At 44.1% G+C, this 144,179-nt stretch overlaps 2 protein-coding genes across 5 annotated transcripts in view; both read right to left on the reverse strand.

The window, feature by feature from the left end:
* Window positions 1-14,375: 14,375 nt before the first annotated feature.
* On the reverse strand, window positions 14,376-89,030 carry LOC110535204 (TGF-beta receptor type-1). Of its 4 annotated transcripts, none has more exons than XM_090189265.1 (10): window positions 88,685-88,814; window positions 61,605-61,761; window positions 52,114-52,362; window positions 40,338-40,574; window positions 36,268-36,498; window positions 35,157-35,324; window positions 30,432-30,588; window positions 25,139-25,263; window positions 23,875-23,993; window positions 14,376-17,899 (listed from the first exon to the last, which is right to left on the reverse strand). In XM_090189265.1, the coding sequence occupies exons 1-10, from the start codon at window positions 88,685-88,687 to the stop codon at window positions 17,774-17,776; spliced, it is 1,572 nt and encodes a 523-aa protein (XP_090045391.1). In that variant the 5' UTR covers window positions 88,688-88,814; the 3' UTR covers window positions 14,376-17,773. The 4 variants fall into 4 exon arrangements, with proteins under 4 accessions (XP_090045391.1, XP_036790648.1, XP_090045390.1 ...); XM_090189264.1 differs by having other exon boundaries at window positions 16,414-17,899; window positions 23,875-24,005; XM_036934753.2 differs by lacking the exon at window positions 61,605-61,761 and having other exon boundaries at window positions 88,685-88,811.
* Window positions 89,031-105,772: 16,742 nt separating this feature from the next.
* LOC110535206 (reversion-inducing cysteine-rich protein with Kazal motifs) overlaps window positions 105,773-144,179 on the reverse strand; it is a 95,448-nt gene continuing 57,041 nt past the window's right edge. Inside the window, exons 9-21 of the mRNA XM_036934755.2 lie at window positions 143,352-143,616; window positions 141,249-141,422; window positions 131,735-131,947; window positions 129,987-130,123; window positions 129,581-129,721; window positions 129,264-129,452; window positions 126,194-126,316; window positions 124,073-124,244; window positions 120,534-120,729; window positions 111,524-111,734; window positions 110,061-110,134; window positions 108,897-109,052; window positions 105,773-107,640 (exon numbers count right to left, since the gene is read on the reverse strand). Coding sequence (XP_036790650.1) covers window positions 107,413-107,640; window positions 108,897-109,052; window positions 110,061-110,134; window positions 111,524-111,734; window positions 120,534-120,729; window positions 124,073-124,244; window positions 126,194-126,316; window positions 129,264-129,452; window positions 129,581-129,721; window positions 129,987-130,123; window positions 131,735-131,947; window positions 141,249-141,422; window positions 143,352-143,616 — 2,279 coding nt within the window. The 3' untranslated portion in view covers window positions 105,773-107,412. The remainder of the gene's footprint in view (window positions 107,641-108,896; window positions 109,053-110,060; window positions 110,135-111,523; window positions 111,735-120,533; window positions 120,730-124,072; window positions 124,245-126,193; window positions 126,317-129,263; window positions 129,453-129,580; window positions 129,722-129,986; window positions 130,124-131,734; window positions 131,948-141,248; window positions 141,423-143,351; window positions 143,617-144,179) is intronic.

Consider the following 144,179-nt stretch of genomic DNA (forward strand, 5'->3'; position numbering starts at 1 on the left):
TGCTTTTCTTCAGCAAGGACAGGGAAGATGGTTAAAATTGATGGGAAGATGGATGGAGCCAAATACAGGACCATTCTGGAAGAAAACCTGATGGAGTCTGCAAAAGACCTGAGACTGGGACGGAGTTTTGTCTTCCAACAAGACAATGATCCAAAACATAAAGCAAAATCTACAATGAAATGGTTCAAAAATAAACATATCCAGGTGTTAGAATGGCCAAGTCAAAGTCCAGACCTGAATCCAATCGAGAATCTGTGGAAAGAACTGAAAACTGCTGTTCACAAATGCTCTCCATCCAACCTCACTGAGCACGAGCTGTTTTGCAAGGAGGAATGGGAAAAAATTTCAGTCTCTCGATGTGCAAAACTGATAGAGACATACCCCAAGCGACTTTCAGCTGTAATTGCAGCAAAAGGTGGCGCTACAAAGTATTAACTTAAGGGGGCTGAATAATTTTGCACGCCCAATTTTTCAGTTTTTGATTTGTTAGAAAAGTTTGAAATATCCAATAAATGTCGTTCCACTTCATGATTGTGTCCCACTTGTTGTTGATTCTTCACAAAAAAATACAGTTTTATATCTTTATGTTTGAAGCCTGAAATGTGGCAAAAGGTCGCAAAGTTCAAGGGGGCCGAATTTCGCAAGGCACTGTATATAAAGATAACTTTCACATAGCTGCTATTATAGATTTGGCATGGGTCCTCAGATCCTCAAAAAGTTCTACAGCCGCACCATCGAGAGCATCCTGACTGGTTGCATCACCACCTGGTATGGCAAAAATTGCCAAAGACTTCAGCCACCCCAGTCATAGACTGTTCTCCCTACTACCGCACGGCAAGTGGTACCGGGGCGCCAAGTCTAGGTCCAAAAGGCTTCATAACAGCTTCTTCCCCAAAGCCATAAGACTTCTGAACAGCTAATCAAATGGCTACCTGGACTCTTTGCATTGACTCTTTGCTATGAATATTGTAGCCTAGTGATATTAAGTGAAACATATACCTGTTGGGTTAAATTCATGTCACAGGTTAGTGTAATGTCTGACGCCCATTGTGATGATGTTTGACCACTACTATGTCTGGAAGGCTTTAGCCAATCAAATCAGATGTTAATGGTCACATGCACATGGTTAGCAGATGTTAATGGTCTCATGCACATGGTTAGCAGATGTTATTGGTCACATACACATGGTTAGCAGATGTTAATGGTCACATGCACATGGTTAGCAGATGTTAATTTGAGTGTAGCGAAATGCTTGTGCTTCTAGTTCCAACAGTGCAGTAATATCTAATAAGTAATCCAACAATTCCCCAACAACTACCAAATACACACAAATCTAAAGGGGTGAATGAGAATATGTACATGTAAGTATATAGCTAACGATGGCCGAGCAGCGTAGGCAAGGTGCAATAGATGGTTTAAAATACAGTATATACATGTGATATGAGTAATGGAAGATATGTAAACATTATTAAAGTGGCATTATTTAGAGTGGCATTGTATAAAGTGATTAGTGATCCATTTATTAGTGGCCAGTGATTGGGTCTCAGTGTAGGCAGCAGCAGCCTCTCTGAGCCAGTGATTGGGTCTCAGTGTAGGCAGCAGCCTCTCTGAGCCAGTGATTGGGTCTCAGTGTAGGCAGCAGCAGCCTCTCTGAGCCAGTGATTGGGTCTCAGTGTAGGCAGCAGCAGCCTCTCTGAGCCAGTGATTGGGTCTCAGTGTAGGCAGCAGCAGCCTCTCTGAGCCAGTGATTGGGTCTCAGTGTAGGCAGCAGCAGCCTGTCTGAGCCAGTGATTGGGTCTCAGTGTAGGCAGCAGCAGCCTCTCTGAGCCAGTGATTGGGTCTCAGTGTAGGCAGCAGCAGCCTCTCTGAGCCAGTGATTGGGTCTCAGTGTAGGCAGCAGCAGCCTGTCTGAGCCAGTGATTGGGTCTCAGTGTAGGCAGCAGCAGCCTCTCTGAGCCAGTGATTGGGTCTCAGTGTAGGCAGCAGCAGCCTCTCTGAGCCAGTGATTGGGTCTCAGTGTAGGCAGCAGCAGCCTCTCTGAGCCAGTGATTGGGTCTCAGTGTAGGCAGCAGCAGCCTCTCTGAGCCAGTGATTGGGTCTCAGTGTAGGCAGCAGCAGCCTCTCTGAGCCAGTGATTGGGTCTCAGTGTAGGCAGCAGCAGCCTCTCTGAGCCAGTGATTGGGTCTCAGTGTAGGCAGCAGCAGCCTCTCTGAGCCAGTGATTGGGTCTCAGTGTAGGCAGCAGCAGCCTCTCTGAGCCAGTGATTGGGTCTCAGTGTAGGCAGCAGCAGCCTCTCTGAGCCAGTGATTGGGTCTCAGTGTAGGCAGCAGCAGCCTCTCTGAGCCAGTGATTGGGTCTCAGTGTAGGCAGCAGCCTCTCTGAGCCAGTGATTGGGTCTCAGTGTAGGCAGCAGCCTCTCTGAGCCAGTGATTGGGTCTCAGTGTAGGCAGCAGCAGCCTCTCTGAGCCAGTGATTGGGTCTCAGTGTAGGCAGCAGCAGCCTCTCTGAGCCAGTGATTGGGTCTCAGTGTAGGCAGCAGCAGCCTCTCTGAGCCAGTGATTGCTGTTCGGTTGGTACCAGTGTCTTCTGCTTGAATTTAATTGATTAGTATTACATCATTGCAAGCACACACGCTGCTGCGTGAGCGAACGCACCCCCCCCCCCCCCACACACACACACCTGAGGGGCAATTAAAATGTGACCGAATGAAGCTTTTTGAAAGGAATGTCATAACCACTTGACAGTCTCAATTAATCTATTTTTTCAGCAGTAAACAACAGCAAAATAATCATATTCATTGGAAGTTTCCTCTGAGGTAAACCCAGTCATTCGTCTCTTGTGGATCTCACTTTAATTAGGGAAATATCAAAGCCTGGCAACAGAGGAACGCTAACAACAGGGAGCTATTATCATAAGAGTTTTGCAGGTTTAATTCCTCATACCATCCTCATCTGTGTACAAATGGGTGCTAAACCAAAGGACGACTTGCTAAATGGGCACATGTTGCCGGGAGGTTAAATTAATTATCTTGAATTACCATCAAATGCCTAACAACATTTGATGTGGATTACAGAGTAAGTCTGTGATTGGAACACAGCCCTCCCTGTCTAGTTTAGGCTCACATCAGCACTGATCTGAATAGATGAAAGCAAACGTGGTTAAATCTCTTCTCCCACATCGTCCATATTCCTCTCACCTGATCAGTGCTTTCAGATCAGTCATTGATCGAGGAAGGAAGGAATTACTAAAAGGGATTGGCTAATTCCAGATTCTATTCATGGAGATCTGACTATTCTTTGTGCACATGTTTCACACTCCGGTTATTTATTCAAGGGGACATTAGTCACATCTATGGTTGCCTTAATGTTAAACATTCCTAAACTGTAGAAAACTGTATGCTACTTTGGGCCCGGAAAAGTATACTTGTACTGAAGACAAAACATGCGGCAGACCAAAGAAATGTAACATTAAATTATATCACCAACATTATCTTATACAAATGTAAGTTCTGTAAAGTTGGGGCCTCCCGAGTGGCGCAGTGGTCTAAGGCATCACTACAGACCCTGGTTCAATTCCAGGCTGTATCACAACTGGCTGTGATTGGGAGTCCCGTAGGGTGACGCACAGTTGGCCCAGCGTCGTACGGGTTTGGCCGGGGTAGGGCCGTTCATTGTAAATAAGTATTTGTTCATTAAATGACTTACCTTGTCAAATAAAGGTTAAGTAAAAAGTGATTTTGCGGCTGAGAAGCCAGACAATATTATGTGCCAAATGTAACTGCGGAAAACATAAACATACTTTGAAAACATCTCAATCAAATGTCCTCAATCATATATCCAGTCAGACAGTAGAGCAAGGACAGTCTGCATCTTGTTGTCTGATATTTGAGCTCCTCTGATCTGAACATTTTAATTAGTTTTTCCCATCTCCAGACTGCACAGGTGCTGACACTGTGATAGACACCCTTATTGTTTGTTTTATAATTAATAAGATATTTGGCAAGCTTGCCAGCAGTGGTGTAAAGGACTTAAGTAGTACTTTAAAGTATTTTTTACTTAAGTAGTTTTTTTTGGAGGTGGTATCTGTACGATATTATTTATAGGGTTTACTACTTTTACTTCAGTACATTCCTAAAGAAAATAATGTACTTTTTTTTACTCCATACATGAATGCTTAGCAGGACAGGAAAATTGTCCAATTCACACACTCATCCCTACTGCCTTTGATCTGACAGACTCACTAAACACAAATGCTTTGTCTGTAAATGATGTCTGAGTGTTGGCGTGTGCCCCTGGCTATCTGTAAATGATGCCTGAGTGTTGGCGTGTGCCCCTGGCTATCTGTAAATGATGTCTGAGTGTTGGCGTGTGCCCCTGGCTATCTGTAAATGATGTCTGAGTGTTGGCATGTGCCCCTGGCTATCTGTAAATTATGTCTGAGTGTTGGCGTGTGCCCCTGAGCTATCTGTAAATGATGTCTGAGTGTTGGCGTGTGCCCCTGAGCTATCTGTAAATGATGTCTGAGTGTTGGCGTGTGCCCCTGAGCTATCTGTAAATGATGTCTGAGTGTTGGCGTGTGCCCCTGGCTATCTGTAAATGATGTCTGAGTGTTGGCGTGTGCCCCTGGCTATCTGTAAATGATGCCTGAGTGTTGGCGTGTGCCCCTGGCTATCTGTAAATGATGTCTGAGTGTTGGCGTGTGCCCCTGAGCTATCTGTAAATGATGTCTGAGTGTTGGCGTGTGCCCCTGGCTATCTGTAAATGATGCCTGAGTGTTGGCGTGTGCCCCTGGCTATCTGTAAATGATGTCTGAGTGTTGGCGTGTGCCCCTGGCTATCTGTAAATGATGTCTGAGTGTTGGCGTGTGCCCCTGAGCTATCTGTAAATGATGTCTGAGTGTTGGCGTGTGCCCCTGGCTATCTGTAAATGATGTCTGAGTGTTGGCGTGTGCCCCTGAGCTATCTGTAAATGATGTCTGAGTGTTGGCGTGTGCCCCTGGCTCTCCGTAAATAAAATAAAAACAAGAAAATGGTGCCCTCTGGCTTGCTTAATATCGAATACTTTTAGACTTATGTAAATTGGGTACTTTTTCCACCACTGCATGGCAAATCAGGCAGCACAACATTCCAATATGTACCAACATACCCACCCAAATATTTATACACTGGGTTATGCACAGTTCAGATGTTCATACCATGGCTTATGCATGGTTCAGTTTGTGGGCCCACCAGATGTTCATACCATGGGTTATGCATGGTTCAGTTTGTGGGCCCACCAGATGTTCATACCATGGGGTATGCATGGTTCAGTTTGTGGGCCCACCAGATGTTCATACCATGGGTTATGCATGGTTCAGTTTGTGGGCCCACCAGATGTTCATACCATGGGTTATGCATGGTTCAGTTTGTCGGCCCACCAGATGTTCAAACCATGGGTTATGCATGGTTCAGTTTGTAGGCCCACCAGATGTTCATACCATGGATTATGCATGGTTCAGTTTGTAGGCCCACCAGATGTCCATACCATGGGTTATGCATGGTTCAGTTTGTAGGCCCACCAGATGTTCATACCATGGGTTATGCATGGTTCAGTTTGTAGGCCCACCAGATGTTCATACCATGGGTTATGCATGGTTCAGTTTGTAGGCCCACCAGATGTCCATACCATGGGTTATGCATGGTTCAGTTTGTAGGCCCACCAGATGTTCATACCATGGGTTATGCATGGTTCAGTTTGTAGGCCCACCAGATGTTCATACCATGGGTTATGCATGGTTCAGTTTGTAGGCCCACCAGATGTTCATACCATGGGTTATGCATGGTTCAGTTTGTAGGCCCACCAGATGTTCATACCATGGATTATGCATGGTTCAGTTTGTAGGCCCACCAGATGTTCATACCATGGGTTATGCATGGTTCAGTTTGTAGTCACACCAGATGTTTGTAACCCTGGATCAATTCGTAGGCACACCAGATGTTCATACCATGGATTATGCATGGTTCAGTTTGTAGGCCCACCAGATGTTCATACCATGGATTATGCATGGTTCAGTTTGTAGGCCCACCAGATGTTCATACCATGGGTTATGCATGGTTCAGTATGTAGTCACACCAGATATTTGTAACCCTGGATCAATTCGTAGGCCCACCAGACACAACCTTTCCTGTTAAAATACCTATTTCAATTTTTATTTTTTTTAAACCAACAGTAGTTTTATCAGCCACATTTATGGATAAGATATGTGTGAAGAAATCTCAGTGGGAGTGATGCAGAAGATTGGGAATGAAGAGGGGAAACTAACCAACCCACCGTACATAGCAGTGTCTCAGAATTGGTGGGCAACAGCTCCCTCCGTTGGTGGTTTCCATTGATGGTGAGACATGGCACCTGCTTGCATTTGTTGAATAAAACAACAAACAGTGCCTTCAGAAACTGCTGGCCAAACTGAGAAGTCAGGGGAGAAGGGCCTTGGTTTGGGAGGTGACCAAGAACCCGATGGTCCCTGACAGATCTCGAGAGTTCCTCTGCAGAGATCGGAGAACCTTCTGGAAGGTTCTCCGATCTCCGCAGCACTCCACCAATCAGGCCTTTATGGTAGAGCGGCCAGACGGAAACCACTCTCCAGTAAAAGACATGACAGCCCACTTGGTGTTTGCCAAAAGGCACCTAAAGGACTCTCAGACCATGAGAAACAAGATTCTCTGGTCTGATGAAACAAAGATTGAACTCTTTGGCCTGAATGCCAAGCGTCACGTCTGGAGGAAACCTGGCACCATCCCTACGGTGAATCATGGTGATGGCAGCAACATGCTGTGGAGATGTTTTTAAGTGGCATTGGACAGGGAGACTAGTCAGGATCGAGGCAAAGATTAACTTAGCAAAGTACACTGAGATCCATGATGAAAACCTGCTCCTGAGCGCTCAGCCTTCCCACAGGACAACAACCCTAAGAAAACAGCCAAGACAATGCAGGAGTGGCTTCGGGACAAGTCTCTGAATGTCCTTGAATTGCCCAACCAGAGCCCGGACAGCTCTGGAGAGACCTGAAATTAGCTGTGCAGCAACGCTCCCCATCCAACTTGACAGAGCTTGAGAGGATCTGCAGAGACAAATGGGAGAAACTCCCCAAATGCAGGTGTGCCAAGCTTGTAGCGTCATACCCAAGAAGACTCGAGGCAGTAATCGCTGCCAAAGTACTGAGTAAAGGATCTGAATACTTACGGAAATGTGATATTTCAGTTTTTTGTAATAAATGTGATAAAATGTCCTTGTTTTGTTATTATGGGGTATTGTGTGTAGATGGATGGGGGGGGGGGGGGAAGAAAAAAAATGAATCAATTTTATAATAAGGCTGTAACGTAACAAAAAGTGGAACAAGTCAAGGGGGTATGAATACTTTCCGAATGCCATGTATATCCCAGTTAAGATTAACATACACCTCAGTAAGTACACACGTTTATATTTTCACTCAATCGCTAATGAGAAAGATAGTTCCCATTGTGTAATGAACAAAGTGGTAGACTATAGACAGGTTCCTGATTTCATCATCACAAGCGCTTACAGAAGGCAAGCTTGTCACCCTTCTGATGGTGCCTCAAAAATACCTGCAGATCTCTGTTCATATATACATGTACAGTACAGAAATCACATGGTGGTTACCAATGGAGAAGGTGTATAAAGATTTCAGAATTCAGATATGACCTCGTTTTACCACTATCCAGAGTTTGTAAACAGCACGGCCCAATCACCAATAAACCAGCACATTATACTGGTTGGGTTTTTCAAATTGATGCCGTCCTGGAGCTAGAATTGGGATCATGTATACTGCGCTAATGACGACACCAAACAATCATCTGTATGCACTCGATTGCTGAACAGGAGGCCGCTTTCACGTCAGTTTGTTTTTCAATCATGCAAGGTAGGCTACTCCGGTTATGTCACTGCAAACATCACCTACGGAAGAGCATGCTCTAGCTGCGCAAATAGGTGATATTCGGCACAAACTCTCTATGCCATGGGCTCTCCAACCCTGTTCCTGCAGCTACCCAGTGCTTAATTTGGGAAACCAAGTGAAATCTGTTCGGGAACATTGAAAATAACATGTTTTTGCATAAAAAAAAAAAACATTTTACTAAACTGTTGACAGTCCGTCTGCGCGCTCTAGAGAGGAATAACGGAGAGAGGAAGAGTTGGGAACGCATGGTGGTGAGATATTCTGTAGCTAACAGTAATATCACCCAATTAATTATGAAAATATAAAAAATGCCACATTACTAGGCTTTTCAAAAATCAAATACAAATTGACAAAAAAAGTAGGCTAACTGTAAGCCGCCCTGCACAATCATGAACCATCAGCATCGCTGATAACAGTCCAACAGTCTAATAACAGTCCACGCTCAAAGGCAATTAGTCAAATCTATTTAATTTTGGAATATAGGCAAGACGAATTTGGTACCAAATATATTTTTAATCAGTTTATTTTTATGTGTTTCTGCCAGATGTAACATGCGGTAGGCTATGTATTGTATAATGGCACAATGATTTTAATTTGGGCTTTATTTTTCTTGGTTTTATGGCAATAAGACAACGAGTAAACTCTAAAATGCCTATGGATGTTTTTAATTAACCATCACCCTAGAAAGCACTGCCCATTTCATTGTGCTTGGCTTTGAAACAACACGCACAACAACCATGTTTTACACTTTTCAACCTGCTGCTTAACTTCTTTATTCAAATTGATCACCTTGAGGTGAGTTTTAAAAGCACTATTCTGTTTTGATGATAAGTGTTTGATGTGATTTTAGATCAAATTTGCATTGATGTCAGTGGGGGACAGAGCCCTGAGTACCAGGCCATTAGGACCTAATGGAGGGACAATAGAGCCCTGAGTACCAGGCCATTAGGACCTGATGGAAGGACAATAGAGCCCTGAGTACCAGGCCATTAGGACCTGATGGAGGAACAATAGAGCCCTGAGTACCAGGCCATTAGGATCTGATGGAGGGACAATAGAGCCCTGACTACCAGGTCATTAGGACCTGATGGAGGGACAATAGAGCCCTGAGTACCAGGCCATTCGGACCTGATGGAGGAACAATAGAGCCCTGACTACCAGGTCATTAGGACCTGATGGAGGGACAATAGAGCCCTGAGTACCAGGCCATTAGGACCTGATGGAAGGACAATAGAGCCCTGAGTACCAGGTCATTAGTGACCTGATGGAGGGACAATAGAGCCCTGAGTACCAGGTCATTAGGACCTGATGGAGGGACAATAGAGCCCTGAGTACCAGGTCATTAGGACCTGATGGAGGAACAATAGAGCCCTGAGTACCAGGCCATTAGGACCTGATGGAGGAACAATAGAGCCCTGAGTACCAGGTCATTAGGACCTGATGGAGGAACAATAGAGCCCTGAGTACCAGGTCATTAGTGACCTGATGGAGGAACAATAGAGCCCTGAGTACCAGGTCATTAGTGACCTGATGGGGGACAATAGAGCCCTGAGTACCAGGTCATTAGTGACCTGATGGAGGGACAATAGAGCCCTGAGTACCAGGTCATTAGGACCTGATGGAGGAACACTAGAGCCCTGAGTACCAGGTCATTAGGACCTGATGGAGGAACAATAGAGCCCTGAGTACCAGACCATTAGGACCTGATGGAGGAACAATAGAGCCCTGAGTACCAGGTCATTAGGACCTGATGGAGGAACAATAGAGCCCTGAGTACCAGGCCATTAGGACCTGATGGAGGAACAATAGAGCCCTGAGTACCAGGCCATTAGGACCTGATGGAGGAACAATAGAGCCCTGAGTACCAGGCCATTAGGACCTGATGGAGGGACAATAGAGCCCTGAGTACCAGGTCATTAGGACCTGATGGAGGAACAATAGAGCCCTGAGTACCAGGTCATTAGGACCTGATGGAGGGACAATAGAGCCCTGAGTACCAGGTCATTAGGACCTGATGGAGGAACAATAGAGCCCTGAGTACCAGGCCATTAGCAAGCTGGACAATAACAAAGCATGTCCAGAGTGCATAACGGGAGATTACCATGACTGTCACGTGGAATTTTACTACAATCAGCTGATGTGGTGGTAATATGGTCACCGCAACAGCCCTAGGGCTGCCATCCACTATTGTGTTGAATTATTTAAAGTACCAGAAAGTACCCATTGATGACACATAATCTTCAATGAAATACCATGGTATTAATACCAGCGAAAACAAAATCAGCTAAAAACATTACACGCAATGTTTTCAAGGTAGAGAACTGTACTCTGACCAAGCCAGCATCGTCTTGTACTTTGTACATGGTCACTGGTGAGGCCATAGACTACAGCCAAAACCAATAGAGTATCTATTACATTTACTTTGATAGGAAGGTCTCAATGCTTTGTACTGGCACATCAGTAAAAGACAGCCACACAGTAACCCAGTTCATTATATAAATCGGTGTAAATTAAGCAACAACAAAAAAAAAAGAGACAAGGAAACCTATTTTAGACATGAGACAAAGCTTACGAATGTAGAAAAACATGCTACCGTGGGCCCATTTGTTGTTAAGTGTTATACTAGCCTACAGCCAAAAACCAACAATCCATTTCATTCTCTTTGCAAGGTCTCAGTCTTGTGTACTGGAATGAAATACACAGTTCATTCACGGGCTGCGAATGTGAATTCCAACTCCACAAACAAAAAAAACGAGACCATGGATTTACACAAACTTTTGATTTTATTCGCACCATTTTTCACTTCAACTATGTTGGAACTGAAACGTCAGTCCGCTACTTTCCTATGTTGAGTGTTCATTCTCCTGTAGCACGTTATGAAAAATTCTAATACATGTGGTTTAGAAATAAATCAGAAAGGGGGGACACAGGCGATTCTGTAATGGTTTTGAGGGTCTTCGACATCTCTCCTCGTAGCCTCCTACAAGACATTTTCAACACAGCTCAGATGGGGCTTGGAAAGAAGACTAGTTTTTGACGTTGGTAAAGCATTTACATTTGGGGACAGACCATAAAAAGCCAAAATACACATAATGGTAACTAGAGGAATATACTACTTGGGAACACCACAAAACACAATTACCATTGACAAAAAAAAGGTACCATTTACAAATGTGTATTCAATTTAGCATTTCATAGAAACAAAAATTGCGAACTTTGGAGTAAACAAATCGACTATATACACCCGAGGTAAAAACACATTGCTCTTTAGGAGGTATTTTCCTTAGGTTATGACCTTGTTATATCCTGTTAACTACAGTTTATTTTTCTTCAGCTTTTTAATATTTTATTTATAAAGTGACGCTGACATTCGAACACAAATCACATGCAGCTTGTAAGAACCAATAAGAGAGCATAGTCCAACCAACTGCAGGCACCGTATAAAAACAGGATAAAGCACAATGGTCTCACTACAGCAGGCACACAGAACAGGAGTCGAACGGTCGGCTGTTCATTTAGCAAGCAGGGCCCTTTCGTGACACCAACTATCGCTTTCCTTTCTCTGGTTATTAATTGGCAGTCGTAAAGTATCTCTAGAATGATAATGCCTGCTCTTTCTGACACTACTGCCCCCCCCCCACCCCCCCACACCCCCCCCCCCCCCCCCACCCCCCCACACCCGGTATTCTTCACAGCGTCTGGATATTAGCGTTGATAGAAAGATTGGTAAAACGATGACCCAAACATAGGAACCAGTTGCGATTTTACCAACTGACCTTTGAAGAGACTATGCAAATTGTGCTCTGGTTTTCGGCCTATCGGGGAAGGTGGAGCCATCAGAGTTTAGTTTCAGTGCTCTAAAAACAAAAAAAATAGAAGAAGCTTGGCATAGCTGGCAACATTGGCATGTCTCCCTGGCCTCAATTAGATCACACAATAGCAAACTCAGCTTGGTTAATTAGTGTTGATCCTCGCTCGGTGCAACAGTACTGTGTTTGTCTGAGCAGACTGCATATCCAGCAGTGCCCTCAACATCATTCGCCTGCTAGTTATATAATTACCAGATCATATCGTTGGTTTGGGTCACAAAAGGGCACATACAGCCAACAACCCTCACACCCTCCCTCCTCAACCCTTCACCTCTTAACCGTCTGCTGCCTGGCACCCCCTGGCCGTCTGCTGCCTGGCACCCCCTGGCCGTCTGCTGCCTGGCACCCCCTGGCCGTCTGCTGCCTGGCACCCCCTGGCCGTCTGCTGCCTGGCACCCCCTGGCCGTCTGCTGCCTGGCACCCCCTGGCCGTCTGCTGCCTGGCACCCCCTGGCCGTCTGCTGCCTGGCACCCCCTGGCCGTCTGCTGCCTGGGACCTCCTAACTAGTGTTTCTATTACAATGTCTGGGTGGAACTTGAGCAGAATGAAGGCACAGAAAGGTTTGGAAAGCTGCGACTAATTGTGTCAACCCATTTTTGATGAAACCAGAGGTGCAAAAGATATGGTTGTTTTTTTCTGTTAACCTGTAGGGTGAACCTTGTTTCAAGGGAAAATTGCCCTGCATATCACTGAGAAACAGGAATACCTGGATGAGTAATGTGTTTTTTACAGTCACCGCAAGAAGAAGTCACATTTGATTTTGAAAACCAAAAGAAAGGCTGCTGGTGATTTTTAAGAGAAATGTTGGTAGGATACAGAATGAACGTTGGCCCAGTGTTGACGACGGAGGCATAGATAGAGAAGTAGTAGTCAGCTGAACTTTTGCCGTTGTTGTAATGTCCCAGAGATGTCCCACACTGTCGGAGATCCAGCACACACACACACACACACACACACACACACACGCACACACACGCACACACACGCACACACACGCACTAAATTCAGCATGATGAAATTTCAGCTATTTTTCTTTCTCGTTTTGTTCGCCATGTATCATAGCAGCAATATCCGTTAGTCTCTGTTAATATTATGATAGATTTCACGGTTTTTGTTCATTATTTTTTATGCTGACCAACTGTGCAAGACAAAGCTCCCAGCCAATAATACAATAGATATATCTAGATATTTACACGTACCAAGGAACCATTCACACCCGTGTGACACAGCATATAAATCATTCCGTATGAAAAGAGGCGGTTTTCTTTCTGTTCAACTCAATGTAAAGACGATCTTCCGTTCCTGAAGCTAATCAGACATAACAAGGAAACACTTAAAATGACTACGTCTGCACTTATCTAGAGGAGGAGGGTTACCAGCATTACAGACGAAGACTGACCTGATGCGCACACACACACACACACACACACACACACACACACACGGAGACAGAGAGAAACAGAGAGACAAGGAGACAGAGAGAGAAGTCCCTGCACTCACCCTTGGGGAACACCAACAGTGAATAGTCATGTAGAGACAAAAGCATCATGGTACAGAGTTGACAAGAGGCATGTGATATGTTGTAATGTTATGACCTCTGATCTCGTCTGGTTTCAGAACAGAGTGTCTCTGGCCTCCCCTGGTTTCAGAACAGAACAGAGTGTCTCTGACCTCCCCTGGTTTCAGAACAGAACAGAGTGTCTCTGACCTCCCCTGGTTTCAGAACAGAACAGAGTGTCTCTGACCTCCCCTGGTTTCAGAACAGAACAGAGTGTCTCTGACCTCCCCTGGTTTCAGAACAGAACAGAGTGTCTCTGACCTCCCCTGGTTTCAGAACAGAACAGAGCGTCTCTGACCTCCCCTGGTTTCAGAACAGAACAGAGCGTCTCTGACCTCCCCTGGTTTCAGAACAGAACAGAGCGTCTCTGACCTCTCCTGGTTTCAGAACAGAACAGAGCGTCTCTGACCTCCCCTGGTTTCAGAACAGAACAGAGCGTCTCTGACCTCCCCTGGTTTCAGAACAGAACAGAGCGTCTCTGACCTCCCCTGGTTTCAGAACAGAACAGAGCGTCTCTGACCTCCCCTGGTTTCAGAACAGAACAGAGCGTCTCTGACCTCCCCTGGTTTCAGAACAGAACAGAGCATCTCTGACCTCCCCTGGTTTCAGAACAGAACAGAGCGTCTCTGACCTCCCCTGGTTTCAGAACAGAACAGAGCGTCTCTGACCTCCCCTGGTTTCAGAACAGAACAGAGCGTCTCTGATCTCCCCTGGTTTCAGAACAGAACAGAGCGTCTCTGACCTCCCCTGGTTTCAGAACAGAACAGAGTGTCTCTGACCTCCCCTGGTTACAGAACAGAGTGTCTCTGACCTCCCCTGGTTACAGAACAGAGTCAGACGTTTTGTAGTAACACAGATAGATACATAGAATGCATCCAAACAGCAGACTGTTCAAGAGGCATTCAAAAGAAGAACACATTAAAAATAAGAAACTCAAAACAACCTGATGGCCACACAGGTAAACCTGCACGTAGGTCAGAAGAAGTACACTTGTAGACAAACAATCAGATATATTTTGGGGCTCCATTGTCTTTCTATTGTGATGGTTTGCGGTACCGTATTTAAAAAAAACATGCTGAAATAGAGCAAGAAACTCGAATGACATCAAGACTGTGGACATACCAAAACGAACACAATCCAAATTGGTATAAACAGGCAGCTTGCAGGTTTAGGCGTGTGGCAATAGGATATCTTACAAATACAAACCAAAACATTACTTATTACATCTGCTGCTACATTGACTTGTAATTCCTTTATATAGAACATTGACCCTACTTTATAATAGTATAATTATTTATAAAATCTTACTTTTTACATAACAGGATTCTGACTCTCTCCATTGGTCCCTTACGGCTTGCTAAGCTGAAATGTCAAGCAGTTCACACAGTGATACCATGTCGTTTATCCTCCGTAAACGTACATTCTTATAAGTAGTAGAAAAAGTTGCCACAAAAAACAAACAAAAAAAAACCATTGGAAACCTATGGCTTAGTAAACATCTATTTTCTATATTTAAATGAATGTACCTCACCTCGTTCAGCCTTTGAAGAGACGTGTGCCGTCACACACTTTGAAACAACACAAAGACGGAAACAAAGTGAAATCCAACAATGCATGATTATAGAACAACTCCAGTAATGAGTAGTTGTTTCCTTCTTCCTTAAAGCCACCTTGGAGGGGGGTCTTAGTGTAGTCCAGTGGGTAGTACTAGCACCCCTATCAGTCTGGTATTCGGTGAGTCATAGCTTTGCCATACAGAGTAGAGAGAAAGAGACAGAGAGAAGACGGGAAGGGAGAGAGACCCCTTGAGTAGATGGCACCAACAAGTTGGTGTTGTGGCTGCACTAGGCAGCATGGCGAGGTCACGTCCTACCATTTGCATAGGAGGGTTTATTCCATGATGCTCCTCCAGCTCTGAGAGGGTTTACTCCATGCTGCTCCTCCAGCTCTGAGAGGGTTTACTCCATGCTGCTCCTCCAGCTCTCTGAGAGGGTTTACTCCATGCTGCTCCTCCAGCTCTGAGAGGGTTTACTCCATGCTGCTCCTCCAGCTCTCTGAGAGGGTTTACTCCATGCTGCTCCTCCAGCTCTCTGAGAGGGTTTACTCCATGCTGCTCCTCCAGCTCTGAGAGGGTTTATTCCATGATGCTCCTCCAGCTCTGGGAGGGTTTACTCCATGCTGCTCCTCCAGCTCTCTGAGAGGGTTTACTCCATGCTGCTCCTCCAGCTCTGAGAGGGTTTACTCCATGATGCTCCTCCAGCTCTCTGAGAGGGTTTACTCCATGCTGCTACACCAGCTCTGAGAGGGTTTACTCCATGATGCTCCTCCAGCTCTGAGAGGGTTTACTCCATGATGCTCCTCCAGCTCTCTGAGAGGGTTTACTCCATGCTGCTACACCAGCTCTGAGAGGGTTTACTCCATGATGCTCCTCCAGCTCTGAGAGGGTTTACTCCATGATGCTCCTCCAGCTCTCTGAGAGGGTTTACTCCATGCTGCTACACCAGCTCTGAGAGGGTTTACTCCATGATGCTCCTCCAGCTCTGAGAGGGTTTACTCCATGATGCTCCTCCAGCTCTCTGAGAGGGTTTACTCCATGCTGCTCCTCCAGCTCTGAGAGGGTTTATTCCATGATGCTCCTCCAGCTCTGAGAGGGTTTACTCCATGCTGCTCCTCCAGCTCTGAGGGTTTACTCCATGATGCTCCTCCAGCTCTGAGAGGGTTTACTCCATGCTGCTCCTCCAGGTCTGAGAGGGTTTACTCCATGATGCTCCTCCAGCTCTCTGAGAGGGTTTACTCCATGCTGCTCCTCCAGCTGAGGGCCTCTGTCAATACTCCATATAATCTCACACAGACACAAACCAACATGAGGGTTGAAGGGGTAGGTTTAAAGCAGTGGCACCAGTTAACACCTGGCTTGGAAGGCATGGTGGTGACTGTCGAGCTGTTGTAGTTGACGTTGTAGTAGCAGCAGAACAGAGTATATAAAATAGATACACTATCTATATTGCATATGTCATAGCATGTTCGCCAAGACTGAATGAGGTCATGTCCAGTTGGTTGGAGACTGAATGAGGTCATGTCCGGCTGGTTGGAGACTGAATGAGGTCATGTCCAGTTGGTTGGAGACTGAATGAGGTCATGTCCGGCTGGTTGGAGACTGAATGAGGTCATGTCCAGTTGGTTGGAGACTGAATGAGGTCATGTCCGGCTGGTTGGAGACTGAATGAGGTCATGTCCAGTTGGTTGGAGACTGAATGAGGTCATGTCCGGCTGGTTGGAGACTGAATGAGGTCATGTCCAGTTGGTTGGAGACTGAATGAGGTCATGTCCAGTTGGTTGGAGACTGAATGAGGTCATGTCCGGCTGGTTGGAGACTGAATGAGGTCATGTCCAGTTGGTTGGAGACTGAATGAGGTCATGTCCGGCTGGTTGGAGACTGAATGAGGTCATGTCCAGTTGGTTGGAGACTGAATGAGGTCATGTCCAGTTGGTTGGAGACTGAATGAGATCATGTCCAGTTGGTTGGAGACTGAATGAGGTCATGTCCAGTTGGTTGGAGACTGAATGAGGTCATGTCCAGTTGTTTTTTTTTTGCAAACAATCTAAGCAAATAAGTTAAACAGACCTGTAGTCCCTCGGTACAGTGATACATGGAGAAAAGAGGGAGAAACACATGGTGTGACATGCTCTGGACACGAGTCCACAGCACCTCTCCATGGAAACACACACAAATAACTACAATAAAACGATTGTTAACAAGTACCAGATGGTCCTAAATAAAACTGAAGTTTGTTGCTTCAGTCTTTTTCTCTCGTCGAGTCCGAGCCACCACAGCTAGTGTCAGAATGTAACACGTGTTGTTTGAATGGAGGCATTGACACCTGAATGTTACGACCAGCAGTCATGAAACCTGGGGGTTTCTGGGTGGTGTTTTGATGATCCTTTCCACTGGTTTGCAGATGTGTCTGTGGCAGGGCGGGACTACGGCTGTCTGTAATCACTGTTATAGGTCCTTCACGAGCACTGGGTGAGGAGATCCCACCAATCGTGAGTACAGGGGGTGGGTGTCTGAACTGACACAGGTTGGTGGTGGTGTGTAGTGGGGACAGCTTTAGCACCCAGCCATACCACTTCTCTCCAAAAAAAAAAAAAAAAAAAAAGCAATTAGATCAGATCCATCCAACTCTGAGAGACATAAAATCGCGCCGGTCGGCACGGCGACAAATATAAGGATGACCGCGTTTAGAGAGGGGTTAGGGGGTATCAGAGTAAAACTTCACCACGCTGCATCGCCTCTCCTTTGAAACCAAGAGGAGGAGCAGCCCGAAGAGAACCAATGATGACGATGAAAATAATAATATTCAGAATAATATAATAAGACTAAAGGAAATGTCTACATCTTGATGCCCTCTGATTGGCTGAGCTGGGACAGGGTCTTCTTGATGCGCAGCGCTGTGAGGCGGGCGGCTCCGTTGGCGTACCAGCACTCCCTCATGATCTTAGCCATCACCCGCAGAGCCTGGAAGGAGAGAGTCAGGGAGTTAAGGACGACTTGATAAAACATCACTAAATGAATGTAGCGGTAATGTGTAAGAGTCCTTTTAATCATGGATATGATATAAATACATTTAAAAAAAAGTGAGGATTTGTATTTCCAGCACCACATAGCGAGGCAATTTACCAGTGTGTCACACACACCCCTCACCCATCCTCGATCAAACGCGGAGTCGCCAGGGCTTTTTTAATCGTTTCCACTTTTAGACTCCTGAGAGGATGTGGCCATTGGACAGACAAGGTTACCCAATACCTACCTCCTCAAAACCAGGACCTCTCCACTGCTAATTGCTCATTCCTCTAAAGCTTGTTTAAGAAGGTAAACAGTTTGGAATGGAATGAGACGCTGAATAATTTTTCTGCCAGCCTTGTAAACAGCATCTGTGTTCAGCCCATCATTTGTCTACATTTTTCAAAGGCCTGTCGAGGACATCATCTTGGGGATTTCCACCAGTGCTTATTAAGACAGAGTGCACTCATTTGAACTAACTCCATAGCCTTCTGACAAGTAGGCCTCTCTGACACATATCTTACAGTACAACATCTCCTACAGTACAGCATCTCCTACAGTACAGCATCTCCTACAGTACAGCATCTCCTACAGTACAGCATCTCCTACAGTACAGTGTCATGGCATTGGCCTGGGGGTTGGTTTATGACAGTCATAAATACCTCTTCCCCCCTTTTTCCTCTCTCTACCCTACTGAGGTTACATTTGCAAAACCCTTTGGTTGACATAGAGATTCTGGGAACATCAGAAGGTGGGGGGAAATTAACTATATTCTGGTAATCCGACCAATTGAACATATGCGGTGGTACTTAATGAATATGATGTCAGTTCGGTTGTCATCTGAGACATTCTCATCAATGATATGACAAACTCTACAGTGGAAAGTCTACACATCAGAGTTTTCGGATTCACATGGAATTGTTGTTCAATTTAAATTTTTGAATATGAAATTATTTGTGATGGGATGAAATGTGATTTTAGCTAAAATGTGAGATTTGGATTTTCATAAGATAGGGCTGCTCAATCAGTGGCCCGCCCTGTGAAGGGACATGGGCTATAAAACTTTTCAAACACCCCCCCCCCCCCCCCCCCCCCATCTCCCTTCCTATATAAGCCCTTGACAACAACATAACTTCCTGTTCCGAGGACGACAGCCCTGTCTGAATTATTCAGATAATAACTACAGAATGAAGCCAACATCAGCGTGAGCTTTGGTTGCAAATGGTATGAACTTTGAACTCTTATTCACTACAGAAGTGATACCTCCTAGCCGTTGAGTTAGCATCCGCAGCTGCAAACGCAGGTTAGGAAGGAACAGACAGAGTATCCCGTCTACCACACAACGACGTTACTACAACATATCCAATTGACCACCAGAGACATTCTTCAAAGGACAAAGGACTCGGGTTTGGCAACACGGCCTTCCATCTACCACCAACCTACTGAAGCGCAGCTCAGAGTAAATATTTATTGCATTTTCCTTTTCCAAATGGACGGTAATTTAGAATGCATAAGATACTGTATTTACGATAGCCCAGCTTCTTCCCTTCTTCCCAGTCTCCCGCTCTTTCACTCAAACCCCGCCCCTTTTCCTTTGTGTAACAAGCTGTCGTATCTGTTCCGCCCACTAGGGACGTTTTCCTTTATGACGTAATTTGTAATCAAGTTCTGATTAATTGTGTGTGATTAGTTAGGTATTTAGTAAATAATTAATTAAACCCAATTTTGTATTGCTGATTCAACTTGTTAGCCAGGGTTCGTGCAGATAAAATCATTTACAACCTTCAGATGAGACTGAAGTAAGATGACGATTGATATTTACTGCTATTGATGTAAAATATGACTAGGTCTTTAAGAGTTTATTCGGAAGATAACAGCTCTATAAATATTTGTTTGTGGTGCCCGACTCTCTAGTTAATTACATTTACATGATTAGCTCAATCAAGTAATAGTAATTACGGAGAAATTATTTTATAGAATAGCATGTCATATCACTTAATCCGGCATAGCCAAAGACATGACACTACTTAACTTAGTGGACTCCTGTGGCTAGCTAGCGGACTACATCAGTCTTTCGTATGTGCTCCTGTTGTGTGTAACTGTTCAACATGATTACTCAAGCCAGAAATCTTGCTTGTTTGTAGGTGACCAAATACTTATTTTCCATCAAAATTTGCAAATAAATTCATAAGAAATCCTACAATGTGATTTTCTGGATTTTTTTTTCTCATTTTGTCTGTCATAGTTGAAGTGTACCTATGATGAAAATTACAGGCCTCTCTCATCTTTTTAAGTGGGAGAACTTGCACAATTGGTGGCTGACTAAATACTTTTTTGCCCCACTGTATATCCACAGTAAAACGAGTCCAATATTGACATAACCTGAAAGGCCGCTCAGCAAGGAAGAAGCCACTGCTCCAAAATCGCCATAAAAAAGCCAGACTACGGTTTGCAACTGCACATGGGGACAAAAATCGTACTTTTTGGAGAAATGTCCTCTGGTCTGATGAAACAAAAATAGAACTGTTTGGCCAAAATGACCATTGTTATGTTTGGAGGAAAAGGGGGGAGGCTTGCAAGCCAAAAAACACCATCCCAACCCTGAAGCATGGGGGTGGCGGCATCATGTTGTGGGGATGCTTTGCTTCAGGAGGGACTGGTGCATTTCACAAAATAGATAGCATCATGAGGAAGGACAATTCTGTGGATATATTGAAGCAATGTCTCAAGACATCAGAACTTCTAAATGGACAAAGGCCCCATGCATACTTCCTAAATTGTGGCAAAATGGCTTAAGTACAACAAAGTCAAGGTATTGGAGTGGCCATCACAAAGCCCTGACCTCAATCCTACAGAAAATTAGTGGGTAGAACTGAAAAAGTGTGTGCGAGCAAGGAGGCCTACAAACCTGACTCGGTTACACCAGCTCTGTCAGGAGGAATGGGCCACAATTCACCCAACTTATTGTGGGATCTTGTGGAAGACTATCCAAAACTACTCGACACGTTTGTCCCAAGTTAAACAATTTAAAGGCAATGCTACCAAATACTAATTGAGTGTATGTAAACTTCTGACCCACTGGGAATGTGATGAAATAAATAAATAATTCTCTCTACTATATTATTCTGACATTTCACATTCTTAAAATAAAGTGGTGATCATAACAGACCTAAGACAGGGAATCTTTACTAGGATTAAATGTCAGGAATTGTGAAAAACTGAGTTTAAATGTATTTGGCTAAGGTGTATGTAAACTTCTGACTTCAACTGTAAATATGTATACACACACACACACACACACACACACACACACACACACACACACACACACACACACACACACACACACACACACACACACACACACACACACACACACACACACACACACACACACACACACACACACACACACACACACACACACACACACACACACACACACACACACACACACACACACACACACAATTCAGAAAGTAGTCAGAACCCTTGACTTTTTCCACATTTTGTTACATTACAGCCTTATTCTAAAATGGATTCAATAAATACATAATTCTCACCTACACACAATAGCCCATACATTTTTTGCAAATGTATTACAATAAAAATCTAAAATACCTTATTACACAAGTATTCAGACCCTTTGCTATGAGACTCGAAATGGCGCTCAGATGCATCCTGTTTCCAATGAGAAACAAGATTCTCTGGTCTGATGAAACCAAGATTGAACCCTTTGGCCTGAATTCCAAGCTTCACATCTGGAGGAAACCTGTCACCATCCCTACGGTGAAGCATGGTGGTGGCAGCATCATGCCGTGGGGATGTTTTTCAGCGGCATGGACTGGGAGACTTGCCAAGATCGAGGGAAAGATGAACGGAGCAAAGTACAGCGAGATCCTAGATGAAAACATGGTCCAGAGAGCACAGGACCTCAGACTGAGGCAAAGGTTAACCTTCCAACAGGACAACAACCCTAAGCACACAGCCAAGACAACGCAGGCGTGGATTCGGGACGAGTCTCTGAATGTTCTTGAGTGGCCCAGCCAGAACCCAGACTTGAACCCGATCGAACATCTCTGGAGAGACATGAAAACAGCTGTTCAGCGACGCTCCCCATCCAACCTGACAGAGCTTGAGAGGATCTGCAGAGAAGAATGGGAGAAACTCCACAAATAGAGGTGTGCCAAGCTTGTAGCATCATACCCAAGAAGACTCAAGGCTGTAATCGCTGCCAAAAGGTGCTTCGACAAAGTGTCAAGTAAAGGGTCTGAATACTTATTTAAATGTGAAATCCAAAAACCTGTTTTTGCTTTATCATTATAAGGTATTGTGTGTAGATAGATCCATTTTAGAATAAGGCTGCAATGTAACAAAATGTGGAAAAAGTCAAGGGGTCTGAATACTTTCCGAATGCACTGTAAGACCTACTGTTTCTATATACATATAAGGGAGGGTAACCAGATACAGTTTAAGCAGGTGGAATGTCTTGACATCCTGTGTTAGTTGTATTGTAAGTATGAGTGTGATCAATTGGCATTGATTTGTGACAATGCTTAATATTTGTGTTGTGGTGTCTACAAAAAAATTAACTTTGGTATGTGTGTGTGTGTGTGTGTGTGTGTGTGTGTGTGTGTGTGTGGGGGGGGGAGGCAACATTTTCTGGCCAAACCATAAAAATATATTCAAATCAAATCAATGTATTACATCAGCTGATACCTGCTAGGCTACTTGCTAGGCAAAAAAATAATAATCGAAATCAAATCAATGTATATAGCCCTTCTTACATCAGCTGATACCTGCTAGGCTACTTGCTAGGCAAAAAAATAATAATCGAAATCAAATTTATTTATATAGCCCTTCGTACATCAGCTGATATCTCAAAGTGCTGTACAGAAACCCAGCCTAAAACCACAAACAGCAAGCAATGCAGGTGTAGAAGCACTATTTACGCCAATCAGACTGTCGTTTTGGTATCAGGAACAGTGTTCTCAGTGTCTTGTCACGGTGTTGTGTTAATAGCAGATTCAGCTCAGTCCTAACATCTTGGCAGCTATTTAGGCCAGGTCATAGGTCCCAGATTAGATTACAGGATTTTATTACTGTGGATTGACTCTAATCTAATGTATCAGTTTTTACAGTCAATAAACAGGGACACCAATAAACGGAGGTGGGGCGGGAGAGAGAGAAAGAGAACGTAAAGAGAGAGAAGGAGAGAGAGAGAGAGAAAGAGAACGTAAAGAGAGAGAAGGAGACAGAGAGAGACCAAAAGAGAACGTAAAGAGAGAGAAGGAGACAGAGAGAGACCGAAAGAGAACGTAAAGAGAGAGAAGGAGACAGAGAGAGACCGAAAGAGAACGTAAAGAGAGAGAAGGAGACAGAGATTGTCAAGTGAAATGAGAATGTGAAGGGGGAAAACTTGAGACGGCGAGAGAGGGAGAGTTGCAACACCACTTACTTTCCCCTAGGGTGGGAAGTAACCTTTATTTAACTAGGCAAGTCAATTAAGAACAAATTCTTATTTTTACAATGACAGCCTGCCCCGGACAAACCCTCCCCTAAACTAACCCGGACGACGCTGGGCCAATTGTGCGCCTCTTATGTGACACGTGAGTCTTCACTGAGATAGATGGACACATTGGAGAGTCTCAGGTTTGTGGGCTTTGATCTTTCTTGGGTTTAAACGCACCGTGAGGCAGACAGTAGTTCGGAAAGACTATCTGGAGAGAAATCCTCTCGTGTGGATTTTCATTTGAGGAAATTGGCAAATTATTATGGCCGCATTCAAAGAGAAGACGCTACACGTTCCCGCGAGGTGATTCCCACTTCAGAACTAGGAATGTGAAAGGTTTAAAAACCAAAGAGATATATATGTGTGTGTGTGTGTGTGTGTGTGTGTGTGTGTGTGTGTGTGCGCACGTGTCACCTACCTCACAGCTCTGCCACCTGTTTGGAATGTTGGGTCGTAGCTTCTGATCACACACCACCCGCCTCATCTCCTCCACAGAAGGGTCTGACTGCACCAGGTCATGGTATGGCAGCTGGTAGTCTTCAACGATGCCTGACGCAAAACACGTCAGAGGCGTTAAAATACATCACAAATGGCTTGACAGAATGCAATACAACACTTTATTGTTCCTCAAGGGACAATTGTGTTTTTCCCTCTGCTTAACATGCATCAAAAGTAGCTCATACGCTTCAATGAATTGTATGTGATTTTTATATATTAGACTGAAACAAATTGTAAACGTAATACGTAAAGTGTTGGTCCCATGTTTCATGAGCTGAAATAAAAAATAACCCAGAAATGTTCTGAGGAGTACTTCTGTCTGTAATAAACCCCTTTTGTGGGGAAAATTGCAAATTGACTGGGCCCGGCTCCCCAGTGGGTGGGTGGGCCTGACTCCCAAGTGCCAACCTAGGTCCACCCATGGCAGCGCCCCTGCCCAGTCATGTGAAATCCATAGATTAGGGCCTAATGAATTTAGTTCAATTGACTGATTTCCTTTATATGAACTGTATCTCAGTAAAAACCTTTGAAATTGTTGCGCGTAGCATTTCTATTTGTGTTCAATACAGCCAGAGAAACAGCTAATGAACGAATTAACTTGCTAAGTGCCATTATTATATTATTCAATATTATTCAATAACTGTTGTTATCAGAGGGGCAAACAACCCTGATTCCACTACCGACGTTATTATATATTTTTTAAATCTTTTTTTAAATCAAGGGACATTTATAACTGAGTGACTATTGGGGGGGGGGGGGGACCAACACACATACCTGTCAGAACATCTACTGGATAACTGAGTGACTATGGGGGGGGGGGGGGGGGGGGGGACAACACACATACCTGTCAGAACATCTACTGGATAACTGAGTGACTATGGGGGGGGGGGGGGGGGGACGGACCAACACACATACCTGTCAGAACATCTACTGGATAACTGAGTGACTATGGGGGGGGGGGACGACGACGACGACGACGACACCAACACACATACCTATCAGAACACTTACTGGATAACTGAGTGACTATAGGGGGGGGGGGAACAACACACATACCTGTCAGAACATCTACTGGATAACTGAGTGACTATAGGGGGGGGGGGGAACAACACACATACCTGTCAGAACATCTACTGGATAACTGAGTGACAATAGGGGGGGGGGGGGGGGAACAACACACATACCTGCCAGAGAGCATCGACTGGCTATCTCCCAGAAAACCAAGCCCATGGCGTAGATATCTGCCCTCTTAAACGACTCAAAATGCTTCATGTTTATCGAGTCGTCTAGCACCTCTGGTGCCATATACCTGGAGGGAGAGAGACCGTAATATTGGTTAGATACGACAGACAGACAGACAGACAGACACACACACGTTTTACTATCCTTGTGGGGACCAAACAATTGATTCCAATTCAATATCGTATTTGCCCTGAACCCCTAACCATACCCCTAACCCCTAACTGTACCCCTAACCCCTAACCGTACCCCTAACCCCTAACCGTACCCCTAACCCCTAACCGTACCCCTAACCGTACCCCCTAACCGTACCCCTAACCCCTAACCGTACCCCTAACCCCAAACCGTACCCCTAACCGTACCCCTAACCGTACCCCCTAACCGTACCCCTAACTCCTAACCGTACCCCTAACCGTACCCCTAACCCCTAACCGTACCCCTAACCGTACCCCTAACCGTACCCCTAACCCCTAACCGTACCCCTAACCGTACCCCTAACCGTACCCCCTAACCGTACCCCTAACCCCTAACCGTACCCCCTAACCGTATCCCTAACTCCTAACCGTACCCCTAACCCCAAACCGTACCCCTAACCGTACCCCAAACCGTACCCCTAACCGTACCCCTAACCCCTAACCGTACCCCTAACCGTACCCCTAACCCCTAACCGTACCCCTAACCGTACCCCTAACTCCTAACCGTACCCCTAACCGTACCCCTAACCCCTAATTGTACAGCTAAACGTAAACCTAAAATAGCCTTTATCCTCGTGGGGAGTCTGGGGACCGGTAAAATATCCCCTTGTTTTACTATCCTTGTGAGGACTTCTGGGGCCTCATTTATCAACAATTTGATACTAAATTCTGCCGGATGTGGAGATTCTGGGATTTTTTGCGATTTATTGGTATCGATATTATTTATATTGGGATTTATCCAAATTGTCGCACGCAACATATACACATGGCCGACGGTTTTTAATACCATTGTTATATTTCCCATGCATCAAACACCTATTTCACCAGAACGATCAATAAGCCTATTTGCTTGCAATTACAATTGATCCACCTCCCAGAGGTTGTGCGCGGACGTACGCACACTTTCCCGTCAAGTTCAACATTTATAAATACCGACCTTTTGCAGGAAAACTGACACATGCACCTTTGAAAAATGAAGCCCCTGTTTCCCACAAGGGTAAAAACCATCAACGAACAATTCACAAGCGTTCATTTCACAAGCCCAATGCACAACCTTCCACACTGAGGGGGGAAAAAAAAAAAAATGTCTGAATTCCGTGAGCAGGTGTTGCATATCGACGATAAACATCACGAAACGCCTTCCTTATTAGATCTGGTGGGTGATACACTCGCGGATTCCTTTTGACTTCATGTTTAATTTAACCTTAAATGTATCTAGGGCAAGTCAGTTAAGAACAAATTATTATTTCAAATGACGGTCCTACCAAAAGGCCTCCTGCGGGGGACGGGGGCTGGGATTTAAAATCAAAATAAATTCAATAAATAAATAAATACAGCACAGCATTGAGGCGGCAGCACAACGCGGCAGCACAGCATTGAGGCGGCAGCACAACAAGGCAGCACAGCATTGAGGCGGCAGCACAACAAGGCAGCACAGCATTGAGGCGGCAGCACAGCATTGAGGCGGCAGCACAGCATTGAGGCGGCAGCACAACAAGGCAGCACAGCATTGAGGCGGCAGCACAGCATTGAGGCAGCAGCACAGCATTGAGGCGGCAGCACAGCATTGAGGCGGCAGCACAACAAGGCAGCACAGCATTGAGGCGGCAGCACAGCATTGAGGCGGCAGCACAGCATTGAGGCGGCAGCACAACAAGGCAGCATCAGAAAACATGGTACAAACATTATTGGGCACAAGACAACAGCACAAAGGGCAAGGAGGTAGAGACAACAAGCAAAATCAGCCACAACTGTCAGTAAGAGTGTCCATAATTGAGTCTTTGAAAGAAGAGATGGAGATAAAACTGTCCAGTTTGAGTGTTTTGTTGCAGCTCGTTCCAGTCGCTAGCTGCAGCGAACTGAAAAGAGGAGCGACCCGGGGATGTGTGCGCTTTGGGGACCTTTAACAGAATGTGACTGGCAGAACGGGTGTTGTATGTGGAGGATGAGGGCCGCAGTAGATATCTCAGATAAGGGGGAATGAAGGGGTGTTGTACGTGGAGGATGAGGGCCGCAGTAGATATCTCAGATAAGGGGGGAGTGAGGCCCAAAGAGGGTTTTATAAATAAGCATCAACCAGTGGGTCTAGCGGCATGTATACAGAGATGACCAGTTTACAGAGGAGTACAGAGTGCAGTGATGTGTCCTGTAATTCAGAACGCTCAAAGTAGTTAACGAAGTTTATCAATATTTGCCCCACACTCCAAAGCATAACAAATGCAACCGTTCCTCGGTTTTTAAACTACAATATCCTCAGCCTGGCGCGATTTCCCAACACAGTATCTCAGAGAGATATGAAACCCTATCCCCGTTAACAGTTGGAGATGAAGCCAGCTAATCCATCGCAGTATGGAAGTTTCCCGGCCTTTAGGCACAGATTTAGGATCAGTTTCCCCTCCAGATCCCAACCTGCATCATTAGACTGACCTTAAACCAGTCTTCAGGGGCAACATCTCTAATCCTGTTAGTGGCCATTTTGTTCCGTAAGGGAGGAAATCCCAGATTCCTAGCGGGAGATGAGAGGGGGGTAATGTTTTGGGAAGGGGGCTCCTCTCTCCTCTGGAAAGTTGGAGCCACAGGAAGGAAAGGTGTAAGCTGCGCTGGGCCTAATCTCCCTCCACAGTTCCAGAGGGGGGTAAAGTCCCTGAGACTTCCGCTTAATTAAGCCCCACAGATTCCAGTGGGCCAGCCAGGTAGACAGTCAGTCAGCCTGGACCAAAACACACAACCACCTGCCTGGCCCAGGGAGAAGGGGGAGAGACCAGTGAGCATAGCCTTGCTATTGAGACCAAAATGTACACTCAGTGAGCATAGCCTTGCTATTGAGAGAGGCCGCCATAGCCTGTCATCTCTCGAGAGCCAGGTCTACCTATGTGCCCACGGCCTACGAAATGGAGGTGGAAACTCAACTACACTTCCTAACCTCCTGCCAAATGTACAACCACATTAGAGACACACATATCCCATAGACCAACACAGAATTTGAAAAGAAATCAAAAGATTGAAAAACTCCCATATCTGTTAGGGTAAATATCGCAGTGGGCCGTCACAGCAGGAAGACGTGCGGCCCATTGCCATGAGAAAGGACATACAGTGGAGAAGAAACAACAATGTAAATTACAACCCATATTTATCTGTTTATTTTCCCTTTCATACTTCAACTACCTGTTAAAACACTGTTCATTACCAATAATATAACGTTTGAAATGTCGATATTCTTTTAAAACGTTTGTATAATGAGTGTAATGTTTAATGATGTTTACCCTGTTTATTTCACTTTTGTTTACTGTCTATTCCATTTGCTTTGGCAATGTAAACATATGTTTCCCATGCCAATTAAGCCCTTTGAATTGAATTGAGAGAGAGAGAGGAGGGGGAGAGCAAGAGAAGTAGGGGAGGGGGAGCGCAAGCGAGAGAAAGGGGGGGGGGGGGGGGGGCGCAAGAGAGGGAGGGAGGGAGGGAGGGAGGGGAGAGCAAGAGAGGGATGAGGGAGAGAGGGAGGGAGAGGAGGAGAGCAAGATGAGGAGAGCAAGAGAGGGAGGGAGGGGAGGAGAGCAAGAGAGAGGGATTGGAGGAGAGCAAGAGAGAGGGATTGGAGGAGAGCAAGAGAGAGGGATTGGAGGAGAGCAAGAGAGGGAGGAGAGAGAGGAGGGGAGGATGAGAAGGGGAGAAGAGAATAGAGAGGAGGGGAGGTTGAGAAGGGGGAGAAGAGAATAGGGAGGGAGGGAGAAGAGAGAGGGGGAGGAGGGCAAGAGAGAGGGATGGGAAGGGAAGGGGAGCAAGTGAGAAGGGGAGGAGGAGTGCAAGAGAGGTAAGGAAGGGCAGAGGGGACATAAAGGCTGAGAAAACAAGTCACACAGGGTTCCACCTCTAGGCTAATGGCTAGCAGGTTCCCAGATGCTTGTCGAGGGCACTTAGACAAGGGAGGCAGGATTCAATCTGCTATACCATTTGAGCGTGTTACTTTACACGGTGTCGTGTCCTGGAGCCGACCACGATACCAACAAAGTGCAACAACAACGGATGTGAACTATGAATAATACCATGCGATATTAATGAGCTGGGCCTCAGTTCTATACCAGCGGAGCTGTGTTACACAACACATTGTGCTCCGTAGTCAGCAGTGTTGTAACACAGCTGCTCCGTGTGGCAGCCGTCCAGTCAACAGCAGCAGCCGGAATAGAATCTACATCGTGGATTGGTGGGATGCTTGATAGGCTTGATATACACCGCAGAAGACTGAATCGAGACAGTGTTATTCAAGAAGAAAGCAAAATCGGCGATATGGTTGTCAAGACGATTTTCTCCTCTTTCTATTGGAGTTGAATTATAGAAGAGTCGACGCACGTTGCTAGTGACTGCCTGGCCTGAGCTGGTAGGAACGGCTGTGTGTGTGTGTGTGGCCATCATCCCCTCTGTGTTTTCCAACCACACAGGCTTGTCTTGTGGAAAAGGGGGAAATGTCATCGATGCTGCTGCAGGGTGGGAGAGATGAGCGCCGTTGGTATGAGCGCCGTGTTTCCATGGCATGACTCACGCCGCGTGTTCCTCCTCCCCTCCTCACCTACCTGCTACACCTCTCTGGAGAGCCGGAGAAGATGACGGACTTCACTGCACCTTCACCTTTTGCCTATGATGGCGAGTGGCGGCTGTCAGAGCCAAGATGGCGGCTCCGTCACTACAAATGACGGCTCAAACGAGGCGGAATGACAGCCCCGTGGGGCTCCAGTTATCTTTGAGTTTCCCCACTCTGTGGTTGAGGGCTCGGCAGCACTCTAGAGCCAGAATGGACAACCAGTTTCAAGGCACCTCCAGCCATTACAATGAGCTGTGGGAGCCAGAATGGCATCTTCCATCACATCGTTACAGCAAATGACAGGTGTGATCCCCACCTGTTACCTTCTGATTCCTGCTCAATGGTTGAGGTGGAGTAGTTTGAAGTTGCCACTAACCACATCAAAGAGCCGGCATGGCGGCTCACTCTTTATCAAATTGCCATCCCAAATAACAGTCATAACAGAGCCCGAATGGGGGATCCAGTTACCTTTTGGTCCCCACTCTGTGGTTGGGGGCGATGTCGATGGTGTCGGTGGCGGAGTCGTGGCGCACGGCCAAGCCCAGGTCGGCAATGCAGCAAGTCCCGTTCTTCTTCACCAGGATGTTCTTAGATTTCAGATCCCTGTGGGCGATGGCCGGCTTCCCTGAAATTTATGACATATGGCATTGAGGAAGAGAGAGAGCGAGAGCGAGAGAGAGCGAGAGAGAGAGAAAGAGAGAGAGAGAGAGAGAGAGAGAGAGAGAGAGAGAGAGAGAGAGAGAGAGAGAGAGAGAGAGAGAAAAGAGGAGAGAAGAGGAAAAGCATTAGACGAGAGCTCACCGATTCAAAAGAACATGATTGTATTTGACATGTTGGAGAGGGAGGAGGGGGGCAGGGAGGAGCATGTCAGCAGTCTCTTCTTACTCCTTCCGTATACACTGATGTGAAAGAACTGGACAGCTAAAATACCATTTTTAGCTTTCAATTACCCTGCGTCCTTCTTCATATGAAAAGAAAGTCTAGTCCATAATATGGTCCTGTCGATGTACTAAATATACTAAACATTAGGAACGCCTTCCTAATATTGAGTTGAATCTCTCCCCCTTTCTACAGTGGGCCATTTTATTGAATACATAAAACCTACAATCTACGTGCAGTGAAGCCTCTCAACATCTACGTCCCATTCAGTCATCTAACAGATTCCCATCCAGAGCCCGACCCACAGACGCAACCAGGGTCAACGCCCTGCTCAAGGGCACGTCGACAGATCTCCCACAAGGTAGAGAAGGAAAAGAAGAAAAAAAAACAGGGACTTGAAACAGCTACCCATCAGCCACCAACCCAAAACTCCCAGCCGCCAGCCCTCTAAGATGCCGCCCCCCCACAGTTCCCCAAGAGCTGCCACTCAACCATTCGAGAACCCTCCCCACACCATATATCTTTCTACTATGCTGTGATGTTTAACATGCAATTTGAATCTAAATCGAATAGAATCCACAGATGGCGAGTTGAAGATCAATACTTTTACTAAGAATATTAGTAATTGAGATCTCCAGATCTCCTAACAGTACTATTTCTAGGGTCAATTTTAGATCAATACTTTTACTAAGAGTATTAGTAATTGAGATCTCCAGATCTCCTAACAGTACCATTTCTAGGGTCAATTTTAGATCAATACTTTTACTAAGAGTATTAGTAATTGAGATCTCCAGATCTCCTAACAGTACTATTTCTAGGGTCAATTTTAGATCAATACTTTTACTAAGAGTATTAGTAATTGAGATCTCCAGATCTCCTAACAGTACTATATCTAGGGTCAATTTTAGATCAATACTTTTACTAAGAATATTAGTAATTGAGATCTCCAGATCTCCTAACAGTACTATTTCTAGGGTCAATTTTAGATCAATACTTTTACTAAGAGTATTAGTAATTGAGATCTCCAGATCTCCTAACAGTACTATTTCTAGGGTCAATTTTAGATCAATACTTTTACTAAGAGTATTAGTAATTGAGATCTCCAGATCTCCTAACAGTACTATTTCTAGGGTCAATTTTAGATCAATACTTTTACTAAGAGTATTAGTAATTGAGATCTCCAGATCTCCTAACAGTACTATTTCTAGGGTCAATTTTAGATCAATACTTTTACTAAGAGTATTAGTAATTGAGATCTCCAGATCTCCTAACAGTACTATTTCTAGGGTCAATTTTAGATCAATACTTTTACTAAGAGTATTAGTAATTGAGATCTCCAGATCTCCTAACAGTACTATTTCTAGGGTCAATTTTAGATCAATACTTTTACTAAGAGTATTAGTAATTGAGATCTCCAGATCTCCTAACAGTACTATTTCTAGGGTCAATTTTAGATCAATACTTTTACTAAGAGTATTAGTAATTGAGATCTCCAGATCTCCTAACAGTACTATTTCTAGGGTCAATTTTAGATCATTGCTATGCATTTTACAGCCATTCCTGAACCTGAGACCAGAAACAGGCTACCTGAGGGCAATACCAAAATAAAATGGTCTATTGATTCTGTATCCTCACAACAAAATCTGCAGAGCTGCGATGATTATATGCCCCAAATATTCAACATTTTGTTGGTGGCAAGAATTCTGTACAATCATTTTTGCTAAAAAAAAAAATCACGACGTCTTGAATCTTGCATCGTTTTATACATCAACTCATACTCCCTGTACCATGGGAATCGGTACATCAAAAATCTATTCCCAACTATTTTGCAATCTGTATGGCACAGCTGTCAACATCCTGGTCCTCAAATGAAACTGGTAAATGCTCCTATTTATATTCCACCGCCAGCTTTGATCCTTTCTATTGGTCAGACACGGGAAACAGGAAACGGTTCAGAGTGGAAAAACCCAGCAGCGTTGCAGTTCTTGACACAAAACGGTGCGCCTGGCACCTACTACCATATCCCGTTCAAAGGCACTTAAATCTTTCATCTTGTCCGTTCCCCCCTCAATGGCACAAACACAATCCATGTTCTAATCGTCTGAAAGCTTAAAAATCCTTCTTCATCCTGTCTCCTCCCTCTCTTCTAAACTGATTGAAGTGGATTTAACAGGTGACATCAATAAGGGATCATAGTTTTCACCTGGATTCACCTGGTCAGTCTATGACATGGAAAGAGTTGATCATATTTTATAAAACCCGGTGTATGGTTCTACATATCATAAACCCTATTCGCTCTGGACTAGTATCACTAGAGAACGTTGGATGTGTAATTATTCCTCTAGAATGTCCGTTAATCCGGATGGGATTGGTTCCTAAGTTTCTAAACCATACCAGACCATCTTTGGTATAGTGTCGCCAAAGTATTTGAATTGAGGAAGTGCGATTACAATTATTAGAATATTTTATTGATCCGCTGCACCCGAGATGCGTTTTAAGGCTGATGGATGAGAACGTTAACTTATCATTCCCCAAACCTTTAGGGTCAGCTGGTGAGGAGTCAAAAGATAGGGGGTAATAACTAGGCAGATAGGGGGTCATAACTAGGCAGATAGGGCGTCATAACTAGGCAGATAGGGCGTCATAACTAGGCAGATAGGGGGTCATAACTAGGCAGGTAGGGGGTCATAACTAGGCAGGTAGGGGGTAATAACTAGGTATATAGGGGGTAATAACTAGGTATATAGGGGGTAATAACTAGGCAGATAGGGGGTCATAACTAGGCAGGTAGGGGGTAATAACTAGGCAGATAGGGGGTCATAACTAGGCAGGTAGGGGGTAATAACTAGGCAGGTAGGGGGTCATAACTAGGCAGGTAGGGGGTCATAACTAGGCAGGTAGGGGGTAATAACTAGGCAGATAGGGCGTCATAACTAGGCAGGTAGGGGGTAATAACTAGGTATATAGGGGGTAATAACTAGGCAGGTAGGGGGTAATAACTAGGCAGGTAGGGGGTAATAACTAGGCATGTAGGGGGTAATAACTAGGCATGTAGGGGGTAATAACTAGGTATGTAGGGGGTAATAACCAGGTATATAGGGGGTAATAACTAGGCAGATAGGGGGTAATAACTAGGCAGGTAGGGGGTAATAACTAGGCAGGTAGGGGGTAATAACTAGGTATGTAGGGGGTAATAACTAGGTATATAGGGGGTAATAACTAGGTATATAGGGGGTAATAACTAGGTATATAGGGGGTAATAACTAGGTATATAGGGGGTAATAACTAGGTATATAGGGGGTAATAACTAGGCAGATAGGGGATAATAACTAGGTATATAGTCGGTAATAGTGTACAGTTAGAAGAGAAACTACAGAGGCCTGACAGGGATGGTTTAACATCTATTTACAGATCCTGCAGGGGGGGATTGGGATTTCACATACAGTTCACATACAGTCTCTCAGGAACGCTCTGCTTTACTGAGAAAATGTTCTGCTCGGAGGCTCCACTAGCTAAATAAACAGTTTTGTTTATTCCTAAAAAATACTGCACCCCTGCCTAGTGGACATGGCCTATAGCGTGTATCCTGAGCAAGAGGGCAAAACCCAATGTACAGAACTGTACAATGAGGAAAGTAGATTCCATGACAGTCTCGACTCCTGTAGAATCTTCCCTCCTGTTCTGTGGAGGACAAGACACGTGGCCTAGTTGAATGAGTCATACTGTCAACTTACTATTTATATAAGGTTGTGTCTCGTTTTGCCTGTATACATCATGTGACTAGGGCTGTCCCGGAGACAAAAAAATAAAATCTTAGTCGACAGAGTCATCTGTTCTTTCGACCAATCGATTGGTGAACATTTTAAAACGTGTATTTTTCCATATATAGACACACCCTGTGTTAATAAAAATCTAATCTACGTAGGCTACTGAGCTTGTCTGATGCTTTAAGCACTGCGATTAAAAATTCAGACACACAAATTACTATAGAGGGAGCCAGAGATCAATTTAGCCTAACCAGAAAAAAAACTCTTCCCGACCCTTCTCCTGCTGCTGGTCATCACAGATTCTTGCGTTAAGTTCCTGAAGTCGCCGATAACAGGCTACACCAGGGGTCACAGTGGTGGTGAGTTAAGACAACCAGAAATAGTATCAGTTTCTAACACAGTTTATAACATAGGATTTTATAACATAAATATTATACATGAAACCAAAAGGAATACTCCATCTCTCAACCAAAAACAAGTCCTCAGTCGCTGATTGGTGGGAGTTGCTGTCCCCTCTGACTGATTGGTCAACGTGGCTGTCACTCACCTTGCGTGCCAACGATCTCCATGTGGAGGTGGGCCAGACCGCTGGCGGTGGACAGTGACAGTTTGATCATGCCCTCCACGGTGACTGTGTAGCGGTTCAAATAGTCAAACAGAGAGCCGTGCTCGTGGTAGTCTGACACCAGCCACAGCTGGGTCCATGTCCCGTTATCTGACAAAGAGCAAAGGGTGAGACATGTACAAAGACAAAACAACAAAAAAAAATTGAGTAATTGGAATGATGGAGAGAAAAACAGAAGGTGAGGAGAGGTTAATGAACACAGTGAGTCAGTTGTCCTCAGAGCAATGTGATGTTAACTACAGATAGCCAGAGAGAGCTCAGAGCAGCTGGACAACCATTGACCCGGCTCCATAAAAAACAAACACACCCAAACACACACCTCGAGCAGGGTTTGTGCACGGAGATCATCCAAATATTCTTACAAGCCCACACCAGTCCAGTCCACCTTACTGCCGCGGCAGACCAGAACCCCTACCTAGATCACCGACAGAAGGGTACTACAGACCAGAACCCCTACCTAGATCACCGACAGAAGGGTACTACAGACCAGAACCCCTACCTAGATCACCGACAGAAGGGTACTACAGACCAGAACCCCTACCTAGATCACCGACAGAAGGGTACTACAGACCAGAACCCCTACCTAGATCACCGATAGAAGGGTACTACAGACCAGAACCCCTACCTAGATCACCAATAGAAGGGTACTACAGACCAGAACCCCTACCTAGATCACTGATAGAAGGGTACTACAGACCAGAACCCCTACCTAGATCACTGATAGAAGGGTACTACAGACCAGAACCCCTACCTAGATCACCGATAGAAGGGTACTACAGACCAGAACCCCTACCTAGATCACTGATAGAAGGGTACTACAGACCAGAACCCCTACCTAGATCACTGATAGAAGGGTACTACAGACCAGAACCCCTACCTAGATCACTGATAGAAGGGTACTACAGACCAGAACCCCTACCTAGATCACTGATAGAAGGGTACTACCGACCTTAAGGAAAAGAGGCCCTAGTCAGTAAACGCACCCTTACAAAAGTGATTTGACGCTTTAGAGGTGAGCTGTGATTGTTTGTACCTTTGTTGTCGGCGGCGATGAAGCCCAGGATGTTTTCGTGACGCAGCATGACCGTCTGGTAGATCTCGGCCTCACGGAACCACGAACGTTCCTCACGGGAGGAGAAAATCTTGACCGCCACCTCCTCGCCTCGCCACTTGCCCCGCCACACCTCGCCGAAGCGGCCCTTCCCGATGCTCTCCTGGAGGATGATGGTCCGGGCTATGGTCCTCTGTACCAGTAGGGGCAGACCTGGGAGGAAGAAGAGGAGGAAGGCATTTTTAGAAAAACACTTCAAAAGGACCTGGTCTCTCACTGGAATGTACAGTACATAGTAACAGTTGCTTAACACTAGCAAAGACTCAATTCAAAAGGAAGACATGAAAATTACCTGGACCAAACGTCAGTTTAAAAAGTTATCAAATGAACTGGCTGTGCTATGGCTTTTGAGACAATATAAAAGACATTTAAACCTTGAACCCACTCACTCTCCCTCTCCACCTTAATGTGTACAAAATCCAGGCAGGCTGTGGATTGAGCTACTTGCATCGATTAAAGAGCAACACATTGAGCTGGGTCATCCTTTATGATCCTATTGTCGCAATGAAATCCCATTTTAAAAGCCTGAAACAAGGAAACTTAGATAGGGGTTGGTGTGTACATCAAATCAAACTTCACTGTGGACTTAGCCAGTCTGCCAGATGTGACGGTTTTGGTACCACCAGATGTGATGGTCTTGGTACCACCAGATGTGACGGTCTTGGTACCACCAGATGTGACGGTCTTGGTACCACCAGATGTGACGGTCTTGGTACCACGCAGAAAAAAAATGTAAAAAAATCCACTTTGCCCTATATCAGAAAATCCTACATAAATATTGACTCCCACTTTTCCCCAGTAAAATATCCCAGGAACATGATTCTGAATTAAATCCAGGTATCCTAGATGTGTGGATTTCTATGCCGGTCCTGATGGCAAGCTGTTCATTTCTGGTCGGAACGAGATGACACTGTGTCCTGTCCGCTTGCCAGTTCTCACATCACGTTTCCTGGCTAGCAGGGCTGGCATCTGGGGGTGACAGCAGTTTCCAGCAGCTCTGTCAGCGCTACCTGTCATTAGAGCCCCGCACCGCTCCAACACCACCCCGTCATTAGAGCCCTGCACCGCTCCAACACCACCCTGTCATTAGAGCCCTGCACCGCAACAACACCACCACCCCGTCATTAGAGCCCTGCACTGCTCCAACACCACCCTGTCATTAGAGCCCTGCACCGCAACAACACCACCACCCCGTCATTAGAGCCCTGCACCGCTCCAACACCACCCCGTCATTAGAGCCCTGTACCACTCCAACACCGCCCTGTCATTAGAGCCCTGCACCGCTCCAACACCACCCTGTCATTAGAGCCCTGCACCACTCCAACACCACCACCCTGTCATTAGAGCCCTGCACCGCTCCAACACCACCCCGTCATTAGAGCCCTGTACCACTCCAACACCACCCTGTCATTAGAGCCCTGTACCACTCCAACACCACCCTGTCATTAGAGCCCTGTACCACTCCAACACCACCACCCTGTCATTAGAGCCCTGCACCGCTCCAACACCACCCCGTCATTAGAGCCCTGTACCACTCCAACACCACCACCCTGTCATTAGAGCCCTGCACTGCTCCAACACCACCCCGTCATTAGAGCCCTGTACCACTCCAACACCACCCCGTCATTAGAGCCCTGTACCACTCCAACACCACCCTGTCATTAGAGCCCTGCACCGCTCCAACACCACCCTGTCATTAGAGCCCTGTACCACTCCAACACCGCCCTGTCATTAGAGCCCTGTACCACTCCAACACCACCCCGTCATTAGAGCCCTGTACCACTCCAACACCACCCTGTCATTAGAGCCCTGCACCGCTCCAACACCACCCCGTCATTAGAGCCCTGTACCACTCCAACACCACCACCCTGTCATTAGAGCCCTGCACTGCTCCAACACCACCCCGTCATTAGAGCCCTGTACCACTCCAACACCACCCCGTCATTAGAGCCCTGTACCACTCCAACACCACCCCGTCATTAGAGCCCTGTACCACTCCAACACCACCCTGTCATTAGAGCCCTGCACCGCTCCAACACCACCCTGTCATTAGAGCCCTGTACCACTCCAACACCACCCCGTCATTAGAGCCCTGTACCACTCCAACACCACCACCCTGTCATTAGAGCCCTGCACTGCTCCAACACCACCCCGTCATTAGAGCCCTGTACCACTCCAACACCACCCCGTCATTAGAGCCCTGTACCACTCCAACACCACCACCCTGTCATTAGAGCCCTGCACTGCTCCAACACCACCCCGTCATTAGAGCCCTGTACCACTCCAACACCACCCCGTCATTAGAGCCCTGTACCACTCCAACACCACCCCGTCATTAGAGCCCTGTACCACTCCAACACCACCCTGTCATTAGAGCCCTGCACCGCTCCAACACCACCCTGTCATTAGAGCCCTGTACCACTCCAACACCACCCCGTCATTAGAGCCCTGTACCACTCCAACACCACCCCGTCATTAGAGCCCTGTACCACTCCAACACCACCCTGTCATTAGAGCCCTGCACCGCTCCAACACCACCCCGTCATTAGAGCCCTGTACCACTCCAACACCACCACCCTGTCATTAGAGCCCTGCACTGCTCCAACACCACCCCGTCATTAGAGCCCTGTACCACTCCAACACCACCCCGTCATTAGAGCCCTGTACCACTCCAACACCACCACCCTGTCATTAGAGCCCTGCACTGCTCCAACACCACCCCGTCATTAGAGCCCTGTACCACTCCAACACCACCCCGTCATTAGAGCCCTGTACCACTCCAACACCACCACCCTGTCATTAGAGCCCTGCACTGCTCCAACACCACCCCGTCATTAGAGCCCTGTACCACTCCAACACCACCCCGTCATTAGAGCCCTGTACCACTCCAACACCACCCCGTCATTAGAGCCCTGTACCACTCCAACACCACCCTGTCATTAGAGCCCTGCACCGCTCCAACACCACCCTGTCATTAGAGCCCTGTACCACTCCAACACCACCCCGTCATTAGAGCCCTGTACCACTCCAACACCACCCCGTCATTAGAGCCCTGTACCACTCCAACACCACCCTGTCATTAGAGCCCTGCACCGCTCCAACACCACCCCGTCATTAGAGCCCTGTACCACTCCAACACCACCACCCTGTCATTAGAGCCCTGCACTGCTCCAACACCACCCCGTCATTAGAGCCCTGTACCACTCCAACACCACCCCGTCATTAGAGCCCTGTACCACTCCAACACCACCCTGTCATTAGAGCCCTGCACCGCTCCAACACCACCCCGTCATTAGAGCCCTGTACCACTCCAACACCACCACCCCGTCATTAGAGCCCTGTACCACTCCAACACCACCACCCTGTCATTAGAGCCCTGCACCGCTCCAACACCACCCCGTCATTAGAGCCCCGCACAGCTCTGCACCCATTACGCCATGGTTAAGGCTGAGCCCACCTGAGCCAGAGATGGACCGATAAGATAACTGCTGCTTTCACTACACACTCACCTCACAGAGGCAGGGAGAGAGGGAGGGAGGGAGAGAGAGTCACTGACTCAGTCTGCCCCACCATGTCACAGCAGGGTGCCTCCCTAAGAGCTGTTCTGAAGCTACACAAACTGGCAGAGTTATTCACACACTCACACAGAGACGCATGCTGGTAAGCGCACACACACGCACTGAACAATAGTACTCTGATACAATTGCACACACAAAGGGCAAACAAAGAAGAGGCCCAACACAAGAAGCCACACCTTAGCAGATAACACACACCGTGAGGCTGTGTTACAAACACGACACACACCGTGAGGCTGTGTTACAAACACGACACACACCGTGAGGCTGTGTTACAAACACGACACACACCGTGAGGCTGTGTTACAAACACGACACACACCGTGAGGCTGTGTTACAAACACGACACACACCGTGAGGCACAGTCGAACACTCTACACACATCCCCGCCCAAAACCCCACGGCTCCTTAACCCACCAGAGCCGGAGCCAGAGGTGGTCATGTCGTAGATGAGGTCTTTGAGAGTGGAACCCACGGTGAGGAAGGGGTGATCCATGGAGGGATCCTCCTCGTTGGGCACGCGTTGATGCACACCCACCCGGCTGTGGCAAACGTAGAAGACCAGCACCAGCACGAAGCACAGCACGCACACGGGCCCCGCGATCACTGCCGCCAGAACCACAGGCCCCAGAGGAACCGGCTTCACCGTCGGCACTGTGGGTGAAAGGGAAGAGAGAGTATTAAAGGATTTTAAAAAGAGTTAAGACACAAAAACAAACAAAAATAATCCACTCTGGCCAGACACGCCACAATAGACACGAACTGTTCACAGGAGTTCCATCTATTTGGCAACTATCAACATAATTGATTCAAATTGTTCCATCTGAATATGTAATTATCAGATGACTCCGGAGATGGTTCCGGGGATAAGAGTGGGTGACTGGGCCGTCGGTTGAGATAGCACGGTTGAGATAGCATGGAGTGAGACCAATTGTACACCCATTAAGTTATGGGTACAAAAAGACAGGTAACCTACAATACCCAGAATACACCAGTGTTCCCCAAAAATGTCTGACCATTACCTGGTCTTGGCTCTTCATTTCCCTGTCGTCGAAAGGCATCCAATATAAATGAAAGTTATGAATTAGATGGCTCACACACTTGTCTATGTCATGAGTGTCTTCACCAAGTCACCGGTTAATAGGCATTCATAAGTCGTTACGGTACATGCCTAAACGTTGACCCGTGGTGACCCGAAGGCTAGCGACATCAATAGTAATGGAAGAGAAGCTTCTCAAAACACCAAGCTGCTGGAAAAGCTACTGATAAAGGCTCCTACTGTGTTGGCCACTCAATAGCCTGTACATTATCTCTAACAGTTAGAAAACAAACATGGCTCACTAAGGGTGGCCATCTTTGTAAACATGTGGTCCTTAAGGAGCCGTTTGAGAACCACCCAGGAACAGCGTGGTCCCTAGTACAAGGCTTTTGGCAAACACTTTTAAAAAAAATAGAATAAAAAGTCAGAGGTGGGCTTACGTTGGTGCAACGGCAGAGCATTTCGGGGAGTTTGGTGAAAACAGGGCCACTGCACTGTGTGGGCAAAAGCCATCTGTTGTCGACCACATTTACATGTCCCTATACAGACAGCAATGCCAGAACTAAATGCTTCGTGTAGCTAGAATATGTTTATTCAAAACACCTCCATTAAAAACAGGTAATAGACAAACAAATAGACGAACGAATAATTTTGCCTGGTGTGTTCCTTGTTCTTCATGATGCTCTCTGCGCTTTTGACGGACCTCTGAGACTATCACAGTGCAGGTGCATTTATACGGAGACTTGATTACACACAGGTGGATTGTATTCATTAGTCATTTAGGTCAACATTGGATCATTCAGAGATCCTCACTGAACTTCTGGAGAGAGTTTGCTGCACTGAAAGTAAAGGGGCTGAATAATTTTGCACGGCCAATTTTTCAGTTTTTGAGTTGTTAAAAAAGTTTGAAATATCCAATAAATGTCGTTCCACTTCATGATTGTGTCCCACTTGTTGTTGATTCTTCACAAGAAAATACAGTTTTATATCTTTATGTTTGAAGCCTGAAATGTGGCAAAAGGTCGCAAAGTTCAAGGGGGCCGAATACTTTCGCAAGGCACTGTATATTGTGCATTCTCAGTAGGGATGAAGGTTTGAAATAATTTCACTATTCGAATAGTATCATTCATTTTTTATTGAATATCCGGATATTCACCCCCCGAACAAAAAATATAATGTCAACATGCAACAATTCCTAAGATTTTAATGAACACCAGTTCATATGTAAAGGAAACTCTTGTCAATTAAAATACATTCATTAGGCCCTAATCGATGGATTTCACAGGTCTGCCATCTGCCCGGTACAATTGAAACCGGGATTCATCCGTAAAGAGCACACTTATCCAACGTATCCAAGTGGCCATCGAAGGTGAGTATTTGCCCACTGAAGAAGTCGGTTACGACGCTGAACTGCAGTCAGGTCAAGACCCTGGTGAGGACGACGAGCACGCAGATGAGCTTCCCCGAGACGCTTTGACAGTTGGCAAAAAAAAAAGTTTTAAAAGTTTTAAAAAATATTTAAAAATTATAATAATAATAAATAAATACTTTTTTTTTTTTAAATTGACCGTTGTGCAAACCTTAGCTATAATAAACCATCCATAAATATCTACAGAAAGAAGACAGATCCCTGCTTCTGTGGCCTGTTTGAGTGTTTGTTAAATAGTCTAATGATTCCGTGAGTACGAAGCCTCAGGCAACCACAACATGTCGGATAAACAATTTCACAAAATGTCTAATCTTTGCTTTGCTGTAATAAAAGGCTTGATACTTTTCCCTCATTAGACCAGCTTGTCTGGTGTTATTCAGAATTGATTTAGTGTTGTTTACACGATTCCAAATCGTCAGAAAAATATGTATTTTATAATAGCCCTCTCCTAATTTCCTTGAACTCTTTCTTATTGTTATTATGATCAACATTATAATAAATCAGTAATGTCATTATCATCAGAAGGCTTAGTTACAGCAGCCTTGTATAACCACCATTGAGCTGGAGGCCTTAGAGCACATCCTGTTTAGTCTTGAAACGACAACTTAGGCCTATACTTCAATTCTTATATGGGCTACTGAATCAATCAATCATTTATTTGGTTCGTGTCGTCACAGCATAGGAGTCATTCGTGATTTGAAACGCAATCGAGCATTTTATATAGTTTCAAAATACAAAAAAGCAACAATTTAACAATTTACTTAGTTTAGTTTACTTACTTTTTGAAGTGAAAAAAAAAATACTTTGAGAAGCTCCACAGTGGTGGAGAGTTAAGACAATCATTACATTTATAGGCCTACATTTACACGCAGTTCAGGTAGCTTTGGACTACTTCTATGCGTGAAACAGGTGCTTGGACCTAGTTTTGTCCCATGGAAAAAAAAATTGTGGATCTTAAATGTTTTTCCTCATAATCCTGGACTATCGGACCACCATTTTATTACGTTTGCAATTGCAACAAATAATCTGCTCAGACCCCAACCAAGGAGAATCAAAAGTCGTGCTAAAAATTATCAGACGCCCATCCTGTTACAACCATCACCGAAGGTGGCTCCCCTTCCCGTTCGGGTGGCGCTCGGCGGCCGTCGTCACTGCTCTACTAGCTGCTACCGATCCCTTTTTTCCCTTTTCGTTTTGTTTGGTCTAACAGGTTTCACCTGTTCCTTGTTTGGGGTTTTGGGTTGGGGTTATTTAAGTTCAGTTAGCCCGCCTGTGTTTGTGCGGGCTTGTTTGCTGTTTTTGGTTCAGGAGTGTCCTGTCATTGATTTTCCGCTGTAGCGTATGTACCGGTAGTTGTACATTTTGTGAGTGTTTGACGCCCGTGTTCGGCGTCATCCTCTTTTGTTCGCTGTGATTGTTCCGGAATAAATTGTGTTTTCCGAATCCTCTGCTCTCTGTACCGGACTCCACACACACACACACACATCACTCTTCGAAGCCTTACACTTCCAGACTCCCTCTGCCCACCCAAGGACGTCAGAGGACAAAAAAATCAGTTAACCACCTAACTGAGGAACTCAATTTAACCTTGCGCAATACCCTAGATGCAGTTGCACCCCTAAAAACATTTGTCAAAAGAAACTAGCTCCCTGGTATACAGAAAATCCAGAAAATTGGAACGGAAATGGCGCCAAACCAAACTGGAAGTCTTCCGACTAGCTTGGAAAGACCGTACCGTGCAGTATCAGAGCCCTCACTGCTGCTCCATCATCCTATTTTTCCAACTTAATTGAGGAAAATAAGAACAATCCAACATTTATTTTTGATACTGTCGCAAGCTAACTAAAAAGCAGCATTCCCCAAGAGAGGATGGCTTTCACTTCAGCAGTAATAAATGCATGAACTTCTTTGAGGAAAAGATTATGATCATTAGAAAGCAAATTACGGACTACTCTTTAAATCTGCATATTCCTCCAAAGCTCAGTTGTCCTGAGTCTGCACAACTCTGCCAGGACCTAGGATCAAGAGAGACACTCAAGTGTTTTAGTACTATATCTCTTGACACAATGATGAAAATAACCATGGCCTCTAAACCGTCAAGCTGCATACTGGACCCTATTCCAACTAAACTACTGAAAGAGCTACTTCCTGTGCTTGGCCCTCCTATGTTGAACATAATAAACAGCTCTCTATCCAACGGATGTGTACCAAACTCAATAACAGTGGCAGTAATAAAGCCTCTCTTGAAAAAGCCAAAGCTTGACCCAGAAAAAAAAAAACTAAATCTGCCTCTCTTGAATCTTCCATTCCTCTCAAATTTTTTTAGAAAAAGCTGTTGCGCAGCAACTCACTTGCTTCCTTAAGACAAACAATGAATACGAAATGCTTCAGTCTGGTTTTAGACCTTTTAATGGCATCAGACCGAGACTCTGCATCTGTCCTCGTGCTCCTAGACCTTAGTGCTGCTTTTGATACCATCGATCACCACATTCTTTTGGAGAGATTGGAAACCCAAACTGGTCTACACGGACAAGTTCTCGCCTGGTTTAGATCTTATCTGTCGGAAAGATATCAGATTGTCTCAGTGAATGGTTTGTCCTCTGACAAATCAACTGTAAATTTCGGTGTTCCTCAAGGTTCTGTTTTAGGACCACTATTGTTTTCACTATATATTTTACCTCTTGGGGATGTAATTCGAAAACATAATGTTAACTTTCACTGCTATGCGGATGACACACAGCTGTACATTTCAATGAAACATATTGAAGCCCCAAAATTGCACTCGCTAGAAGCCTGTGTTTCAGACATATGGAAGTGGATGGCTGCAAACTTTCTACTTTTAAACTCGGACAACACAAGAGATGCTTGTTCTAGGTCCCAAGAAACAAAGAGATCTTCTGTTGAATATGACAATTAATCTTGATGGTTGTACAGTCGTCTCAAATAAAAATGTGAAGGACCTCAGCGTAATTCTGGACCCTGATCTCTCTTTTGACGAACATATCAAGACTGTTTCAAGGAAAGCTTTTTTCCATCTACGTAACACTGCAAAAATCAGAAACTTTCTGTCCCAAAATGATGCAGAACAATTAATCCATGCTTTTGATACTTCTAGGTTAGACTACGGCAATGCTAACCTTTCCGGCTACCCGGATAAAGCACTAAATAAACTTCAGTTAGTGCTAAATACGGCTACTAGAATCTTGACTAGAACCAATTTTTTTATCATATTACTCCAGTGCTAGCCTCCCTACACTGGCTTCCTGTTAAGGCAAGGGCTGATTTCAAGGTTTTACTGCTAACCTACAAAGCATTACATGGGCTTGCTCCTACCTAGGTTTCCAATTTGGTCCTGCCGTACGTACCTATACGTACGCTACGGTCACAAGACGCAGGCCTCCTAATTGTCCCCCCTCCCCCTTCTCTGGAGTTTTTCCAAGCAACCGTGCTTCTACACCTGCATTCCTTGCTGTTTGGGGTTTTAGGCTGGGTTTCTGTACAGCACTTTTAGATATCAGCTGATTTGTCCGTACTCAAGATTGACAGGAGCTCGCCAAACAGAAGACAATGAATAAATGGGCAGCTCGTAAATGGAATGAAATAAAGCAAGTGTCGCCTGGGTTGTATGCTCTGCAAATAATGTGTCCACTCCTACAATGAAGACTGTAATAATAATAATAATAAATAATAATATATTGAACTCATTAACTTCGTTGGGACTGGGGGGCAGTATTGAGTAGCTTGGATAATAAGGTGCCCAGAGTAAACTGCCTGCTACTCAGGCCCAAAAGCTAAATATGCATATAATTGGTAGATTTGGATAGAAAACACTCTGAAGTTTCTAAAACTCTTTGAATAATGTCTGAGTATAACAGAACTCATATGGCAGGCAAGTACCTGAGAAAAAAAATCCGACTAGGAAATGGGAAATCTGAGGTTTGTAGTTTTTCAACTCATTGCCTATCGAATATACAGTGTCTGTCGGGTCATATTGCATTTCCTAAGGCTTCCACTAGATGTCAACAGTCTTTAGAACTTTGTTTGAGGCTTCTACTGTGAAGGGGGAGAGAATGAGAGCTGTTTCAACCAGGTGTCTGGAAGAGTGCCATGAGCTCAGTCTCGCGCGCACCCGTGAGAGTTAGCTGCGTTCCATTGCATTTCTAAAGACAAAGGAATTGTCCGGTTGAAACATTATTGAAAATGTATGATAAAAATATCCTAAAGATTGATTCTATACATCGTTTGACATGTTTCTACGAACTGTAATATAACTTTTTGGACTTTGTCTGAACTTTCACCTGGACTTGCCCGCGCCTCGTGAGTTTGGATTTGTGAACTAAACGCACGAACAAAAAGGAGGTATTTGGACATAAATGATGAATTTTATCGAACAAAACAAACATTTATTGTGGAACTGGGATTCCTGGGAGTGCATTCTGATGAAGATCAAAGGTAAGTTAATATTTATAATGCTATTTCTGACTTTTGTGACATCTCTCCTTATGTGGAAAATGGCTGTATGTTTATCTGTGGCTAGGTGCTGAGCTAAGCACACCTTGCGATTATGTTTCGCCGTAAAGCCTTTTTGAAATCTGACGCAGCGGTTGCATTAAGAAGAAGTTTATCTATATTTCTATGCATAACATGTATCTTTTATCAATGTTTATTATGAGTATTTCTGCAATTTGATGTGGCTCTTTGCACTTTCACTGGATGTTTGTTTGAGACAATGCACTTCTGAACATAACACACCAATTTAAAATTAGGTTTTTCGACATAAAGATTAACTTTATCGAACAAAATACACATTTATTGTGTAACATGTCCTGTGAGTGCCATCTGATGAAGATCAAAGGTTAGTGATTCATTTAATCGCCATTTCTGACTTTTGTGAGGGCTCTCCTTGGCTGGAAAATGGCTTTATGGTTTCTTTTTACATAATCGTTTTGTGTGCTTTTGCCGTAAAGCCTATTTGAAATCGGACACTGTGGCTGGATTTACAAGAAGTTTATCTTTAAAATGGTGTAAAATACTTGTATGTTTGAGGAATTTTAATTATGGGATTTCTGTTGTTTTGAATTTGGCACCCTGCAATTTCACTGGCTGTTGGGCGAGGTGGGACGTGGGCTAGTCCATTCTAGTCGCGGGGGCACACCCGTATCACCAGTAGTATATTTATCCTTAATTACCATAATTTTTCATCTACGAAGTCCATTCAGAGGCGTGAATGAGACAGCTGTCTCGTGTGCCATAATTTAAAAAAAATATATGTGCCACTGCTCAACTAAAATAATCTAAGTATACCAACAGCCAAATCGACCAAACGACTAAATGACCTCAGCCCTACATACATGTGTCACGTAAAGAGAGCAAGGGTTGAGGGAATAGGAAATGTTTATCCTAAACAAATGATGGATTAACGTAACAGAATTTCAGTCAGAAATGTCTGTAATTATGTTTCAGCAACACGGACAGCACAATACACGTTGTTAATGTTCAGTGGTGGACGCTGCAGCAGGGAGGAGAGAGAGAGAAGGAACGGGTGCTAGTCACAGTTAATCACTGTATTTTTTGTAACACAGTGCAGCAAGTCCAAGTCAGGCCCAGCAGAATAAAAATCAATTGCGGGCGGACTCCCTCTAGTCATTTGTGTGTCTTAGTTATTTCATCAAACAGTTGGCTTAAAGCATCAGACAAGCTCATTTAATATAGTTGATTTGATTAAAATACATAGGATGTGTCTACTTATGGAAAAATACACGTTTAAACAATTCTACCAATCGATTGGTCGAAAGATTGGTCTGTTGGTCAACAAAGATGTTGTTGTTTTTTGTCAGGGACAGCCCAAGTAATGATCATGCTGTTTAACCTGTTAGATCTACCCCCCCCTTTTTTGAAAATTCTGTTAAAAATCGCGCAACTTTTCAGCGTCCTGCTACTCATGCCAGGAATATAGTATATGCATATGATTAGTATGTGTGGATAGAAAACACTCTGAAGTTTATAAAACTGGTTAAATCACGGCTGTGACTATAACAGAGCGTGTGTTTCATTGAAAAACGCAAGAAAAACTGCTCTCTGAAAGCAAAAAATAATTTCCATAAGTCACTTCCACCAGTTGTTAAAGGAGAACAGAATTTAATGGGAATTTGCCTGCACCGTCTACAAATTCCGCACGATGGCGCCATTGTACTAATTTTCAATCGAATTAATTGTTGGAAAATCCATCCGTCTGACCCCAAGTTCTCCAGTCTTCACCCGGATGCAGTTTAAGGAGAGATCAGATTGCATTGTTTTTGAAGTGAGGACCTATTGAAGAGACATCGCCCTGTAATCGTTTTGATAGATTATAAACGTTTACTAATACCTAAAGTTGGATTACAAAAGGATTTCGAAGTGTTTTGTGAAAGTTTATCGTCGACTTTTTTAATTTTAAAAAATTACGCAGCGTTTAAAAACGATGAATTTTTCTGAATGACACTACTTCTATACAAAGCTATTTTGGGTATATATGGACCGATTTAAACGAAAAAAAGACCCAATAGTGATGTTTATGGGGCATATAGGAGTGCCAAGAAAGAAGCTCGTCTAAGGTAATGAATGTTTTATATTTTATTTCTGCGTTTTGGGTAGCGCCGTCTATCGCAAAATCTGTTGTTTACGTGTCGAGCTGGCATTTTGGGGGGTGCATGCTATCAGATAATAGCTTCTGATGCTTTCGCCGAAAAGCATTTTAAAAATCTGACTTGCTGGCTAGGTTCACAACGAGTGTAGCTTTAATTTAATACCCTGCTTGTGAATTTTGATCAAGGTTTGAGTTTTAACGAGTACATTTAGCATTTAGCGTAGCGCATTTGCATTTCCAGGTGCCTACTTGGGACATGTGCGTCTCAAGTAGATTCAAGAAGTTAATCAGCTTCTTGATATTTCACACCTGTCAGGTGGATGGATAAGCTTGCCAAATGAGAAATGCGCACTAACAGGGATGTACACACATTTGAGGCAAAAAGTTGAGAAATTAGCTTTTTTCTGTGTGTATGGAAAAATACTGGGATCTCACTGTTTCAGCTCATGAAACATGGAATGAAACACAACCAACGCTTCACATGTTGCATTTATATTTTTTATTCAGTGTAGTTAGTTAAATAGTTAACCAAAGAGTTGGTTAAGAGTATTTTTTATTTTTTTAAAACGTACATTTTTAACCTGAGAGCTGCTGTGCGAGGGAGAGAGGCTGCTGCAGACGGGCCGCTATGAGATTGGAGCGAGTCGACGGAGGCAGAGAGAGAACCAGTAGCCAAGGCAACTCGGCTATCTGACTTGAAGCAGACACAACGTTATTCATCATCCCATATACAGTGGGGAGAACAAGTATTTGATACACTGCCGATTTTGCAGGTTTTCCTACTTACAAAGCATGTAAAGGTCTGTAATTGTTATCATAGGTACACTTCAACTGTGAGAGACGGAATCTAAAACAAAAATGCAGAAAATCACATTGTATGATTTTTAAGTAATTAATTTGCATTTTATTGCATGACATAAGTACTTGATCACCTACCAACCAGTAAGAATTCCGGCTCTCACAGACCTGTTAGTTTTTCTTTAAGAAGCCCTCCTGTTCTCCACTCATTACCTGTATTAACTGCACGAGGGCAGTCAGGTCTGGAGTGAACCAAGGGCTATATCTGTTCTTAGTTCTGCATTTTTTGCACGGAGCATGCTTATCTAAGATGGTGAGGAAGTTACTTTTAAAGAATGACCAGGCATCCTCAACTGACGGGATGAGGTCAATATCCTTCCAGGATACCCGGGCCAGGTCGATTAGAAAGGCCTGCTCGCAGAAGTGTTTTAGGGAGCGTTTGACAGTGATGAGGGGTGGTCGTTTGACTGCGGACCCGTAGCGGATACAGGCAATGAGGCAGTGATCGCTGAGATCCTGGTTGAAGACAGCGGAGGTGTATTTGGAGGGCCAGTTGGTCAAGATAACGTCTATGAGGGTGCCCTTGTTTACAGATTTAGGGTTGTACCCGGTGGGTTCCTTGATGATTTGTGTGAGATTGAGGGCATCTAGCTTAGATTGTAGGACTGCCAGGGTGTTAAGCATATCCCAGTTTAGGTCACCTAACAGAATAAACTCTGAAGCTAGATGGGGGGCGATCAATTCACAAATGGTGTCCAGGGCACAGTTGGGAGCTGAGGGGGGTCGGTAGCAGGCGGCAACAGTGAGAGACTTATTTCTGGAGAGAGTAATTTTTAAAATTAGTAGTTTGAACTTTTTGGGTATGGACCTGGAAAGTAAGCCTGCAAAGTAATGTCAATCTCTGCAGTAGACTGCAACTCCTCCCCCTTTGGCAGTTCTATCTTGACGGAAAATGTTATAGTTAGGTATGGAAATCTTATAATTTTTGGTGGCCTTCCTAAGCCAGGATTCAGACACGGCAAGGACATCAGGGTTGGCAGAGTGTGCTAAGGCAGTGAGTAAAACAAACTTAGGGAGGAGGCTTCTGATATTGACATGAATTAAACCAAGGCTTTTCCGATCACAGAAGTTAACAAATGAGGGTGCCTGGGGACATGCAGGGCCTGGGTTTTAATATGGTATATAATATTCAATTGTTTACGTAGGGCTCCCTTGTGAGAGAGACCCTGGTCTCAATGGTGACTCCCTGCTTAAATAAAGTTAGAATATCTTGAATATAAAATACCTTGAAAAAATACTTTTCAGTGTCAAAATAAACCAAAATAAATACTCAAAAATATTCAAATACCAATGTCAGTTTGGCTATACAAATAATCATGCATATCCCTAATTCCCAGACGGTTATTTCTGTCATATTTCTAATAGTATGATTTCTGTGCAGAGGGCAGTTGTAAAGATGTTTGATGGCGTCGTTGTCGTGCTGGTAGTTCGGAATGGCCAGACAGAAGGGCGGTATGATTATTATAATTGATAGGTAAGGCTACTCAAGATTGGCAAGGAAATAACATACATAATAAGGGACGTGTGTGTGTGTGTGTGTGTGTGTGATGCTTGGGGGGGGGCATATTAACAGTCTTATAGGACGGTTAATATATCTGCCTCCCAACTGAACAACACAATTGACCCGTGGCTTGAATACAAAGTGTATCTATAATCAAATGAATCAACCTTGAACATGAACATTCGTGACATGAAATGATCTCAATATTTATAGATACACCAATCAGGGGTAAGGATGCAGAGATACAAATTAGTCCAGTAATAGAGCAGTTAGGTAACCACACAGCACCTCACTCAAACTGCAATGAATATCAATCCCATCGGTTGTTTCTATCCTTGATGAATTGCCATAGATAGCAGTCCACTCCTGATAACTGCAACAACTTAGCTGGATGACAATACAAAAAGATCATGCATTTGTAATAGGGACTGGCAAACTGCACTACGCTGGTACAGGGACTGGCAAACTGCACTACGTTGGTATAGGGACTGGCAAACTGCACTACGTTGGTATAGGGACGGGCTAACTGCACTACGTTGGTATAGGGACGGGCTAACTGCACTACGTTGGTATAGGGACTGGCTAACTGCACTACGTTGGTATAGGGACTGGCTAACTGCACTACGTTGGTACTGGGACTGGCTAACTGCACTAAGTTACTTATCAGGGGTCAGCTCTCTGCTCTCTTGAGATGCACCCATGAGGGAAGGGACTGACTGACAGTGAGAGACGGGGACGGACCTGGGAAGACGCTGAGGTTGGGGTTCTTGTTGCACCAGTCGGAGGCGCAGCACATTGGGTAGATGCCTGTGTCGTCCTTGGTGGAGGGCGCGCAGATGAAGGGGCGGTCGCGGGGGATCAGTTCGCTCTCGTGCACGCACATGCTGCGCTCGGTGGTGAGCCGGCTGCCAGACTTCATGACCGTCACGAAGCACAGACCGTCCGTGGTGCACGTAGAGTTGAGACAGCGCTGGCAATAGCACTGCAGGGCTGGAGGGAGAAGAGTGATGGAACATAGAGTTAGAGAGACAGGGGAGGGAACAAGAGACAGGACAAAGGAGAGAGATGAATACTAGAGGTCAACCGATTAATCGTAATGACCGATTAATTAGGGCCGATTTCAAGTTTATAACAAATCCGTAATCGCTATTTTTGGACGCCGATTACATTGCAGTCCACAAGGAGACTGGGGGGCAGGCTGACCGCCTGCTACGCGAGTGCAGCAAGGAGCCAAGGTAAAATGCTAGCTAGCATTAAACTTATCTTATAAAAAACAATCAATCTTCACGTAATCACTTGCCTGTTAGGGCTAGGCAGAATACTGCCCCCTTTGGAGGAATTGCGTGCCCATAGTAAACTGAAAAAAAATCTGTCCAAAATTGCTAATATATGCATATAATAATTATTATTGGTTAGAAAACACTCTAAAGCTTCTAAAACCGTTGGAATTATGTCTGTAAGTATAGCAGAACTCACAGGGCAGGCAATCTCCCAAACTAGTTTTGGAATCATGAAAGTTGGGGCAACTTTGACGCCATCGCCCCCACCCTTCCCAACCAGCTATGGATCTGGAGACACTTTCTATGTCTTCCACTAGATGTCCTCATTCAGTACAGTGTTTAATTGTTCAAATCCCGCGAGTTTTGACCCTTTGGGAGGGAAAAGAGTGAGTGTCGCGAGAAAATACCTGCGCGTTAGGGCGCGAATTGGTCACAGCCCTTCCTTTGTTCCAGCTCGCCTCAGAAGCAGTAACATTGACCGGTTGAATTGAGAATTGTTTTGTACGTTTAGAACATCCTAAAGCTTGATTCTGCACTTAGTTTGACCAGTTTAGTCGACATATAATATGTAATTTTGAAGTTTTGATGCGCAACTGTTCGGGACCAGTAGTCATTTTGGATGCAATGCAGCTGGAACTCGTAGCATATGCTACAGTAAGGACACACCAACTGAAACCAAACTATATATTAGGTAAGTATGACTCCTTCCACTACATTCTGATCGAAGACCATCAAAAGTAAGGGAATATTTATGTTGTAATTTTGTATTTCTGTTGACTCCAACATAGCGGAGAAATATTGCTTACGTCTGAGCGCCGTCTCAGATTATTACATAGTGAACTAATTCTGTAACGTTAAAAATAAATGTGGCACAGCGGTTGCATTAAGAAGCAGTGTATCTTTCTAACTATATGTAGAACATGTATATTTAGTCAAAGTTTATGATGTTTATTTCTGTTATCTGGCGGTGCTATGTATAATCTCTCTGGACATTTTTGAGCATTTTCTGAACATGGCGTCAATGTAAACGGAGATTTATGGATATAAATAGCATATTATTGAAAAAACAAATGTACTGTGTAACATGTCCTATTACTATCATCTGATGAAGATTTTCAAAAGGTTAGTGAATTATTTTTCTTTTAATCCTGCGTTTGTGATTGCATCTTTTGTTCGACAAAATGGCTGTATATCGGCTGTGTCTTTGGTGGTGGTTTGACATAAATATGTGCTATGTTTTCGCCGTTAAACATTTTAGAAATCTGACTCGCTGGGTAGATGAACAAGGTGTTTACCTTTCATTTGAGCTATTGGACTTGTTAATGTGTGGAGGTTAAATATTTCTAAGAATATTTTTGCATTCTGTGCGCCACTGTTTCAGTTGAGCGGGGGGGGGGGGTGTGGTACCCCTTGGGGAACATGTGCCGTCACATGGTTGATGATATTACTAGGTTAACTAGCTTGTCCTGCGTTGCATGTAATCAATGCGGTGCCTGTTAATTTATCATCGAATCACAGCCTACTTCAACGTCGCCAAACGGGTGATGATTTAACAAAAGCACATTCGCGAATATTTGAGAAAACCACAATCGTTGCACTAATGTACCTAACCATAAATATAAATGCCTTTTTTAAAAATCAATGCACAAATATATTTTTTTTAAACCTGCATATTTAGTTTACAGAATTTCATGTTAGCAGTCAATATTAACTAGGGAAATTGTGTCACTTCTCTTGCGTTCAGTGTAAGCAGAGTCAGGGTATATGCAGCAGTTTGGGCAGCCTGGCTCATTGCAAACTGTGTGAAGGCCATTTCTTCCTAACAAAGACTAATTCATTTGACAGAATTTTATATAATTATGACATAACATTGAAGGTTGTGCAATGTAACAGCAATATTTAGACTTCGGGTTGCCGCACGTTCGATAAAATACGGAACTGTTCCATATTTCACTGAAAGAATAAACGTTTTGTTTTCGAAATGATAGTTTGCAGATTTGGCCATATTAATGACCTAAGAGTAGTATTTCTGTGTGTTTATTATATTATAATCAAGTCTATGATTTGATATAGCAATCTGACTGAGTGGTGGTAGGCAGCAGCAGGCTCGTAAGCATTCATTCAAACAGCACTTTCCTGCGTTTGCCAGCAGCTCCTAGCAATGCTTGCTCTGTTTATGACTTCAAGCCTATCAACTCCAGAGATTAGGCTGGCAGTACTATAGTGCCCATAAGAACATCCAATAGTCAAAGGTCTATGAAAAACACATGGTAGAAATAGTCCTATAATAACTACAACCTAAAACGTCCTACCTGGGAATATTGAAGACCCATGTTAAAAGGAACCACCAACTTTCATATGTTCTCATGTTCTGAGCAAGGAACTTAAACGTTAGCTTTTTTTACATGGCACATATTGCACTTTTACTTTCTTCTCCAACACTGTGTTTTTGCCAAATTTAAACCAAATTGAACATGTTTCATTATTTATTTGAGACCAAATTGATTTATTTATGTATTATATTAAGTTAAAATAAAAGTGTTAATTGTTCATTCAGTATTGTTGTAATTGTCATTATTAGTATTTAAATAGGCATGTTAAAAATCGGCAAATCAGCATTTTTTTGGTCCTCCAATAATCAGTATCGGAGATCAAAAATTATAAAATCGGCCGACCTCTAATTAATACCAAGAAAAAAATGACTCAAGAATGATTTCTACCCTACAAAAAGAAACTCGACAAAGCGTATGATAAAATACCAGAGTGCAATATCACATAACAGCGTGTGTGTGTGTGTACACGATACGTGTTCTGAGTGAGTTTACAGCTAAAAACAACAGATAAATAGCTACAGTGCAAAAAAATAAAAATAAAACTCAGCCCAGTTTGCTACAATAAACAACAAGTGTTCAACAATGTTAGCTGGTCTCTAAGGTGATCCACCTCACCACCCGGGGGCTCACTGCCTCTAAGCTTCCTTGCTCAGCCTTTTTGCAGCCAGGGCTCTTGCAGATTAAAAACATCTCTCCACCTCTGCTAAAAGGTTCAAAATAAAATAAAATTGTATTGGTCACATGCACATGGTTAGCAGATGTTAATGCGAGCGTAGGGAAATGACTGTGCTTCTAGTTCCAACAGTCATATCTAATAAGTAAATCTAACAATTCCCCGACAACTACCAAATACACACAAATCTAAAAAAGGGGTGAATGATAATAGCAGCGAAAAAAGAAACATCCTCTCACTGTCAACTGCATTTATTTCCAGCAAACTTAACACGAGTAAATATTTGTATGAACATAACAAGATTCAACAACTGAGACATAAACTGAACAAGTTCCATAGACATGTGACTAACAGAAATGGAATAATGAGTCCCTGAACAAAGGAGGGGACAAAATCAAAAGTAACAGTCAGTATCTGGTGGGTGGGGGGGGGGGGTTCATTGTCAGGATAAGCCTGCAGGAAGGGTACCACATGAGGGAGGATGTCTTCTCTGTAACGCACAGCTTTGAGATTGCCTGCAATGACAACAAGCGCAGTCCAAAGATCTGTGACGTCATTTGGTTTATATGGATGCGTTTATATGGCTGAGCGGCACAGGGAAGGTGCTATAGATGGTATAAAATACATACAGTATATACATGTGATATGACTAATGTAAGATATGTAAACATTATTAAAGTGGCATTATTTAAAGTGGCATTGTTTACAGTGACTAGTGATCAATGTATTAAAGTGGCCAGTGATTGGGTCTCAATGTAGGCAGCAGCCTCACTGAGTAAATGATTGCTGTTTAGCAGTCTGACGGCCTTGAGATTGAAAAACAGCTTCTATCTCTCGGTCCCAGCTTTAATGCACCTGTACTGACCTAACCTTCTGGATGGTAGCGGTGTGAACAGGCAGTGGCTCAGGTGGTTGTTGTCCTTGATGATCTTTTTGACCTTCCTGTGACATTGGGTGCTCTAGGTGTCATGGAGGGCAGGTAGTTTGTGATACAGCCCGACAGAATGCTCTCGATTGTGCCTCTGTAAAGGTTTGTCAGGGTTTGGGTGACAAGCCAAATTTCTTCCGCCTACTTAGGTTGAAGAGGCGTTGTTGCGCCTTCTTCGCCACACTGTCTGTGATGGTGGACCATTTCAGTTTGCCTGTGATGTGAACGCCGAGGAACTTAAAACTTACTACCCTCTCCACTACTGTCCCATCGATGCTCCCTCTGCTGTTTCCTGAAGTCCACAATCATCTCTTTTGTTTTGTTGACGTTGAGTGAGAGGTTGTTTTCCCTAATCCCTAATAAATACAAAAAAATGTTAATGTCATCGTCACCAATCAACTGCATTAGTTAAAAACAACTTCACCACACCCCACTGATTTCTCTATGCTTCTCTATGGTCATGGGAAAGACACCTTGGCTCTAGAGCCCAATAGACCTGAACTTCCTTGCTTCCCCTCCTATCATAAAACATGAGAAATGTTGTAATTAAGTTAAACAGCACTGCTCTTAACCAACATGGCATGTCAAGGCACCATGATGGAAATCTAGGTTCCAAACCTGTCGCCTATCAGTGATCATTGAAGATAAACTGAGGAAAGAGATTAAATCATTTAGGCTAACAGTGTTGAGAGGAGACTAGTCTGTCATGTTTCAGTGTCTGCCAGAACAGCAGGATGGGTGTGACAGACAGAGACAGTCAGGGTTGGGACAAGTTGTCTCAGTCACAGCCTGTTCCTATTCTGGATCTGGGGGGGGGGGGGTGTAACTCACTGCCCGCTTGGAAAATGAATCACAGACACAGCGACTACGGCTACACGAAAACAACACACCGTGGCTGAATGAGGAAGGGGGGGTGTCTCATCTGATCTCAGACCAGACTTTAGGGGTAGTGGCTGGCTGGTCAGTCACACCAGTCTGTTTCTGTCCCTGAAAGAGTATGTTGGATATATGTGTCAGCTCATCTCCTGACCACATGGACTTTGATCAGCTGAATCAAGTGTATAAAGAGCTGGGCTGGATAAAACAAGCTACATGTACAGACTACACCCAAGGAGATTACTACATTTACATTGAAGTCATTTAGCAGAAGTTCTCATACAGAGTGAATTACAGGTAATGCGTTCAACTAAATTCAGTAGGGAGAAAACATTTAAATAAATATATAAAGAAATAAAAACCCTGCTCTCTGTCACTTCCTCCAACCCGCCTGCTGGCTAGCTGAGATACAACGAGTCAACAAAAGCTGCCCGGTAAAAAAACAGCTCTCGTGACAAAATATCAACTCGAGGTATAATTGGAATTATTTCCTAATTCATTTCTTAAAATGGCTCCCCCTACTGTTAATCTCAATCGTGTTCGAGAGAGAGAAAAAATAAAACCACTCAGCGGTACTGTGGCAATGAGGTAGTCCCAGTCTCACTAAATCAATTTAAAAAACAGAGGGGTAGGTGTTAGGGGTAAGGTAATAAGGACCCACATATAGCCTAGTCCCCTAGCCCTGGGTAAGGACCCACATATAGCCTAGTCCCCTAGCCCTGGGTAAGGACCCACATATAGCCTAGTCCCCTAGCCCTGGGTAAGGTAGTAAGGACCCACATATAGCCTAGTCCCCTAGCCCTGGGTAAGGTAAGTATGGACCCACATATAGTCCAGTCCCCTAGCCCTGGGTATAGTAGTAAGGGCATGGCCCAGATATAGCCTAGTCGCTTGGTCAGGATCGGGTACTAAGGGCAGGGCCCACAGAGAGCCTTGTCCTCTAGGTCTGGGTAAGGTAGTAAGGGCCCACATATAGCCCAGTCCCCGAGGTCTGGGCAGCACTGTAGCGTAATAGAAAATCCCCATCAACTGGATAAATGACCATTTATAGTTTGGTGGATATTATCCAACCATTATGTAGGTTAGTGGAAATCCCCATCGACTGACGATGAGACGTCTCCATTATGTAGATGTGTGAAAAATGTGGAATAATAACAATAATAAACTACATTCCATCCATCCAACTCCATTACTATGTGAATACTATAGGCCCATAATCGTATCCTGTGGGTACAGCCTAGAGAGCAAGGCTTGTGTCACTACTCACAATACGATAAGATGTACGCGTCTAAGTTTACCGTCATTAAGAGGCTAAGGGACAACGAGCTAATATCTTGCAATCGATGTCTTAGCATTAAATGATTAAGTTAAATCAAAGATGCACAGTTAGAGACCTATAATATAGGATATGTATATTGTGAATAACATTTTACCATTGGACATTTCACTGAATAGAATAACAGTCTCTGTAACACAACATCCATAGCACTTACAGTGCAATGAAACACCATCCATAGCTAAATAAATTAAACAGTTCGATATTGCATGCCAGCAGCATACCACCCTGCCTACCACTGCAGGCTTGCTTCTGAAGCTAAGCAGGGTTGGTCCTGGTCAGTCCCTGGATGGGAGACCAGATGCTGCTGGAAGTGGTGGAGGGCCAGTAGGAGGCACCCTTTCCTCTGGTCTAAAAAAAATATCCCAATCCCCGAGGGCAGTGATTAGGGACAATGCCCTGTGTAGGGTACCGTCTTTCAGATGGGACGTTACCCCGGTGTCCTGACTCTCTGCGATCATTAAAGATCCCATGGCACTTATCGTAAGTGTAGGCGTGTTAACCCTGGTGTCCTGGCTAAATTCCCAATCTGACCCTCAAACCATCACGGTCACCTAATAATCCCCAGTTTACAATTGGCTCATTCATCCCTCTCCTCTGTAACTATTCCCCAGGTTGTTGCTGCAACTCAGAATGTGTTCTCAGTCAACTTACCTGGTAAAATAACAGAGAAGATATTGGAGGAAGGTATGATGAAATGCTAAGTATATACTGATGATATTATTATGATGGCGGACACTGAACAAGACCTGCAGAACATGTTATTATGTGCAGTCTGTTCGTGTAAAAGATGGAGACGCATGATAAAACACACAAACGTTACAATAATTCACTTTGTGTCAATTAATCCCATAAGGGATGGGTTGGCGATTTGACACGAAAATACATTATTCACACAGTACAATGAAACAAACATCCATCCATAGCACGTACAGTACAATGAAACACATCAACATTCATAGCTCTTTATGAACTCCTGAAACAATCCAAATATGACAATTAACTCACACAGTAACATTAAATTTAGTCAATTAAAAGTTTTCATTAGTCGTCACACCTCTCCTGGCGTCAGTGATCCCGGTGACTTCTGTGAGAAATGTTTCAACCTGGAGATTGCCACCGGCGAAGACGTGACTCTCTCTTGTGAGAAGCAAATATATAGCCATCCATCCAGACAATGCCAAATTGAATCAACACGCTAGGCTCCCACGCTTGCCAAGTCGCGAGTATCCCCTCTCATTCTTCCACTACAGCACCACTCTAGGGCCTTAGCTGCACTCAGAGTAGAGCAGAGCTTGGGCCTGCCAGGCAGGGACTCATTCATGCCTGACTGAGCCCTGCTCGACCTGCCGCCTGGCAGGCAGCAATCCCTTCTACTGATATCCTCGTCTCATACATACATCCTCGTCTCCTTGCTCTTCCCCCCTCGTCTCCTTGCTCTTCCCCCCTCGTCTCCTTGCTCTTCCCCCCTCTTCCCCTTGCTCTTCCCCCCTCGTCTCCTTGCTCTTCCCCCCCTCGTCTCCTTGCTCTTTCCCCCTCGTCTCCTTGCTCTTTCCCCCTCGTCTCCTTGCTCTTTCCCCCTCGTCTCCTTGCTCTTTCCCCCTCGTCTCCTTGCTCTTTCCCCCTCGTCTCCTTGCTCTTTCCCCCTCGTCTCCTTGCTCTTTCCCCCTCGTCTCCTTGCTCTTTCCCCCTCGTCTCCTTGCTCTTTCCCCCTCGTCTCCTTGCTCTTTCCCCCTCGTCTCCTTGCTCTTTCCCCCTCGTCTCCTTGCTCTTTCCCCCTCGTCTCCTTGCCCTCAGTCATGGTGGCCTCTTGGCTGTATGCCGGGAAGTGGCCTCTCCTTTCTCTATCACGCTCCCTCTTTTTTCCCCACCCGTAGCTGTGTATGGTGCAGTGACCAGCCACGTGTTATTTATATTATATTTTCTGGGGGGAAACAACGAGGGGGGGGGCACTTTGACCCGTCAGCACACAGCATAACCCCCCCCCCCTCGTTGTTTCGCTCATGGACCAGGCAGCATGTCAGAGGAACTACAGAACAGGGCTGCAATATGGTAGCTAGATACTGTGGGGACTAGTCTCTGGTAGACAGATCAGAGACAATATGGTTGTTCTTGTTACCTGAAAATAAAGGTTAGGATGTCGTCACTTTCCCAAAGAAAGCCCTTTCAAAATGTATTCAAAATGTAAATAACTCAAATGTTAACATATTAACAAAAAACTACAATAAACTTTGCCAGATGTGTAATGACCCTAGACAACATGCTAACACATGGCCAATGACAATGCCATCAAACATCTTGCAAGTCTGAGAAAACCTCGATGTCGAGGAAACAAGGGGGACAGAAGACATCAGAGGCAAAGAACACAAACCATATTAGGGTAGTTTATAGAATTAATTTGCATTCGTGTCATAGCGCGATGTTTCGCAAGAACAGAGCAGTCAATATTTTTTCAGTTCTTATGAATGTTTGTCTTTTTGGTCTCGCCTCCGTAAGGGCATTGTGCAACATGCCACTCGCTAAGGTTGGGCGGTATGCAGATTTTAACATAGTCATACAATTGGGCATCTATTACCAGAATGCTAATACAATTAGCACAAGTAATAGCGAATTTCCATGGAGGCTGCTAGCTAAATATGCTAATGAGAGCAAACAAAAAAAAAAAAAAAATAGCAAAGACAGGCAATCCAGCTCATAAAGTTATAAATATTATTAGGTAGGTGCTATCAAAAGTAAATTTTGGTGAGTTTGGACATTTACAAGTGAATGTGAATGAGAGACATTTTACAAATGAACAAAGTCTTACGTGCTTGTCTGAGGAAGAACAGTACTGGCTCTGGAGCAACATGTGTACACGCTGTGTCTGTGTGGAGTCTGGAGTCGCTAGGGAAACGGATCTGCCTGCTCTGCTCTCCAGAAGATGGGGGGAGGAGCAGAAGGGCCGAGAACAGAGAGGATAAAAACTGCAAGGAAATCAAGAAGATAGCAGTGGCAGCTGTAAAAAATAACTCATCCAAAAGTGCTTTGACTTCTCAAACACAGCAGAAAGCTAAACACAATATGATGGCCCCGTCTACTTATTCATTCAGCCACTTACTGAGATAAGTAGCGTCTTAAACTTAGGTGTCGCGTTAAAGCAGAATTCCTCATTTCTCAAGTCGGAAAAAAAAGATAAACTCAAAAGAAATATCTTAATGCGATTTGTAAACACAGATCTGAAATGAGTCTTAATGCTCGGCATCAGACAAAATGTTGTGCTTCAGTTGAAGTTCTCCACTCGGATGAAAATTCAAAACAGCCATTCTATCAGCAAACAGCTACTTTTCCCAGCTGCTTTTCCCAGCTACTTTTCCCAGCTACTTTTCCCCTGTACTTTTCTCGGTGTAGCCAAGCAAAACATTAGGAAATGTAGTTGGCTAAATTCTTTATTCTTTCTTTTTGATAAAACAGAAATATGATGGCCATGTGTTGTTTTTGCAAAAAAAAAAAGATCTTGCCTTTCATTGTAAGCTAATTTACTTGTGTGGCTGCTAGCCAAATAGCGTTGCAGTTCTGTTGTCATCTGATGAAAATGAAGCGAATTTTCTGCCGAATTTGTTGCACAAATGTATTTTTTGTGAAGGAAAACTTAGGTTGCACGTCCTTGATCACAAATTGAAGCAACAACAAAAAAAAACCTGACTTTCAATATTAAAATGTGAACTCTGTCAATACACAGCTGGACTCACCTGCCGTGTGGATGTTTTTCAGCGGCAGGGACTGGGAAATGAGTCAGGATCATGGGAAAGATGAACGGAGAAAAGTACAGAGAGACCCTTGATGAAAACCTGCTCCAGAGAGCTCAGGACCTCAGACCGGGGATGAAGGTTCACCTTCCAACCGGACAACAACCCTAAGCACACAGCCAAGACAACACAGGAGTGGCTTCTGGACAAGTCTCTGAATGTCCTTGAGCCAGCCAGAGCCAGGACTTGAACCCGATCGAACATCGAGAGCAAGAGAGCGACAGAGACCTGAAAATAGCTGTGCAGCAACGCTCCCCATCGAACCTGACAGAGCTTGAGAGGATCTGCAGAGAATGAGAGAAACTCCCAAGTACAGGTATGCCAAGCTTGTAGCGTCATACCCAAGAAGACTCGGGGCTGTAATCACTGCCAAAGATGCTTCAAGTACTGAGTAAAGGGTCTGAATACTTATGTGTAACCTTGGTTTATCTAGGCAAGTCAGTTAAGAACACATTCTTATTTACAATGACAGCCCATATGGAAATGTGATATCAGTTTATTTTTAATACATTTGCACATATTTTTTTTTCTCTAAGTTTCTGCTTTGTCATTATGGGGTATTGTGTGTAGATGTAAAAAAAAATTTTAAAAAAAAAAAATCCCCCTCAATTTTAAAACAAGGCTGTACCGTAACAAAATATGGAAAAAGTCAAGGGTTCTGAATACCTTTCGAATGGACTGTATACCACCCACGCCTACCATTCGCACAGACACCAAGCCCCTCCTCCCCCTGCCACTCACAACGAGACCGAAAGATCACTTCTTCCTCTCTGACAACAAGCAGTTTCAACTCGCTATTTATATTTTGATGTTTGGTCCGACATTTTTTTTTTTTAAATCAGTCATATGGACACATTATTTTACTGTTATAGAGGAGAACGAACCCTTTCTTAACTCCCCACATTGAGAACAGAACTAAGACGGGAGTATCAACAAACATCACTGTGGATTATTAATGTTGTTTGTCGCGCACAGCATTGTGGTACTGCTCGCAGCATTTTAGCCCCCAGACTGTTTAGCCTGTGTTTTATAAAAATGTGCGATAAAGCATAAAAATATCAATTTATACATAAGGAATTGGCAACTCGTTCTCATTCTGAGAAATAAGCATTGTCTTTTTCCAGGTAGGCCATTTGGATTTCAACATCTAAACAAAATGAACAGGCCGTGTTGTTCAAACAGTTGGAGACGGGCAAGAGGGTGTATTCATAACAGTTCAACTGTTCTACCTTGTTAGCAGGCAAATAGATCCAAGTTGGTATAAGAATAATTTGAAGATAAATACACAACGCAGAGACGAGAGGTCAATACAGCACTAAAGGTCAAGAGGACTAATAGTCAATACAGTACTAACGATCAATGGAAAGAGAGATTTTTCTGCAATAGGGTATTACATTAGCAATGGGTCAGAGCCATGGGAGGAATTTGTCTATACAGTGAGCCTGAAATAGGATACTTGCTTTTTGGCCATTGGCCCAGTTTTATTGCAAGGAATTCTAATTGGTCAACCACAGGCTAGGGCTTGGTTATAAACTACCTCCTGTTCCTTTGTTCACTGTAGACAATGACTGAGGACAGGGGAGCATGAACATATACCATCTACTTCCAAGCATGACTTGTCTGCTTTGAATAAACCTAATTTTCCTCCGCCCCGATTTGATTTGGGGTTTGTGTTATTGAAGAGTAACATCAACTGCCAACCTTGGCTAGAATTTAAATACAAAGTTTAGCTGGCTACTCACTAGCACGTGGACTTGTGCTTGAGAGATGGTTGTGGGAACAACATCGCCGATGCACTTGCTAATAAACTCGCTCACCGAACAGCGTATTCATCAATGTTGTTATTTGACGCAATGCGGAACATATTCCAATCCACGTGATCGAAGCAATCTTGAAGCGTGGAATCAGATTGGTCGGACCAGCGTTGTACAGACCTGAGCGCAGGAGCTTCCTGTTTCAGTCTCTGTCTATAGGCAGGGAGCAACAAAAATGGAGTAGTGGTCAGCTTTTCCAAAAGGAGGGCGGGGGAGGGCCTTATATGCGTCGCGGAAGTTAGAATAACAATGACCCAGGGTTTTTCCAGCCCTGGTAGCACAATCGATATGCTGATGGAATTTAGGGAGTCTAGTTTTCAGATTAGCCTTGTTAAAATCTCCAGCTACAATGAATGCAGCCTCAGGATATGTGGTTTGCAGTTTACATAGAGTGAAATAAAGTTTGTTCAGGGCCATCGATGCGTCTGCTTGGGGGAGAATATATGCGGCTGTGATTATAATCGAAGAGAATTCTCTTGGTAGATAATGCGGTCAACATTTGATTGTGAGGAATTCTAAGTCAGGTGAACAGAAGGACTTGAGTTCCTGTATGTTGTTATGATCACACCATGTCTCGTTAATCATAAGGCATACACCCCCCCCCCCCCCGCCCCTCTTCTTATCAGAAAGATGCTTGTTTCTGTCGGCGCGATGCGTGAAGAAACCAGCTGGCTGTACCGACTGCGAAAGCATGTCTCGAGTGAGCCATGTTTCTGTGAAGCAAAGAACGTTACAGTCTCTGATGTCTCTCTGGAATGCTACCCTTGCTCGGATTTCATCAAGCTTGTTGTCAAGAGACTGGACGTTGGCGAGTAGTATGCTCGGGAGCGGTGCGCCCGTCTCCGGAGCCTGACCAGAAGACCGCTTCGTCTGCCCCTTTTACGGCGTCGTTGTTTTGGTTCACCGGCTGGGATCCGATCCATTGTCCTGGGTGGTGGGCAAAACACAGGATCCGCTTCAGGAAAGTCGTATTCCTGGTCGTCATGATGGTGAGTTGGCGTTGCTCTTATATCCAGTAGTTCCTCCCGACTGTATGTAATAAAACCTAAGATTACCTGGGGTACCAATGCAAGAAATAACACGAAAAAAGAAAAAAAAATACTGCATAGTTTCCTAGGAACACAAAGCGAGGCGGCCATCTTTGTCGGCGCCGCAAGTAGACCATAAAATAGTGTAGTGCAATCAGATCATATGCCCGAACTGTGCGACGTAGTAGGGAGTTAGAACATAGGCCTGTTGGAAACTATGTAGTTAACTACAATGACCATAATCCACTGCGCGTCTAAACTTGCAGGCGTAAAAAAAAAAAAAAACATGCCGAACGATGTAAGAGAGAAGAATGAGTGATCAAGATGGGATAAATAGCAGTTTCTTCCCGATGCATCTCTGACTGAAAATACATGATCTAAGTGACTGATAGTTGGTATTCAGCAGTCACAAAACAAGGTATTTTTTTTACTTTGAAGAACTACTAAAAATAGTGATTTTGTCAAGACTGCAGCTCTACAAAGATGTGATGACTTGGAATGAAATAGTAAAGTAATATGAATAAATTATGGTTAAGTGATCAGCAGTCATGGGCAGTCAATACCATCATGGGACTTTTATTCTGTGTTAATACATTCAACCTACATAATGCATAGTGAATTTAATGTTTAAAAAGATAAAACATATCTAAACTGCAAATCGATTGATTATTATTGATTATTTTTTAATAATTGAAATTAAACCGAACATATATTTTTTTAAGCACTAGTCACTTAGCACTAATGGTTGTGGTTACATTTGTAACAAAAAGGGAATTTTTAATCGACAAACTTCATGTATTATTGCATTAAAAAAAAAAAAATCAGGTGAACCTATTTTGATAAAATAGTTATATTATTAGTGTGTCTTCTGGTTAAAGGCTTATATTAAGCTTAGGTATAATTTTACAAGCCCTGTATTCAATAGATTACTGACTGTTTGAAATGTAGTGTGTTGACCTTTAAAATTGTGCTACAAAGCTTATTTAGAAAAGTAATTAAAACCTAGATATCATTTTTAGGCCATATCACGCAGCCGTAACCAGAGCAGAGAGAGGGAGTTGGAAGAGGGCCTTCCACAATCCACATCTGATTGGCTGCCGAGCTAGGTTTTGAAGGAGAGGAAGACGGAGAAAGAACGAGAGACCAGAAGAGTGTAAATGTGTATATCCACGTTAAGTCAATGAGCCCCTGCTGGCATGGAGGCGGTGCCAAGAGAAGGCTTTCTGGGACCAACATAGAAAGGGAGATAGATAGAGAGGGAGTGGAAAGAGGAAGAGGGTAGAAAAGGAGGAACAGAGAAAGGGGGGAGGATTTGAGGAGAAGAGGTCGTTTTCAGCTATCAGCCTCCAATATTCCAATGGGGGCTCATCCTAACCCAAGAGGAGGAAAGAGGTGAGGGAGGTTTGATGTCTGGTGACACGCTGCCCTGCCCCGTGTGGCCCAGCCACGCTACTACCCACACTAGTCCAGTGCCAAGCGCCTAGCGCACACAGAGCCTCGAGCCACAGCCTTTAATCCATTAAACACTACACAATTTTTTTCACCAGCCTGCCGTAACCAGGCAACGCACGAACAAGGCATAGCTGTCAGTATGCAGTTAGGGGGGTAAAATCTCACCCCCTGCCTCTTGTAACAGTGAGACAAAGAGGAAGGAACAAATAGGCGAGACCTAGTGACAAGCCCGGGCACTCGGGTCAACACTAGAGGTTGACCGATTATGATTTTTCAACGCCGATACCGATAACGATTATTGGAGGACCAAATACCGATACATCGGCCAATTTTTTATTTATTTATTTGTAATAATGACAATTACAACAACATTGAATGAACACTTATTTTAACTTAATATAATATATCAATAAAATCAATTTAGCCTCAAATAAATAATGAAACATGTTCAATTTGGTTTAAACAATGCAAAAACAAAGTATTGGAGAAGAAAGTAAAAGTGCAATATGTGCCATGTAAGAAAACTAACGTTTCAGTTCCTTGTTCAGAACATGAGAACATATGAAAGCTGGTGGTTCCTTTTAACATGAGTCTTCAATATTCCCAGGTAAGAAGTTTTAGGTTGTAGTTATTATAGAACTATTTCCCTCTATACCATTTGTATTTCATTAACCTTTGACTATTGGATGTTCTTATAGGCACTTTAGTATTGCCAGTGTAACAGTATAGCTTCTGTCCCTCTCCTCGCTCCTCCCTGGGCTCGAACCAGCAACACAACGACAACAGCCACCATCGAAGCAGCGTTAACCATGCAGAGCAAGGGGAACAACTACTAGAAAGCTCAGAGCGAGTGACGCTTGAAACGCTATTAGCGCGCGCTAACTAGCTAGCCATTTCACTTCGGTTACACCAGCCTCATCTCGGGAGTTGATAGACTTGAAGTCATAAACAGCGCAATGCTTGACGCACAACGAAGAGCTGCTTGCAAAATGCACGAAAGTGCTGTTTGAATGAATGTTCACGCGCCTGCTTCTGCCTACCACCGCTCAGTCAGATACTTAGATACTTGTATGCTCAGTCAGATTATATGCAACGCAGGACACGCTAGGTAATATCTAGTAATATCATCAACCATGTGTAGTTAACTAGTGATTATGATTGATTGTTTATAAAGATAAGTTTAATGCTAACTAGCAACTTACCTTGGCTTACTGCATTCGCGTAACAGGCGGTCTCCTTGTGGAGTGCAACGAGAGAGAGGCAGGTCGTTATTGCGTTGGACTAGTTAACTATAAAATGTTGCAAGATTGGATCCCCCGGGCTGACAAGGTGAAAATCTGTCGTTCTGCCCCTGAACGAGGCAGTTAACCCACCGTTCCTCGGTCGTCATTGAAAATAAGAATGTGTTCAACTGACTTGCCTAGTTAAATAAAAGGTATAAAAAATAAAAAAGGCAAATCGGCGGCCAAAAATACCGATTTCCGAATGTAATGAAAACTTTAAATTGGCCCTAATAAATCGGCCATTCCGATTAATCGGTCGACCTCTAGTCAACACTCTAGCGGAGGGGGGCATGAAAGGAATTTGGTCCAATCTAAGTCTGGAGTTCCGACGCATAATTTACATTTGCACCGAGCTGATGCGTAAAAAGTAGAGAAGGTACGTCATTCTATGTTCCCCCACATCGTTCTGTCTCCCAGGACCCCCCTTAACCCGCCTCCAGGAACCTCCAGTTAAAAAGACAAGCACTGCTAATCATTACCTGAAGCAGCAGTCTGGGAAAGTATTTAGTGGAATCAAATTAACAACTGCCAGATGGACATTAGGAAGGCTGTGTTGTGAGCATGCATGGCTGGTTGGATTACGTTGAGATCGACAGAAAGGGCATCCACTCAGCATGAATCTGTATAGGAGGCGCATCTGAACTGATGAGCAAAATCACACTACTTACCTAGGGCGGTGACAGCTTCTGACTGCACGTACTGCTGCAGGGAGGGGGGGGGGGGGGGGGGGTTGCCTAGACTACCAAATACTTGTTTGATACAACACCTTGGTTGTTTCATCACGTTGTAAAGGAGTTCATGTTACCACATTATAGTTTCGAACGGTATACCAAAACTCCGGTACTTCTTCGATTAATAGAACAATAGGAGGAAAAAAAACTGTTCGGTACTAGAATTATTTATTTCGGTACCTCTGTCAAATGTGTCTCACGGATCCACCTAATGCAGCGCACGCCATACCTGCTCCAGCCTGTACTGGGAGTCTGGCGTGCATCATGTTAGCTCCCCACTCATGTGGCATAGAAGTCACAGTATGGAATTAACAAGTAAATGTTTGCCAGCTAGATCTCTCATAACAACTATTAGGTTATCTGACTAAAAAAGTGCTAAAAATGCTCTGCAGTTCTGCATTTTGGTTTGCTAATTTTGTAGCTAGTTAGCCATCTAGCTAAGTGGTTAGCTTCTTCCAAAATCAAGCACCGCTTGGTAACACCTCCTGGATCAATATTTGTTTTGTGCGTGCAGCAAACTGTAGTTACTTGTATAATTTATGAGCTGGGTTGTCTGTACAGCGAATACTTCAGGTCAGAGACTCGTTCATTAGCATGTAGTTAGCATTCTCTAATGGGATATTACATGTACTTGTTAGCATTGCTAACCTTCAGATCAGAGACTCATATACAGGTGAATATGCATTCACCTGTACTGTTAATAGGCCTAGGCTACATCTTGATTTACCCAGTTTAAATCAATAGAGATTTACAAATCAACTAAATTATTACGTAGTTAGATTATTTTTTACCAAAGTCAAATTGATGCATATATGTCTGTCCCTGAAAAATGTTGATGTAAAATGTTGAATAATGTAATTTTTTTTTTTTTTTTTTTTTTACCTTTATTTAACCAGGCAAGTCAGTTAAGAACAAATTCTTATTTTCAATGACGGCCTGGGAACAGTGGGTTAACTGCCTGTTCAGGGGCAGAACGACAGATTTGTACCTTGTCAGCTCGGGGGTTTGAACTCGCAACCTTCCGGTTACTAGTCCAACGCTCTAACCACTAGGCTACCCTGCCGCCCCCTGCCGTAATGATATTGAACTCAAGATGCCCAACAACTGAACAGAGAGTTTATCTATTGAGTATCACGACAGTGTCAAGTATTGTGATACTAAACCTGGTATCGAAGTAAACGTTCTAGTATTGTGACAACACTACCGCAGAACCTGACTCAAACGCAAAAAATATATATATAATAATACGAGTAATGATGGTTATTTTTATGACAGTTTTCATCCAGAATCATAGATTACACAATTATACGGTAATTGTGCCATCACTACTACTACCTGCCAAATATAATGAATATGTTACATCAACCTTTCTAAACGGACTTTAGTTCTACCAACCAGACGAGAACTCTAGCAGTGTATGTGCTGAAAGCAGAAACTGGCGGCACAGCATGAGGGCAGGGCCTGAGAGCAGGGCCTGAGAGCAGTGACTAAGCAACCTGACTTGTACAAATGGTACAGGCTAGTTACAGATGAGCGACCAGCCACACTACACAGAGCCTCGCCGGTTTGTCGCTAGTGTACTCAAATGGATTCCAGACAGGTTTCAAATTCAAGCTAGACCCGAGCCAGCTACCCTTCCCCAGCTCACCTTCTTCCTCCTCCCCCCTGGGCTCTCCTCCTCCCCCCCCCCCCTCCCTCGGGCTCTCCTCCTCCCTCGGGCTCTCCTCCTTCTCCCCCTCTACTCCCCCCTCTCTACTCCCTCTACTCCTCTCCTTCCTCCTCCACACCTCTGAGGTCCCCTAGTTTTCCCGGACTGCTGTTATAAATGACCAGTTAGCATCCCCCGCCCTCCGGTTTTTGTTTGGGGGCGGAGCGCATTACAATAATAGCCAAATGTGGCTATTTGCAAAAGAAGGATATTGCATATTTCTACTTTTGTGTACCTATTCAGGATACATCACCATGGAGAATGATAACCATAATTATGCATTTCTATAGAGTACAGATAAAAAAAATATATATTGTGTCACACACCGGATAGGTGCAGAGAAATGTGTTTTACAGGGTCAGCCATAGTAGTATGATAGGTGCAGAGAAATGTTGTTTTACAGGGTCAGCCATAGTAGTATGATAGGTGCAGAGAAATGTGTTTTACAGGGTCAGCCATAGTAGTATGATAGGTGCAGAGAAATGTGTTTTACAGGGTCAGCCATAGTGGTATGATAGGTGCAGAGAAATGTTGTTTTACAGGGTCAGCCATAGTAGTATGATAGGTGCAGAGAAATGTGTTTTACAGGGTCAGCCATAGTAGTATGATAGGTGCAGAGAAATGTTGTTTTACAGGGTCAGCCATAGTAGTATGATAGGTGCAGAGAAATGTTGTTTTACAGGGTCAGCCATAGTGGTATGATAGGTGCAGAGAAATGTGTTGTTTTACAGGGTCAGCCATAGTAGCATGATAGGTGCAGAGAAATGTGCTTTACAGGGTCAGCCATAGTGGTACGGCGCCCCTGGAGCAAATTAGGGTTAAGTGCCTTGCTCAAATGACACAGATTTTTCACCTTGACGGCTCAGGTATTTGAACCGGGGACCTTTCGGTTACTAGCCCAACGCTCTAACCACTAGGCTACCTGTCGCCCTATCTATCAGGAACCCATGGTGTAATTCCCATTGTGTTTTTTGTTTGGCATACATTTTAAAGTGAAAATCAGAGCCAAAGCGTAATTCTGTTACTGTGGAATTGCCCAATACAACAAAATAAATGTGCTCAGCGCACTGGGGGCTCCACACAACCCTGATTGGATAGGTGTGTTAAGGATTCAGTAGGTACACTGGGATGGGGTAGTAGCAACAGAGTGCCCATTGGGGCATGGCGGTGCGTTGCTCTACGAATCAGCCCAGCGCCTGCCCTCCAGATCAGGGACACTGTGTACCAGCCCAGGCATATCACACCTAATCACTTATGGATGCTCCAGCAGAAATTTAGTTTTGCATCCCAATAAGGCAGCGAGGGCTCACATCCTCTATCCCAAGAGAGGAGACAGACTCTGGTTCTGGGTGGAGAAAAAAAAAGTGAATCTAACTTCTTATGGCTGCAGGGGCAGTATTGAGTAGCTTGGATGAAAGGTGCCCAGAGGTGCCCAGAGTCAACGACCCAGGAATCCTAGTTCCACAGTCTCAGTTGCTAATATATGCATATTATTATTAGTATTGGATAGAAAACACTGAAGTTTCTAAAACTGAGTGATGTCGGAGTATAACAGAACTCGTATGGCAGACAAAAACCTGAGAAGAAATCCAAACAGGAAGTGGAAAATCTGAGGTTGGTCGATTTTCAACCCAGCCCCTATTGAATACACAGTGGGATATGGATAAAGTTGCACTTCCTAGGGTTTCCACTAGATGTCAACCGTCTTTATAAACTTGAATGATGCTTCTACTGTGTTGTGGAACCTGGTTGTGCAACCAGATGGGAGCTCTTTGAGTCAGTGGTCTGGCAGAGAGCCAGGTCCTGGTCACGTGCATTTCACATGAGAGAGACCTGCGTTCCATGGCTTCTCTACAGACATAGGAATTCTCCAGTTGGAACTTTACTGAAGATTTATGATAACATCGTAAAGATTGATTCTATACTTAGTTTGACAAGTTTCTTCGACCTGTAATATACGTTTTTGAAGTTTTCGTCTGAAGTTCGGCTGGACCTGCACGAGCGTTTGGATTTGTGTACTAAACGCGCTAACAAAAGTAGCTACTTGGACATAAATAATGGACATTATCGAACAAATCAAGCATTTATTGTGGAACTAGGATTCCTGGGACTGCATTCTGATGAAGAACGTCAAAGGGAATATTTAAAATGTGATATCTGATTTCTGTTAACTCCAACATGGCAGATAATTGTATTTATTTTATGAGCACCGTCTCAGATTATTGCATGGTTTGCTTTTTCCGTAAAGTTTTTTTGAAATCTGACACAGAGGTTGCATTAAGGAGAGGTATATCTATATTTCCATGTCTAACAATTGTACTTATAGACATTTAGAATGAGTATTTCTGTAAAATGATGTGGCTCTGCAATATCACTGGATGTTTTTGGAACTAGTGAACGTAACGCATCAATGTATACTGAGATTTTGTGATATAAATATGAACTTTATCAAACAAAACATACATGTATTGTGTAACATGAAGTCCTAGGAGTGTCATCTGATGAAGATCATCAAAGGTTAGTGATTAATTTGATCTCTATTTCTGCTTTTTGTGACTCCTCTCTTTGGCTGGAAAAATGGCTGAATTATTCTGTGAGTTGGTGGTGACCTAACATAATCGTTTGTGGTGCTTTCGCTGTAAAGCCTATTTGAAAACGGACACTGTGGTGGGATTAACAACAAGATTACCTTTAAGACGGTATAAGATTCATGCATGTTTGAGGAATTTTAATTATTATTATTTATGTTGTTTTGAATTTGGCGCCCTGCACTTTCACTGGCTGTTGTCATTTCGATCCCGTTAACAGGATTGCAGCCCTAAGACATTATTAAACAGCATACCTAACACTTAGAGAGGCTGCTGGCACACAGGGTACAGCTCACTGTCTCAGCTGTCACTACTAGGTAGAGGGAACAGTCAGTCCTCCACCATGCCTTAAAACCACTAAGGCAACTAGGCCAGACCATAGGCAGGTGGACTAAGATATTTGAGGCTAAAATAATGCTGGCCTTGACCCAGAGAGAGCCAGCGGCTGGTTACAGGCTGCAGGGAACATTAGGTAGACTGAAGCCACTCCTCAGTCAAAAGGCACGACAGCCGACTTGGAGTTTGCCAAAAAAGCACCTAAAGAACTTTCAGGCCATGAGAAACAATATTCTCTGGTCTGATGAAACCAAGATTGAATTCTTTGGCCTGTATGCCAAATATCATGTCTGGGAAGAAACCTGGCACCATCCCTACAGTGAAGCATGGTGGTGGCAGCATCATGATGTGGGGAAGTTTTTCCACCAGCAGGGACTGGGAGACTTGCCGGGATCGAAGGAAAGATGAACGGAGCAAAGTACAGAGAGAACCATGATGAAAACCTGCTCCAGAGCGCTCGGGACCTCAGACTGTTGGCGAAGGTTCACCTTCCAACAGGACAACAACCCTAAGCACACAGCCAAGACAAGGCAGGAGTGGCTTCGGGACAAGTCTCTGAGTGGCCCAGCCAGAACCCAAACTTGAACCTTGATCGAACATCTCTGGAGAGAGCTGAAAACAGCTGTGCAGCGACACTCCCCAGCCAACCTAACAGAGCATGAGAGGATCTGCAGAGAAGAATGGGAGAAACTCCCCAAATACAGGTGTGCCAAGCTTGTAGCATCATACCGTAGAACACTCGAGGCTGTAATCGCTGCCAAATGTGCTTCAACAAAGTACAGAGTAACGGGTCTGAATACTTTGTAAATGTGATATTTCAGGTTTGTTTTTTTAATACATTTGCAAAAAAATTTAAAACCTGTTTTTGCTTTGTCATTATCAGTTATTGTGTGAAGATTTATAAAGGGTAAAAAACGATTTCATCCATTTTATAATAAGGCTGTAACATAACAAAATGTGGGAAAAGTCAAGGGGTCTGAATACTTTCCAAATGCACCGTATATCGCCAAATTTGACTTAGCAGCATTGGCCATCTAGTGGGAACAGCTGCTAGGAGGCACTTAGGAAAAGTCTGGTCTCTCCAGGTTCAAAGAAGATGTACTGATTGACAGCAAGGCTGTTTAGACGATAGGCTGGCCTAGGTCCATTCAGTTAACTGTCAGAACCAAATCAAGAGATTTCTCCTCTTTGCCCCCTATGCAAACACAACTGACAAAGCATTACCACATAGAGCAGAGAACGTGGCTGACTTCACACTGATAAGGGTCCAATTCTGGTAAGCAGCAAGCCGCATGGGGGTTAAACTTGTTTCGGAGGGCGACGGCACATTTATCTGAATGAAACATGCAGTCGTCAATAATGCATTTCGGCAACAGCAAGACCTTTGTGATTTACACTGGCATTTTGAGAGCCTCATATCATCTGGAGTCATTGAAGTCCTCTAATGCCTCCAATTAACTTCATTCCATAGCGCACAATCTGATTACAACTAAATAAGACATTTTCTAACAGTGTTAGGGGGGGGGGGGGGGGGTGGAGTTTGCTAAGACCAAGCTTCAAGTGCCTGCTGCACCGAAGAGCCCCCCCCTCCCCAGAGAGGCTGCAAATGAAAAGGATGGTATAAAGTTTAATCTAATACCCGGTTCACTGCAAAAAGAGAAGCAAAAAGACAACAGCCTCAGATTTCAGAAATCAATGGCAATTGGATTTTCACATCTTTGGAGCCTGTGGCTGCAACCTCTAATGAGGTAATTGAATTATCTCGCATTCAATAGCAGAGCGACCCGTTCAATTGCTATGCAGCAGCGGAGAGAGAGAGAGAGAAAGGAGACCTCGTTTCTTTGTGGTGTATAGACGACTGCGCCAATTGATAGCCTGTGCGTTCTCTTACAGTAAAATGGTGGGTAAGGCCTACTTTGTCTCTTCGTCAGAATTTTTCATTCATTAAAAAGCACAGTACGATTTACAGGCGTGATACTAAAACGAATTACAGAAGTAGAACTCCTCTAGAAAAAAGGTAATCTTGTTCAATTGGAATACGATTCCTTGATGGGCTCAGCATATCATGTAAATCAACAACTATTGGAATGTGAACATATCACTGGCTACATTTTTCGTTGTTGATAGCCCACTGATAATACGCATCCCATCTTCGAGTGTGTGGCTAGAAAACTCTTTCAGGACATTGCCTTTAAGTCGGCGTAGCCTCTAATTACAGTTTTATCTTGTACCAATGCTCTTCTTTAAATCTCAAGAGTTTATGACAATCCACTCAGACCAACCGGGTCAGGCATTGGTCCTCTCCTGCCGAGGGCAACAAGACAGAGCCAGTCACCACCACGAACACTGAAATAACGGATGGCCTACTTCGATGTAGCACACTATACTTGAAACAATGTTCACCTGGGACAGAGTTCTTTCTCGCTGATAAATCACACAACGTGAGTATCACATTCTCTATGCCAAATTGGTGCGACCTCATCCTCTCTACACTACTATGCAAATTGTCTGAGTCGCTGCCTTTCCTTGCGCACACACACACACATTGAATGTGGAACACCTGACAGATGTTACAGACACACAGGCTTTGAAATGTGGAACAACAGAGATCTTACAATGAAATGAGATGTTCTGGCCCCAATTGGTCTGTTCAGATAAATGATATGTTAATGTTAATAAATGTATTTTTCTTAATATCTATATCTCTAAATAAATATGTTTATTTAGTTATTTATGCAGGGCTCAACTGAAAGAGAGACCTTAGTCTCAGTATAAAACTTCCCTGTCAAAAACAACAACAAAAAAGTATAAAATTAAAAATATCTAAAAAATAAATATGTTCCAGAGCTTAGCCTACGGCTGGGGTAGTCTGTGCTTTGCGCCACCCAGTCAGCCTTGGGGTAGCCGAACTCTCATTGACTAGACCAGGCTGAGAGAAGTGGCAGCAGGACAGGAGGGATGTGATGTGAAGTCACAGTGGTCTAAACCAGTCTGCTAGTTCAAGTCTAAATTCTGAAAGTAAATACATACTGGAAAAGCAGCCAACAAGTGCTCAGCATATGTGGGAACTACTTCAACTGCTCAGCATATGAAGAATCTCAAATATATTGTGATTTGTTTAAACACTTTTTTGGTTAATACATGCTTCCAAGAGTTATTTTATAATTGTTTATTTATTTAACTAGGCAAGTCAGATAAGAACAAATTCTTATTTTCAATGACGGCCTAGGAACAGTGGGTTAACTGCCTTGTTCAGGGGCAGAATAACAGATTTGTACCTTGTCAGCTCGGGGGGTTTGAACTTGCAACTTTCCGGTTACTAGTCCAACGCTCTAACCACTTCTCATTCTGAGTGGAAATGTTGTTTCCAGAGTTCACAAGCTGCTACACTTGTTTCTGGTATATTTCATAACCATCATTTACGAGTTGTCAATTTTTATAATTTAAAAAAAAATATATTTTGGTTTGGAGAGGTTCATGTGGGGCGGCAGGTGCCTAGCAGGTAGCCTAGGAGGTAGCTAGATCTTCTGTTGAATCTGACAATTAATATTAATGGTTGTACAGTCGTCTCAAATAAATAGGACCTCGGCGTTACTCTGGACCCTGATCTCTCTTTTGAAGAACATATCAAGACTGTTTCAAGGACAGCTTTTTTCCATCTACGTAACATTGCAAAAATCAGAAACTTTCTTTCCAAAAACGATGCAGAAAAATTAATCCATGCTTTTGTCATTTCTAGGTTAGACTACTGCAATGCTCTACTTTCCAGCTAAAGCACTAAATAAACTTCAGTTAGTGCTAAATACGGCTGCTAGAATCCTGACTAGAACCCCAAAAAATCATCATATTAGCCTTCCTACACTGGCTTCCTGTCAAGGCAAGGGCTAATTTCAAGGTTTTACTGCTAACCTAAAAAGCATTACATGGGATTGCTCCTACCTAGCTCTCTGATTTGGTCCTGCCGTACATACCTACACGTACGTTATGGTCACAAGACACAGGCCTCCTTCTTGTCCCTAGAAGTTCTAAGCAAACAGCTGGAGGCAGGGCTTTCTCCTATAGAGCTCCATTTTTATGGAATGGTCTGCCTACCCATGTGAGAGACGCAAACTCGGTCTCAACCTTTAAATCTTTACTGAAGACTCATCTCTTCAGTGGGTCATATGATTGAGTGTAGTCTGGCCCAGGAGTGTGAAGATGAACGGAAAGGCTCTGGAGCAACGAACCACCCTTGCTGTCTCTGCCTGGCCGGTTCCCCTCTATTACAGGGGCTGGAGTCACTGGCTTACTAGGGCTCTTTCATACCGTCCCTAGGAGGGGTGCGTCACTTGAGTGGGTTGAGTCACTGATGTGATCTTCCTGTCTGGGTTGGCACCCCCCCCCCTTGGGTTGTGCCATGGCGGAGATCTTTGTGGGCTATACTCGGCCTTATCTCAGGATGGTAAGTTGGTGGTTGAAGATATCCCTCTAGTGGCGTAGGGGCTGTGCTTTGGCAAATGGGTGGGGTTATATCCTTCCGGTTTGGCCCTGTCCGGGGGTGTCATCGGATGGGGCCACAGTGTCTCCTGACCCCTCCCGTCTCAGCCTCCAGTATTTATGCTGCAGTAGTTTGTGTCGGGGGGCTAGGGTCAGTTTGTTCTCTCTCTCTCTCTCAGCCCTAGGACCATGCCTCAGGACTACCTGACATGATGACTCTTTACTGTCCCCAGTCCACCTGGCCGTGCTGCTGCTCCAGTTTCAACTGTTTCAACTGTTCTGCCTATTATTATTCGACCATGCTGGTCATTTATGAACATTTGAACATCTTGGCCATGTTCTGTTATAATCTCCACCCGGCACAGCCAGAAGAGGACTGGCCACCCCACATAGCCTGGTTCCTCTCTAGGTTTCTTCCTAGGGAGTTTTTCCTAGCCACCGTGCTTCTACACCTGCATTGCTTGCTGTTTGGGGTTTTAGGCTGGGTTTCTGTACAGCACTTTGAGATATCAGCTGATGTACAAAGGGCTATCTATATAAACAAATTTGATTTTGATGTTTTTTGCCTAGCAGGTTAGAGCGTTTGCCAGTAACCGCAAGGTTTCAAGTTCGAATCCCCAAGTGTACAAGGTAAAAATATGCCGTACTGCCCCTGAACAAGGCAGTTGACCTAGGAACAGTAGGTTATCATTGTAAATAAGAATTAGTTAAGAACAAACTTGCCTAGTTAAATAAAAGGTAAAAATATATATATAAATAAAAAGTGAGAAATGAGGATGTCTCTGGTTTCTTTGTCCTGATAAGTACCTGGCCTGCTGTGCACAAATGTAGCCAAGTGCTAATTTGGGGATGTCTGATTTCTGATGGTCTGATGGAGCTTCTCAGTCATGGCTAAGTTTGGTCAATTTTGCTACCGACAAACAAACCCTCAATCAACCAGTCAACAAACGGTTAAATTGTTTCCAAAACAGTAAAATGACGTGACCAGCAAAATACTATTATAGGTCTGTATATAATGACGAGATACTTATGTTTCCGCCCTAACAATGGGAGTCGGCCCAAGGCGGGAAGGAAGGCGACAAGCTTAGGTCCAAAATAACCCATAGAAACACATTGGGCTTTTTTTTGGACAGATTCTGGCGAGAGTGAAACCTCTTGCTTTGCCTCTTCCTCTCTGATACTATGCATTCATACAAAGGACCTGACATTTTTAATTAAGAGCTTAATGGAAACATGAAACAATAACAAGAGGCTATATAGCCTATTATTGTACATGCAACTCCTGTAATGAAGTAGCTAATAAAAATGTCATTTTCAAACATATGCCAAAACGCAATTCGCAGAAAACACAGTTCTAAACCGAATGCAGTTGAGAGACATTAAAATCTCTGTTACAAATCTCTTAGAAAGAGGAGGAATCTAATATCAACAAGTATGATGGGTTGCTGTTATGACTAAGCAAAGCCATGCCTCATTGTTTGAAGTAGAGTAAAACGTTCAGAGTTCACATTGCACTACGCTGCTGCCTCCAGTTCACAATGCAAAGTGGTGGGTGATGCGCTGAGCGTTAACGATAGGCAGGATAGACCCAAATGGCGACTGTGCGCTTTAATTAGGCTCTGTATGCTGTCTGACAGGTGGTGGGGGTATTCCTCTCCTCAATCTAGGCTCTGTATGCTGTCTGACAGGTGGTGGGGGTATTCCTCTCCTCAATCTAGGCTCTGCATGCTGTCTGACAGGTGGTGGGGTATTCCTCTCCTCAATCTAGGCTCTGTATGCTGTCTGACAGGTGGTGGGGTATTCCTCTCCTCAATCTAGGCTCTGTATGCTGTCTGACAGGTGGTGGGGTATTCCTCTCCTCAATCTAGGCTCTGTATGCTGTCTGACAGGTGGTGGGGTATTCCTCTCCTCAATCTAGGCTCTGTATGCTGTCTGACAGGTGGTGGGGGTATTCCTCTCCTCAATCTAGGCTCTGTATGCTGTCTGACAGGTGGTGGGGTATTCCTCTCCTCAATCTAGGCTCTGTATGCTGTCTGACAGGTGGTGGGGTATTCCTCTCCTCAATCTAGGCTCTGTATGCTGTCTGACAGGTGGTGGGGTATTCCTCTCCTCAATCTAGGCTCTGTATGCTGTCTGACAGGTGGTGGGGTATTCCTCTCCTCAATCTAGGCTCTGTATGCTGTCTGACAGGTGGTGGGGTATTCCTCTCCTCAATCTAGGCTCTGCATGCTGTCTGACAGGTGGTGGGGGTATTCCTCTCCTCAATCTAGGCTCTGTATGCTGTCTGACAGGTGGTGGGGTATTCCTCTCCTCAATCTAGGCTCTGTATGCTGTCTGACAGGTGGTGGGGTATTCCTCTCCTCAATCTAGGCTCTGTATGCTGTCTGACAGGTGGTGGGGTATTCCTCTCCTCAATCTAGGCTCTGTATGCTGTCTGACAGGTGGTGGGGTATTCCTCTCCTCAATCTAGGCTCTGTATGCTGTCTGACAGGTGGTGGGGGTATTCCTCTCCTCAATCTAGGCTCTGTATGCTGTCTGACAGGTGGTGGGGTATTCCTCTCCTCAATCTAGGCTCTGTATGCTGTCTGACAGGTGGTGGGGTATTCCTCTCCTCAATCTAGGCTCTGTATGCTGTCTGACAGGTGGTGGGGTATTCCTCTCCTCAATCTAGGCTCTGTATGCTGTCTGACAGGTGGTGGGGTATTCCTCTCCTCAATCTAGGCTCTGTATGCTGTCTGACAGGTGGTGGGGTATTCCTCTCCTCAATCTAGGCTCTGCATGCTGTCTGACAGGTGGTGGGGGTATTCCTCTCCTCAATCTAGGCTCTGTATGCTGTCTGACAGGTGGTGGGGTATTCCTCTCAATCTAGGCTCTGTATGCTGTCTGACAGGTGGTGGGGTATTCCTCTCAATCTAGGCTCTGTATGCTGTCTGACACGTGGTGGGGTATTCCTCTCCTCAATCTAGGCTCTGTATGCTGTCTGACAGGTGGTGGGGGTATTCCTCTCTTCAATCTAGGCTCTGTATGCTGTCTGACAGGTGGTGGGGGTATTCCTCTCCTCAATCTAGGCTCTGTATGCTGTCTGACAGGTGGTGGGGTATTCCTCTCCTCAATCTAGGCTCTGTATGCTGTGCATGTGATAAATAAGATGCGTGACAACTAAACAAAAATACAAACGCGCCAATTTAAATTGCACAAAATTATGCAAATTACCCTATAGACCGATAAGCATGACTGGTCAAATGTATTTAACGGTTAACATCAGGGCCTGCCCACTCCCTGGCCCTCCCCCTCCATTATGGTAGGGCCAGCCCACTCCCTGGCCCTCCCCCTCCATTATGGCAGGGCCTGCCCACTCCCTGGCCCTCCCCCTCCATTATGGCAGCGCCTGCCCACTCCCTGCCCCCCCCCCCCCCATTATGGCAGGGCCTGCCCACTCCCTGGCCCTCCCCCTCCATTATGGCAGGGCCTGCCCACTCCCTGGCCCTCCCCCTCCATTATGGCAGGGCCTGCCCACTCCCTGGCCCTCCCCCTCCATTATGGCAGGGCCTGCCCACTCCCTGCCCCCCCCCCCCCCATTATGGCAGGGCCTGCCCACTCCCTGGCTCTCCCCCTCCATTATGGCAGGGCCTGCCCACTCCCTGGCCCTCCCCCTCCATTATGGCAGGGCCTGCCCACTCCCTGCCCCCCCCCCCATTATGGCAGGGCCTGCCCACTCCCTGGCTCTCCCCCTCCATTATGGTAGGGCCAGCCCACTCCCTGGCCCTCCCCCTCCATTATGGCAGGGCCTGCCCAATCCCTGGCCCTCCCCCTCCATTATGGCAGGGCCTGCCCACTCCCTGGCCCTCCCCCTCCATTATGGCAGGGCCCCTACCACTATGGCAGGGCCTGCCCACTCCCTGGCCCTCCCCCTCCATTATGGCAGGGCCTGCCCCCTCCCCATCCATTATGGCAGCCCTCTCCATTATGGCAGGGCCCCTACCACTATGGCAGGGCCCCTACCACTATGGCAGGGCCCCTACCACTATGGCAGGGCCTGCCCCGCTCCCTTGCGCTCCCCCGGTCTGCCCCATTATGGCAGGGCCCCTACCACTATGGCATGGCCTGCCCCCTCCACCTCCATTATAGCAGCCCTCTCCATTATGGCAGGGCCACCTCCACTATGGCAGGGCCTGCCCCACTCCCAGGCCCTCCCCCTCCACTATGGCAGGGCCTGTCCCACTCCCTTGCGCTCCCCCGGTCTGCCCCATTATGGCAGGGCCTGCCCCGCTCCCTGGCCCTCCATTACGGCAGTGCTTTTGTCCACACCAGATGTGGGGATGGGCGAGGTGGACCGTCCTCTCAGACCAAAACACTGTCTGGCTGCTCAAGCAGAAACAAAGAAACAAGCATATCAGATGGTTCTCTCAATTAGGCCTACGTGTCACAAATAACTGGCTATGATAATATTTGTAAGTTATTCTTAGTAGGTTAAAACAGAAAGTCAAAGTAAAATTGTAAAAAAAAAAAAAAATGGCCAATATCCTTTTTCACAGGTGCATTGAGGGAGCAGTGAGTTTAAATAGTGTTGACGGCCAATTCCCAGCGAGCAGACATTCAATATAAACATGGTGATGGCTGAACGAGCCCGCTAATGAATATGCATCAGGTTGATTTAAGAGAAAGTCTCCCGTTGATGCCAGCTGTTCAGCAGAGACCTTCAGCCCCACCAGAGCAGATGCTCCACTGACTCACTGGGATGAGAGTCGGTTAGCAACAGATGTTTTCGCAAAAGAGACCACAAAATACCTCAAGGTAGTAATATCTGCATAATGAAAACAATTTATATATATATATATATATCTCACACACACACAGCTTTTTATTCCAAATGTGCTCAAGATTAGATGGGTTTGTTGCCTGCTGCCTGCCTGCCTCAAATTGTTGAGCATGGAGCTTAAAGGCACAACCTCACCCATAAAATTGGACAGAAAAACACCATCTAGTCTCATCAAGATAAGTCGGCCAATGTCTTTAGTGCGTTCAAAAAGCGAAACTCCTTCCAAAACGGTTGAACACTTATTCACCCAAACAAAAAAGTCAAAAAGGCCAGAATTCCAACTATGAATACTGCAATGGGTTTGTGGGTGACTATAGCTGACTATTGTTCAAGATATGCAAGCCTATTGAACCGTCTGTGTATGCCTGGCCTGTACATTGCATTTCTACTGGTGTTTGCCACTATCCTGACCTGCTAATAACACTTCAGAGAGCAAGCAGTAAGTCACACAGTGAGTACCAGTCAATGCGTAAAAAAAGGGGCAATCTGCAATTCAAACAAAAATATTGCCATGCTGCCACTGTTTCTGGTAAACTGCTATGGGATAGGGCTGGAGAAATGTAACCACTCTCAAATTCAGGGCTATGGATCCAAGGACTGACCATCCATGATATCAACATTACAGTTTTAACCATGTCGAGGCAATACAGTGTTTGTTTACAAGCTTATATTTTGGGTTCCGATTAGGTTAGAGAGAGTTGAACTAAGCTCATGACGCAATTATGCTCAAGAATCAAAATGGCTATGAATCATTCATTTAAAAGTAAAAAAAAAAAAAATGAATGTAAAAAAAAAAAAAAAAGAAATCGCAGATTGCCCCTTTAAGTGCAACTTTTTTCCACCCCTCTCTTTGCATAGGCCTTACTAATTGCTTGCATGTCAGAGCATATGACTGAGTGTTCTTTATAAATACCCTGCTCACCAAGCTGCCTCAGTGGCACACCGAGGAGTCGTAAAACCTTCCCTTCTGCTGCTAGAGGGGAGGGAGGAGAGCCCTGAGAGGGCACATTTTATGTTTGATACAGCCCGTTCAAAAAGAGAGTGGACTGCAGTATTAAAAACCCCCAAAAAACAAAGCTAGCATCCACATTCAGCCATTAACCAAATAGATGTTGCCACGCACACACACCGAACTGGACACACATTACCCCGTGGGACTGGAGAATTCACACCGGAAGATTACTATAGGATAAAACCAGAAAAGACTAATGAAAGTTTAAGAAACCATGAGACAAAACAATCCTGCTATAACACTGGTAGATGGAGGGGACGACAATCTCAGCAGCACATTGATTTGTCGGGAGGCTTTTTCCTATCAGCGCAGAGGCAGATAAATACGATACACATTGAACTACTCAGTGCGGTGGAGCTACTGTGCCGTGTGGTTATGTACACAAGTTGACGGTTTAAAAAAATTGCACATGTCGGGGGAGTGTTCAAAAGCACCGACTCCAGTGGGCTGTATACTGTTACGTAAACTGACCCCCCCCCCCCCCCCCTCCCCCACGTCCCCCCCCCCAAAAAAGTGAGTTCATAGCAGGTAGGCTATTCGAAGCATGTGTCAGCTGAGGTGATTGGAAGGTCTGAAGAGGCCGCCAACCCCAGTCATCTCAGTGGGGGGGGGGAGCTCAACACACACACACCTCAATGCAGGAAAGTAGTTCCGGCTGTATGGATGTATGTGCACGTCATTCCATCATGATGGCCAGGAGTTTTATGGGCTAGATGGGTCAAGTTCATACTAATAGGGGATGGGGAGGGGTAAGAGGTACAGTTTTTTTGTTTTGCCCTTGAGAGAAAGGCACTTAGCCAAAATTGCTTCTGGAAATATCCTCCAGATAAAAGGATAATGACAAAAGCAATTCACCCGGAGGCTTTAATACGAGTGTCTGTAGAGCATTTTGGGGGACAGGAAGTCAGCGACTGATTGAAACAGATTGCAAAACAGGTAGTCCCATTTCCAATGTAACAGAAGAGAATGATCAATGTACTCCTTCTCTGGCAGCATTTTGTCTCTCCTTTTCTTCAGCCCTTTTTACATGTACCAACAAATGGGTGGGATCATTCTACAGTGGTCCATGCAAGCATACGCTCAGACGGGTGTGATCATTCTACAGGGGTCCATGCAGCGTACGCTCAGACGGGGACGGGGACGGGGTCGTGTACGATCATTCACTTCCGGTAGTTTGCTTGAAAGATGAGTTGTCATTCCTTCACCTCAGTAGAACATCTTTGGTCTGACAGACGTTTACATGACACCCAGAATGCATTGTATAATGTCAAAAAACATGGCGCCACACATAGCTGGCAAACAGCATATCATTAGCTCATTGTAAATCAGTACAACCTTCAAAAATGTATTTTACACACATCACGTGTCCATTACAATAATCTATGCAATAATCAGAATGCATTAGATGTCACCAGTACTTGAAAACATGTGAATTAAACTATAAATTCCAGACAGAAAATGTACCAGTTGGTGCAAGACTGCGTGAATGTCTGCCTACTTGATCTGCGGAAAAACTAGGGAAGTACTTGGGCTCCACTCAAAGAGAGAAGTTTGTCAGACTCAGTAATGCCTCCAAAATAAAATTGTCCTCAACACGGAAATGGGCTACCTCTATGTGAATTAACGAGGAGGGCGGAACACACCTCAATTTAAAAACTGTTGTTCGGAAATAAAACTTGTTCCTGAAAATAATTTGAAATTGACAAGACAAAACATCGCCTATAGATAATTATCAGGCAGCATGTGTTAACTGTACTGTTGCATAACAAATCACATATTAGAACAGTGAGTGCATTCTGACATCACGTTCATAAAACAACTCACGCTGAGGAGACCGTTAGAGATATTTGGAACTCAAATGTGAAAAGGTTTTATTTATTTTTTTAAATAATTTGAAACTAGTTGCAGCAGAATTCTCGATCCCGGGTAAAAGCGGGGGCCGTCTGAATGCATCACTAACCCTGAATCCAATCACTACCCCTGAATCCAACCACTACCCCTGAATCCAACCACTACCCCTGAATCCAATCACTACCCCTGAATCCAATCACTACCCCTGAATCCAATCACTACCCCTGAATCCAATCACTACCCCTGAATCCAATCACTACCCCTGAATCCAATCACAGCTGGGCACAAATACAACTTCTCAAATTAGTTGTGGTTCCTTACTCCAAGGACAAGAGGCAGTTTGGGGGTCAGTCACTCAAATGTTTCACATTCCTCTGACCAAAAGGCAAATTTACTGTATTGACCATAGCAAACACCCCTTTTTGACTAGTTGGGGGAGGGGGGGGGGGGGTAGGGGGGTTTATGGAATGTGACTGAATTCAAAAGTCTTGCTCTGCCCTGTGCCTGGAGTTTATCCCTCATTCTGATGCCGAGTCGACACAGCAGCACAGGTGCTTAAAGCTTTTGATGTGGTCTTATCGGTGACATGGAGATATAGCACTTAAACTAAGCTGCGCATATTTTTTTATTTCCCTGATGAACATGCGCTGTTTACTTGCAGTATTGCGGGGAGCAAGCAACGCAAGTTTTGAGCAGATCGCAAATTAAAGGGGGCTCTGAGCCGGGCACACAGGATTGTTGAACACCACGGGAGCTGGACAGTAATGAGGTTTGCAAAAGGTCACTGGAGGACGCAAAGGTCAAACACCAGCTGTCTCAACAGATAATGTGAAATAAACTGCTATTGTCACCAAATGCCCCATCCAACACAGCTAAAGGTGATGGAATTGTTTAGAGAGTCCGTTTAGAGAGAAGCACCGTGATGAAGCCTAAACAGCATTGGTAGGAGGTCCAATCTAACTGGCAATTGTCCGATTTCAGAAGGAAGAGTGTCATGCATGTTACCGACTGCATGGTGAGCACTACTATCACCAACGAGCTGACATAAGGACACGTAACGTGTGTTTACGTTAACTATTTAATATCTATGTATCTTGACGCTGTGCATCATTTATGACAGCGGTGATAGCATCAAATATTCTAGGGGAGGTAAACTGGGGACGTACAGATTCATCCCTCCTTATTTTACACACAACAGCTTCCCAGAAATGCACAGATCGTCTAGATGCTAAGCTTCTTATTGGTGTAAAAATAAATAAATGTAATCAAAAAAAAAATAGTCCAGCACCTTCAATCTGAGAAAGTGGTCTGCTCCTTTATCCGTGGGATTATATGCATCAAGCATATGGATTTCATTCTGATGCAAATACACCCGGCCTCGTTTAAGCTCCCACGTCACCGAAAGCATGTCAATCGTATTTCAAAAACGGACAACAAAAAAAATCCTCTCTGCAGGTCAACATAACAATTGAGTTTTATTTCATAACATTCTTTAAAAAAAGGACACTGGTTAAAACGTATGGGAACGGTTCCCTTTACGTGATCAAAATACAAGCGCTGTGAGCTGGGACTGTATTCATCATGTTTCCATCGACACTCCGTCCACACAAAGGAATATCATAAGGTTCCAAACCAGCAGAATTATTCCATATTCTAGTTAATAATTAAGTTCGTTTGTGGTAATCACAGGCTGACCGTATTCACAAATATATATAATTTTTTGTGTGTTTAATTAAACAATAATGGCATTTAGGATGAAGGAAATCAAGGTAACGTGTGAATGCACATTGTCAGCCACATAGCTGTTATGGAATGTACAATAATCGACATTAGGAATTTAGAAAGCATAGAAGAGGGGGGTCTAAATCCTTGTTAGGGGGTTGTCTCACGATGTTCAATTGCATGGATAAAGTGTTGAACGAGAACTTTAGCTGCCCAGCTCTACACTTTAGTAGCAGTTCCAGCTCAATGTCGAGCTAAATTCATCAAACTGATAAAACGACTAGTCAGTTACATAAGACTTACTTGGTCAATGGCTGACAATTAGCTCACATTACTATCTAGGGGGTGTCCGAGTAACCTCTGAGCCACAATGTTACCAGCAATCCGTGTGTCAAGGCAATATTGGCTATTTTGAAAATCACCACGAGTGAGATGCAACATTTCGTTTAATTTGTCTTGCCAGTTCAGCTCCCAGTGAAGCTCGCACAATGAGTATGACTTTGAACATCCCCTCAAGATCAGTCACTAGCTAACGTTAGTTTTGCCGTTTAACTTTTGTCAACGGCGTTAAAACCTTGTTTTACAACAAGCAAAAAGCATGAGTGACGAGCAACCGCATACTGTAGCAACAACAACAAAATACTAGCTAAAAATAGGTTAATTATAACCAACTGTCTAGCTATTACGGTGTCAAGTTCAACCAAACCCATCTCTTTCGATTGAAGAAGTATTTGCTAGTTAACTAAAGGGGAATCCTCCCTCAAAATAGACAGCCAACCGGAGCAGTTTGTTTATTAGCAGTGACTATTTAGCTACACCGACACAAACGCAAAACATAACCGTTGCCTGGACATTTCTGTCATGGGGTTTTCATCGAACTCCTCGGTCAGTGTCCAGCACGAGAAATGAACGATTAAGACCAATAAACAAAACAAACACAAACACATGTGAGGGATACAAACTAAAGTCTTTGCTCAACTGAGAAATAACAAGTTACTAGTTAAAAGTCAGTCAAAGCTCGAAAACATCATGTTTACAAATGACTTCGCGCATTGATCCTGGACTAAAGACGATCCCCTCAACAATAAACATCGGCTCTGACAGCGCCGCTTTGCTCCGAGTCTGACCTGCGCCATCTTTGAGAAGTCTTTTTAGGCTGCCGCTTCTTGAAAACAAAGAGCAAACAACCGACGCCCCGAAATCAACTTCGTGTCCACAACCTATTAAAGTAAACATTTAAAAATTTAAAAAAAAATCCCAGACATAACCTCGCTCACTTACCATAATTTTCTTGAATCATAGTCCCAAATAACAGGACTATTAACACGAGAGAATAGGGTACTGCATCCATCGTAGTTGAGACTTACTCCAGACTGACTGTCTCAACTTCTCTCGCTAGTCCATGGTTGAGGGAAACCCGTCTGATTGGCTGGTACCGCTGGTACCAAACCCCGCCCAGACCAAGCAAGCCTTCTCGTGCGGATGTAAACATTTCCTGACAGTTCACATAATTATCCATTTGTTCATCTCAATTGTCAGTAGAAACCACTTCTTTTTTTTTTTAAGTCAGCCGTGTCAGCTAAAAAAAAAAGGCAGCAAATTAGACTAAATGAACTGTTAACGCTGCAAGACAATGCTCCGCTGATTGCAAGGTGTAGCAGTGGTTTAAGGACTCCACTCCATGGTGCTGAAAAGAAAGCTCTGCTGTTGGGACAGCTTTTATGTAGGCCTTAATAACAGTTTGTGGGCACCGTTTGTCACCCTTATAATGGAATGAATGTATTGTTTAGTATTGTGTTGTGGCTTTGCTGGCATGCATCTAAAACATTATTTTTTATTTTTTGCCTCACAAAGATTTACATGCTAAAATTGCCACTGAACTTTTACAAGCCTATTTACAGCTTGCTTGTCTTAATTGGCTAAATGCACTTACATTTGAGTCATTTAGCAGACGCTCTTATTCAGAGCAACTTGCAGTAGTGAGTGCATACATTTCCATACTGGTCCCCCATGGGTATCGAACCCACAACCCTAGCGTTGCAAGCCCCCCCTCCCCGAGGGGGAGGAATAATGGTCTGGGGCTGTTTTTCATGGTTCGGGCCCCTTAGTTCCAGTGAAGGAAAGTCTTAAAGCTAGAGAATAAAATGGCATTCTAGACAATTCTGTGCTTCCAACTTTGAGGCAACAGTTTGGGAAAGGCCCTTTCCTGTTTCAGCATGACAATGCTCCCGTGCACAAAGCGAGGTCCATACAGAAATGGTTTGTCAAGATCGGTGTAGAAGAACTTGACTGGTCTGCACAGAGCCCTGACCTCAACCCCATCGAACACCTTTGGGATTAATTGGAATGTCGATTGCGAGCCAGGACTAATAGCCCAACATAATTTTGCTATATGATTTAGAATTTTAAGACCCCGTGAAGTATCAAAAAATAGATATTTAAAAATGATTTGATAAAAACATATTTTTGGCCTTACTGCTATCAGCCCATACAAACACATGGAACAACAGATTCACAACATGGAATAGCAGATAGTCCCCTCCCCCCAAAAACTCTAAAGGAACTTGTTCTGAAGTGTCTGTCCTATATCTGATTTTTTTTGTGGGACATGTATTAAACCATTGTCATTGTATCCTATTTTTAGGTCACATTGATATTTTTTATAGCAAATGAAGGAACAAGCAGCTTTGGCTTTATTTATTCTTGCTCACAGTTTACACAGACTGAAGAAATGCAGAATTTACATAGTCAAATATTGCATAAAAAATAGCAAGAGAGAACACTTAGAATACAGAACACATAGCCAACATTATACAAACACTTAGAATACAGAACACGTGGCTAACATAATACAAACACTTAAAATACAGAACACATGGCTAACATAATACAAACACTTAGAATACAGAACACATGGCTAACATAGTACAAACACTTAGAATACAGAACATATGGCAAACATTATACAAACACTTAGAATACAGAACACATGGCTAACATAATACAAACACTTAGAATACAGAACACATGGCTAACATAGTACAAACACTTAGAATACAGAACATATGGCAAACATTATACAAACACTTAGAATACAGAACACGTGGCTAACATAATACAAACACTTAAAATACAGAACACATGGCTAACATAATACAAACACTTAGAATATAGAACACATGACCAACATAATACAAACACTTAGAATACAGAACACATGGCCAACATAATACAAACACTTAGAATACAGAACACATGGCTAACATAATACAAACACTTAGAATATAGAACACATGGCCAATATAATACAAACACTTAGAATACAGAACACATGGCCAACATAATACAAACACTTAGAATACAGAACACATGGCCAACATAATACAAACACGTAGAATACAGAACACATGGCCAACATAATACAAACACTTAGAATACAGAACACATGGCTAACATAATACAAACACTTAGAATGCAGAACACATGGCTAACATAATACAAACACTTAGAATACATAACACATGGCTAACATAATACAAACACTTAGACTACATAATGGACTACAGTCTTTTCTTGATGGTCAAACTGTATTGTGTAAAAAATATGAATAGCCATAAATCATTTAGCAGACGCTAAATGATTTAAGAGCTACAGCGAGCTCTTTCGCCAATATTCTGGAATAATTTTCAGCACGAGACTGCTCCTGTAAAGACACAGTTTAAAGCAATGATGTCGCTCTTGTTGCGGCCGATTCCCTGATCCACCTCTACGCAGACGACACCATTCTGTATACTTCTGGCCCTTCCTTGGACACTGTGCTAACTAACCTCCAAACGAGCTTCAATGCCATACAACACTCCTTCCGTGGCCTCCAACTGCTCTTAAACTCTAGTAAAACCAAACGCTTGCTTTTCAACCGTTCGCTGCCCACACCCGCCCGCCCGACTAGCATCACCACCCCGGACGGTTCCGACCTAGAATATGTGGACAACTATAAATACCTAGGTGTCTGGCTAGACTGTAAACTCTCCTTCCAGACTCATATTAAACATCTCCAATCCAAAATCAAATCTAGAATCGGCTTTCTATTTGGAAAACAAAGAATCCTTCACTCACACCGCCAAACTTACCCTCGTAAAACTGACTATCCTACCGATCCTCGACTTCGGTGATGTCATCTACAAAATAGTTTCCAACACTCTACTCAGCAAACTGGATGCAGTCTATCACAGTGCCATCCGTTTTGTTACCAAATCATCTTATACCACCCACCACTACGACCTGTATGCTCTAGTCGGCTGGCCCTCACTACATATTCGTAACTCTGTGTTTTTTGTCTGTGTCACACTGCTTTGCTTTATCTTGGCCAGGGTCGCAGTTGCAAATGAGAACTTGTTCTCAACTAGCCTACCTGGTTAAATAAAGGTTACATTTTTTTTTTTTTTATATAAATCCGTTCAGTTTCAATTCGTAACAAGTGCACTGATACATTGTTCAAACACACACAAGTTTAAGTTTCATCGTTATCAGGAAACTGGACTTAGATTTGCAAAATGTACAATATGTTACGAATTAGCAAAACGTATGATATGTTACAAATTCCAATTTGTTGTGGCTAAATTTAGCTTGGTGGCTAGGTGGCTAATGCTAATGTTAGCTAGGCTAGGGTTACATTTAGGGGTTAATAAGGTTAGGGTTATGTTAGGAGTTAGATTAAAGGGCTAAGGATAGGGTCAGGGGAAGGGTTAATTACAATGGTTAAGGTTAGGTTTACATACACACTCACTCACTCACTCACTCACTCACTCACTCACTCACTCACTCCACTCACTCTGCCCTTCTGCTACCCTCAACAGGATAAAGTCCCTGACCTCCCCTCCCATACCTGTGGTTGGTGACAGAGATTGATGATGGTCCATTGTTTGATCTCCATCTGTGTAATTTCCTGAATATTCAGTTTGCACACTCTGCAGTCCCACCAAACCCCCACAGATGCATTAATGAGTCCCCTGAAGAAGAAAAAAAAGAAGGGGGAACCAACGTGAAAACGTTGCTCTGTGGATATTGCGACAGCCGGCAGGCCAGTGTTTGCTCAACAGAGAGAGAGAGTAGAGTGGACTATGCCCCTCCTGGAGTCATCTACCCAGAAACAGCCCATGCTCTGGTGGTGGTGATGGAGGAGTGCCAGCGCAGGCCGGGAATGGTTGGGTGTCCTTTATCTGTCATTCCTATTTTTGGTGGGGTGACCTGGTCCCCAAAAAATCCCCTCTATACACCACCATTAGGATCTTGGCCACTGTGGCGTCTTGTCCCCTTAGGGACAGAGCAGAAGACTGAGGAGAGTTTACAGATGCTACGCTGTGTCAGACTAGCACGACAACCCCCAGACAAGATGTTGACTTTTGACAATTGTGTCATTTCACTCTGGAGGGTGTGGCCCATTCCGATGGTCCTGAATATGTTTCCCCCTCCCACCTGGTCTTGTCTGGAAGGCGGAGCTTAAACCGTAAATCTGATCCGAGATCAGAACCAGGACATATGGTCAAATGATGTATAATTTGTCACTTTATATTTTTCAGTTCTTATTGTTCTGAAGTAGCTCCCTTCCAATACAGTTTTGCACCATTTTTTGGGGTACAACTTATTTGCCAGGCAATGAGCTCGACTATCATACTTACAGCAGCCTATGTTCAGCCAACCTGATTGGCTTAGAAATCTGGATGAGTAAAGGTTGCAGACGAAAACCTTGACGTTATGTCAAAGTGAAGATGATATAATGTTCTAAATATCTCTTGTGACGTCTGAAACGATGGCAACTGACAATCAGTCCACTGAACCATTGTCCTTTCCATCATGTATGTTCAACTCCCCCAAAAAAACAGTCTGTTTCTGTTTCAATGTAAAGGATTTAAGTAGGGCAAGTGAAAAAAATATTTTATCTTCAGGGAGTGACTTGCTCTCGAGTGCACTTGTTCAGTGAATTACATAGTACTGGAAAGATAACATAATTTCTGTACTAATTAGAAGAAGAAGAAGAAGAAGAACAAGGGGAAAGTTAAAGCTGCTGAATATCTCTACAAGTCTTGTCCTTCATGTTGAACATTACACGTTTCTCCAGAATTCCTTGCTGGAAAGAGTACAGGGAGGCACAAAAATGATTTAAACTTGAATCCTTAGTGTTCGCTTTTGATTAAAAGTGGTGTGACTTTGTTGGTCCCCCTCAGTAGGAAGCAGCTTATCTGCTGAAGTAGAACGAAGCTGAAAGCCCGCAGACACCCCCCCCCCCCCCCCCCCCCAACCAACCATAATGCAGCTATATCAATACAAATACATCACAGCCACTTTGTGAACAATTGTTCAAGCAATACAATCATAAAAATAACATTACACCAGCACAGTCACTTTGATATAATTCGTGACAGGTTGCTGTCTTTATTTCCCGCAAGACGTCGCTTGCTGCGAGGCCTTACAAAGTAGATCCTCTGTAGATGTATATTTGAGTATCTTTTTTAACGTCCCACAATGATACCTTCCTCTAATTTGCATATTCCTCCTATCCCTTTGCAGTCTTTTGATTTGTCTCCGAGTGACAGACTGGCTTTTTCGCCCATGTTTACAATCAGTTGAATTCTGTGCCTAACAATATTGGCACCGTGTGTGCTGCTACCACGTTGTGCTGCTATTGTAACATGCCATGTTGCTGCCATGTTGTGTTGCTGCTATGTTGTGTTGCCACCATGTTGTGTTGCTACCATGTGTTTCTACCATGTTGCCCTGCTACCATGTTGTGCTGCTGCCGTGTTGTGTTGCTACCATGTTGTGCTGCTGCCGTGATGTGTTGCTACCATGTTGTCCTGGTACCATGCTGTGTTGTTGTCATGTTGTGCTGCTACCATATTGTTCTGCTGCCATGTTATGCTGCTACCATGTTGTCCTGCTACCATGCTGTGTTGTTGTCATGTTGTGCTGCTACCATATTGTTCTGCTGCCATGTTATGCTGCTACCATGTTGTCCTGCTACCATGCTGTGTTGTTGTCATGTTGTCCTGCTACCATGCTGTGTTGTTGTCATGTTGTGCTGCTACCATGTTGTGCTGCTTCCATGTTGTTCTACTACCATGCTGTGTTGTTGTCATGTTGTGTTGTTAAGTTGTATTGATATCATATTGTGTGTCATGTTGTGTTGCTGCCATGTTGTGTGGTCATGTTGTGTGGTCATGTTGTGTTGTGTTGTTGTCATGTTGTGATGTGATGCTGCTATGTTGTGTTGTCATGTTGTGTTGCTGCCATGTTGTGTTGTCATGTTGTGTTGCTGCCATGTTGTGTTGTAATGTTGTGTTGTTGCCATGTTGTGTTGCTGCCATGTTGTGTTGTCATGTTGTGTTGCTGTTATGTTGTGATGCTGCCATGTTTTTTCATGTTGTGTTGTTGTCATGTTGTGATGCTACCATGTTGTGTTGTCATGTTGTGTTGCTGCCATGTTGTGTTGTCACATTGTGATGCTACCATGTTGTGTTGCTGCAATGTTGTGATGCTACTATGTTGTGTTGTCATGTTGTGTTGCTGCCATGTTGTGTTGTCATGTTGTGTTGCAGCCATGTTGTGTGGTCATGTTGTGTTGTCATGTTGTGTTGTTGTCATGTTGTGATGTGATGCTACTATGTTGTGTTGTCATGTTGTGTTGCTGCCATGTTGTGTTGTCATGTTGTGTTGCTGCCATGTTGTGTTGTCATGTTGTGTTGTTATGTTGTGTTGTTGTCATGTTGTGATGCTACTATGTTGTGTTGTCGTGTTGTGTTGTCATGTTGTGTTTCTGCCATGTTGTGTTGTCATGTTGTGTTGCCACCATGTTGTGTTGTCATGTTGTGTTGCTACGATGTTGTCTTGTCGTGTTGTCATGTTGTGTTGCTACCATGTTGTTTCTGCTATGTTGTCCTGCTACCATGTTGTTTCTGCCATGTTTTGTTGCTACCATGTTGTTTCTGCCATGTTGTTTCTACCATATTGTGTTGTCATGTTGTGTTGCTACCATGTTGTTTCTGCCATGTTGTTGTTCTACCATGTTGTGTTGCTACCATGTTGTGTTGCTACCATGTTGTTTCTGCTATGTTGTGCTGCTACCATGTTGTTTCTGCCATGTTGTGTTGCTGCCATGTTGTGTTGCTGCCATGTTGTGTTGCTACCATGTTGTGTAGTCATGTTGTGTTTCTGCCATGTTGTTTCTGCCATGCTGTGTTGTCATGTTGTGTTGCTACCATGTTGTTTTTTTCCATGTTGTGTTGCTACAATGTTGTGTTGTCGTGTTGTCATGTTGTGCTGCTACCATGTTGTGTTGTCATGTTGTGTTGTCATGTGTTGCTGCCTGGTTGTGTTGTCATGTTGTGTTGTCATGTTGTGATGCTACTATGTTGTGTTGTCATGTGTTGCTACCATGTTGTGTTGTCATGTTGTGTTGCTACCATGTTGTTTCTGCCATGTTGTGTTGCTACCATGTTGTGTTGTCGTGTTGTCATGTTGTGTTGCTACCATGTTTTGTTGTCATGTTGTGTTGTAATGTTGTGTTGCTGCCGTGGTGCTACCATGTTGTGTTGTCATGTTGTGTTGTCATGTTGTTATGTTGTCATGCTAATATGTTGTGTTGCTGCCATGTTGTGTTGCTGCCATGTTGTGTTGTCATGTTGTGTTGTCATGTTGTGTTGTTGTCATGTTGTGATGCTACTATGTTGTGTTGTCGTGTTGTGTTGCTGCCATGGTGTGTTGCCATGTTGTGTTGCTACCATGTAGTGTTGTCATGTTGTGTTGCTGCCATGTTGTGTTGTCATGTCGTGTGGTGTTGTTGTCATGTTGTGTTGCTACCATGTTGTGTTGTTGTCATGTTGTGTTGCTACCATGTTGTGTTTCTGCCATGTTGTCTTGTCGTGTTGTCTTGTGTTGCTACCATGTTGTTTCTGCCATGTTGTGTTGCTACCATGTTGTTGCTGACATTTTGTGTTTCTGCCATGTTGTGTTGTCATATGATGCTGCCATGTTGTTTCTGCCATGTTGTGTTGCTACCATGTTGTGTTGTCGTGTTGTCATGTTGTGTTGCTACCATGTTGTGTTGTCATGTGATGCTGCCATGTTGTTTCTGCCATGTTGTGTTGCTGCCATTTTGTGTTGTCATGTTGTGTTGCTACCATGTTGTGTTGTCATGTGTTGCTGCCATGCTGTGATGTTGTCTTAGGTCTCTCTTTATGTAGTGTTGTGGTGTCTCGCTTGTCGTGATTTTGTGCTGTCATGTTGTGTTGCTACCATGTTGTGTTGTCATGTTGTGTTGTCATGTTGTGTTGCTACCATGTTGTGTTGTCATGTTGCTGCCATGCTGCGATGTTGTCTTGGGTCTCTCTTTATGTAGTGTTGTGGTGTCTCGCTCGTCGTGATTTTGTGTTTTGTCCTACATTTTTATTTTTAGACAAAGCCCCCGTCCCCACAGGAGGCCTTTTGCCTTTTGGTAGGCGTTCATTATAAATAACAATTTGTTCTTAATTGATTTGCCTAGTTAAATAAAGATGAAATAAATAAATATGTTTTATCAGAGGGAGTTAAACCAAAGGCAGCAGCATTCTGCTGTGTCTACTTCTCTATTGAGGACACAGGAAACGGTTGCATTCATAATTTTGACTCACAATGGCAATCAAGCCAAGTAGATTACATCTCCCTTATCAGTGAGCAGCTCCCACGGTATGCTTTTGTTTTGGCTTCTCTTGAGAAACCATGTAACAGTTGGTTAGAAGAAACCTTGTAACTGTTGATTAGAAATGTCTCTAGAAAGTGCACTGGCCTCCACCAAAGTCTCTGTAGCTAGTGTCTGGTTCAGTTTGAAGTGGCCTCTTCTCCTTGGAAGGAAACCAACTGCACCACATGGCCATGCAAATGAGAGGAACAGATAGGTGGCGGGGCAAATTAGCCATGTGCTGAGTAAATCTGGTGGAGCACTGAAACCAGAGTCTCTCTCTCTCTCAGGGGCGTCATGCACCCCAAATATCTGAGGGGGCACAAGAATTTAGTATTTTTTCGGACACCTGAAAACAGCATTTTCCTGCAATTTTGAGCCATAATCCTCAAATAGTTTTACAGCTGCACCATTGAGAGCATCTTGACTGGCTACACCATCGCTTGGTATTGCAACTGCTTGGTATCCGACCGCAAGTCGATAGAGAAGGTAGTGGGGGCCGAGCTCCCTGCTATCCAGGTGGTGTCAGAGGAAGGCTCTAAAAATGGTCAAAGACTCCAGCCACCCAAGTCATAGACTGACTGTTTTCTCTGCTATCGCACAGCATTTGGTACCGACGCACCAAGTTTGGAACCAACAGGAAGGACCCTGAACAGCTTCTACTCCCAAACCATAAGACAAACAAATAGTCTGTATTGACACGCTTTTACAGAGTGCTTGGACTCATCACATGCTACTGTTTATTATCTATCCTGTTGACTCGTCACATATGCAGCTGCTACTGTTTATTATCTATCCTGTTGCCTAGTTACTCTACCCCTACCTATATGTACATACAGTATCTACCTCAATGACCTCGTACCCCTGCACATCCACTCGGTACTGGTAACGCGTGTATATAGCCAAGTTATCATTACTCATTGTGTATTTCTTCCTTGTGTTATTACTTTTTAAAAAACTTTCACTGTTAGTCTACGCCTGTTGTTTTACGATGTGACAAATTCGATTTGATAATCATTATACTTCATTCTATGTAAAATAAAGATCTATATTTTTCTGAATATCTAAGTATACCTTTTAAGCTGTCTGTATATCCTCCTGGCTGGTGGATATATATTTTTTTAAAGAAACTAAATATGCTTCTCTGCATTTCTGCTGAAATTGGGGTAAAAGTTTGAAAGGAATGTGAGTCTTATTCAGTACATTTAGTAATTGCTTGCTTTTCCAAAGTCTACCAACCTTGCCAGCAGGCATGCCAGCTGAGATGGATAGACAAGCTAGCTACTCTAACTTGATAGCCTGAAAAGGCTTCTTGGTATCTCGTTATGAGGTTTGGAGATTGTGAACCCTATCTGGGCTGAAGACAACTTCATAAAATTGTTAAGTGTCAACATTTTTTTTTATTTTTTACAAACAACCAAAAAAGGAAGTGACATCAGAAAAAAGTATCCACACCCCTTGACTTTTTCTACATTTTGTTGTGTTACATCCTGAATTTAAATGGATTACGTTTAGATTTGTTTTTGTCACTGGCCTACACTCAATACCCCATAATTCCCTAACTCGGTCTTCGGGTTACACAGCTGATCCAAAATAATTAACTAATCATCAATCATGAATCATTTGAATCAGCTGTGTATTGTTAGGGCAGTAACCAAACGTGCACTCCTTGGGGTCCCAAGGACAGAGTCACGCTGCCATAATGTTAAAGTGGAATTCTATTTTTTTTTGTTTTGTTGTTATGTTTACAAATTCATTAAAAATAAAAAGCTGAAATGTCTTGAGTTAATTAGTATTCAACCCCTTTGTTATGGCAAGCGTAAATAAGTTCAGAAGTCAAAATTAGCTTAACCCTTTAAGCATGGTGAAGTTATTAATTACACTTTGAATGGTGTATCACCCAGTCACTACAAAGATACAGGCATCCTTCCTAACTCAGTTGCCAGAGAGGAAAGAATCCGCTCAGGGATTTTACCATGAGACCAATGGTGACTTTAAAACAGTTACATAGTTTAACAGCTGTGATAAGAGGAAACTGAGGGATGGATCAGCAACATTTTACTTACCCCACAATACTGACCTAAATGACAGAATGAAAAGAAGGAAACATGTACAAAATAAAATATTCAAAACATGCATTCCAAATCTGTCAAATCAATTAACTTTATGTCCTGAAAACAAAGTGTTATGTTTGGGGTAAATCCAATACAGCACATTACTGAGTACCACTCTCCATATTTTCAAGCATAGTGGTGGCTGCATCATGTTATGGGTATGCTTGTAATCGTTAAGGATAAAAAAAGAAACGGAATGGAGCTGAGCACAGGCAACATCCTAGAGGAAAACCTGGTTCAGTCTGCTTTCCACCAGACACTAGGAGAGAAATTCACCTTTCAGCAGGACATTAACCTAAAACACAAGGCCAAATCTACACTGGAGTCGCTGACCAAGAAGAATGTTCCTGAGTAGCCCAGTTACAGTTTTGACATAATCCACTTGGAAATCTATGGCAAGACCTGAAAATGGTTTTCTAGCAATGATCAACAACCAATTTAACAGAGCTTGAAGAATTTTGAAAATATATTTTAGATTTGAGATTCTTCAAAGTTGCCACTCTTTGCCTTGATGACAGCTTTGCACTCTTGTTCAATTAGCTTAGCCTTTGGCAGGGATGTCATCACCTTTCCTATGCATTTCCTCAGTAACATGGGGATTTACTACACATATCTTTGTTCAGTCTTACTAGGTCTGGTATTGTGCGAGGGAAGGAAGGAAGGAAATAAGGAAGATAGGGAGAAAAGAAGGAAAGAAAGAAGGAAGGAAAGAAGGAAGGAAATAAGGAAGATAGGAAGGAAAGAAGGAAAGAAAGAAGAAAGGAAAGAAGGAATGGAAGAAGGAAATAAGAAAGTAAACAAGGAAGGAAGTAAAGAAAGAAGGAAACATGGCGTCTGTGTCTTTCTGTGACAATGCGTGGTGATAATATGCGACAATTTTAAAAAGGGGCGTACTTTTGAGTTTGAGTGAAAGAAAGGGAGCAACGGGGCCAGGTGGTGGTGGGGGGGGGGGGGGGGGGGTTCTTTCAGGAGTGAGTGACAGATGTGAATATTAATGGTGTTGCCCTCCTTCTCTCCCACTAATGATGCGGGGTGCATGCACATATGGCTCCCAAATAGGATCCTGGATGTACCAGCCTAGACAGCTGGTGACATCCCATTTACCACATGAAGAGGGGGTCTGCCACCAACACCGTGTCATGTCCCCAACCTGTCACCTGTAAACCAAACACACTATGGGATTCTGCAGTGTGGAAAAAGGAAGTTAGAGCCCTGGCAGAGCGGTGCCTGGTAAATAGCCTATCCCTCAACGTCAGCAACACCAAGGAGCTGATTGCGGACTACCAAGTTCCTCGGTGTGTTCATCACAGAGGACCTGACATGGTCCAATCACACCGACACTGTGGTGAAGAAGGCTCGGCAGCGCCTCTTCAACCTCAGACGACTGAAGAAAATTTGTAATGGGCCCTCGGATCCTCAAGAAGTTCTATAGCTGTGACATCGACAGCATCTTGACCAGCTGTATCACCGCCTGGTATGACAACTGCACCGCCCTCAACCGCAATGCTCCACAGAGTGTGGTGAGAACGGCCCAATACATCACAGAGGGCGAGCTCTCTGCCTGCCGTCATTTATGTCAGGAGGTGTAGGAGGAAGACCCGGAAGACTCTGTTAGCGTCTGGGCCTCAGACCAATAGGCTCCAAGACCACTTCTACCACCAGGCAATCAGACTGCTGTACAGCTAACCCTAATTGTCTTCCTGCACAGACTTACCCTGACTGTCCATACATCTATCCTTTACACACACACACATGGTAGAAATCTGTCATTCTGCCCCTGAACAAGGCAGCTAACCCACTGTTCCTAGGCCGTCTTTCTCTCTCTCTCTCTCTCACACACACACACACACACACACACACACACACACACACACACACACACACACACACACACACACACACACACACACACACACACACACACACACACACACACACACACACACACACACACACACACACACACACACACAATGCTGCTGTTCTATTACATACTATTGATTCAACTTTGTGACACTATCCACTCTATATTTGTAAATAAAGTCATACTTGACATGTCACATTAATAATCTATACTACATATCCTATTGTGTAATGTCAGTTAATTACTAGCTAATTGCCCCCCAACTTCGTACACCCCCTAACTTCGTACACCTCCTAACTTCGTACACCCCCTAACTTCGTACACCCCCTAACTTCGTACACCTCCTACTTTCAGAGGTCAGAGGTCTAGCGATTAGAGGATTAAATCACCTCGAGTTTAACATTTAAACGGACTGGAAAATACCGGGAAGTTTTGCAACTAAAGACAGCCTTCTAGCTAGCTGACCACCGATTTACATTGCGATTTACGTAAGTTAGGTTTTGAGAGTTACAAAAAAAACACGAATATATTTAGACATTTTGTGGACCACTGTATATTGTAAAATGTGACTGCGCGACAGACCACACATCATTTAACATCCAACATTTTACCTCTGAAATATATTTAAAATATTTCAGGCAAGTCATTTTTTTTTTTTTACTGGAAAGCTAGCCAACCAGTTCACTATCTAGTTAACACTTTGGATACGAGGTTGGCGTCTCTTTTTTTAGAACAACATTTAACGGATATATCTTAGAATTGAACAAAACAGTAAGGTGGCCAATAACTGGGGACCGTATGCCGATAATACAGGATGTACTTGTTTTGCTAAACCGCTTATCAAAAAGTAAACATTTCACGTGACAAATAAACTTTGATTTGATAGTAGTTCCACTGAAATGTCAAACATGCTACTTGCTAACCCGTTAGTTAACATTTTTTACGACACCAATAATGACAAAACATTGACGGCTTGATCACAAGATAACACTGTTATATTTCTATAATATATTTATTCCTGTAATATATTATTGATATAATTGATATTGGTTATTGTTCTGTAATGTTGAGGAAGCTAGCACACAAGCACTGCAGCTTTTATACCTGCTGTAAACTATGGATGTGATGAATCATATACCTGCTCTAAACTGACCCTCTCTTTCTCCGCTTCGAACAATGAGAATTTCTGCCATGAAATTGAATGTGTACTTTACTTATTTGGAGAGTGAACCTGTTAAGGATATGGCAGACATACGCCCCCTTTGGAGAGATTGGATACCCCTAGTAAACTGGAAAAAAAATATGTCAAAAATTGCTAATATATGCAAATAAAAATTATTATTGGATAGAAAACACTCTAAAGATTCTAAAACCGTTGGAATTATGTCTGTAAGTATAGCAGAACTCACAGGGCAGGCATTCTTCCAAACTTGTTTTTGTGGCCATGAAAGTTGGAGCAACTTTGACGTCATGGCCCCCACCCTTCCCAACCAGCTATGATTCTGGGGACACTTTCTATCTCTTCCGCTAGATGTCCTCTTTCATTAGAGCTTTGAATCGCTTTGAATCCCGCGAGAATTGACCCTATGGGAGTGAAATTAGTGCGTGCCACGAGAGAATAGGCTGTGCGTATGGGCGCGAATTGGTCCCAGCCATTCCTTTGTTCCAGCACTCAAGAGAAGGGCAGACGATGGCCGATTGAATTGAAGTTTGTTTTGCGTGTCTAAAACATCATAAAGCTTGCTTCTGCACTTAGTTTGACCTGTTTAGTCGACATATAATGTGTAATTTTGAAGTTTTGATGCGCAACTTATCCGGACCAGAGGACGTTTTGGGTGCATTTCAGCTGATGTTATTAGCAGTAGCTAATACAAAGACGCAAGACTTGAAACCAAACGATGTATTGGGTAAGTATGAAGCCTTCCAGAACATTCTGAACAAAGACCATCGAAGGTAAGGGAATATTTATGCTTAAATCTGTGTTTCTGTTGACTCCAACATTACGTGGAAATGTAGCTTGGAACTGAGCGCTGTCTCAGCATATGGAATAGTGTGCGATTTCTGTAACGTTAAAAATAAATCTAACACAGCGGTTGCATAAAGAAGCAGTGTATCTTTCTAACTATATGTAGAACATGTATATTTAGTCAAAGTTTATGATGTCTATTTACGTTATCTTGCCGCGCTACATAGATTTCCTGCGGGCATTTTTGAGTAATTTCTGAAGGTGAACTCACTGTAAATGGACATTTATGGATATAAATGGCATATTATTGAAAAAAAAAAAAAAGTACTGTGTAATATGTCATATTACTGTCATCTGATGAAGATTTTCAAAAGGTTAGTGAGCGATTTATTTTTTAATCCTGCGTTTGTTGATTGCATGTTTTGGCTATTGAAATGAGCTGTGTCTGGTGGTGGTTTTACATATATATGTGCTATGTTTTCGCCGTAAAACATTTTAGAAATCTGACTTGCTGGCTAGATGAACAAGGTGTTTATCTTTCATTTGAGCTATTGGACTTGTTAATGTGTGGAGGTTAAATATTTGTAAGAATATTTTTGCGTTCCATGCGCCACCGTTTCAGCTGAACGTGGGAGGGTTGATTCCCAATTGGGAACCAGTATCGTAGACAGGTTAAGGCTTCACGTAATCCAGAACTTTTTGTTTGGAGTGATCTATTATGGTAGACTGAGCAATGCGGCAACTGAAAGGTTGCTAGATTTGATCCTCCGAGCTGACAAGGTAGAAATCTGTTGTTCTGCCCCTGAACAAGGGAGTTAACCCACTGTTCCTAGGCCGTTATTGAAAATAAGTATTTGTTCTTAACTGACTTGCCTAGTTTTCAAATAAATGCATTTTGATGTTATATTATATTATTATTATTATTATTATTATTATATTTAGGGTTAGGAAGAATGAGAAATCACTTTTCTATTCAAGAGCGATGATTTTGGGGCAGAACCTGTAATGCAGGTAAATTGCCAAGCAGGGACTTGTATGAGCCACTCTGAAGAGATTGTGACAATGAGCTCAGGGATAGAGTTCACGATCAGGAATCTCAGTATTGACTTTAGGTCATCTCTCATCTCTCCACGGCTACTGCTAATGTACAACGAGCCATCTGGCACAAAATGGCTGCCATGCATCACTATAGCTGGTGATGTTATGACCACTGGTGAGTGATCTACAGTAAATGACTCAGCTCGCCGTGTAAAGAGCCTTGGGAGCTGTAATTGAAAGCAGTTACATGAATTGAATCCATTATGATCATAAGCGTGAAAGGAAAGAAAAGTGACTGTGTATCAAATAAATTCTGCTGTAATCTAATAGGGTGCATTTACAGGACAACATACCACACTGCTTTACAGAACCAGCGAGAGAGGATCAGTTCCTAAAGTTAGAGAGGCAGGTGGCTGTAGATGTGACCTTTGGCGTCTTGGGCACCGGGTAGTTAGACGTTCAGGTGCTCTTTCACGTTGAGGGATTATCAGACGGCGGTGCTCGGGCTTCTTCAATGGGATTTCACATTCCTGTAAAATTCCTGAAAAGGCAAGTTCATCTCCGCTCCTCCCTATATCTCATTGGAATCGCCATCACATGACTGCCCAAGCCAGGGGCGTCTTCACTGGGAACGGAAGCAAACGGAACGAAACAGGGAGAGGACCTACCTGAATTGGAAAAAACGCTTTCCCGTTTGAAGCAAACGGTCTTCGTTGCAAAACGTTTTGGACTAATGATTACACCCCCATCACATAATCTGTGTATTAGTACATTACTGTATGGGTAGTAGGTTCTAGTGGTCACTGGTAGTTACTTAGCAGCAGTGGATCAGAAAAAAAAAACTGCTGTTCTGTTCTAGGAACGAATTTACATTTGGATACATTACTGCTCTTAGGGAGAGCCGAGAGGGGTTCATCCCACTAAAAATATTTACACATCTCAGGCAGACACACACCAGCCCAAATCCGAGAGAACGAGAGAGAGAGAGAGAGAGAGAGAGGGAAGAGGGATGAGAGAGAGGGAAGAGGGAGAGAGAAAGAAGAAGAGAGAACGAGAGAGAGAGAGAGGGAAGAGTGATGAGAGAGAGGGAAGAGGGATGAGAGAGAGCGAGAGGACCCATGGAGGCTGTGTTTGTCATGGTCATTAATTACACAGTGGATCATGTAAATCAGACTTAAGGGGAGCCGCCGAGACCATTATCAGACACCAGGGTCTTTCCACTTCCTCATCCACTTACTGGGGCACTACAGACAAGTAGGAAGTGTTGAGGAAGCAGACACTCTCGTCTCCGTTACTCTGTCACAGCCTGCCCCCTCGTGGTAATAGTATGTTATTACATGTTAGAGGTGCCGGGTTGGGGCTTTGGGCTTTTCCTTTGATTCCTCGTGTCCTCTCCCCTTGCCTCTTTCTCACAAAACCCACTGAGAGGAGGGATCTTGGAACTTTTCCGTTTGAGAACGAGGAAGATGAGGGAAAACAAATGCGAAAGAGCCTGAAGATAATGAAGAGTTTAACCTGTGATGTTTCAGTTCTAATTCACTCTTGAGCAAAATCATATGGATTAGATTGGTAATATTTTATGTAGCACTCGACTTCCCTGTGAAATCTGGAGAGAAAATATATATATATTCCTAAAGAGTTATGATGTAATGTAAAACAAAAAGCAACCGGTCTGTTTGATTGGAGGATTTTTTATTCCATAAAATATGCATTCTGTTGACATTTTACACACACACACACTGCAAAGTACTGGCATCTCCGCCCCGAGAAAATGGCTGCAATAGAGTGATGATTAAAGTATTGCGTAAGTGTCTACATCTCTACTCTTTCTAAACGTTGGCAATATGAACACATTTGATATCACAAAAAAATAACAAACAAACAAAAACTCTTAAGAGACAAACAGGTGTAATACTACAAAGACCCTTGGAGAAAAAAAAATGACGTGCTGCTTCAAAGCTGCCTCGATAATACTGTAGAACGACGGAGACAACACTTCCTGTTGCGTAGGCATAGAAACATCATCAAATCAAACGGACAGGACAAATACAATACATTCTGGATAAAAAATAAATTGTCATCATGCAAGAATATAACATCAAATAAAATAAAAAAGAGGCACATAGTGAATCACGTTTCAATCCATGTCTTATGCATATCAAATATAGAATATTTTCAGAATAATTATTATCAACATTACAGAGTTATTGGATTTGCTTTCTATAGGAACTATATACAAGGCATATTGTCCCACGTTTGTTTTACCCCACTGCTGGGTAAAGTGATGATTGTCATTTTCATTAAAAACATGGCTGTTGTTCCTGTTATTTTATTAAATATATCTTATCTACTCTAAAGGAATAACGGGAATCCCTTTTTGTGTCTTTTCAGCTTATAGAGTGGGGGGGATGCTTGTCTTCCAGCTGTTTGACGTTCAGAATGTCTCAGTCTGCAACTTCCAACTCCTTCTCTATTTACAATAGTACAAATGCAAAACCTGGATAGAGGAGAGGAGAGGAGAGGGAGAGGGGAGGAGAGGGGAGGAGAGGGAGAGGGGAGGAGAGGGAGAGGGGAGGGAGAGGGAGAGGGGAGGAGAGGGGAGGAGAGGGGAGGAGAGGGAGAGGGGAGGAGAAGGAGAGGGGAGGAGAGGGGAGGAGAGGGAGAAGGAGAGGGGAGGAGGAGGAGAGTGGAGGAGATGGAGAGGGGAGGAGAGGGAGAGTGGAGGAGAAGGAGAGGGGAGGAGAAGGAGAGTGGAGGAGAAGGAGAGTGGAGGAGAAGGAGAGGGGAGGAGAAGGAGAGGGGAGGAGAGGGGAGGAGAGGGAGAGGGGAGGAGAAGGAGAGGGGAGGAGAGGGAGAGGGGAGGAGAAGTGAGGAAGAGGAGAAGTGGGCGAGGGAAAAGGTAAGGAGGACACACACACAAACACACACACACACACACACACACACACACACACACACACACACACACACACACACACACACACACACCCCTCCACAGCTTTAGAGGAGGAGAGAGCTACTGGATACAAAACACTGTGTAATAAAAAATGAATCCTCCCTGTCACGATATATAGAGAGTTCTATGGAACCAAAGCTGGAATGTGATTGTGTCTCCCCTGTCATTGGAACAAGATGAATCTCATAGCTTCTCGTCTATGATTGACGCTTGTGCAGTAGAGTTTATAGGGTTGATGGTCAAGGCTTTTACAGGATGATGCTTCCTGCCATGCAATGACCTGGGAGAGGGTCCCTTAGAATAGTCCACAATACACCAGGCCTCGTGCCACCAGGGCGTGGCTGGCTACTGGGGACTAGCTAGGCCTCGGCTATGCCTGGGGCTAGAATGAGGACGAGGCCCAAGGCGAGGCAGAGGAAGATGGGCAGGGAGGAGGCCGAGGAGCTGGGGTATCCCGTGGACCTGATGGTGGAGATGGAGACGTCGGAGGTGAGGAAAGCAGACAGAGGCACGTGGGAGACCAGGGTGGGGCTGCCGTAGTTGATGAGTGAGTCGATCTTCTCCGCCTCCATGCTGCAGGCTTCAATCTGAGACATGATACACACACGCACACACATATACATGTATGATGTTATGCATTGTCTTAATTCCCTTCTGAAATAGCAGATCCAAACGTGTTATTTTGTTATAACGTAACAAACCAGGCTCTTTGTTTGTTGATTCCTAATTGAACCACCTAAAAGTTACCGTGAGTCACATTCTTGACTAATAGTTCCTAGAGAGAATGACAGGAGGCCGGCCCATAACCTTCCTTTCCCGGTTTCCATCGATAATTATTGCTCAGGGCTGTTTTTTTTTGCAGAGATATCAATAAAAGGGGTGGAAAGGGTATGAAAAAACAACTTAATTGGGAGTTTCACACTCGATGCGACAGAACTGGTGGCAGAGATGAAACGTCTGATTATGAGTCCCAGTGGAGTGAAAGAGATTCTGAGAGGAGTTAGATTGTCTCTCAGCGAGACGGGGGTTTGGGGTCTCTCGTTCGTCATCTAAGTCTCTGGTGTCATGAGAAAATCTTTGTTTAACCTTCTGTTTATCCAGGTTAGTCCTATCTCAATTAAATCTAATTAATAGCCAGTGTGTGATAGTGTGTAGTTAGTGTGTGATAGTGTGTAGCCAGTGTGTGATAGTGTGTAGCCAGTGTGTGATAGTGTGTAGCCAGTGTGTAGCCAGTGTGTAGCCAGTGTGTAGCCAGTGTGTGATAGTGTGTAGCCAGTGTGTGATAGTGTGTAGCCAGTGTGTGATAGTGTGTAGCCAGTGTGTGATAGTGTGTAGCCAGTGCGTGATAGTGTGTAGCCAGTGCGTGATAGTGTGTAGCCAGTGTGTGAAAGTGTGTAGCCAGTGTGTAGCCAGTGTGTGATAGTGTGTAGCCAGTGTGTAGCCAGTGTGTGATAGTGTGTAACCAGTGTGTCATAGTGTGTAGCCAGTGTGTGATAGTGTGTAGCCAGTGTGTAGCCAGTATGTGATAGTGTGTAGCCAGTGTGTAGCCAGTGTGTAGCCAGTGTGTGATAGTGTGTAGCCAGTGTGTAGTCAGTGTGTAGCCAGTGTGTGATAGTGTGTAGCCAGTGTGTGATAGTGTGTAGCTAGTGTGTGATAGTGTGTAGCCAGTGTGTGATAGTGTGTAGCCAGTGTGTGATAGTGTGTAGCCAGTGTGTGATAGTGTGTAGCCAGTGTGTGATAGTGTGTAGCCAGTGTGTGATAGTGTGTAGCCAGTGTGTGATAGTGTGTAGCCAGTGTGTGATAGTGTGTACCCAGTGTGTGAACTCAGTTTCTGTGTTGTTACCTGCAGTGGGGTTGGCTGCTGGTCCACGGGGACGATGAGGATGACGATCTCTGAGTCGATGCTCAGGTAACCGAAGATGTCACACTGCGGCACGGAGATGTGGAGACGCAGGATCCTCAAGATGTCATGGACCGTCACTGGTTGCTTCCTGTTCAACTGACACACCAAACCAGCAGGACAGAACCAGAGCCATATAGAGTTTGAGATTCAATTCACTGCAGACTGAGGAAAACGGAACTGAAAACAGGTTTATTGGCACTCTATGTGGTGAGTAAATTGTATTCATCCCGATTTAATAACAAACATGAAATGCGTCTGTGAACAGTAGTTGAAAGTGCAATGAATGTTTTACAGTGCCACCTGTCAGGGAATGAAGGGTTGGTTGGCAATCTACGCTGTCTGTTTCCATGGCTGGTCTGAGCGAGTCGTTGTCTACGCCCTAATCAGCGCTACATAATTTCAGCGTGACAGCATTTCCAAAGGTCATTTGTTTGGAATTAGCAGGCTTGTGGTCTAGACTTAACGTTGATAAAAGATAATTGTGTTGGAGATTAGGGACTAATAGCCCTAGCTCACATTTATAATGAATCTGCTTTGAATTACATGTTTCATTAGCTGTTATTAGCATATATAAGAAGCATTTCTTATTGCATGTATACGAAGCATTTCTTATTAGCATGTATAAGAAGCATTTCTTATTAGCATTTATACAAAGCATTTCTTATTAGCATGTATACGAAGCATTTCTGAGCTCTTTAAGCTGCGTCCGATCTAGTCATTTCAAACTTGCTAAGTATCCCAGAAGGAGGCATGTGATGTTGATGCTAGGTATTTTAAATCTATGCCTCCCTCTAGTGGTCGTCTTGTGTCACTACAGTTCAAAACCCACAGCCTATGCCCCAGGGGTGGCCAATCCATCTCCCGGAAAGCTACTCAACTGGGTGTGCAGGCTTTTGTTCCTGCCCTGCTCTAACACACACGATTGTACGCCCTTTATTAGCAGAATCTAAACCTGCACACAGCATACTGAACTTGGTGGAGCTACTGTTGTGACTTAGACAGATCCATAAAAGGAGTGAGAGGGAAGGAGACAACTTTTCTGAAATGGAACAAAGCCCCAGGCCCACACCCAGATAGTTGAGGCGCATGGCAGACGGTTCTGACCTTAGCGAAGACTTTCATTTGCTCCTTGTTCCACAGGATCTGCAGCATGCCCGCACACAGAGGACAGCAGGCGCCTGATAGGTGGAGCACCAAGAGGTCAGGGGTCAGAGGATAGGTGTCAATCAAAACAATATCTGAATCTGACTTGTGTTCCCATGTAGAAAAAAATCATAAGTTTAACAGAGATTTACACACAGTGGCCCGTATATTAGGTACACCCATCTAGTACTGGGTCGTACCCACCCTCCTTTGCCTCCAGAACAGGCGAAATTATTTGTGGCATGGAAACATTGCTCAATTGGTATCAAGGGACCTGACGTGTGCCAGGACAACATTCCCCTCATCATTACTCCACCGCCACTCTCCTGTATCGTTGACACCAGGCAGCGTGGCACCAATGATCATACCAAGTTGAAAGTTGACTAGTCGGCCTCCCGGGTGGCGCAGTGGTTAAGGGCGCTGTACTGCAGCACCAGCTGTGCCATCAGAGTCCTGGGTTCGCGCCCAGGCTCTGTCGTAACCGGCCGCGACCGGGAGGTCCGTGGGGCGACGCACAATTGGCCTAGCGTCGTCCGGGTTAGGGAGGGATTGGTCGGTAGGGATCTCCTTGTCTCATCGCGCACCAGCGACTCCTGTGGCGGGCCGGGCGCAGTGCGCGCTAGCCAAGGTTGCCAGGTGCACGGTGTAGCCTCCGACACATTGGTGCGGCTGGCTTCCGGGTTGGATGCGCGCTGTGTTAAGAAGCAGTACGGCTGGTTGGGTTGTGTATCGGAGGACGCATGACATTCAACCTTCGTCTCTTCCGAGCCTGTACGGGAGTTGTAGCAATGAGACAAGATAGTAGCTACTACAACAATTGGACGCCACGAAATTGGGGAGAAAAAAGGGGTAAAAAAAAAAGAAAAAAAAAGAAGAAAGTTGGCTAGTCACTCGTTTTGCCCATTCTAACGTTCAATTGAACAGTAACTGAATGCCTGTCTGCCTGCTTTATATAACAAGCCACGGCCACATGACTCCCCGTCTGTAGGAGCGAACCATTTTCATGAACAGGGTGGTGTACCTAATAAACTGGCCATTGAGTGTATATGACAAAGTGAATGTGGTTCAATCAATCAAATGTATTTATAAAGCCCTTCTTACATCAGCTGATGTCACAAAGTGCTGTACAGAAACGCAGCCTCAAATGTTCATAGATGACCAGCAGGGTCAAATAATAATAATCACAGTGGTTGTCGAGGGTGCAGCAAGTCAGCACCTCAGGAGTAAATGTCAGTTGGCTTTTCATAGCCGATCATTCAGAGTATCTCTACCGCTCCTGCTGTCTCTACAGAGTTGAAAACAGCAGGTCTGGGACAGGTAGCACGTCCGGTGAACAGGTCAGGGTTCCATAGCCACTGAGTGTACTGACCATAGCGTTAATAGAACATTATATATGATATAATTTCTGTCTCTATTGTACTGACCAGGTGGTGTGACAGGGATGCAGCCGGGGGTGGACAGGGCGGGGCAGGGGATCATGTCACAGCCTGAGTCAGAGGCAAACTCTGCCACCGCCCCCACGGCATGGCACCGCCCCTGGTAGTCCACGGCAACGCGGTCCGAGTAGGCCTCGCACACCGTGTTGTACGTTTCGCCATTGTGGCCGCACACGGGCCGAGCCCTTTTACAGGCGTCCTGCATAGAACACACATACAATAATGAATCACTCACATCCAGATGAATCGTTCACATCCAGATGTTATCATTCACATTCATTGAATCATTCACATCCAGATGAATCATTCACATCTAAATGAATCATTCACATTCATTGAATCATTCACATCCAGATGAATCATTCACATCCAGATGAATCCTTCACATCTGCCAAGGCAACAGCTACTCTTCCTGGGGTCCAGAAATAAATTAATAGGCAGTTGTACAATTTTTAAAACGTTACAATACTTTCACAGATTTCACAGCACATCTGTGTTCCTTTCTTCTCGTGTACCCTTTATTCACTGTCTCAGGAATACACAGAGAGTGGGGGGGTTTATTGGCTAATTGCGAGGCTCTTGGTTTGGTGACTTGACACCGGGCCTAAAGTGAGTATTTTAATGGGGTGTCATTGACGTTAAATGGATATACAGTTGAAGTCTGAAGTTTACATACACCTTAGACAAATACATTTAAACTCAGAATTTCACAATTCCTGACATTTAATCCAAGTAACAATTCCCTGTCTTAGGTCTGTTATAATCACCACTTTATTTTAAGAATGTGAAAATGTCAGAATAATAGTAGAGAGAATTCTTTATTTAAGCTTTTATTTCTTTCATCACATTCCCAGTGGGTCAGAAGTTTTCATACACTCAATTAGTATTTGTTTGTACAGATGAATGTGGTACCTTCAGGCCTTTGGAAATTGCTCCCAAGGAAGAACCAGAATTGTGGAGGTCTACCATTTTTTTTTTATAAGGTCTTGGCTGATTTCTTTTGATATTCCCATGATGTCAAGCAAAGAGGCACTTTGTTTGAATGTAGGCCTTGAAATACATCTACAGGTACACCTCCAATTGACTCAAATGATGTCAATTACCCTATCAGAAGCTTCTAAAGCCATGACATCATTTTCTGGAATTTTCCAAGCTGTTTAAAGGCACAGTCAACTTAGTGTATGTAAACTTCTGACCCACTGGAATTGTGATACAGTGAATTATAAGTGAAGTAATCTGTCTGTAAACAGTTGTTGGAAAAATGACTTGTGTCATGCACAAAGTAGATGTCCTAACCGACTCGCCAAAACTATAGTTTGTTAAAAAGACATTTGTGGAGTGGTTGAAAAACGAGTTTTAACGACTCCAACCTAAGTGTATGTAAACTTCCGACTTCAACTGTATAACCCGATCCGGCCTGTTCCACTGAGAGTTACTGAGGTGAGACGCCATCAGGCCGACGCTGCGACCTACCGACGCTGCGTCGCTGCGACCTACCGACGCTGCGACCTACCGACGCTGCGACCTACCGACGCTGCGACCTACCGACGCTGCGACCTACCGACGCTGAGACCTACCGACGCTGGGACCTACCGACGCTGCGACCTACCGACGCTGCGACCTACCGACGCTGCGACCTACCGACGCTGCGACCTACCGACGCTGCGACCTACCGACGCTGCGACCTACCGACGCTGGGACCTACCGACGCTGCGACCTACCGACGCTGCGACCTACCGACGCTGCGACCTACCGACGCTGCGACCTACCGACGCTGCGACCTACCGACGCTGCGACCTACCGACGCTGCGACCTACCGCAAGGAGAAACATGATCCCACCAGGTCCTAATCACTAACAAACCACTCTAATTCAACCACTGCAGACCTTCTCAACATTCACACACAGACATGGGGGGATTTCGGGTGTATCATATACGTACACACACAGTCCTAAACAGGAGATGCATGTGTCTGCACGTGTGGAAAGACTAAGAACCTGAATGCAACATATGAGTTTATTAGACAATACTTTAGGGGATTGTCCACACTGCCTTTTCCCTCCTGTACAAAAGGACACCTACAGTATGTGAGAATGCTGTTCAATGACTACAGCTCAGCGTTCAACACCATAGTGCTCTCAAAGCTCATCATTAAGCTAAGGACCCTGGGACTAAATACCTCCCTCTGCAACTGGATCCTGGACTTCCTGATGGGCCGCACCCCAGGTGGTAAGGGTAGGCAACAACACATCTGCCTCTCTGATACTCAACACAGGGCCCCTCACTGGTGCTCCCTGTTCACTCACGACTGCGTGGCCAAGCACAACTCCAACACCATCATTAACCTGTTAGATCTCTAGGGGCGCTATTTCATTTTTGGATAAAAAACGTTCCCGTTTTAAGCGCGATATTTTGTCACGAAAAGATGCTCGACTATGCATATTCTTGACAGTTTTGGAAAGAAAACACTCTGAAGTTTCAGAATCTGCAAAGATTTTGTCTGTAAGTGCCCCAGAACTCATTCTACAGGCGAAACCAAGATGATGCATCAACCAGGAATTAGCAGAATTTCTGAAGCTCTGTTTTCCATTGTCTCCTTATATGGCTGTGATTGCGCAAGGAATGAGCCTACACTTTCTGTCGTTCGCCCAAGGTCTTAGCAGCATTGTGACGTATTTGTAGGCATATCATTGGAAGATTGACCATAAGAGACTACATTTTCCAAGTGTCCGCCTGGTGTCCTGCGTGGAATTCGGTGCGCAATTGCCAGCTGCTCGTACTTTTCCATTTGATATAGGGGAGAAACCATGTGTCCAAGAACGATGTATCAATGAAGAGATATGTGAAAAACACCTTGATGATTAATTCTAAACAATGTTTGCCATGTTTTCAGTCGATATTATGGAGTTAATTTGGAAAAAAGTTCGCGTTTTGAGGACTGAATTTTCGGATTTTTTTTGGTAGCCAAATGTGATGTATAAAACGGAGCTATTTCTAATACACAAAGAATCTTTTTGGAAAAACTGAGCATCTGCTATCTAACTGAGAGTATCCTCATTGAAAACATCAGAAGTTCTTCAAAGGTAAATTATTTTATTTGAAGGCTTTTATGTTTTTGTTGAAATGTTGCGTGCTGGATGCTAACGCTAATGCTAACGCTAAATGCTAACGCTAAATGCTAACGCTAGCTAGCTACTTTTACACAAATGATTGTTTTCCTATGGTTGAGAAGCATATTTTGAAAATCTGAGATGACAGTGTTGTTTACAAAAGGCTAAGCTTGAGAGATGGCATATTTATTTCATTTCATTTGCGATTTTCATGAATAGTTAACGTTGTGTTATGCTAATGAGCTTGCTGATAGATTTACACAATCCTGGATACAGGGGTTTTTTCATAGCTAAACGTGACGCAGAAAACGGAGCGATTTGTCCTAAACAAATAATCTTTCAGGAAAAACTGAACATTTGCTATCTGAGAGTCTCCTCATTGAAAACATCTGAAGTTCTTCAAAGGTAAATGATTTTATTTGAATGCTTTTCTGTTTTTTTGTGTAAATGTTGCCAGCTGAATGCTAATGCTAAATGCTACGTTAGCCATCAATACTGTTACACAAATGCTTGTTTTGCAATGGTTGAGAAGCATATTTTGAAAATCTGAGATGACAGTGTTGTTAACAAAAGGCTAAGCTTGAGAGCTAGCATATTTATTTCATTTCATTTGCGATTTTCATGAATAGTTAACGTTGCGTTATGGTAATGAGCTTGAGTCTGTATTCACGATCCCGGATCCGGGATGGGGAGATCAGAAAGGTTAAGTTTGCTGACAACACAACAGTGATCACAGACAACAATGTGTAAGCCTGATCACAGACAACAATGTGACAGCCTATAGGGAGGAGGTCAGAGACCTGGCAGTGTGGTGCCAGGACAACAACCTCTCCCTCAATGTGAGCAAGACAAAGGACCTGATCATAGACTACAGGAAAAGGAGGGATGAACATGACCCCATTCTCATCGATGGGGCTGTAGTGGAGCAGGTTGAGAATTTCAAGTTCCTTGGTGTCCACATCATCAACAAACTTTTATCGTGGTCCAAACACACCAAGACAGTCGTGAAGAGGTCATGACAACACCTTTTCCCCTTCAGGAGACTGAAAAGATTTGGCATTGGTCCTCAGATCCTCAAAAAGTTATACAGCCGCACCATCGAGAGCATCCTGACCGGTTGCATCACCGCCTGCTATGGCGACTGCTCGGCATCTGACCATAAGGAGCTACAGTGGGAAGGCCCAAGAAATGGTCAAAGACTCCAGTCACCCAAGTCATAGACTGCTCTCTCTGCTACCGCACTGCAAGCAATACCGGAGCTCCAAGTCTAGGTCCAAGAGGCTTCTCAACAGCTTCTACCTCCAAGACATAAGACTGCTGAACAATTAATCAAATGGCCTCCCAGACTATTTACATTGACACCCCCCCCCCCCTTTGTTTTTACACTGCTGCTACCTGCTGTTTATTATCTATGCATAGTCACTTCACCCCTACCTACATGTACAAATTACCTCAAATAACCTGTACCCCCGCACACTGACTCGGTACCAGTGTTCCCTGTATATAGCCTCCACACTGACTCTGTACCAGTACCCCCTGTATATAGCCTCCACACTGACTCGGTACCAGTACTCCCTGTATATGGCCTCCACACTGACTCTGTACCAGTACTCCCTGTATATAGCCTCCACACTGACTCGGTACCAGTACTCCCTGTATATAGCCTCCACACTGACTCTGTACCAGTACTCCCTGTATATAGCCTCCACACTGACTCGGTACCAGTACTCCCTGTATATAGCCTCCACACTGACTCTGTACCAGTACTCCCTGTATATAGCCTCCACACTGACTCTGTACCGTAACACCCTGTATATAGCCTCCACATTGACTCTGTACCAGTACCCCCTGTATATAGCCTCCACACTGACTCTGTACCAGTACTCCCTGTATATAGCCTCCACACTGACTCTGTACCAGTACTCCCTGTATATAGCCTCCACACTGACTCGGTACCAGTACTCCCTGTATATAGCCTCCACACTGACTCTGTACCAGTACTCCCTGTATATAGCCTCCACACTGACTCTGTACCAGTACTCCCTGTATATAGCCTCCACACTGACTCGGTACCAGTACTCCCTGTATATAGCCTCCACACTGACTCTGTACCAGTACTCCCTGTATATAGCCTCCACACTGACTCTGTACCAGTACTCCCTGTATATAGCCTCCACACTGACTCGGTACCAGTACTCCCTGTATATAGCCTCCACACTGACTCTGTACCAGTACCCCCTGTATATAGCCTCCACACTGACTCTGTACCAGTACTCCCTGTATATAGCCTCCACACTAACTCGGTACCAGTACTCCCTGTATATAGCCTCCACACTGACTCGGTACCAGTACTCCCTGTATATAGCCTCCACACTGACTCGGTACCAGTACTCCCTGTATATAGCCTCCACACTGACTCGGTACCAGTACTCCCTGTATATAGCCTCCACACTGACTCGGTACCAGTACTCCCTGTATATAGCCTCCACACTGACTCGGTACCAGTACTCCCTGTATATAGCCTCCACACTGACTCGGTACCAGTGTTCCCTGTATATAGCCTCCACACTGACTCTGTACCAGTACCCCCTGTATATAGCCTCCACACTGACTCTGTACCAGTACTCCCTGTATATAACCTCCACACTGACTCGGTACCAGTACCCCCTGTATATAGCCTCCACACTGACTCTGTACCAGTACTCCCTGTATATAGCCTCCACACTGACTCTGTACCAGTACTCCCTGTATATAGCCTCCACACTGACTCGGTACCAGTACTCCCTGTATATAGCCTCCACACTGACTCGGTACCAGTACTCCCTGTATATAGCCTCCACACTGACTCGGTACCAGTACTCCCTGTATATAGCCTCCACACTGACTCGGTACCAGTACTCCCTGTATATAGCCTCCACACTGACTCGGTACCAGTACTCCCTGTATATAGCCTCCACACTGACTCGGTACCAGTACTCCCTGTATATAGCCTCCACACTGACTCGGTACCAGTGTTCCCTGTATATAGCCTCCACACTGACTCTGTACCAGTACCCCCTGTATATAGCCTCCACACTGACTCTGTACCAGTACTCCCTGTATATAACCTCCACACTGACTCGGTACCAGTACCCCCTGTATATAGCCTCCACACTGACTCTGTACCAGTACTCCCTGTATATAGCCTCCACACTGACTCTGTACCAGTACTCCCTGTATATAGCCTCCACACTGACTCTGTACCAGTACTCCCTGTATATAGCCTCCACACTGACTCTGTACCAGTACCCCCTGTATATAGCCTCCACACTGACTCTGTACCAGTACTCCCTGTATATAACCTCCACACTGACTCGGTACCAGTGTTCCCTGTATATAGCCTCCACACTGACTCTGTACCAGTACCCCCTGTATATAGCCTCCACACTGACTCGGTACCAGTACTCCCTGTATATAGCCTCCACACTGACTCGATACCAGTACTCCCTGTATATAGCCTCCACACTGACTCGATACCAGTACTCCCTGTATATAACCTCCACACTGACTCTGTACCAGTACTCCCTGTATATAACCTCCACACTGACTCTGTACGAGTACTCCCTGTATATAGCCTCCACACTGACTCTGTACCAGTACTCCCTGTATATAGCCTCCACACTGACTCTGTACCAGTACTCCCTGTATATAGCCTCCACACTGACTCTGTACCAGTACTCCCTGTATATAACCTCCACACTGACTCTGTACGAGTACTCCCTGTATATAGCCTCCACACTGACTCTGTACCAGTACTCCCTGTATATAGCCTCCACACTGACTCTGTACCAGTACCCCCTGTATATAGCCTCCACATTGACTCTGTACCAGTACTCCCTGTATATAACCTCCACACTGACTCTGTACCAGTACTCCCTGTATATAGCCTCCACACTGACTCTGTACCAGTACTCCCTGTATATAGCCTCCACACTGACTCTGTACCAGTACTCCCTGTATATAGCCTCCACACTGACTCTGTACCAGTACTCCCTGTATATAGCCTCCACACTGACTCTGTACCAGTACTCCCTGTATATAGCCTCCACACTGACTCTGTACCAGTACTCCCTGTATAGAGCCTCCACACTGACTCTGTACCAGTACTCCCTGTATATAGCCTCCACACTGACTCTGTACCAGTACCCCCTGTATATAGCCTCCACACTGACTCGGTACCAGTACTCCCTGTATATAGCCTCCACACTGACTCTGTACCAGTACTCCCTGTATATAGCCTCCACACTGACTCTGTACCAGTACTCCCTGTATATAGCCTCCACACTGACTCTGTACCAGTACTCCCTGTATAGAGCCTCCACACTGACTCTGTACCAGTACTCCCTGTATATAGCCTCCACACTGACTCGGTACCAGTACTCCCTGTATATAGCCTCCACACTGACTCGGTACCAGTGTTCCCTGTATATAGCCTCCACACTGACTCTGTACCAGTACTCCCTGTATATAACCTCCACACTGACTCTGTACCAGTACTCCCTGTATATAGCCTCCACACTGACTCTGTACCAGTACTCCCTGTATATAGCCTCCACACTGACTCTGTACCAGTACTCCCTGTATATAACCTCCACACTGACTCTGTACCAGTACTCCCTGTATATAGCCTCCACACTGACTCTGTACCAGTACTCCCTGTATATAACCTCCACACTGACTCTGTACCAGTACCCCCTGTATATAGCCTCCACACTGACTCTGTACCAGTACTCCCTGTATATAGCCTCCACACTGACTCGGTACCAGTACTCCCTGTATATAACCTCCACACTGACTCGGTACCAGTACTCCCTGTATATAGCCTCCACACTGACTCTGTACCAGTACCCCCTGTATATAACCTCCACACTGACTCTGTACCAGTACTCCCTGTATATAGCCTCCACACTGACTCTGTACGAGTACTCCCTGTATATAGCCTCCACATTGACTCTGTACCGGTACCCCCTGTATATAGCCTCCACATTGACTCTGTACCAGTACTCCCTGTATATAGCCTCCACACTGACTCTGTACCAGTACTCCCTGTATATAACCTCCACATTGACTCTGTACCAGTACTCCCTGTATATAACCTCCACACTGACTCTGTACCAGTACTCCCTGTATATAGCCTCCACACTGACTCTGTACCAGTACTCCCTGTATAGAGCCTTGTTATTGTTATTTTATTGTGTTACTTTTTATTTTATTTTTTACTTTAGTTTATTTAGTAAATATTTTCTTAACTCTATTTCTTGAACTGTATTGTTGGTTACGGGATCGTAAGTAAGTATTTCACGGTAAGGTTCTATTCTGTTGTATGTGACAAATAACATTTGATTTGATTTTGATTTCAGCTTTCGGTGGGCTAGGATATTTGCCTCCTCTCATAAGCCAAGGTACAAAGACACTCAGTCACTTCCTGAAAGTATGGTGTTGAAATGTGTAACGTGTATGTCTGTACTGCTAACAGCTGGGACGTGTCGTCATGCCTCTGACAGATCTAAGCAGGTTCTTCATTTAAGCGTTCATGACCACAAACAGAGAGAAGCTTTTCTGAGGCTCTAAAAACAGGGTGATCTCTGTGTGATTGACTAAATATTGGTCACCCGTCTCCAGTAAATTGGTTTAGTTTCAGGCTGCTTCTCAAATGGCCGATGAATTATATCTATTGAAATGCCCCCCCAAAAAAGCCCTTAAATGCTGTCAACATATTCAGTCAATTTAGAGAATGATGGCGTAGATGTTATGGAAGCAGAGACATTGAGACTGAATGATAAAAACATTTTCTACTTCAGAACATTGCTTTGACTAAAAGCATAACTGACATGAATGTCAAATTGTACCTGACAGTGGCCCATATAGGCCAAGGTCTTGCTCATCAGGAGGAGCTGACAGAGGTTGGGATGTTCCACGTTGTCTGTGTCACATGCTGGGTCCACGTGACTCTTGTCACAACCTGAGGGGCGACCCACACACTCAAACTGAGGACAGGGGTAGTCAGCCATGTCTGTAAGGCACACTCTACGGTTGGCGATACACCTGTGGACCAATGGGAAGACGAGAGGAAAAGAGGTTAATTTATGTCATTGTTGTAAGTACTTTTTTTTTAAACAAACATGGACACATTCCATCTATGACTTCCATCCGTGTACAATACTATTATTTTCAATGTAGCGTGGAGCCTTTGCTTTGAGTTGAGCGCCGAATGACTGTAAAGTAGTGTACCCAACTGTGTATTATTCTCACTGCAGACATCAACAGGTTACTATGGAGACTGATGATAGGATGACATCAACAGGTTACTATAGAGACTCTGATGATAGGATGACATAAACAGGTTACTATAGAGACTGATGATAGGATGACATCAACAGGTTACTATAGAGACTCTGATGATAGGATGACATCAACAGGTTACTATAGAGACTCTGATGATAGGATGACATCAACAGGTTACTATAGAGACTCTGATGATAGGATGACATAAACAGGTTACTATAGAGACTGATGATAGGATGACATCAACAGGTTACTATAGAGACTCTGATGATAGGATGACATCAACAGGTTACTATAGAGACTCTGATGATAGGATGACATCAACAGGTTACTATAGAGACTCTGATGATAGGATGACATCAACAGGTTACTATAGAGACTCTGATGATAGGATGACATCAACAGGTTACTATAGAGACTCTGATGATAGGATGACATCAACAGGTTACTATAGAGACTCTGATGATAGGATGACATCAACAGGTTACTATAGAGACTCTGATGTTTAGGGAGTGTGTCCTTATTAACAATGTGTGTTTAGGGAGTGTGTCCTTATTAACAATGTGTGTTTAGGGAGTGTGTCCTTATTAACAATGTGTGTTTAGGGAGTGTGTCCTTATTAACAATGTGTGGTTAGGGAGTGTGTCCTTATTAACAATGTGTGTTTAGGGAGTGTGTCCTTATTAACAATGTGTGGTTAGGGAGTGTGTCCTTATTAACAATGTGTGGTTAGGGAGTGTGTCCTTATTAACAATGTGTGGTTAGGGAGTGTGTCCTTATTAACAATGTGTGGTTAGGGAGTGTGTCCTAAGAAACCATTTTTATGTTTTTTATTTAACCTTTATTTAACCTTTATTTAACCTTTATTTAACTAGGCAAGTCAGTTAAGAACAAATTCTTGTTTTCAATGACGGCCTAGTGGGTAACAGTGGGTTAACTGGTCTAGGAACAGTGGGTTAACTGGTCTAGGAACAGTGGGTTAACTGGTCTAGGAACAGTGGGTTAACTGCCTTGTTCAGGGGCAGAACGACAGATTTTTAACTTGTCAGCTCAGGGATTCGATCTTGCAACCTTTCGGTTACTAGTCCAACGCTCTAACCACTAGGTTACCTGCCGCCCAGATCACATTGTGCGCTTGGGGTCCACTGACGAGCTAGTGAACCGTGTGACACAGATTAAGACAAATAGCACAGAGCCCCATTCCTTAAGGACTCTATTTCTGTATGTTTGCCCCCCTGAGGGTCAGAAGTGAGGTAACGACCGACCAACGCTGTGTTTGGTGTTGTTTGGAGTGATGTTAGATCGATGATGCTGCCTGGGGAAGAGTTGGGAGCCTCAGGGCTTTGGGAGCTCAAGGCGATTCCGGATAGGAGGGTTACAACAGCACACCCCATACCGGTGTGTCTTATGGCAGAGATACCGCTGGCAACCACAGGGCGGACGCAGCCTGGTCACACCTGAACAAACAACCAGACTGGCCGTCACCTCTGGACACGGGGAAATGTTAGAGGGAGATTTGAAGAAAGAGTGAAGCAGGGAAAATAGGATTTATCAAGAGAGGAAATAACAAACGTCGACTGAGGTGGAATAGGATCAGGGCTAGTCGACTGAGGTGGAATAGGATCAGGGCTAGTCTGTTGAGGTGGAATAGGATCAGGGCTAGTCTACTGAGGTGGAATAGGATCAGGGCTAGTCTGCTGAGGTGGAATAGGATCAGGGCTAGTCTGCTGAGGTGGAATAGGATCAGGGCTAGTCTGTTGAGGTGGAATAGGATCAGGGCTAGTCTGCTGAGGTGGAATAGGATCAGGGCTAGTCGACTGAAGTGGAATAGGATCAGGGCTAGTCTGCTGAGGTGGAATAGGATCAGGGCTAGTCTGCTGAGGTGGAATAGGATCAGGGCTAGTCTGCTGAGGTGGAATAGGATCAGGGCTAGTCTGCTGAGGTGGAATAGGATCAGGGCTAGTCTGTTGAGGTGGAATAGGATCAGGGCTAGTCTGTTGAGGTGGAATAGGATCAGGGCTAGACTGAAGTGGAATAGGATCAGGGCTAGTCTGCTGAGGTGGAATAGGATCAGGGCTAGTCTGCTGAGGTGGAATAGGATCAGGGCTAGTCTGCTGAGGTGGAATAGGATCAGGGCTAGTCTGCTGAGGTGGAATAGGATCAGGGATAGTCTGCTGAGGTGGAATAGGATCAGGGATAGTCTGCTGAGGTGGAATAGGATCAGGGCTAGTCTGCTGAGGTTGAATAGGATCAGGGCTAGTCGACTGAGGTGGAATAGGATAGGGGCTAGTCCGCTGAGGTTGAATAGGATCGGGGCTAGTCCGCTGAGGTTGAATAGGATCAGGGCTAGTCGACTGAGGTGGAATAGGATCAGGGCTAGTCAACTGAGGTGGAATAGGATCAGGGATAGTCAACTGAGGTGGAATAGGATCAGGGATAGTCAACTGAGGTGGAATAGGATCAGGGATAGTCAACTGAGGTGGAATAGGATCAGGGCTAGTCAACTGAGGTTGAATAGGATCAGGGCTAGTCTGCTGAGGTTGAATAGGATCAGGGCTAGTCGACTGAGGTGGAATAGGATCAGGGCTAGTCAACTGAGGTGGAATAGGATCAGGGCTAGTCAACTGAGGTTGAATAGGATCAGGGCTAGTCAACTGAGGTGGAATAGGATCAGGGCTAGTCTGCTGAGTTTGAATAGGATCAGGGCTAGTCTGCTGAGGTGGAATAGGATCAGGGCTAGTCAACTGAGGTGGAATAGGACCAAGGCTAGTCAACTGAGGTGGAATAGAATCAGGGCTCAAGGCCTCTGTTCGGAGAGAAATAGCATCCTCTAGACTAGAGTCAAGGTGTTCAATCTTATCCACAAAGGGCTGTACGGAACGCTATAAAATAAAATGCATCCTTCCTCCCTCCCTTTCTTGAAAGTAATCATTAATCGCACCTGATTCGATAGGTGAAAGCCAATGTACATAGTGGGAGATGTTGCATTCACCTATCCAATGTGTGTTCGATCAGTTATTATGCCAGTAAACAAATGGTTGAAGGATTGAAGGAATGTGGTGAGGAAGAAATAACTCCAACGCTGGTCAGGACAGTGTCTCACCTCTGGTTCCTCTGGCAGGGGCTGGGGGAGCAGGGGTCACTGCTGCGGCAGTGGCCAAACACAAACTGGTCGTCTTTGAAGTCCATGCAGCGGGCCACACAGGCACTAGGGTAGGTGCGGCCGTTACGGGCACACACCGGCACAAAACGGTCAGGGCAGCCACACGGGAGCCCTATAGAGAGAGATAGAGAGAGTAACTGGTCTGAGGCCAAACCACACGACTAACAACATTGGACAGTTTATGGAACACAAAGTCTTCACTATATCATCCTGGAATATCCAAGGCCTGAGGTCATCTACCTTTGGCCTAAAGAGCAGGAACCTGGACTTCACCAAAGAAATCAGAAATACAGACATTGTCATCCTGCAAGAAACCTGGTATAGAGGAGACGGACCCACTTGTTGCCCTCTAGGTTACAGAGAGCTAGTAGTCCCATCCACCAAATGACCAGATGTGAAACAGGGAAGAGACTCAGGGGGTATGCTAATTTGGTATAGAGCAGACCTTAGTCACTCCATTAAATTAATCAAAACAGGAACATTTTACATTTGGCTTGAAATTTAAAAGGAAATTATCTCAACAGAGAAAAATGTCCTCCTGTGTGCAACCTATATCCCCCCACTAGAATTCCCATACTTTAATGAAGACAGCTTCTCCATCCTGGAAGGGGAAATCGATCATTTCCAGGCCCAGGGACATGTACTAGTCTATGGCGACCTAAATTCCAGAACTCGACAAGAGCCTGACACCCTCAGCACACAGGGGGACAAACACCTACCTGGAGGTGACAGCATTCCCTCCCCCATATGCCCCACCTAGACACAACTACGACAAAATAACCAACATAGTGGGTCACAACTCCTGCAGCTCTGTCGCACGCTAGGCATGTACATGTAGGTACACCTATAGCTCATCTCTTGGCAGTAGTACTGTAGACTACTTTATCACTGACCTCAACCCAGAGTCTCTCAGAGCGTTCACAGTCAGCCCACTGACACCGCTATCAGTTCACAGCAAAATCACAGTCTACTTGAACAGAGCAATACTCAATCATGAGGCATCAAAGCAAAAGGAACTGAATAACATTAAGAAATGCTATAGATCTAAGGAAAGTAATTAGGCAACAACAAATTCAATCCCTTTTTGGACAACTTCCTAGACAAAATATTTCACTGTAATGGTGAAGGTGTAAACTTGGCAATAGAAATCAGCTTCCCTATCAAATCAAAACATTTCAAGCAGACAACCTAAGAAAATTAACAACATTGACAAATGGTTTGATGAAGAATGCAAAAACTTAAGAAAGAAATTGAGAAACCTATCCAACCAAAAACATAGAGACCCAGAGAACAAACAGCAAAAACATATACAGTGCCTTGCGAAAGTATTCGGCCCCCTTGAACTTTGCGACCTTTTGCCACATTTCAGGCTTCAAACATAAAGATATAAAACTGTATTTTTTTGTGAAGAATCAACAACAAGTGGGACACAATCATGAAGTGGAACGACATTTATTGGATATTTAAAACTTTTTTAACAAATCAAAAACTGAAAAATTGGGCGTGCAAAATTATTCAGCCCCTTTACTTTCAGTGCAGCAAACTCTCTCCAGAAGTTCAGTGAGGATCTCTGAATGATCCAATGTTGACCTAAATGACTAATGATGATAAATACAATCCACCTGTGTGTAATCAAGTCTCCGTATAAATGCACCTGCACTGTGATAGTCTCAGAGGTCCGTCAAAAGCGCAGAGAGCATCATGAAGAACAAGGAACACACCAGGCAGGTCCGAGATACTGTTGTGAAGAAGTTTAAATTCCATTTCACTTTTGTTTATTATATATTTCACTTGCTTTGGCAATGTTATCATAAGTTTCCCATGACAATAAATAAATACAGCCCTTAAATTGAGAGAGAGAGAGACAGAGAGAGAGAGAGAGAGAGAGAGAGAGAGAGAGACAGAGAGAGATTAGGAAGGGTGAGAAATGTTTCAGAATCAGGGAGGGGGAAAAAATTAAGAAAAATAGTACTGTGCATCAATATATCAACCCTCAAATACACACACACACACACACACACACACACACACACACACACACACACACACACACACACACACCTGTGAAAAGGCGACGGTCCTCGTCTGAACTTTCAGCACTCAGGCACTGGCGGGTGGAGCAGATGGTTTCTCCAGCAAAGCAGGAGCAGGGGTGGCAGTCCACCCTGAATGACGACCCGTGGTCTGTGGGACAAGAACACATCATCCCCGTGTGAGACCCTGTCTGATTTAATTGGTTATATGGCTGTCAATGTAACTGTTATCTGACACTTTGAATCTTCCTGTCCACAGCAACTCCAGCAGCTGATAAGACTTGTAACTATGGGATCTGGGTCACGACACCAATGTAACTGATCAGGTATTGATCCTGGGATGTAACTGATCGGGTATTGATTCTGGGATGTAACATATCAGGTATTGATCCTGGGATGTAACAGATTAGGTATTGATCCTGGGATGTAACAGGTCAGGTATTGATCCTGGGATGTAACATATCAGGTATTGATCCTGGGATGTAACAGATCAGGTATTGATTCTGGGATGTAACATATCAGGTATTGATCCTGGGATGTAACAGATTAGGTATTGATCCTGGGATGTAACAGGTCAGGTATTGATCCTGGGATGTAACAGATCAGGTATTGATCCTGGGACGTAACAGATCAGGTATTGATCTAAAGCTGGACTTGTTATCTAAAAAGACACTCCGTTTCACCATGGGCTTTATGTTCTGAACAGCATCACCATCTCTCCCATCTAGTCACTTCTAACAAGACATCTCTATAGGATGACTTCCTGTCTTAATGCTCAGGCTATAAGCACTCCAAAGCCCCACTCTGCCTGTCAGGCAAACCACATCGGTGTGAAATAAGGCCTTAATGTCCTATCCCCCTTTGGAATGGAGCGAAAACAACCGTAAAGTGAAAACAATAAACTGATTTAGATTTAAACAAATTAAGTTTCAAATCTGTAACAAGAAACAATTAGGGAGGAAAAAAGTAGCAAAAATAAAACCTATATATGAAGAAAAATAAGTGTTATTCTTCTATGTAGATGTGATGAACTGGGAGGCAACATCACAGAGAGACAAGGCCATGTAGAGAGAAAGTGTTATTCTTCTATGTAGATGTGATGAACTGGGAGGCAACATCACAGAGAGACAAGGCCATGTGGAGAGAAAGTGTTATTCTTCTATGTAGATGTGATGAACTGGGAGGCAACATCACAGAGAGACTAGGCCATGTGGAGAGAAAGTGTTATTCTTCTATGTAGATGTGATGAACTGGGAGGCAACATCACAGAGAGACAAGGCCATGTGGAGAGAAAGTGTTATTCTTCTATGTAGATGTGATGAACTGGGAGGCAACATCACAGAGAGACAAGGCCATGTGGAGAGAAAGTGTTATTCTTCTATGTAGATGTGATGAACTGGGAGGCAACATCACAGAGAGACAAGGCCATGTGGAGAGAAAGTGTTATTCTTCTATGTAGATGTGATGAACTGGGAGGCAACATCACAGAGAGACTAGGCCATGTGGAGAGAAAGTGTTATTCTTCTATGTAGATGTGATGAACTGGGAGGCAACATCACAGAGAGACTAGGCCATGTGGAGAGAAAGTGTTATTCTTCTATGTAGATGTGATGAACTGGGAGGCAACATCACAGAGAGACAAGGCCATGTGGAGAGAAAGTGTTATTCTTCTATGTAGATGTGATGAACTGGGAGGCAACATCACAGAGAGACAAGGCCATGTAGAGAGAAAGTGTTATTCTTCTATGTAGATGTGATGAACTGGGAGGCAACATCACAGAGAGACTAGGCCATGTGGAGAGAAAGTGTTATTCTTCTATGTAGATGTGATGAACTGGGAGGCAACATCACAGAGAGACAAGGCCATGTGGAGAGAAAGTGTTATTCTTCTATGTAGATGTGATGAACTGGGAGGCAACATCACAGAGAGACAAGGCCATGTGGAGAGAAAGTGTTATTCTTCTATGTAGATGTGATGAACTGGGAGGCAACATCACAGAGAGACTAGGCCATGTGGAGAGAAAGTGTTATTCTTCTATGTAGATGTGATGAACTGGGAAACATCACAGAGAGACAAGGCCATGTGGAGAGAAAGTGTGTGTGTGTGCGAGAGAGAGAGTTCCTAAACTCCTGCCAAATGTATGACCATATTAGAGACACATATTGATTTGTGACCAGTTGCCACAAGAAAAGGGCAACTAGTGAAGAACAAACACCATTGTAAATACAACCCATATTCATGCTTATTTATTTTCCCTTTTGTACTTTAACCATCGTTACAACACTGTATATATACGAGATTATATGAGATTTGTAATGTCTTTATTATTTTGGAACTTCTGTGAGTGTAATGTTTACTGTTCATTTTTATTGTTCATTTCACTTTTGTATATTATCTACTTCCCTTGCTTTGGCAATGTTAACACATGTTTCCCAAGCCAATAAAGCCCCTTGAATTGAATGTGAGCGAGAGAGGCACTCTGGCAGCAGGCTCCTTTCAAGTCACAGCAGTTACATTGAGGGTGGGCCAGAGGGAGACCGCGGGAAGGAAATACCAGTGTGTGGTTGGTTAGTTCATTTTTTTAAACTGTAGCGTTGCCGTGCTGCTAGGGGAAGAGGAAGCGATGTTTACACCACAGGAAGCATTTCACAACCAGGCACAACGACACCAAGGACTCATGCACAGAGAGGGTTTTTTCTCTCTCTCTCTCTCTCTCTCTCTCTCTCTCTCTCTCTGTCTCTGTCTCTGTCTCTGTCTCTGTCTCTGTCTCTGTCTCTGTCTCTCTCTCTCTGTCTCTGTCTCTGTCTCTGTCTATGTCTCTGTCTCTCTGTCTCTCTCTGTCTCTGTCTCTGTCTCTCTCTCTGTCTCTCTCTCTCTCTCTCTCTCTGTCTCTCTCTCTCTCTCTCTCTGTCTCTCTCTCTCTCTCTCTCTCTCTCTCTCTCTCTCTCTCTCTCTCTCTCTCTCTCTCTCTCTCTCTCTCGATAAGGGAAAACTCAAATAAACTACCACTCATTTTCCCTGTTATATGCACATATGGTCTAAAACCTCTGTAAAACCAGGTGGGTGCTACACACTGCTGGTGAAGAGGGCAGCGTACTTTTTCTCTGGCCCCCCACAACGCAGGTCTTGGAGGTGTCGATGCAGGGCATCTCGGCACAGTTATCCAGCCTGCCACTCTGTCCGCAGGTACAAACCTCGAAGCAGCCCGCATGGCCATTACGCATGGGCACCTGGATGCGGGCATCCACGTGGACCAGGAACTCTGAGGCCTCACCCAGTTTACAGCCTGACACACACACACACACACACACACACACAGAACACAGTCGTCACACTTTATACGTCTACACATACAGTGGACATAGGCTCCCCCTAGGGCTACAGGGAGGTACTGCATGTTCTAGTATACTGTACCAGGCACACAGAAGTAAGGCAGGCAATCCTGTCCAGGCTGGCAGCCCTTCCTGTTCACCTCACACAGCTGGTTGCTGGGACAGGGGTTGGGGTTACACGGGTGGATGACCTCCTCAATGAGATTACCCAGGTTGCTAGGCGCTGGAGTGCGGATGGAGAAGAACAACATGTTAAGACTTTGACAATGAGAAAAGGTCTGAGAATCATCATTTCTCCTTGTAGCATTACCCTTCTTGTACGTGTAAACAACATTCAATGAAACGACTTCAGCCAAAGAAAATGCAAGAACGAACCACCTCATTGTTTGAATAAGATGTAAATTGGTAATGGTAAGACACACACACACACACACACACACACACACACACACACACACACACACACACACACACGTGTTACCACTCACTGAGGTATCTCTCCAGGGGGATGCAGCGTTCAGGGTCGTCTATGGGGGACAGGATCTCACAGATGAGCTCGGCCGTCTGTCCTTCGTAGAAGCGCCTGCGGTCACCACACTGTGTCAGGATGTCCACACAGTCCGACCTGAAGTGGTTTAGACAGAAGATACAGGGCGAGGTCCCAACGCTCCAAACTGTTTAAAAATGTCTGATGGCTAAGCAACATTTGAATAAAGCCTGTCAGCTGGAATCACATGGACCAGTCCTCCACATACAGAACCAGTCAAAAGCCCTGTTTCGTAAAATACCAAGTCCATATTATGGCAAGAACAGCTCCAATAACCAGAGAGCATCATTACTTTAAGACAATCCGCTACATTTAAAGGAGAGTGATGGAGTGCTTCATCGGGTGACCTGGCCTCCACAATCACCTGACCTCAACCCAAGTGAGATGGTTTGGGATGAGTTGGACTGCAGAGATGAAGGAAAAGCAGCCAACAAGTGCTCAGCATATGTGGGAAGTCCTTCAAGACTGTTGGAAAAGCATTCCAGGTGAACCTGGTTGAGAGAATGCCAAGAGTGTGCAAAATCTGTCATCAAGGCAAAGGTTGGCTACTTGGAAGAATCCACATATTATTTTGATTTCTTTAACACTTTTTTGGTTACTACATGATTCCATATCTGCTATTTTTGATGTCTTCACTATTTTTCTATAACGTAGAAAATAGTAAAAATAAAGAAAAACCCTTGAATGAGTAGGAGTGTCCAAACTTTTGACTGGTACTGTACATTGGCTGTTACAGCCCTGAGGGCTAGCCTACAGTACAGGTAAACATCGCTAACACACTAACTACTTCATTCAGCCTGACAAAAACCCAGCTGTAATTACTCTCAGTGGAAAAAAAACTCCAGTCAAAAGATCTGCTGATAAATGACCTGAGGTGCGGTAGTGAGTCAAGCCTTGCAGAAAGCACAACATCCTCCCTGGGATTGGTCTGTCTATGCGTTGTCATGTCTAAGAGACCAACTGTATTTGGTTCATGTAGTTTTTAGGTTCCAGCTGGGTCTTCGGGCGGTCGTTTCCCGAGGGATGCTTTTTACTGTGACCACGGGAGTCTACTGCAGGTGAAGGTGGGATGCTGTGTGTACGTATTTCACTTTATTACCTTTATCTAACCAGGTCGGTTATTGAGGAATCAGTCTATTTTACAGTAACACCCTGTAAAGGCAGGATGAATGGTACAGCAATAGCAGCAGAACCACATTAATAAGCCTATACCTTGACTAAAAATCACTTTCAATAGAGAATCTCTATTGGACATAGGCTTAATCTCTGGGAAACTAGCTCAAAGTCAGACTAAATACTTGAACCTTTTACTGCAGTGGGCAGTAATCAGGTTCACACAGAGTGTTTCTTGGTAGTCTTAAACAAATCTGCATTGAAACAAAAGTTTACACCTCACACACATGGATATGGGCTTAAACAAAGAAGACACCTGAACCATGTCAGATATAGAGTTAAAAATATATTCCATGTTGAGTTTACATCCCAATAATACATTTTATATACATCACAGGAGACTGAAATATAACAAAAACCATTTGACACATCGGATATTCGGTAATAAAAAATGTTTAGGAAATGATGAAAAATATGAATAACATTCCACCTATGTGAGGTATATGAGGTCACGAGGTCGTTTGACTGCAGAAAAGGGCTACGTCAAATAACAGAATTGAAATATTGGCTACGTACTTGCAGATGACGCTGCCGCGGGACTTGCTGTAGCAGGGTTTGATCTGCAGGGCGCAGGCCACAGCCTTCCACATCTCCGGACGACACTTCCTGATGTCCAGGACGGGGATGTTCATGAAGGGCATCTTGATCGTCCCATTGGACCACAGCTTGATGTCATTCATGGCGCCTTGGTCTGATTGGACGTTACAGCTACGGAACAGCTCTGTGGGCCTAGAGTTAATATGACAAGAGAGAGAGAGAGACATGATAGAATTAGCAGGTGTACTCCATAGCTATGTACCTATCAACAGTGATAGAAATGTGCACACAACAGAAACGCAAATGGAGTCAAATGAAGATTGCAGTGTGGAAGACGTATAATTTCTCCCCTTTGTCACATGACTTGTGTTATAGCTTCGACAAAAGCTTTAAACTGGAAGTGATCATGGTTCGAAGTTCAGAGGGGGGAAAAAAAGAAAAAAAACAGAAAAAACAAGCAAACTGCCAAACACTTTGAAACTATAATAACAATCTCAGTAACGGTATCAGATACGTGGTTCTAGCTTTGACTGATACGTGGTTGTTTATCTACTTCAGTCACTCTGGAGAACAGAGTCGACTAAATAACAAACATGGAAACGGAATCCCACGTGGACACAGAGTGAATCTTACTACAGAAACTTCTAGTACACTAAAGTACTACACACAACACTGTCTCTGTCTGTCTAATGAGACACAACACTGTCTCTGTCTGTCTAATGAGACACAACACTGTCTCTGTCTGTCTAATGAGACACAACACTGTCTCTGTCTGTATAATGAGACACAACACTGTCTCTGTCTCTGTCTAATGAGACACAACACTGTCTCTGTCTGTCTAATGAGACACAACACTGTCTCTGTCTGTCTAATGAGACACAACACTGTCTCTGTCTGTCTAATGAGACACAACACTGTCTCTGTCTGTCTAATGAGACACAACACTGTCTCTGTCTGTCTAATGAGACACAACACTGTCTCTGTCTGTCTAATGAGACACAACACTGTCTCTGTCTGTCTAATGAGACACAACACTGTCTCTACCTGTCTAATGAGACACACCACTGTCTCTGTCTGTCTAATGCGACACAACACTGTCTCTGTCTGTCTAATGAGACACAACACTGTCTCTGTCTGTCTAATGAGACACAACACTGTCTCTGTCTGTCTAATGAAATGCATATTCACTCTGCCTTGTGTGTCCAGATGTCGTCTCCACAGCTCAACACCACATGGATGTGGCTGATGGTGATGTCAGAAGGAGGCCAGCCAGATGGCCACTGTTTACTACTGCAGAAACATCCTGGAGACAGAGACCAATGACCAATGGCTGAGAGGGACTACTTCCTGAGGAAACCTGTTGCCGGGAGGCGGACTATTTTCTTTAATGATCTACGAGTTGTAGGAGGTGTAGTTCACGATTGGTATGTTTCACGGGGAGGGGGGTTACTTCGGTGGTTGATGTTAGATGTGGCTGAGTGCTGATATTCAGTCAGTTTGTTAACTTTAGAGCCTTTAAAATATCCCACTGACAATTCAATTCAATTCACAATTCATCCCAATGTCCTGACAATTCATCCCAATGTCCTGACAATTCACCCCAATGTCCTGACAATTCATCCCAATGTCCTGACAATTCACCCCAATGTCCTGACAATTCACCCCAATGTCCTGACAAGGTAGGAAAACAATAACGTTTTTGAAAAGTCAGGATTTGTTTAATGTCCTGAATTTGTTCAAATGCTATTCTAAATGTAAGGTTAAGGTTAGGGTTAGATTAAGAGTAAGGTTAAGGTTAGGGTTAGATTAAGAGCAAGGTTAAGGTTAGGGTTAGATTAAGAGTAAGGTTAGGGTTAGATTAAGAGTAAGGTTAAGGTTAGGGTTAGATTAAGAGTAAGGTTAAGGTTAGGGTTAGATTAAGAGTAAGGTTAAGGTTAGGGTTAGATTAAGAGTAAGGTTAAGGTTAGGGTTAGATTAAGAGTAAGGTTAAGGTTAGGGTTAGATTAAGAGTAAGGTTTAGGTTAGGGTTAGATTAAGAGTAAGGTTAAGGTTAGGGTTAGATTAAGAGTAAGGTTAAGGTTAGGGTTAGATTAAGAGTAAGGTTAAGGTTAGGGTTAGATTAAGAGTAAGGTTAAGGTTAGATTAAGAGTAAGGTTAAGGTTAGGGTTAGATTAAGAGTAAGGTTAAGGTTAGGGTTAGATTAAGAGTAAGGTTAAGGTTAGGGTTAGATTAAGAGTAAGGTTAAGGTTAGGGTTAGATTAAGAGTAAGGTTAAGGTTAGGGTTAGATTAAGAGTAAGGTTAAGGTTAGGGTAAGATTAAGAGTAAGGTTAAGGTTAGGGTTAGATTAAGAGTAAGGTTAAGGTTAGGGTTAAAGTGGCTAGTGATACATGTATTATACATGTACATATTACAGGGAGGTTAAGGTTAGGGTTAGATTAAGAGTAAGGTTAAGGTTAGGGTTAGATTAAGAGTAAGGTTAAGGTTAGGGTTAGATTAAGAGTAAGGTTAAGGTTAGGGTTAGATTAAGAGTAAGGTTTAGGTTAGGGTTAGATTAAGAGTAAGGTTAAGGTTAGGGTTAGATTAAGAGTAAGGTTAAGGTTAGGGTTAGATTAAGAGTAAGGTTAAGGTTAGGGTTAGATTAAGAGTAAGGTTAAGGTTAGATTAAGAGTAAGGTTAAGGTTAGGGTTAGATTAAGAGTAAGGTTAAGGTTAGGGTTAGATTAAGAGTAAGGTTAAGGTTAGGGTTAGATTAAGAGTAAGGTTACGGTTAGGGTTAGATTAAGAGTAAGGTTAAGGTTAGGGTTAGATTAAGAGTAAGGTTAAGGTTAGGGTTAGATTAAGAGTAAGGTTAAGGTTAGGGTTAGATTAAGAGTAAGGTTAAGGTTAGGGTAAGATTAAGAGTAAGGTTAAGGTTAGGGTTAGATTAAGAGTAAGGTTAAGGTTAGGGTTAAAGTGGCTAGTGATACATGTATTATACATGTACATATTACAGGGAGGTTAAGGTTAGGGTTAGATTAAGAGTAAGGTTAAGGTTAGGGTTAGATTAAGAGTAAGGTTAAGGTTAGATTAAGAGTAAGGTTAAGGTTAGGGTTAGATTAAGAGTAAGGTTAAGGTTAGGGTTAGATTAAGAGTAAGGTTAAGGTTAGGGTTAGATTAAGAGTAAGGTTAAGGTTAGGGTTAGATTAAGAGTAAGGTTAAGGTTAGGGTTAGATTAAGAGTAAGGTTAAGGTTAGGGTTAGATTAAGAGTAAGGTTTAGGGATTTACATTTTTAACAGTCAAACATGTTTACTTCCCAAAAAGTTCTGAAGAAGAGGGTTAGAAAATAAAGCTGTGTGTGTGTGTGTGTGTGTGTGTGTGTGTGTGTGTGTGTGTGTGTGTGTGTGCGCACGCATGCGAGTGTGTTAGAGGAGAGGGGAAGGAAAGTGAGGTCTTGGCCACAAGCAGAGGGACCACAGCCGCGCCTCAGCTCCAGGTCATGAACCAAGCATGACCCCCATGCATGGGTAGCGGTCACAGTGGGTTTCCACTCCACCCCAAAAATAAACTTGAATGACCTCTACACTTTTATTTACAGTGACTGGTTTCCTAGTGTCCCTCTCTTTCTACTCTCCCTCTCCTCTCTTTTCTGTCTCTCTACACATTGACCCACATTAAAACGGCAAGTAAAGTAGCTTCAGTTAAAACAAGGATATTTAGGATAGTTAGTTATTCCATCGATGACATTTTCACCAAGCAGGGTATTATATTTCGTACATGTTAAAAATAGACATGGTGTGTATGGTGTCCATACTTTCAGGAACCCACATTCAACTTCAGCCTTCTTCATCAACCAGAATAAGAAGAGGTTTATCTGTGTAGTTACAGGGTCAGCTTTGTTAAATACATCCCTGGGCTTTCCCCCCACTCTCTTATCCTCCCATCCTCCCTCTCTTTATCTCAGCCCTCCTCTCCCACTCTTCTCTCAGAATGATTGGCATGTGGATTGAGACTTCCTGCCTTGGACCTTGGTGAGCCCTGGACCATGACAAGAGTTGCATATTGTCCATACAGGCAGACAGACGGACGGATAGGACTGGCAGACAGACAGACAGACGGATAGGACTGGCAGACAGACGAACGGACAGGACAGACAGACAGGCAGGCAGGCAGGCAGGCAGGCAGGCAGGCAGGCAGGGAGGCAGGGAGGCAGGGAGGCAGGGAGGCAGACAGGGAGGCAGACAGGGAGGCAGACAAACATACCTGCTCTAAAGCAGTCAGGGAGATATCATTGAGACACAGAACAGCCTCATCAGAGCCTTAGAGCTACCAGTCAACAGGATGTTCCCCTCTAATCTCCATACGACCAGTCAACAGGATGGTGCCCCTCTAATCTCCATACGACCAGTCAACAGGATGGTGCCCCTGTAATCTCCATACGACCAGTCAACAGGATGTGCCCCTCTAATCTCCATACGACCAGTCAACAGGATGTTCCCCTCTAATCTCCATACGACCAGTTAACAGGATGGTGCCCCTGTAATCTCCATACGACCAGTCAACAGGATGTGCCCCTCTAATCTCCATACGACCAGTCAACAGGATGGTGCCCCTGTAATCCCCATACGACCAGTCAACAGGATGGTGCCCCTGTAATCCCCATACGACCAGTCAACAGGATGGTGCCGCTGTAATATCCATACGACCAGTCAACAGGATGTTCCCCTCTAATCCCCATACGACCAGTCAACAGGATGGTGCCCCTGTAATCTCCATACGACCAGTCAAAAGGATGGTGCCCCAGTAATCTCCATACGACCTGGCTGGGAAGTGTATTTATGTCGCGGACACAGAGATCCAGGCCCCTGGGGTGTGGCACTCAGGGCCCACTGACAGTGCACAGCGCTGGCGTAGCTACACAACGCCACAGGTTTCTCAGTACTTCGGAGATCCCTATCCCCTTTGCCTCTAGCCCTGTTTGTCTTCCATAGTGTGACTGTGGCCGCCCCCCCCCCCCCCTCACGATACTTGTCACTCCAGGTTTTGAACCCCTCAGGGAGGACGGCTCTCCTTAAGCTGGCCCCTGGGACTCCTTCAAAGGAAATGAGAGACAGAATTTGTTTGTCTGAACTCGGTGTCTTCATCATCCTTCTCAGATGAAAAATAATACATGGAATACTTGGGATTGTCTTCAAACATTCTCCACAAGGGTCGAGCATGAAACGTTCCTGGGGCTTTTTAGGATTTGATTACTGCTGAGCTGCAATTCAAAAGTAAATACTGTATGTTTTTTTGATAATCTTGACATTATGGTTATCATCATTACTGAACAACATGATACCTTACAGTCAATTGACAAAGATACATAAATATATCATACACATATAGAAGTCAAAGAGAGGTCATAGAGAGGTGATGGAGAGGTCAGAGGTCAATAGAGAGGTGATGGAGAGGTTAGAGGTCATAGAGAGGTGATGGAAAGGTCAGAGCTCATAGAGAGGTGATGGAGAGGTCAAAGAGAGGTCATAGAGAGGTGATGGAGAGGTCAAAGAGAGGTCAGAGAGGTGATAGAGAGGTCAAAGAGAGGTCATAGAGAGGTGATGGGGATGTCAAAGAGAGGTCGTAGAGAGGTGATGGAGAGGTCAAAGAGAGCTGATGGAGAGGTCAAAGAGAGGTCATAGAGTGGTGATGGAGAGGTCAAAGAGAGGTCATAGAGAGGTGATGGGGATGTCAAAGAGAGGTCATAGAGAGGTCGAGAGATGAGATTATGTTTGAGTCTGTAGCCCATGATGATGTCACGTCCTTCAGATCCCCTAGTGTCCAATCAGATATTTTCTCTGACCCTGACTACAGCCTGGAAAATCAACGCTTTTGAAACTTGACAAACGCTAATGTCGGGTGGCTTGTGGTGAAATGTAGCTTTGTGGACAGTGCCTGATGGGGATGAGTCCACAGGCGGGGAGTGTTCTGTAGAACTGTGTGTGTTCGCCGGCCAGGCTTTGATGGTGTCAAGCATGGGTCTGCTGGTCCCATGCCAGACCAGGATGCAGCAAGCTGTGACACGGCTGGCCTCCAAGGTCAAATGCAAACACCATAAACAACAGTATAACGGCACACACACAGATACACACACACACATCCCTTTCTCTCTCCTCCTTTCTCTGTGACTTCTAAACAACCTAGCGTGGAAGCCGACCACAACACACATCAGTCAAAGAGCCATCAGTCACAGCACAGAGCCATCAGTCACAGAGCCATCAGTCACACACTCTTAGAAAGAAATGTGCTATCTAGAACCCAAAAGGGTTCTTTGGCTGTTACCATAGGAGAACCCTTTGAATAACCATTTTTGATTCCAGGTAGAACCCTTTTGGTTCCAGGTAGAACCGTATTGGGTTCCATGTAGAACTGTTTCCCCAGATGGTTCTATATGGAACCCAAAATAATTCAACCTAGGGCTGTTACGGTGACCGTATTACCGCCACACCGGTGGTCACGAGTCATGAAAGTAGTCATATTCCACATGACCGTTTAGTCACAGTAATTAGGCTTCTCCAAGCTCTGATGCTGATCATTAGTAGCCTACTGAACTTTCTAACTGCCTGGAACTCAGCACTCTATTGTCCCTCTAATCACTCTGACATCAATGTAAATATGATCTAAAATCTAATCAAAGACTTTATGACAGCCCATGAGCTCATGTTGCACAACATTTCTATAGGTTTTTCAAGTGCGGGAGAATAGAGTGATGGCCACTAATAAAAAGAGGAGTATCCCATCAGCTTTCTATAGGCTAGGCCTACTATATTAATTTCTCAACTTTCCTAATATTAACCACATTGCTTATCTTAACAACAGGAGTATAGCCTATCTGGCTGTCATTAAAATGAACCACGGGAAAGTGCATAGATTACATGTATTTTTTTCCCACTGCCTCTGTTTCGATACAGGTGCATGATAATGGTCCGTTTTAAATCAAAACAAATTTCACACATATTTTATTTAGTTTATGTAAAGACAAGATTACATTAAGAATAGTCTGATCTGTGACAATATTAGCCTATCACTTGTGAATAATTTATTATCACTTGTGAACGAGGCACAACATAAGGCAAGAAACAAAACATAGTCCCACACCTCATATAGCCGAGCCCATAGGTCTAGATAAGATTTGTATCATACTAAAGTGGCCCAATAACTTCTTAAACTTAAGCACATTAATCCGCTTTACAAAGGGTGTAGAGCCTAACTGGCATACAGTTCATGTTTGGGGAAGATAATTTTCACCATAAAAATGCACCTTTATAATAAAAGCATTACATGCAAAACTGCATTAGCGGTCACTTTTGATGATGGTGTTTTGCCGCAAATGGAACATTTGCACGTATAGCCTACTGCCATGTGCTCTTTGCTGTGCTTATAATGTGAAGATATAGCCTAATAGTTTATTAACATTTCAAGTTAAATGTTCTGATCTGTTGCGACGGTCCCATTGCTTAACAAATGTTTTTTTGATGCTGGTGGTTGTATTAATTTGGGATCTATCGCATCTCACAACTGTTCCAGACTATGTTTGTAATATTTATTTCTCGCACAGAATAGTTCCATTTTTGTACTATGGGGGATAGTAGATTGACATAGGCTAGTGGTTTTGCTGTTCGTTAGGCCTACTCATCTTGATGGCTGACGAAACGTAAATGTGGACAGTTCTTCCAATATCTTCAATATGTACCTCCGAATTGGATAAGGACGCGCGCAGTTGCGTCCCCGATGTGTCTATCTTCACTTGTAGCCTGTGAGAAATCACATGATGGAGAGCCATGTGAGTGAGAAGTGCTTCGGAGCATGCAGCACGCATGGAGAAGGGAATTAAAATGATTATATTCAGCCCAAGGGCACAACGGTCACTGGCTACAAAAAGCATGGATTTTTTTAGGGGGCATTACGGCCACACAAAGGGGATACCACCAGGAAATTCGAGGCATTATCAATTATCATTGTCAAATTGTGAATGAGAGACTGATGAAGTGTGTACAGCCAGCGCAAAAAAACAAAACAGAGTTCATGCCTTTCAATCAACTCTTTTCAAATCATCATTAAAGTCTCATCATGCAGCCTTAGAATGTATTAATAATCTAAACATATAGCCCAACGTTTGTATCACAACTAAAGTTGCATAAATACATCTAAATTAAGCACATAGGAGTACCTGTGTCTTTGTGAACCGCTCTACACAGAATAGGCGCGTGTGTGCACTACCTCAAACCTTTAATATAAAAATAATTATTCATATTCATATTTTAATAATTATAAGCAAATCTTGTCTGCTAAAAGAGTGTAGCCCACAGCCTTATGGCATAGCCAGATCAGGAACCTAACATAAGAACAACTCAGAGTATGCTATTCTGTTATTCTGAAATAGACTACATTTTCATCATATCATGTTTTTATAGACATATCTAAATTAAATAATGGATTTATTGTGAAGGTGTAGACTATATTACATGGATTTATTAGACTTTTTAAAATGTAGATGTTCCAAAGGTCTGAATTAGTGGCTTGTAAGCTATGTGTGGAAGCCAGGAGATGCTAAACCTGTTTATGTTAAATAATGGTCAATTACCTTGAGACCGGGAGTTATCTGCTTGACAATCACCGGCTGACAAAATTTCATGACCGCCACAGCCCTACTTCTACCTGGAACCAAAAAGGGTTCTCCTATTGAGACGGCCGAAGAACCCCTTTTGGAAGCATTTTTTCTAAGAGTGTAGACTAGTGAACAGACTCTCTGAACAGGTATAGCAGGTATATAATCTGGTATAGTAGCTAGGTATAGTAACATACCTGTTGTTGAAGTTGGTGCAGAAGGTATATTAACAGGTATAGCAGGTATATAATCTGGTATAGTAGCTAGGTATAGTAACATACCTGTTGTTGAAGTTGGTGCAGAAGGTATATTAACAGGTATAGCAGGTATATAATCTGGTATAGTAGCTAGGTATAGTAACATACCTGTTGTTGAAGTTGGTGCAGAAGGTATATTAACAGGTATAGCAGGTATATAATCTGGTATAGTAGCTAGGTATAGTAACATACCTGTTGTTGAAGTTGGTGCAGAAGGTATATTAACAGGTATAGCAGGTATATAATCTGGTATAGTAGCTAGGTATAGTAACATACCTGTTGTTGAAGTTGGTACAGAAGGTATATTAACAGGTATAGCAGGTATATAATCTGGTATAGTAGCTAGGTATAGTAACATACCTGTTGTTGAAGTTGGTACAGAAGGTATATTAACAGGTATAGCAGGTATATAATCTGGTATGGTAGCTAGGTATAGTAACATACCTGTTGTTGAAGTTGGTGCAGAAGGTATATTAACAGGTATAGCAGGTATATAATCTGGTATAGTAGCTAGGTATAGTAACATACCTGTTGTTGAAGTTGGTACAGAAGGTATATTAACAGGTATAGCAGGTATATAATCTGGTATGGTAGCTAGGTATAGTAACATACCTGTTGTTGAAGTTGGTGCAGTAGCCCAGGTCCTTGCATCCCAGTTGGCAGGGTTCCCTGACGTCGGCCAGACAGGTGACCAGGGGTTTCTCCACGGGGCTGTACTCACACATCTGGTCAAACTCCTGCCACGTTTGAGTTCCCCAGTTGGTGCTGATCTCCTGACACATATCCCTGTGGGGGACGAAACAGAGTTACTTTGAAAAGAAAAAAGGAAAGCTGCACACTCTAGCACCTCCGATGTAATCATTTATTCACCAACGTTTACACAGCAAGTTGTCCTTCTCAGGGCTTCATGACCAAACAGAGTTAAACATACAGACAGACAACACAAGCATGTAAAAGCATGTAAAAACATCAACTTGGCCTCCCAAGTGGGGCAGTGGTCTAAGATTCTGGGTTCGAGTCCAGGCTCTGTCGCAGCCGGCCGTGACCGGGAGACCCATGGGACGGCGCACAATTGGTCCAGCTTCGTCCGGGTTAGGGGAGGGTTTGGCCGGCAGGGATGTCCTTGTCCCATCGCGCACTTGCGACTCCTGTGGTGGGCCAGGCGAAGTGCACGCTGACACGGTTGCCAGGTGTACGGTGTTTCCTCTGACACATTGGTGCAGCTGGCTTCCGGGTTAAGTGGGCATTGTGTCAAGAAGCAGTGCAGCTTGGTTGGGTTGTGTTTCGGAGGACGCACGGCTCTCGACCTTCGCCTCTCCCGAGTCCATAAGGGAGATGCAGCAATGAGACAAGACTGTAACTACCAATTGCAAACCACAAAATTGGGGAGAAAAAGGGGTTAAAAAATGTAAATAAAAAATCAACTCAAATGTTCAGAGACTTTCTTTGTATTTTGATCAGGTGTACAGAACTGTGTCCTGGAAACCAACCCTATGAGTTACCTGCATACCATGGAAGACCCCATCTACACTATACTGTATACTGTAATAATTTATATCTACACTATATATATACAACAGTATGTGGACACCCCTTCAAATGAGTGGATATAGCTATTTCAGCCACACCAGTTGCTGACAGGTGTATAAATTCGAGCACACAGCCATGCAATCTCCATAGACAAACATTGGTAGTAGAATGGCCTTACTGAAGAGCTAAGTGACTTTCAACATGGCACCGTCATAGGATGCCACCTTTCCAACAAGTCAGTTCATCAAATGTCTGCCCTGCTAGAGATGCCCCAGTCAACTGTAAGTGCTGTTATTGTGAAGTGGAAACTTATAAGAGCAACAACGGCTCAGCCGCAAAGTGGTAGGCCACAAAAGCTCACAGAACGGGACCGCCGAGAGCTGAAGCGTGTACAAATCGTCTGTCCTCAGTTGCAACACTCACTACCGAGTTCCAAACTGCCTCTGGAAGCAACGTCAGCAAAATAACTGTTCGTCGGGAGCTTCAAGAAATTAGTTTCTGACCTCACTATGTGGCTGAATGGAAGCAAGTCCTGCGGCAATGTTCCAACATCTAGTAGAAAGCCTTCCCAAAGAGTGGAGGCTGTTATAGCAGCAAAGGGGGACCAACTCTCAAATTAATTACCATGATTTTGATCATGAATTTGGAATGAGATGTTTGACGAGCAAGTGTCCACATACATTTAGTAATGTAGTGTATCTATTTATGTATGAACTTTTTTGGGGGGGGGGGTTAGAATATATACATATTTTTTAACTTTCACCCATTTTTTCTCCCCAATTGGTAGTTACAGTCTTGTCCCATCGCTGCAACTCCCCTACGGACTCGGGATAATGCGAAGGTCGAGAGCCATGCGTCCTCCAAAACACAACCCCGCCAAGACATACTGCTCGCTTAACCCGGAGACACCGTGCACCGCCTCATGGTTCTCCCGGATCGAACCCGGGTGTGTAGTGACGCCTCAAGCACTGTGATCCAGTGCCTTAGACTGCTGCGCCACTCGGGAGTTACCTTGTACACTTTACTCAGACAGTTGGAAACAGAGGGGGGGGAAATGTAGGAAGGGTGGAAGCAGGGATTGAACCCTGGTCTCTGGTGGGGAGCAGTATGTGACGGGCTGGGAGTGTTATCGCTAGCTGTAAGCCATTGTAATCACTACAAGCATCTCATCAGAGTACAACTAACCGGCACAGTGAGGTATTGGCTTTGTAGCAGCAGTGCAGCTTGGCACCGTCCATCTTGGCGGTAGGTGAGGTCTCCATCTCGCTCTTGGTGGGGGGGTGGGCGCTGCCCAGGAAGCACTGCCACAGCGGGTCCTGGGGCAGTGGCTGGCTGCCACACTCATCGATCAGGCCCTCCATTATCTCGTGCTCTGTCGTCATGGTGCGCAGGATCCGCCGGCACGCCACCTGGCAGTGGGGCTCATCGGCCCGGTCGCAGCAGTACAGGCCTGGACGGACAGACAGATGGATGGATATGGACTTTTCCACACTTTGTTAGATTACAGCCTTGTTCTAAAATTGATTAATTTAAAAATGTTCCTCATCGATCTACACACAATGCCTCATTATGACAAAGGAAAAACAGGTTGTAAGACATTTATGCAAATTTATAAAAATTTTAAAACAGAAATACCTCATCTGCATAAGTATTCAGAACCTTTGCTATGAGACTCGGAATTGAGCTCAGGCGCATCCTGTTTCCATTGATCATCCTTGAGATGTTTCTACAACTTGATTGGAGCCCACCTGTAGTAAATTCAATTGATTGGACATGATTTGGAATGGGACCCAGCTCTCTATATAAGGTCCCACAGTTGACAGTGCATGTCAGAGCCAAAACCAAGCCATGAGGTTGAAGGAATTATCCGTAGAGCTCTGAGACAGGATTGTGTCGAGGGATAGATCTGGGGAAGGGTACCAAAAAATGTCTTCCTAGAGCTAGCCGACAGGCCAAACTAAGCCATCAGGGGAAGAAGGGCTTTGGTCAGGGAAGTGACCAAGAACCCGATGG

The sequence above is a fragment of the Oncorhynchus mykiss genome, chromosome 11 (genome assembly GCF_057628025.1).
Source record: "Oncorhynchus mykiss isolate SJ-2025 chromosome 11, ASM5762802v1, whole genome shotgun sequence".
NCBI lineage: Eukaryota > Metazoa > Chordata > Actinopteri > Salmoniformes > Salmonidae > Oncorhynchus > Oncorhynchus mykiss.

Coding starts and splice junctions, on each gene's coding strand:
- LOC110535204 (XM_090189264.1), bottom strand. Junction 40,575..52,113: donor CAACCTCAGCGTCTTCCCAG/GTCCGTCCCCGT, acceptor TTTCACCCACAG/TGCCGACGGTGAAGCCGGTT. Junction 25,264..30,431: donor CACAGAGTGGGGACCAAAAG/GTAACTGGATCC, acceptor CTCTCCCTCCAG/GTATATGGCACCAGAGGTGC.